The sequence below is a fragment of the Hyaena hyaena genome, unplaced genomic scaffold (assembly GCF_003009895.1).
Source record: "Hyaena hyaena isolate Hyena2069 unplaced genomic scaffold, ASM300989v1 scaffold_56, whole genome shotgun sequence".
Taxonomy (NCBI): domain Eukaryota; kingdom Metazoa; phylum Chordata; class Mammalia; order Carnivora; family Hyaenidae; genus Hyaena; species Hyaena hyaena.
Genome location: NW_024080688.1, coordinates 979,356 through 1,112,823, shown reverse-complemented (window position 1 = coordinate 1,112,823; position 133,468 = coordinate 979,356). Strand labels below are relative to the sequence as shown.

Sequence of the window (133,468 nt, the reverse complement as noted above, 5' to 3'; positions counted from 1 at the left end):
ACTTCGGAAAAGCATTTCATAGCATACATTTAAGTAAATTACAGGATGCTGAAATGCAGAAAAATGCATAGTAAGTGTTAGTGATATGAAAATGATCGTCTGACTCACAGAACTATAAAAGACCTCAGAAATCATTTCAACCATCTTCTCTTACAGGGAAGGCAGACAGGCTATGACTACATGCTCAGCTCAGATGGGAGATTCTTCATTATTCATATAAACCACGCAGCTCTTGCTCGAGTGTTTGAGTGGCCCCAGTTACTGTCAACTGAGAATGTATTCATCTCCATGACAGCGATACCAAGAGGTATTTTTAACCTTATGAAAAGGAACTGATAAACATGTTTAATACACTAGCATTCTCTTTAAAAAAAAAAAAAAAAAAGAGGCATCTTAAATCCTTTTTTACCTTATTTTCTCCGTTTCTAAAGTATCTTCTTATGGTAAAATAAAACATAGATATAGATGATTACCCAAAGCAAATGTATGGTTTAATGGAGTACTTTACTGGGAACCCCTTTTAAGTATCACGCAAGTCAAGAACTAGAACTTTTCTAGCCATCTCAGAAGCCCCTCCCATGTCCATCCCCCTCTCTTCCTCCAAAAGCGATCCCTACCCTCACTTTTATACTCATCACTCCTTGTGTTTCATTTTGGTTTCCTCACCCAGGTGTCATCCATAGATATTGTGGCTTAGTTGTATCCATTTAAACATTCTTGGTGTGTGTTTTAAGTTTTGGTTCCCTTTCCTTCCCTTGATTTTTCTCATCATATGTCTGTGAAATATCCAAATCATGGGGCCTGTAGCATCTCCTACAGTCTGCTGTTTCTGACTCCTTCCTCAGAGCTCAGATCAGCACACTGCTCTGCCCTCCATACAGCTGGCGGAGATCAGATCCACTTGACAAGACTGTGCGTAGTGCTGTGTTCTCTCACCAGAGGCACATCACATCTGGTCTTCACTCTTTTTTGCTCTTGGTTCCCATTAATCTCAGTGCCTAGAGATCCATTCATTCACTGGCAGTGGTACAGTGATGTTATTCTATCATGTTGTTTTCGTATATTAACTGGAATGAGTGTATGAGGAGATGCTTCCCCTCAGCTATTACTTATTTATGCAGTGGTACAGGTATACTGGAAAGATCGGATATGTGCCTGACTCCTTATTCACATTTCAAGATAATGACGACATCTCTGACATACTCAGAAAGTGCCCAGTTAGTTTCATATAGTTTTATTCTAGTGTCACTTAATGAACTCTTAGATATAAACATATTGGTTGGCCTTCAACTCAATGCAGTTTTTATTCTTACTGAAGCTCAGACTTCAGTCCCATATGGGCCTCTTTAATTGGCTCTTGAGTCCTTTTCACTTGAACTTGGTAGTCTCTGATGATTTCCTTGCTATCTAGTCCATCAAGATGTTCCAGGTTCATCTCAGACCTTCCCCTGAGCCCAGACCTGGAATCAGCCATTTCTCCAAGAAGCCCTGATTTCTTTCTTTCAGTGGGAAGTGGTATTTCAATCCCACTGAGGATGTATTGGTTATTTGTTTCTCCACCTTTTCAGCGAACAAAGTGGGATTAACAAAAAGTTCATCCTCACATGTACACACACACAGATAAAATACTTCATGAGTTCATACTGCTGTTTCTTTTTTTTAAGTTTGTTTATTTTGAGAGAGAATGCACAAGTGAGTGATGGGCAGAGAGAGAGAGAGAGAGAGAATCCCAAGCAGGCTCCACACTGTCAGTGCAGAACCTGATGTGGGACTTGAACCCACAAACTGTGAGATCATGACCTGAGCCAAAGTCAAGATTGGGATGCTTAACCTACTGAGCCACCCAGGCACCCCTATACTGCTATTTCTAATTTAAACTCAGGACTACAGGGTTTTTACTTACCCTCTTCTATATTACATTCTCATTTCTTTTCTTCCCCGCTGAAAATTTTGGTTCTTCAGGATACAGAGGATTACAAATTAGAATGTTCCATAATCACTCATTTGCTAATTCTCTTTTGCATATACAACAGTCACGGGATAAAAATAGTAATATACCACCTCTGATTATGATTACTAAATAGAGTTAAATGTTGTTTTTGCATATACTCTCCTCATCTTCATTGTTTAAATGGTGTTTCTAGAAGCACCTTGGTGGCTCGGTCAGTTAAGCATCTGACTCTTGATTTCTGCTCATGGTCATGAGATCAAGCCCCATGTTGGGCTCCATGCTGAGCATGGAGCCTGCCTAAGATTCTCCCTCTCCCTCTCCCTCCCCCACTCACACATATGCTCGCTCACTCTTTCTCTCAAAATATAACTAAAAAAACATATGTATGTATATATATATATACATATACACACATATATACATACATATATACACATATATACATACACACACACACACATATGGTGGTTCTATGTCTTCATGGTCAGAACATCTACCATTGTAAACAGTAATCCCCTTTAATCGCAACTAATGCTTAATTCTACACACAAACTCATATTTACTGGTCACTGTTTGTATTTTCATCACTCCTCAGTGGTTATGGTTGTCTGAAGTTCATTCTCTAAAAGATTCCTTAGGGCTTACAAGAAGAGTATTCCCTAAGTTTTTGCATGATAACAATTTATCTCTGTTCTTCATACTTGGAAGGTCAGTTTTGCTAGATATAGAATCCTTGGCTCACATTTTCTTTAATGTATCATTCCATTTTCTTCTGGCATAATGCACTGCCATCCAAAAGCCTGATGACAAACTAATCTTCTTTCTCTCATAAGTCATGTGTTCTTTTTTGCCAATATGGCCAGATGGTGTTTCTTTCTTTTTAAGATCAACACTTTCATTACAATATGTCTTTTTTTTAATGTTTATTCATTTTTGAGAGACAGAGAGAGACAGAGCGTGAGAAGGAGAGGGGAAGAGAGAGAGGGAGACACAGAATCTGAAGCAGGCTCCAGGCTCTGAGCTGTCAGCACAGAGCTCCGTGTGGGGCTCAAACCCATGAACTGTGAGATCATGACCTGAGCAGAAGCCAGATGCTTAACTAACTGAGCCACCCAGGTACCCCTACCTAACCTAAGCTTAGTACATTTGCATCACCCCAAAAAGAAAGCTCCTGCTTATTTGCACTCGCTCTCTACAGCTCCTGGCAGCCAGTAGTCAGCTTTCTGCCTATGGATTTGTCTAACTGGACGTTTCATATAAATGGAATCATACAATGTGATCTTTTGTAATTTGGCTTCTTTCACTTAGCCTCAAGTTTTCAAAGTTCACCAGTGTTGTAGCATGTATCTGTTTTTTATAATAGTACATTACCTCTTGTGTAACCATTCATCAGTTGATGGACATTTGGGTTGTTTCCACTTCTTGGCTGTTATGAGTAATGCTGCTACAAACAAATTTCATACTCATGTACAAGTGTTTGTATAAATGTATGTTTTCAATTACTTTGCTTATACACCTATGAGGGGATTTCTGGGTCACATAGTAATTCTATGTTTAACATTTCGAGGAACTACCAAGAGTTTTTTTTTCAAAATGGCTGCATCAGTTGGCATGCCCATCAGCAATGTATGATGGTTCCAATTTCTCCACATCCCCAGCTCTTGCTATTGTCTGTATTTCTTATTTTCACCATCCTAGGGGTTTTGAAGTGGTACCTCTTCAACTAATGACTAATGATGTTGAACATTATTTCATGTGCCTACGGGCCATTTGTATGTCTTCTTTGGAGTAATGTTTATACAAATCCTGTAATTAAAAATTAATAGTGGATTATCTTTTTATTTTTGACTCACAAGAGCTCTTTATATATTCTGGAGGTACATTCTATATATTTTAAATATTACCTTTTCATTTTCACGATGGTGTTATTTGAGACAAATTTTTAAATTATTTTTGTTGAGGGGCGCCTGGGTGGCTCAATCGGTTAAGCGTCCAACTTTGACTCAGGTCATTATCTCATGGTTCGTGGGCTCAAGCCCCATGTTGGGCCCTGTGCTGCCAGCTCAGAGCCTGAAGCCTGCTTCGGATTCTGTGTCTCCTTCTCTCTCTGACCGTCCCCTGTTCACACTGTCTCTCCCTCTCAGGGGGAAAAAAAAAAAAAAGTTTAAAAAAATTATTTTTGTTGAAGTAAAATTTTTCTCTTCTTTTATTTTTAAAGTTTATTTGTTTATTTTGAGAGAGAGACAGAGACAACACAAGTAGGGAAGGGGCAGAAGAAGAATCTCAAGCAGGCTCCATGCTACCAGCAAAGAGCCTGATGTGGGCTTGAACCCATGAAGCCGTGAGATCATGACCTAAGCCAAAACCAAGAGTCAGACACTCAACTGACTGAGCCACGCAGGCACCCCAACGTTTCTTCTTTTGTTGCTTACACTTTTGGTGTCCCATCTAAGATTTCACTCCTAATCCAAGGTCCTGAAGACTTATACCTTCATTTTCTTATGAGTTCTATAGTGTTAGATCTTACATGTAGATTCCTGATGATGCATTTTGAGTTAATTTTTGTACATGGTATGAGATAGGAGTCTGATTTAAGTCCTTTTGCATAGGGATATCCAGTTTTCTCCACACTGTTTAGTGAAAATACTGTTCTTTCTCTGTTGAATGTTCTTGGTACCCTTTCCGAGAATTCATTGAAAAACAACATATGAAATGGGGAAAGTATTTGCAAATCATGTATCTAAAAAAGGGTGTACAGAGTATAAAAAGAACTCATACAAGTCAGTAGCAAACAAAAACAAACAAAATCACCAAACAATCCAATTTAAAATGGACAGAAGAACTGAATAAACATTTTTCCAAAGAAGACATGTAAATGGCCAACAGGTACATGATAAGGTGCTTAACATCACTAATCATTAGAGAAATGCAAATCAAAACCACAATGAGGTATAGCTTCACACCTGGCTATCATCAAATGACTATCATCAAAAAGACAAGAAGAGATAAGTATTGGCAAAGATGTAGAGAAAAGCGAACACTTGTGCACTGTTGATGGGAATGTAAGTCAGTGTAGCCACTATGGAAAATAGTTTGAAGGTTCCTCCAGAAGTTAAAAATACAACTACCATATGATGCAGGAATCTCACTTCTGGGTATATAGCCAAAGGAAATGAAAACAAGATATCGAAGTGACATCTTCACTGCCATGTTCATTGTAACATTTTTTATAATAGCCAAGATATAGAAACATCTTAAGTGTCATTCAACAGATGAATGGATACAGAAGATGTGGCATATAGATACACAATGGAATATTATTCAGCCATTAAAAAGAAAGACATCTTGCCATTTGTAAAAACACAGATGGGCCTTGAAGGCATTGTTAAGTGAAACGAGCCAGACAGAAAAAGACAAATACTGCATGTTATCACCTGCATGTGGAATTTTTTAAAAAGTCAAACTCATAGAGACAGAGTAGAAAAAGTGGTTATGCTTGCAGGGAGGAGGGTGGCTGGGGGAAATAGGAAGAGGTTGGTAAATGGGTACAACCTTTTAGCTATAAGATGAACAAGGTCTGGGATGCCTAGGTGGCTTAGTGAAGTATCCTACTCTTGATTTTGGCTCATGTCATGCACTCACAGTTCATGAATTCGAGCCTCAGTTTGGGCCCCATGCTGACAGTGTGGAGCCTTCTCGGGATTCTGTCTCTCCCTCTATCTCTGCCCCTCACCCACTGACTCTCTCTCTGTCTATCTGTCTCTCTCTTTCTCAAAATAAATAAATTAAAAAAGATGAACAAGGTTTAGGAATGTAATGTAAAATATGGTGATTATAGTTAATAACAATGCATTATATAACTGACATTTCCTAACAGAATAAAGTTAAAATGTTCTCACACACAAAAGATAAACATGTGAGGTGACAGATGTTAATTAAACAGATGATGGCAATCCTTTCACAATCTATACATGTATCAAATCACCGGGATGTACACTTTGAATACTTCACAGTTTTGTCAATTATACATCAATAAGGCAGGAAAACACCCAAAAATTAATAGACCATAAATGTGAGGGTTTGTTTCTGGACTCTCAAATCTATTTCATTGATTTCTATGTCTGTCTGTATGCCAATACCATACTGTCTTGAATGATGTAGCTTTCTAGTAAGTTTTGAAATTGGGACATGTGAGTCCTCCAAATTTATTCTTCTTTTTCAAGAATATTTATAAAAGAGAGCTCTTTTCCAAGAGCTTGTTTGGGTCCCTTGCATTTCCATATAAATGTTATGATCAACTTCTCAGTCCATGCAAAAAAGCTAGTGGGGAATTTCGTGAGATTGCAACCATCAGTTGGGAAGTACCTCCATCTTAACAGTTGGAAATCTTCCAATTAGTTTATTTGTTCAGGTCTTCTTTAATCTGGAACTGTTTTCTTAATTTCTTCTTCAGATTATTCGTTATTTGTGGATAGAAATACAATTGATTTTTGTGTAGTGATCTTGTGTCCTGCAACCTGACTGAACTCTTTTATTTCTTTAATGGTTTATTGTGGATTCTTGAGAATTTCCTATATACAAGATCATATCAGCTCCAGATAAAGATACTTTGACTTCTTCCTTTCCAATCTCAAAAACTCTTATTTTTTTAATTTTTAAAAAAATATTTTTAATGTTTATTTACTTTTGAGAGAGAGGCATGAGTGTGAGCAGGGGAGGGTCAGTGAGAGAAGGAGACACAGAATCCGAAGCAGGCTCCAGGCTCTGAGCTAGCTGTTAACACAGAGCCTGCCGGGGCTCAAACCCACAGATCGAGAGATCATGACCTGAGCTAAAGTTGGCCGCTTAGCCGACTGAGCCACCCAGGCGCCCCAAAACTTTTATTTCTTTTTCTTGCTGACTTGCTGTGGTGAGAAACTCCAGTACAATATTGAGTAGAAGTGACAAGAGTGAACATCCTTATCTTTTCCTTCCAGATATTAGAAGGAAAACTGCCAGTCTTAAACCATTAAGTGCAATGTTAACTGTGAGTTTCTGGTAGATGATCTTATCACATTGAGGAAGGTCCCTTCTATTCCTATTTTTTGCGTATTTTTGTCATAAAAGTGTATTGGATTTTTTTCAAATGCTTTTCCCACATCTATTAAAATGACCATATGATTTTTTTCTTATTCTATTTATTTTGTATGTTGAACCAACTTTATTCCTGGAATAAGTCCCACGTGGTCGTCTTCGTGTATAATCCTTTTTATATGCTGCTTGATTTGGTTTGCTAGTATTTTGTTGAGGATTTTTGGCTTTTTATTATTAAAGCATATTGATCTATAGTTTTTTTTGTCTGTTTGGTACCAAGGTAGTACTGGCCTCAAAGAATGAGTTGGGCAGTATTTCTTCTTCTATTTTGTTTTGTTTGTTTGGTTTTGCAAGAGTTTGTAAAAAGTTTGTGTTAATTCTTTAAATGTTTAGTAAAATTCACCAGTGAAGCTATGGGTTCTGGGCTTTTCTTTGTGGGAAGTCTTTTGATTACTAATTCAATCTCTTTACTTGTTAGAGGTCTGTTCATATTTTCTATTACTTCTTAATTTAGTGTCACTAGTTTGTGTCTTTCTAGAACTTTATCCATTTCATCTAAGTTACCTAATTTGTTGGCATACAACTGCTTATAATATTACCTTATAACTTCTTTTATTTTTGTAAGTTTGGTAGTAATATCCCCCTTTTCATGCCTGATTTAATAATTTGAGTCTTTACTTTTTTGTCATTCTATCTAGTTTGTCAATTTTGTTGATTTTTTTTCGAAGAACCAACTTTTTGTTTATTGACTTTCTCTGTTATGTCTTTATACTCTATTTCATTTATTTATGCACAGATGTTTATTATTTTCTTACTTCTGCCTGTTTTATATTTAGTTTCCCCTTTTAGTGTCTTATTTTTAAGTTTTTATTTAGAGCTTCTTGGATGTGTAGATTATTTTTCATCAAATGGGGAAAGTTTTCTTGCCATTATTTCTTTAAATATTCTCCATGCCTTTTTCTCTGTCTCCTCTCTCTGGGAGTCCCATATGTTGGTATGCTTGAATGTCCTAAAGCTCTTTGAGGCTCTGTTCTTTTTTTTTTTTTTTTAACAGCTTTATTGAGGTATGGTTGAAATACAGAACACTGCACACATTTAATAATTCAATGACTTTGGACATATGTATACACCATCACCACATCACCACATGAAATCATCACCACAGTGAAGATAATAGATACAGCCATCGCTACCAAAAGTTTCCTTGGGCCTTTTTGGTTTTTTGGTTGTTGTGTTGTTTGTAGTAAGAATTCTTACCATGAGATCTACTATCTTAAAAAAAATTAAGTGCTCAATACATGTTTGTTAACTATCGGCACTCTGTTGTACACCAGATATCTAAAACATAATCATCTTGTGTAACTGAAACTTTATATCCATTGAATCTATTTATTTTTACTCTTTTTTCATGACGTTCCTCCCACTAGATCATCTCAATTGACTCATATTCCAGGTTCACTGGTTCCTTTTCTGTCTGCTCAAATTTACTACTAAGCTCCTCTAGTAAAATTTCCATTTCAGTTATTGTACTTATCAACTCCAGAATTTCTACCTGTTCTTTTTTTATACATTCTATCTTTTTATTGATATTTTCTATTTGACAAGAAATCTCATACATTCCTCTAGTTCTTTAGACATGGTTCCTTTTTATTTCCTTGAATACATTTAACATAGCTGACTTTGGGGCACCTGGGTGTTTCAGTCAGCTAAGCATCCAACTCTTGTTTTTGGTTCAGGTCATTATCTCACAGTTCGTGTTCATGTTCTGTGTTGGGCTCTACATTGATTATAGAGCCTGCTTGGAATCCTCTCTCTATGTGTCTCCCTTGCTTATGCGTGCTCTCTCTCGCTCTCTCTGAAAATAAATACACTTAAAAAAATAAATAAAATAAAATAGCTGACTTTTAGGGGTGTCTGGGTGGCGCAGTCAGTTAGTTAAGTGTCCAACTCTTGACTTCAGATCAGGTTGTGATCTCACAGTTTGTGAGACTGAGCCCTGTGTCAGGCTCCATGTTAACAGCGCAGGGCCTGCTTGGGATTCCATCTCTCTCCCTCTTTCTCTGCCCCGGCCACACTCGTGTTCTCTCTCTCTTTCTAAATAAATAAATAAACTTAAAAAAAAAACCCACTATAAAACGCTGACTTTTAAGTCTTTGTCAAGTAAATTCAAGATCTGGGCTTCTTCAGGGATAGTTTCTGTTGATTGCCATATTTTCTTGTTTCTTTTAAAGTTTTATAAATTTTGTTGACAACTGGACATCTTAAATAATGTGACAACTCTGAAAGTCAAATTCTCTCCATTCCCTGTTTGTTGCTATTTAGTGTTCTAGAACTTCTTAAAATTTCTGAAAAGCTTCCAGAGAAAAGAAATACCTTATCTTTAGGGATATAAAAATAATATTGATGAATGACTTATGACAGAAAAAAATTAAAGCCAGAAGACAAAGGGGGGGCACCTGGGTGGCTCAGTTGGTTAAGTGTCTGACTTTGTCTCAGATTGTGGTCTCACAGCTCGTGAGTTCCAGCCCTGCATTGGCCTCTGTTGACAGCTCAGAGCCTGAAGCATCCTTCGGATTCTGAGTGTCCCTCTCTCTGGTCCTTCTCTTCCCTCTCTCTCTCTCTCTCTCTCTCCCCCTCTCCCTCCCTCCCTCCCTCAAAAATAAACACTTTTTTTTTTTTTAAATCCAGAAGACAAGAAAGTGACATTTTAAAGTGTTTAGGGGGAAAGTATCATCCTAGAGCTATATACCCAAGAAAAATATCCTTCAAAAATGAAAGGGATACTTGAATTCATACACACACATATATATTTGTTTGCTTTGTCAGCTGAGATGTTTGAGAGGCAATGACACCTTGGTAGCCATGAATATACCTAGCACCCAGATCTTGGTTTCTAATAACATTCTCCAGAAGTAACTTGGCCTCCTTGAAAAAATGGCTGATTCTAGGATTGAAGCAGGTAATATACAAGATGACCCTGGAGCATCTTGAAGTCCCAGATAGTGATGAAGTCCTCAAAAAAGAAGAAAACACACAGTTATGGGAGTATCTTCAGGAGCCAACTGAAAAATCTCTCAGTAGCCAGAGACAGAACAGAACAGTCTGCATAACTTGAGCCACAAGAACTCAGCAGGCACGTGGTATGGAAAGGTGAATTGGGACAGAGAAAAGCTGCAGAAGGTAGGGAGCTATATTTATGGAGAGAGCACAGAGAAAGGGGGGAGAGTACAGGAAAAGCACTCCCTTCAGAAGGGAGCTGGAGAGAAAGAGAAAGAGTGAAACACCCACAAATGACTGAACAAGAAAGGGAGAAAAGATAAAGGAGAGAGTTTCAATGCCATTAGGACTGTAAACAGGGGAAAGCAGCATCAGAAATTCAACAGCTCGATAGCTGGTGGTACTCTGGTGGGAAGTACAAATCCCCAGGAGCAGGCAGTGAGGTCTGAGGGTCCAGGGGCCACACAGGGAGAAGCCATTCCCCTGCTAGGAGGGAATTTGGTAGAGGCCCTACAGCCTCCCCACAGGCAGAGGTCCCCAGAGAATACCATTGCTGGTACTGGAACAAAGATGCTAGGGTGTGGTGAAACCTGGCACCAGTTGTGTGTTGTGATTCACCATAATCCCTGGACCACTTCTGCTACACAATCACACAAACTTATTTTGGGGCACGTTGGCACCTAGCCCCAATCTCTGAGCCTCTGCATCAGTGCAATCACAGGAACATTTCCAGGGGCAAGCCAGCACCCACCATTGCCCAACAAAACCCTCCCCAGAGGGCCTGAGTAGGTCAAAGGCACAGGGCCCTCAGAAGTGAGGAGTTTGGAAACACAGCCCCATATGAGATAAAATTCAGGAGGGAGGTGCTGCTTGGCAGGGTGGCGGCTTGAACACAGACAGTGTAGCAGCAGGGAGTGGATGGAAACCGGAGACAGAGGAGGGGTGGTTGATTGCTGGTCGGTGAGAGCACAGAGTACTGGAGCTAGAGATTGGGAAGCTAGGTGACACCATTTTCACCTCTCCCATGCATGCATATACACACATGCACAAGCACCACACTGATCCACCCCGGCAAGCTAAGTGACGCCACCTAGTGGAGAACAGAGCCATTACACCAAGCCCTGGAGGAACACCACAAGTCTCTCCACCTGCTTAGTGCTTCATTTTTTGACTTCTAGGGGAAATTGGATGTAACTCCATTCAGATTTTATTCTGTTCTCTGGTCCATCTATTCAATTCTTTTTTTTCCCTTTTTTTTTCTTTTCTCATTCTTGGATACAGAAAGAGAAAAAATTATTTTTATTTCCATTTTTATTTAAAAACTTTTAAGTTTTTTACTATATTTTTGTGTTTTTTACTATATTTTTTGTAAATTTATTTTTATTCTATTGTACCTTATTCATTTCATTTTATTCTGCTTTATTGTATATATTTAAAAATTTTTAAACATTTTGTTACTTTTCTTTCTCTTTTTCCTCTATTCTATCAAGCTTCTTTCAACAACAGACCAAAACACACCTAGGATCTAGCTTCCTTTATTTGATTTTTTTGTGGGTTGTCTTTAATTTTTTAATTTTTATTTTATTAATTCTTTTTCTTCCTCCAAATGACAAAACAAAAGAATGCACCTCGTAAGAAAGAACAGGAAGAAATGACAGCCAGGGACTTAATCAACACAGATATAAGCAAGATGTCTGAACTAGAATTTAGAATCACGATAATAAGAATTCTAGCTGGGGTTGAAAAACATGGAATCCCTTTCTGCAGAGACAAAAGAAGTAAAATCTACTCAGGACGATATTAAAAATGCTATTAACTGGGGTGCCTGGGTGGCTAGTCGGTTAAGCGTCTGCCTTCGGCTCAGGTCATGATCTCACAGTCGTGGGTTTAAGCCCCGCATCAGGCTCTGTGCTGACTGCTAGCTAGCTCAGAGCCTGGAGCCTGTTTCAGATTCTGTGTCTCCCTCTCTCTCTAGCCCTCCTCTATTCACGCTGTCTCTCTCTGTCTCTCTCTCAGAAATAAATAAAACATTTTTTAAAAAGTCCTTCAAAAAAATGCTATTAACTAAGATGCAATCTTGAGTGGATGCCACAGCGGTAAGGATGGATGAAGCAAAGCAGTGAATCTGCAATATAGAAGATAAAATTATGGAAAATAATGAAGCAGAACAAAAAGAGGGAAACTAAGGCAAAAGAACACAGTATAAGAATTAGAGAATTCAAAGGGAAGGGAAGCAGAAATAATATAAAAACAGGGAGGTGGACAAAAACATAAAAGACTCTTAAATATGGAGAACAAATAGACGGTTACTGCAGGGGTTATGGGAGGGGGGATAGGTTAAATGGGTAAGGGGTAGTAAAGAATCTTACTCCTGAAATAATTGTTGTACTATATGCTAACTAACTTGGATGTAAATTTAAAAAAAAAAAAAAAGAGAGAATTCAGTGACTCATTAAAAGAAATAACATCCAAATCACAGGAGTCCCAGTAGATGGAGAAAGAGAAAAACGAGTAGAAGGTTTATGTGAACAAATCATAGTGGAACACTTTCCTAACCTGGGAAAAGACACAGACATCAAACTCCAAGAAGCACAGAGAACTTCCATTAGATTCAATAAAACAAACAACAACAAGGCATATAACAGTCAAATTCACAAAATGCACAGACAAGGAAAGAATTATAAAAGCCGCAGGGGGAAAAAAACCTTAACCTTATAAGGGAAGACATATCAGGTTCACAGCAGATCTGTCCACTTGGCAGGCCAGAAAGGAGTGGCAGGATGCATTCAATGTGTCAGAAAAATATACAGGCAAGAATTCTTCATCCAGCAAAGCTGTAATTCAAAATATAAGGATAGATAAAAAAGATTCCCAGAAAAACAAAACTAAAAGGAGTTTGTGACCACTAAATCAGCCCTGCAAGAAATTTTAAGGGAGAAAGACTCTCTGGAGGGAGAAAAGATGAAGCAAAACAAAAAGACCAAAAACAACAAAGACTAGAAAGGACCAGAGAAGACCATCAGAAACTCTACAGATGACACAATGGAAATAAATTCATATCATTCGGTTCTCACTCTAAATGTCAATGGACTAAACACTCCAATAAAAAGACATAGGGTAATAGGAACTATATGCTATTTACAAGAGACACATTTTGGACCTAAGGACACCTGCAGATTGAAAGTGAGGGGATGGAGAACCATCTATTATGCTAATGGTTACCAAAAGAAAGCTGGAGTGGCCATACTTAAACAATCTAGATTTTAAAATAAAGACTGTAACAAGAGATGAAGAAGGGCATTATATCATAATTAAGGGGTCTATCCACCAAGATCTATCAATTATAAACATTTATGCCCCCAATGTGGAAAACCCAAGTATACAAATCAATCACAAACATAAAAAAACTCATTGATAATAATACCATAATAGTAGGGGACTTCAACACCCCACTTACAGCAATAGACAGATCATCTAGACAGAAAATCAACAAGGAAACAATGGATGTGAATGACACACTGGACTGGATGGACTTAATAAATTCAGAATATTTCATCCTAAAACAACAGAATACACATTCTTCTCCAGTGCACATGGAACATTTTTCAGAATAGACCACATACTGGGACACGAATCAGCTCTCAACAAGTATACAAAACTCAAGATCACACCATGCATATTTTCAGGCTGCAACACTATGAAACTTGAAATCAATCAGAAGAATAATTTGGAAAGACAAAAAATACTTGGAGATTAAAGACCATCCTACTAAATAATGAATGGGTTATCCAAGAAAATAAAAAATTAAAAAGTACATGGAAGCCAATGAAAATGATAACATGACAGCCCAAAACCTCTGGGATGCAGCAAAGACAGTCATCAGAGGGAAGTATATAACGATCCAGGCCTTCCTAAAGAAGAAAGTTCTCAGATACACAACCTAACCTTACACCTTAAAGAGCTGGCAAAATAACAGCAAAGAAAACCTGAAACCAGCAGAAGACAGGAAGCAATAAAGATTAGAGCAGAAATCAATGCTATTGAAATTAAAAAACAAACAAACAGTAGAACAGATCAATGAAACAAGGAGCTGGTTTGACAAAGCAGGAAAGAATATCCAGTGTATTAAAGACAGTCTCTTCAGCAAATGGTGTTGGAGAAACTGGACAGAGAAATACAGAAGAATGAACCGGGACCACTTTCTTACATCATACACACAAAAAAATTCAAAATGGATGAAAGACCTAAACATAAGACAGGAAGCCATCAAAATCCTAGAGAAAGAGCAGGCAAAAACCTCTTTGACTTCAGTCACGGCAACTTCTTAGTCAACATGTCTCTGGAGGCAAGGGAAACGAGCAAAAATGAACCATGTGGACCTCATCAAGATAAAAAGCTTCTGCATGGTGAGGAAACAATCAGCAAAATTAAAAGGCAACTGATGGAATGGGAGAAAATAGTTGCAAATGACATATCAGATAAAGGGTTAGTATCCAAAATCTGTAAGGAACTTCTCAAACTCACCCAAAAAACAAATGATCCAGTGAAGAAATGGGCATAAGACATGAACAGATGCTTTTCCAAAGAAGACATCCAGATGGCTAACAGACCCATGAAAAGATGCTCAACATCACTCATCATCAGGGAAATACAAATCAAAACCACAATGAGATACCACCTCAATCATACCTGTCAGAATGGCTACAATTAACAATTCAGGCAACGACAGACGTTGGCAAGGATGTGGAGAAAGAGGAACTCTATCGCACTGCTGGTGGGAATGGAAACTGGTGCAGCCACTCCGGAAAACAGTATGGAGATTCCTCAAAAAATTAAAAATAGAAGTACTCTATGACCCAGCAATTGCACTACTAGGCAATTTTTCCAAAGGATACAGATGTGCTATTCCAAAGGAACACATGCACCCCAATGTTTATAGCAGCACTATCAACAACAGCCAAAGTATGGAAAGAGCCCAAATGTCCACTGACAGATGAATGCATAAAGAAGATGTGATATATATATATACATAAACATACACAATGGGTATTCCTTGGCAATTAAAAAGAATGAAGTCTTGCCATTTGCAACAACATGGATGGAACTAGAGGGTATTATGCTAAGTGAAATTAGTCAGAGAAAAACATCACATGACTTCATTCATATGTGGAATTTAAGATACAAAACAGATGAATATAAGGGAAGGGAAGCAAAAATAATATAAAAACATGGAGGGAGACAAACCATAAGAGACTCTTAAATATAGAGAACAAACTGAGGATAGCTAGAGGGGTTGTGGGAGGGGGGACTGGGTTAAATGGGTGAGGGGTCATTAAAGAAGATACTTGTTGAGATGAGCACTGAGTGTTCTCTGTAGAAGATGAATGACTGGGCTCTACTCCTGAAATCATTATTGCACTGTATGCTAACTAACTTGGATGTAAATTTTAAAAATAAATTAAAAATAAACCGTCATGATCATCGAACTGTAGGAGAACTTCAGAAACTGCCACAGCCAAGAGGAACCTAAGGAGACATTATTAGTAGGAGCAATGTAGTCTCCTGGATGGATCCTGGAATAGAAAAAGGTATAAACTCAGGAAATTTGAATAAACCATGGACTTCAGTTAGTAATAATGTATTAATATGGTTTCATTAATGTTGATATATACAATGAGATGCTAATAATAGGAGAAACTGGTTGTGAAGTATATGGAAAGTCTATGTACAATTTTTTGTAAATCTAAAACTATTTTAAAATTAAAAGTGTATTTTAAAGGGGGGAATATTTTCTCAATAAAAGCTAAGAAAATTAATTCTTGGGTGATCTTCAGTATAAAAATACTAAAAGAGTTCGTCTGGCTGAAAAAAAACCAATCCTAAATAGAAACATGAAATAGTTGAAATGAATGAAGAATACCAAAGTTTAAGACATTTTACAGTATGTTGTTGGATTCAAACATATGCAGAAGAAATATATGACAACAGTAGCATAAAAGTGGAGAGGAAAGTAAATGCAGTTAAGCTGTTGTAGGGTTTTTGCATGGTTTAGGAACTGGTAACTGTACTAATTTAAGGTAGACTCTAAAACGTCAGAGATGCATAGTGTAATCTCCAGGGTAATCACTATAAGAATTGTTTGTTTGTTTATTAATGTTTATTTATTCTTGAGAGAGAGAAATAGAGGGAGAGAGTGTGAGTGGGTGAGGGACAGAGAGAGAGGGAGACATAGAATCCCAAGGAGGCTCCAGGCTCTGAGCTGTCAGCACAGAGCCCGATGTGCAGCTTGAATCCATGAACCATGAGATCATGACCTGAGCTGAAGTCAAACACTTAATTGACTGAGCCACCCAGGTGCCCCACGAATAATTTTTTTAAGTTCATTTATTTAAGTAATCTCTACACTTGGGGCACCTGGGTGGCTCAGTCGGTTAAGCAACTGACTCTTGATCTCTGCTCAGGTCTTGCTTTCAAGGTCATGAGAGCCTACTTTAAAAAAGTAATCTCTATTCCCAATGTGGGGCTGAAACTCGCTACCCTAAGATCAAGAGTTGGATGTTCCGGGTGCCCCTAAAAGAATAATTTTTAAAATGTGTAATTAAAAATGTCTAACTGTGGGGGGGGTTGGCATTTGGATGGCTCAGTCGGCTAAGCATCTGACTTTGGCTTATGTCATGATCTCCCGGTTCATGGGCTTGAGCCTTGTGTCGGGCTCTGTGCTGACAGCTCAGAGCCTGGAGCCTGCTTCAGATTCTGTGTCTCCCTCTCTCTCTGCCCCACCCCTGCTTGCACTCTGTCTTTCTCTGTCTCTCAAAAATGAATAAACGTTAAAAAAAATATTTTTTCAAGTATGTAACTGGGGTGAGTATGTAGAAAATCCAAAATAATGATCAAACAACCCAGTAAAATTAATACATGAATTTAGCATGAAGAGCAACAAATGATTAGGACATTGTTTTAAATATCATTTACAATAGTATTAAAAAAAATCCCATCTAGATACCTATAAGTAAATCTAATAAAAATTGTTGAATACTTATATACTGAAAACTATAAATTTTCCAATATACTCCCTAAATTTCTGAGAGAATTTCAAAAGTTCTGAATAATTGAAAGCATATACCATGTTATTCATTGGAAGATTTAATATTTTTACAGCAAAGTAAAAGCATAACATATGGCTATATATAACAGTAAGGATAGATCACAGACATAATATTGGTCAAAAGAAGACAAAAGAGTACATATTAAATTATATCATTTATATCAAGGTCAAGAACAATCTTGACAACAAACAAACAAACAAAACTAATTTGTGGGGACAGGAGAGAACAGTTACCTTTTGGAGGTATTGACTGGGAAGGGGCGTAAGTGAGCCCTCTAGGGTATAGGTAATGTTCTTCATCTTGATCTGGTGATGAATTCATGAATGTGTACACATGTAAAAAATTCATAGAGGCATAGATGTGTTTTGTGAACTTTAGTCTGTTATTTCTCAATGTTTAAAAATTTTTAAAAGAAAAAAATTAAAAGCAATGGGAAACCATTGAAAGGGTTAAAGGTGAGCGACATAATCCTATTTATGCTTTAAAAATGTTTTGGGTGATCACCTACTGGAAGAGGGAGAGAGCGTAAGGGGGAAACCAGACAAGAGGCACGGATCTAGTCAAGAAATAATGGTTGCTTGGAATGGAGCCCTGAAGAGGGAAATGGAGAGAGCGATGTGTAGAACACAGGCAAAAGAAGAAAATTAAATTTCCTTACAACTTATAGCCCATTTACAAGTCCTTGAGATAGGTAGAGAGACCTTTCTCTAGGAACTCAACCAACTCGATGTCAATACCTTTCTCAGGGCAAAAGGCCATCTTAGCCTAACATTATCCTGCCCCTCCAGGGTCCTAAGGTTTTACTAGACAGTAGTAAATGACCTTTTCCTCATGGCTTGCCCCTCAAGGTTCTGGAAACCTTGCTTCCAAATTCCTTAGAGACTTACACTATCCCTAACCCCCTCCCATCTTGGAGGGACATAGTCACTCCTCACGATCCTCAAGTAGCTCTTCCTGCCCATGGGTCCTATCCCCAAGCTTTAATGAAACCTTCCTTTTTGCACCAAAGATGTCTCAAGAATTCATTCTTGACCATTCTCTCCTGAACCCCCAACGTGTCCACATCAAGAGGATGCACTGGAGCGAGGTGTGGGAGCAGGATCTGCAGATATAGAGAAGCAGAGGGAGGTGTCATGAATATCTTTTTGGGTTTCCACCCTAGGAAATGGAAGACAAAAAGCCGGGGTGGGTCGTGGGAAATGGAAAACTTGGGCTGGAGGTAGATATCTTGGAAAAGAGCAACTGGGAGGGAGGTAAGGAATTCATTAAGTGGGAGTCGAGGTCTGGCGGGAACAGTCGAGGCGGGCCCTGGGATGGGGGCCTAGGGAGTGCAAGTCTGGGTTCAAAGGGGCATTTGGAATTTAGGCGCGCACTGGAGGGGTGGGAGCTTGGCCTCGTGAGGAGTAAGGCGATTCGAAGGATTCGACGCGGGGCAGACCCGTAGCAACCGACAGCAGGGATAAGACTGGGAAGAGCAGGATTGCCAGCCAAGCCCCGCCTAGGGCCAGGGAGGCTCGCAAATGCCTCACCCGGAGCGCTTGGATGAGAGGTCGCAGCCTCAGCCCTCGGGCGGAACCAATTATGACGGCGGTGAGGTTTCCGCCCGGCGCTACAGGGATGCCACACGGGAGGGGCGGTGTGCGCCGGCGTGACGCGGCCGCGAGGGTTGGGCAGTGCCGAGGCGGCGACGGCGGCGGCGGCTGAGGCGCGAGAGAGAGGCGGCGGCGCGACTAAGGCCGTCAAGCCGGACCACCATGAGCACCAAGCAGGTCACTTGCAGGTCAGTGCGCAGGGTCTGGGAGTGACCGGCCCCTTCGCTTTCCCGTCGGCCCTCCAGCCCCCCGCGCCGACCCCTGGGCTGCTGATGCATCGCAGCCCCGCTACCAGGGAAACTGAGGCTCAGCGGATTCCTGAAAAGTTGCTCAGCTGTTCGCGGTGCGGTTTTTCTGGGCGGAGCTCCGGCTGCGGCGGGAGCCCGGCACCCGGCGCGTGTGTGTGGCTGTGTGTCGGGGCCGAGACCCCAGGCCAGGCTAGCCCGGGCCGTGCGGCGCGCTGAGGCCCGAGGGTGGGGGTGGGGCTCTTGGAACTTAAGAGTTTAGCTGGAAAAGGAGATTTGGAGTTGGGTGAAGGGGCGCTAAGTGGTCGTTTGCAAACGGGGCTACGACGCAGGAATAGGTTGTTGATAGATGATCAGGGCGTAGGAGGAGCTGGGGTCCCGAAAGTGATCTTCGTTTCCCAGGAGTTTGGAGATCTGTGCAGCCTAATCTTGCAGAGAGTCAGCAAGTAAGAATTGTGCGGAAAATAATAACGTCGGGTAGCATTTACTGCAGGTTGGTGAAGTGCTTCGCAAATATCCAAGCGCTCTGTATTCATTGTCCCTTAGACTTCACAGTAACACTACCGGGAAGATATGATTCTCATTTTACAATACAGGAAATTCAGACTGAGAGAGATGAAGGGATACTCTTACTGAGACACCCATTTACGTAGAGAAATACAACGGTAATGGATGGATAGGAGAAAATTCAACGCCGGATGCTACACTGCGGCTGCTCCTGTGAAGCGGAAACAGCTTGGTTGTGTAACGCCCTCTTTCCCTGGTGAACTTGTGGCCTGCCGGTCCTGGGTTCCTAGGTTATTTGTGTTAGAAACATCTTTTGTGAAGACCTGTTTGTGTTCACTTTTATTTGTACCAAGTGTTCTGCGTAATTGGACAGCAGATTCTGGCGAAATTTAAGATGTGTCCACAAAAGAGTACAACATTCATGTTATGCTTTATAATTGGATCTTAACTCTGTATAGCATCTGGTTTTACAGATAAGGATTTGGAACTCCTAACTTTACATCTAAATGCAGGAGCAAAAACTTAACTCAGCATAGGCTCGGGTTTTTTCCCTCTGCACTGAGGTCTCCCCTAACCTGAAAGCTTTAATTTAACGGGCATCCTGAGAATGCTGTTGCATTAAACTCAAGAGTGGGTTGGAATGTTGGAAAGGGATCCCTTCTGTTTAAGTATTGATGTTTGGTGGGGCCCTTACCATAAGCTGGGTGCGCGACCAGCCGTGTGGGGTGTAACCCAGCAACTCGGTGTTCCACAGATTGTGAAATCGAGCCTCAGCACTGAAGTGCTTGCCCAGGTCATTCAGCTTCTAAGTGGCCGAGGTGTGGCACCCATTGACCGGATGGCCTCCAGATAAATTTGGGAAATGATCGTTTCTTCACCGCAGGAATTTTTAAAGCTTTTCATATGCACCTGTGTAAGGAAAATGCATGCAAAAGTACAGAGAAGGTAAAAAAAGTTTACTTGCAAAAGGGTGTGAGGGAGTCAGGTCACAAGGACTGCCTCACCAAACGAAAAACCAGAACACGTTCAAATGAGAAGAGACGGCAGTGTTACCTAGAGTTCCAAGTTCACATTAGTGTTTTGCGGTTGAGAAGCTTCTCTCACTTTATTATCTTATTCACTAAGGTCTTATTTCCAGTCATGGGTAACTCACAGGAAAGGTTCAAGAGAGCATTTATTTGGAGGCCAGGCCTTATCAGGGTGCTCAGCTGTTTTTGATTTATCTGAGGGTGCAAAGTGGTTTTTTGCTTCATTTTCCTGGCTGTGGCATGTGATGTACATGCCTATTCTGAAGAGCGGCAGGACAGAGTTTAAGTTTTGCCTCCATTCTGATCCGCGCATGTCTCTAAGAGATGGATGTTGAAATGCTAGCATTCCCAAATTTAACGACAAAGACACTCCATTTGTATATTCCTTGGCTACTCACAGTTGTGCTGCCGGTCAGGTCTCCTGATTTCTCCCCAGGCCACTCTATCCACAATCTCAAGCTGGGAATTATTTTTGCTGATTTCTTCTTGCTAACCATTTCCCCATGTCTTCCAGTCTTTTTTAAAGTCCTGGTGCAGGCCTTTATGATAGCTTGGTAACCACTTGCTTCTCTTCTCTTATGATAGAGGTCCCTTTGTCTTATCCTCACTAGGCAAAGACCTAGAATTTGTTTCCTTAGAACATCAAGCTTGGAGTCACAAAACACGAGGGGCCTTGTCAGCCAGTAAGCGGTAGAAGAGCTGGAGTTCTGGAGTTGGGCCGTTCTGGGTTCTGATCCTGGTACCACCTGTGCCACAACTTACTCATCTGTAAAATGGAGATGGTCGTGCATAACCGGCAGAGTTGATTGAGGGATTAGACAGTAACAACAAAGCATCATAGAGGGTGCCTGGTGTGGTAGGCTGAGCACCTACATGCATTGCCTCAGCCAAACCTCAGACTAGTCTGTCACCGCAGTCTGTGGAGAACAATTGTCCTCTTATGGTTGGAGAAATTGAGGCTTGGAAATCTCAGTGACTTGTTCACGGCCGTATAGCAAGCTCTCTGCTTTCACAGTGTTGACCAGTGTTCACTATACTTGGTCTCAGCCTCTCGTACATTTATTTCAGGCCTCCCACCAGGCCCGGTCTTAACCCCTTTCCCCCTCAGTGGGTCTGTTATCACACGCAGTACAGCCATAAAATTTAAGTCTGAAAATATGTAAGGAAATGGAGAAAAGTGATGCTGAGAATGCAGATTACCCATGTACTCGGATGTGATGTGCAGAAGCATTTTGTTAGAGATTTGCATCATTGTAAGGCATGTAAGAAACTGGACTGATTTTGTTTGGCTCAGTCAGTCCTCAGCTGCGGCTACAGCTGCTAGTGGTTCTGCGGCTAGAAGTGAACCTGGTGTCCTTTGTAACGTATTTTTTTTGTTTTGTTTTAACGTTTTATTTATTTTTGAGAGACAGAGCCTGAGTGGGAGAGGGGCAGAGAGAGGGAAAGCATAGAATCCAAAGCAGGCTCCAGGTTCTGAGCTGTCAGCACAGAGCCCGATGTAGGACTCAAACCCACGAACCACAAGATGATGACCTGAACGGAAGTCAGACGCTTAACCAACTGAGCCACCCAGACGCCCCTGTCCTTTGCAACATACAGTAGTTACAGTCCTTTGGGGTCACCCAGGATAACAGACCCTTTTGGAGTCCTCCCTCCCCAGAAATCTCCCTACTCAGGGTCTCCAGCTATGCACTATTCACCCCTGCCCACCTCCACGCCGTTCTCCCCAACCTAGTTCATGTCTCAGTCTTCTCTCTAGGAAGATAGAAGAGATGGTTTGACCCATCCCTTAAAATTGAACAGTTGGAAATACATTACAGGGTGCAGTATGAAAGAGGCCTGGCCGAAGCCTAGTATAATATAACATAGACGGGGAGGGATAGCTCTAAGCAGTTGATAAGATGCCTCAAAGGACAGGCAGGATATGTTCAAAGTAGTTTTCTGTTTGTCACTGGGGAGTGGAAATGATGAGATAGGCTACAAAACTAGACTGGGCTGGCTTCGCTTCTTACATAACCCTTATTTTATGCTCCCCTTGAAGGCACATGCCCTGATGGTTGTCTAGAAGTTATTTTTGAAGCTGTTTAAATCTCAGCTTAGTCACTTACAGCAGTGAAATGCCTTGCATGAAGTCACCAGCTTGTAAGTGGCAAAACAAACTAGAAGCGAACTAGAAGCTCTCATTGATGGTTAAGTGTTTGTTTTCTTAACGGGAAAGATAGTGAGCAGTTTGGAGGGCAGGTTGCCTGAAGAGGACTTCCGGGGGAAGGTGGTAGAATTATCAAAGGCATCCTGTAGGGTCACCAAGAATCTGTCCTCTCGTAAGCCTGGTGAGCAAGTATTTGGTAGAGAGCCTCTGGTAGTCTCCTACTCACCTCTTTTGCTTTTTCTTTCTTTCATAATCTTCTTTAGTCTCTCCAAAGGAAACTATTAAAGAAATATTTATTAGGTCTTATTTTTTGGACCTGTTTATATATTCACTTTGAGCCTGTGTTCGTCCCAGTATTTATGAGTTTATTACCCATGATACCTCCTTGTCATTCAGAGTTGGCTCTTGGTGCTGAATTTTTTTTTTTTTTTATACCTCCAAAGATCTAAGATTGCTCTATTTAAGGTCCACTGAAATAAGGCAGTCTTGGAGCATTTCTCAAAAGAAGTTTGAAACTCTTTAGAAGTGTAATATACTTTTCTTTCCAGGATCTGTACATCCAGAGATTGGCTGGAAAGATTCACAGGACTCTGTGCACAGGCTCAGAAATTTGATTCTGTTGGTGAACTTAGAGATGGCTCGTGCTAGCCAAACTCAGAGGAGACCTAAAAACTACATACCCTCTTCTCATTTTCCTCGGAGAAAAGTGACTGTCAGGTGGGCTTAGTCAATATTTCCTATGCTTCGGGGGAGATGAACAGGTGAGGAAAGTCAGAAGTGTGCTTACTGAGCAAGGAGGGGCTGAAGAGCTTCGGATCGTGTGGCCTCCAGCTGAGCAGCCTCCCAGGCCTGGCAGTTCCTGTGCAGCATGAACTATCACTAGTGTTCTCTGGCACCCCTTCTCTGGAAAAGGCAGTCTCACCCTCTCGGGCCTTCCTGACCTACCTCACACACTATTGCCTTCTGTTGCCAAGCCTCTCTCTCCACGTCCAGGCAGAGCCATGTGACTTTAGGTTTAGGGGTTTCTGTGTTCAGTCGCATTTCGTGACGTTCCAGCTGCGCCTTCCTGATGTTGTCCCCAGGCTTTCCTCATTAGAGACCACCTGTTCCCGACGGTGTGTTTAAGGGCACTCGCTCTCTTGGGTCCGAGCCCCCAGGCCGGGAAGCCACATATGTGGCTGCCACTAGTGAGTCTTCAGGTTGGAGGAGGGAAAGTGCACAGTAGGCTGGAGGGGTGAGAAGTCTTCTTGGGCTGGTCCACAAAGGAAGGCGGCTTGTAACAATTCAGTGCAGTGAAAGATAGGCTACAATGTTTTTGACAAGGGCCACAGCACCGGTGAAGGCAGAGTGACAGGGAAGTCAGTTTGGGTGGGGAAAGGTCAGGGCTGTCTGGGAAGACCGGAGCTGGGGACCCCTTCCTAGCAATCTTAGCTTCTGTAAGTCTTCGCTGGTCTCTGAGCCTCAGCTTGCCTGCTCGCATCATGGATGTAGCGGTAATACTCCTAGTGTTGCTGGCATTAACTGAGTTATTGAAGTGAACGGGCTAGTATTGATAGTACTGGTCAGTAGATCTTTGGTATTTTTTCACATTTCCTGTATTTCTCATAATATACTTGTTCACAGGGAGGGAGAGCCCTCCGTGCCTGAAAGTCTTTATTCAAGAGGCATCTGAGTTATTAATGCTCTCTAAAAAAGGTACATTGTGAAAATCATACACAAGAGGGAGGAAATGTGTAAAATTGGTTATGAGTTGATCATGTGGAAGCTGCTGGGATGTCTTAAGAGTTATTCAGGGGCACCTGGGGGGCTCAGTCGGTTGGGCGTCTGACTTCAGCTCAGGTCGTGATCTCACGGTTCATGGGTTTGAGCCCCGCGTCGGGCTCTGTGCTGACAGCCAGCTCAGAGCCTGGAGCTGCTTCAGATTCTGTGTCTCCCTCTCTCTCTGACCCTCCCCTGCTCACACTGTCTCTCTCTCTCAGAAATAAATAAAACATTAAAAAAAAAAAGAGTTCATTTGGTTTACTTTTGTATATGTTTGAAATTCTCCATAACATTTTTTTTTAATAAGTTAAGCGTGGATTCAAAGAGAAAGCTCCTTGAAAGAGGCCTGGAAAGGGTGTGTGCAATGACTGTACAAGCCCCCAGAAATTGTGCACACTTGCTTTAGGCCACTGCAGTAAAGCAAATTTTGGAATCAAGTAAATCAGATGAACTTTTTGGGTTTCCCAGTGCCTGTAAAGTTATGTTTATCCTGTAGTCTTTAAAATGTGCCATAGTGTTATGTCTAAAACACAACGCACGTATCTTAATTTAAAAATACTTTCAGCAGGAGTCCTGGGTGGCTCAGTCGGTTAAGCGTCCAACTTTGACTCAGGCCATGATCTCCCTGCTCATGGGTTCGAGCCCCGCGTCGGGCTCTGTGCTGACAGCTCAGAGCCTGGATCCTGCTTCAGATTCTGTGTCTCCTCTCTCTCTGCCCCTCCCCTACTCACAGTCCCTCACCCCCCTCTCAAAAATGAATAAATGTTAAAAAAAATTAAAAAAAAAAAAACTTTTAGGAGTGCCTGAGTGGCTCACCTGGTTAAGTATCTTGATCTCAGCTCAAGTGTTATCTCACCCAAGCCATGAGTTCAAGCCCCACTTGGGCTCCATGCAGGGCGTGAAGCCTAGTTAAAAAAGAAAAAATTAGATAGGTAAGTAAAAATACTTTCTTGCTAAAAAATTCTGACCATCATCTGAGCTTTCAGCAAGTTGTAATCTTTTTGCAGACGGAAGATATTACCTCAGTGTTGATGGCTGCTGACTGAGCAGGGTGATGGTCGCTGAAGCCTGGGCTGGCTGTGTCAATTTCTTAAAAGTAGACAGCAATGTTCTCTATCTGCCCCTTCCTCACTTGCTGTCTCTCACTCTTTCAAAATAAGTAAATAACTTTAAAAAGGCACTGGGGGCAGCGCCTGGGTGGCTCAGTCGGTTAAGCATTTGACTTTGGCTCAGGTCATGAGTTCAAGCCCCACACCAGGCTCCGCACTGATAGTGTGAAGCCTTGTTGGGATTCTTTCTCCCTCTCTCTTTGCCCTTCCCTCATTTGCTCTCTTTCTCTCTCTCTCTCTCTCTCTCTCTCTCTCTCTCTCTCTCCCCCCCCCTTGAAAATAAATAAACTTAAGAAAAAAAAATGAAATTTGCCCCATTGACTCTCTTTTTCATAAGCCAATTCTCTGTAGCGTGTGATTTTACCCACAGCAGCACTTCTTTAAAAATTGGGAACCCATTCTTTCCACCTATGCCACTGCTTTATGAACTAGGTTTATGTAACATTCTAGATCCTTCTTCACCAGGAGCAGATCTTATAAAATCACTTTCTTTGGTCATCCATAAGAAGCAACTCGTCATTCATTTTAAGTTTTATCACAAGATTGCAGCAAATCAGTCCCATCTTCGGGCTCTACTTTTTTTTCTTTTTTGATGTTTATTTATTTTTGAGAGACAGAGTGCAAGCAGGGGAGGGGCAGAGAGAGAGGGAGACACAGAATCTGAAACAGGCTCCAGGCTCTGAGCTTTCAGCACAGAGCCCGACATGGGGCTCGAACTCAAGAACTGTGAGATCATGACCTGAGCCGAAGTCAGACGCTTAACCGACTGAGTCACCCAGGTGACCCTCTTTTTTTTTTTTTTTTAATTTAAAAAATGTTTGCTTATTTTTGAGAGCGAGAGAGTGAGCAGTGTAGGGGCAGAGAGAGGGAGACAGGATCTGAAGCAGGCTCTGTGCTGAGAGTGGAGAACTGACGCAGGGCTCAAACTCATGGACCATGAGACCGTGGCCTGAACAGAAGTCAGATGCTTCACTGAGCCACTGTGGCACCCCTTCAGGCTCCACTTCTACTTCTAGTTCTCTTGCTATTTCTGCCACATCTGCAGTTACTTCCTCCCCTGAGGTCTTGAACCCTTAAAGTCATCCATGAGGATTGGAATCAGGTTCTTCCAGACTTCTATTAATGGTAATATTTTGACTTCTTCCCGTGAATCACAAATGTTCTTAATGGAATCCAGAATGGGGAATCATTTTTGGAACCAGGTTTTTAATTTACTTTGCCCAGACCATCAGAGGAATCACTTTCTGTGGCAACTATAGCCTTGCACAATGTATTTCGTAAATAATAAGACTTAAAGTTAAAATCACCCCCTGATCCTTGGGCTGCAGAATGGAGGTTGTGGTAGCAGACATGAAAGTAATAGGAATCTCGTACATCTCCAGCAGAGCTCTTGGGTGACCAAGTACGTTGTCAATGAGCAGTAATATTTGGAAAAGAACTTTTGTTCTGAGCAGTAGGTCTCAATAGTAGACTTAAAATATTCTGTAAACCACATTGTTACAGATGTGCTGTCATTCAGTCTTTGTTGTTCATTCATAGATCATAGTCAGAATAGATGTAGAGTAATTCTTTTGTTTTTATTTATTTCTGAGAGAGACACTGTGATCAGGGGAGGGTCAGAGAGGGAGACACAGAACCTGAAGCAGTCTCCAGGCTCTGAGCTGGCTGTCAGCACAGAGCCCGACGTGGGGCTTCAACCCACAACATGAGATCATGACCTGAGCCGAAGTTGGATGCTCAACTGACTGAGCCACCCAGGCGCCCCGATGTAGCGTAATTCTTAAGGGCCCTGGGATTTTCATAATGGTAAGTGAGCACTGGCTTCAACATCAAGTCACCAGCTGCATTAGCTCCTAACAAGAGAGGCAGCCTGTCCTTTGAAGCTTTGAAGCCAGGCACTGACTTCTCTTTAGCTAAGAAGGTCCTAGCTGGCATCTTCTTCCAGTAGAAGGCTATTTTGTTTTTATTGAAAATCTGTTGTTTAGTGAATCCACCGTCATTAATGAGCTCGGCTAGACCTTCTGGAGAACTTGCTGCAGCTTCTCCACCAGCACTTGTGGCTTCACCTCGCTCTTCTATGTAATGGAGACAGCTTCTTTCCTTTAGCCTCATGAACCAGCCTCTGCTTGCTTCTTTCTTTCCTTCTTTCCTTCTTTCTTTCTTTCTTTCTTTCTTTCTTTCTTTCTTTCTTTCTTTCTTTCTTTCTTTCTTTCTTTCTTTCTTTCTCTTTCTTTCTTTCTTTCTCTCTTTCTCTCTTTCTCTCTTTCTTTCTGTGAGAGAGACTGTGCACACAAGCTGGGGAGGGGCAGAGAGAGAGAGAATTCCAAGCAGGCTCCACACTCAGCACAGAGCCCCATGTGGGGCTCAGTCTCATGGCCGTAGGATCACAACCTGAGCCAGTTCCAAGAGTCAGGTACTTCACCTGAGCCACCCAGGTGCCCCGCTCCAGACTTTTCTTCTGCAGCTTCCGCACCTCCCTCAGCCTTCACAGAATTGAAGACAGTTAGGGCCCAGCTCTCAGTTAGGGTTTGGCTGGTGTCACCTTCTCTCCAGGTCCCTAAAACCTTCACCATATCAGTACTCAGGCTGTTTGGCTTTCTTATCATTTGTGTGTTCAGTGGAGTAGCACTTTTAATTTTCTTCAAGAACTTTTCCTTTGCATTCACAGCTTGGCTAACTGTTTGGTGCAAGTGGCCCAGATTTTGGTCTCTCTCAGTTTTCAACGTGCCTTCCTCAGTGAGCTGAATCATTACTAGCTTTAATGTAAAGTGAGACATGTGACTCTTCATTTCACTTGAACACTTAGAGGCCACTGGAGGGTTATTAATTGACCTGATTTCAGTACTGTGTGTCAGGACATGGGGAGCCACCCAAGGAAAGGGAGAGAGATGGGGAACCGCCTGCTGGTGGCACAGTCAGAACACACCCATTAGTTGATTAATTTCCCCATCTTACATGGACATGGTGCGCGGCACCTCAAAACAGTTACAGTAGCAGCATCAAAGGTCGCTGATCACAGATCACCATAACTAATACAATAATAATGAAAAGGTTTAAGGTATTACAAGAATTACCAAAATGTGACACAGACAGATGTGAGTAGATGCTGTTGGAGAATGGCGCCAGTACACTTGCTCGAAGCAGGGTAGCCCCAGACCTTCAGTGTGTAAAATGCAGTATCTGCAAAGCACTGTGAAGCAGAGCGTGCCTGTAAACAGTTTTCTTTATGACAGAACTCTCAGAAGCTTCCCTCTGCCACTCTCTGTTGTAAATCTCTGAGAACGACTAGACCATTTCCTAAGTTGACTTGACTACGGGCCATTTGTTATCTCTTGTTGCGATGCGCCCGTCGGTGTCTCAGCTGATGTGTGGCAACTTGCAGCACAGTTAAGTGATGCTCCAGAGCCCGCTCTAGCCTGTTTGGACCCCCCACAGGCCTCCCTTTTGTGCATTTTTCTTGCTGTTCTTTCCTCTCCCCAACTGGCGTCCCTGACGCTTTGCGGACTCAGCTTGGGCCTGACCTCCTCTGGGATGCTGCCCTCTCTCAGCACGTGCCCTGCAGCACTCTGCATGCTTTGTGGGAAGGCACAGGTCACTTTTATAACTGTCAGCTTAAATGTCATTGTTCTTTACTGGACTTTAATAAGAGCTGAACTTTGGGGAGTACCTACTGTGGGATAGGTTCTATACTGAGCATTTTATTTTTTTTAAACATACCCTCGGCAATAATGTATAAGTTTTTAAAACTAAAATAACCATTTATTTTAGCATATGTTCATGGTAGAAATGTTAGAATGTACAGATCAAGAAAAATAAGGAAATAAATATACTTTACCCGCAAAGATTGCCTCTCAATATTCTATTCCATATTGGGGCGCCTGGGTGGCTCAGCGGGTTGAGCTTCTGACTTTGGCTCAGGTCATGATCTCACAGTTTATGACTTTGAGCTCCGCATCAGCCTCTTTGCTGACAGCTTTGAGCCTGGAGCCTGCTTTGGATTCTGTGTCTTTGTGGATTCTCTCTTTCTGCCCCTCTCCTGCTCATGCTCTGTCTCTCTCTCAAAAATAAACATTTAAAAAAATATATCTTTCTAGATTGTTATTTAAAGTCTTTGTGTTTATTTTGAGGGAGGAGGGAGGAACAGAGAGGGAGGGAGGGAAATAGAATCCCAAACAGACTCCACACCCAGCTCAGAGCCTGGTATAGGGCTCAATCTCATAAACTGCAAAATCACAACCTGAGCTGAAGTCAGATGCTTAACCGACTGAGCCACTCAGTTTTATATCTGCTTTTTTGTTAACAGTCTTCAGCTTTCCATGTCAATAAGTTTTCATTTTATCTTATACCTAGTTCGTACTGAGATTTCCCCATTTGTTCTAAACATGTCTTTTACATGTGATTTGTTTGAACCAGAGTATAATCCTGGACTAAACCGTGCATCTGGTTCTTATGTACCTTATGTAATATCTGCTAACCTAGCACAGCTCCCTCCTTTTTAAATTTTTCTTAACAGCTTTATGGAAGTATCATTTACATACCATAAAATCCACCCATTTTAAGTGTACAAGTCAACACTTGTTGACTCGATTTTTAGTAAATTTCAAGTTTTACAACACCACAATTAAATTTTAGAGCATTTTAACCACCCCAGAGTTACTCCTTATGCCCATTTGCAGTCAGTCCCCAGCCTTCTCCTAGCCTAGGGAACCACTTACCTACTTATTGTCCCTATGGATTTGCACCCCCCACCTTTTTTAAAAATTAAGCTCTGTACCCAAGATGAGGCTTGAACTCATGACCCCAGGATCAAGAGTCACATGCTCTGTTGGGGTGCCTGGGTGGCTCAGTTGGTTAAGCATCCAACTTCAGCTCAGGTCATGATCTCAAGGTTCATGGGTTTGAGCCCCGCGTCGGGCGCTGTGCTGACACACAGCCTAGAGCCTGTCTTGCTCTCTCTCTGCCCCTCCTCCACTTGTGTGTGCATGCTCTCTCTCAAAAATAAATGTTAAAAAAATTTTTTTTTAATTAAAGAGGTCATATGCTCTATCAGACTGAGCCAGCAGGCACCTCTGCCCCTTTTCTTGACATTTTGCATAAGTAGAATCATATAACATGTGGTCTTTTGTGTTCGGGTTATTTAACTTACCCTAATGTGTTTGAGGGTCACCCATGTTGTAGCATGCATCAGTACTTCATTCCTTTTTATTGCCAAATAATTCCCATTGTGTGGATGTATAACATTTTGCTTATCCATTTACCAGTTGATGGAACTGTAAAAGTGTACACTTTTGGTCATTATGAATGATGCTTATATGAACATTCATGTACAAGTATTTGTGTGAACATATATTTTTATTTTTCTTGTGTAAACAGCCAAGAGTGGAATTATTGAGTCACATGGTAAATTTAAGTTTTACAAAACCCATCAAACTGTTTTTCCAGACTCAGGTTCTCCCTACTCCTTCCATGACACTCACTTGTTAAAGAACCCTGGCCCACATACCGCCTCTTCTTTTGTATTTATCTGATGGCTTTCTTGTGATGGCTTTTAGCTTGTTCTCAGTTCCCTGCATTTCCTACACACTGGAAGTTAGATCTGGAGTTGTATTGGATTCAAGTTAAATTTTTTTTGGCTAGAATGTATCACAGGCTGTGTTTTCTACTCAATTCATACTGGGTCACATGGGCAGACACCTAATATTTCAGTTTCATTTTGCTCCGTGTAGATACTGGGTCCAGCATTATTTGTTGAAAAGACCATTCTTCCCCCGCTGAATTATCCAGACACATTAATCAGAAGCCAATTGATCATGTGTGTGTGACTCTGTACAGGCTCTTTAAAGAGCTCCCCTCAGCCTCCTTGAACCTCCAATCTGTTCAGCTCAGCAAGACTGCTGTGCTCTACTTGGGGCTCACCTCCTTGCACCAAGGCCCAGGGGTGCCTCTCAGCAGGAAGCCAGGCCGAACATGGGCTTACGTCCCTTGTTTCCTTGATCTCAGGGACCAGTCTTGTGTTCACTTTTGTCCCTGTCTCAGAGCAGTTGTTGCCTATATTTTGATCTGCTTTCTAGTGTTTTTTATTTATTTATTATTTATTTTATATATATATATATTTATTTATTTCTAGGAGAGAGAGAGACAGCATGAGCAGGGGAGGGTGAGAGAGAGAGGGAGACACAGACTCTGAAATAGGCTCCAGGCTCTGAGCTGGCAGTCAGCACAGCCCGACGCGGGGCTTGAACCCACAAACCGGGAGATCATGACCTAAGCGAAAGTCGGACGCTTAACCGACTGAGCCACCCAGGCGCCCCTCTGGTGTTTTTTAAATTGGAGGGCAAGTCCCTTACTCCTTCATAGCTAGAGGCAAAAATCTGTTTTCTTTCTTTCTTCCGCTCTCTGCTTCAATTTGAATAGTTGCTATTGCTCTGTCTTCGGGTCTTATGAAATGTTCCTTTGTACTCTCTAATTTCCAGTAAGTTCATGCAGTGTAATTTGCATTTCAGATATTGTAGTTTTCACTTCCAGAAGTTCCATTTAGTTCTTTTTTATGTCTTCCATTTCTCTTCATACTCGGCATAATTGAACATATTTATGATCGTTGTTTATAAAGTCCCTGTCTACTGATTCCATCATTTGTCATTCCTGTTATTGACTTATTTTTCTCCTTGGTTATGGATCACGTTTGTCTGCTTTTTGGCATATCTAGTAATTTTTTATTGGATGCCATTTTGAGTGTTTTTGAGCATTTGGATTTTATAGTCTTCCTTCAAAGACTGTTAAAGTAGGTTTTGTCTGATAATTATTTGCTGTCAGCTTGATCCTTTTGAAGCTTGTTTTTAAGCTTTTAATAGAGTGGGTCTGCAATACTTGTGGCCACCTGGGTGGCTCCAGTTATGATCTCATGGTCCTGCATCAGGCTCTGTGCTGACAGCTCAGAGTCTGGAGCCTGCTTCGGATTCTATGTCTCCCTCTCTCTCTGGCCCTCCCTCACTCACACTCTGCCTCTCTCCCTCAAAAATAAATAATAAACATTAAATTTTTAAAAAATATTTTTTACTTTACGACTCTTTTATTACCAAGGCCTGATCCCTTTCGGGCCTCTCTGCTGTTTGCTGAGTATTCAGCCAGGTCTCTCTACTCTGGCCGGATGCAATTAGAATGCTTCCCAGTTATTTCTTCAGGACCAGAATTAGACATCTCAGTGGAACACCTATGTGTGTTGTGGTGCTACACGCTCTTACTTGACCCTTGCCACAACCCAGTAACATAAGAAGTGTAATTTTCATTTTATAGATGGAAGTAGTGAGGCATAGGGGACTTGGTTTTGCGGCTTGCTCCTAGGTGGCAGGGCTGGATCCAGGCCCAGGTCTTCCAATTCCGTTACAACCATACCCTTTAAGTCCCATGAGAACAGAGAGAACAGTTTTTCAGAGTATTTTCTCAGTTCTGAGGCTCACATTTACATATGCAACACCTCAAATCGAGAGGGTTATCTGAAAACAAATTTATGGGATCATTTTCCTTCCAGAAATCTTGTTGAATTAGTTGTGCGTCCGAAATCACCATTCTAGAATCCAGGAAATATGGACATCTCTGGTGCTAATAGAGCCTTGGTACATAATACATGCATAATCAGCATTTGGATGCTGGGCTAAAGAATTGGGGATCTTAGAGTTGTAGAAAGCTGCTAAAAGTTGCTCGCCTCTGCTTTTGTCTCCGCAGGTACTTTATGCATGGCGTGTGTCGGGAAGGAAGTCAGTGCCTGTTCTCACATGACCTGGCGAACAGCAAGCCGTCCACCATCTGCAAGTACTACCAGAAGGGCTACTGCGCCTACGGGACTCGTTGCAGGCAAGGGCCCCATACTTACTCCTTGCTCTTCTCCCAGGTTAAATACTGTCAGGGCCTCAGATCCTCCATCTGGAGCATGGGTATTGATGACGGGAAACATTTAATTTGAAAGTAATATGACAACAAAAAGTATGGCAGATCGTTTTGAAATCCCAACTTTATTACCATAAAAACAATTGTAATTTTTCAAAATCACTTTTCAGGCCTTATTCTTATGGGGCTCTGGTTATAAAACTGCACCCACAGTATGTATCTCTTGCTTTTTCCCCCCACTTAACACGTGTCAAGTTTTCCCCTAAGCTGCTCCTTTATTTCCTAAATGTAACTAACTCTATGTTTCATAATGTTAACATACCATCATGTTATTCACGATTCCTCTCTTAGATATTTAAGGGGTTGACTGTTTTGGGGTTTTTTCTTTTTGTCCTTTTGCTGTGAGTGCCCCTGCGGTGAACACGTGTGTGCATAGAGTCTGCCTTTTCTCCACAACATCTGTAGGCAAGTTTTGTGAATTCTGAACAGAAAAACATTCCAGAAACCAGTTCAGGTGCTCGGTGAAGAGCTGATCTGTTGTTTCCTGTGCTGCCCGGTAGGTGGTGGAGGTTGTCCCTCCCCCACCAGCGGGCGCCCCAGAGAGACAGCCCGGGAACGTCCCGTCCGGCTGTTGCGTTGGCCGTCATTATCACTTTGGGGACACCTGCTGAAAGAACGCGGCTTGGGTCTCAGAAGATTTCAGTTCAACAACTGGCTGGACTTTTTGGGATTTCTGGTGTGGCGTGGGTTATTTCGTTTGTCCGACTCCCATCCCCTAAGGCCGCGTTAAGTGTAGGTGATAGACGGCGATGTACCGCTCAGTCTGAATTGTCAGGCATTTATTAATTGATAAGCTTTTTATCACTTTTTAAAGTTTTTTTTAGGTTTATTTTTTTATTTTTGAGAGAGAGAGAGAGCACGAACAGGTGGGGGAGAGGGAGGCAGAGAGAGATGGGGAAGGAGAATCCCAAGGAGGCTCCGTGCTGTGAGCACAGAGCCCGATGCAAGGCTCGATCTCACAAGCCGTGAGATCATGACCTGAGCCAAAATCCTGAGTCGGATGCTTAACTGACTGAGCCCCCCAGGCACCCCAAGCCTTTTATCATTTAAAATACGGGAAATGATTGTCCCATTCTCCACCTCCACAAATGGAGAAGAAAGTGTGTTCCGTGTGCAGGTAGTTGTGTCCCTAACGTGTTTGCTGTGTGTTTTGTTTAGATACGATCACACGAGGCCTTCTGCTGCAGCTGGTGGTGCTGTGGGCACCATGCCGCATGGCGTGCCCTCCCCGGCTTTCCACAGTCCTCACCCTGCTTCCGACCTCACTGCATCTATTGTGAAAACTAACTTACACGAGCCTGGGAAACGCGAAAAGAGAACACTGGTACTTCGAGACCGAAGTGAGTGAGCGAGTGAAAAGCGGTCTTGCTCGTTCGTGACTTTCCGGCCCTCTCTTGTCAGAGGGCTCCTAGCCTGGTACCTTCCAAGCTGTTCGAGGGCGGATCCCAGCACCGTCCTGAGATCAGATTCATTTGGCTGCTGATCACTCAGGCGATGCACTGGGCCTCGGCTTGGGCTGATTGCCAAGTTCAGCCTGACAGGACATCAGAGTGACCTTCTGTCAGGTTTTCACTGCTGTCTCCATGGGGTGGTCCCCAGTTCTGAGAAGCACCAGGCTTTCAGAGCTACATATTTTGATAAAGAGCATGTTTCACTGTTTTACTTCCAGGTCAGTTCATAGTCTTAGTTCTTATGCTCAGCCAGTGTTTGGTATTTTAGGTTACGGCGTTGGTAATAGGATCGCATATTGGGGTTTGTGGAGGAAGTAGGCTGCAAACCATAAAAGTTATTTTTATTGGCTGGTCCTCAGCAGGTGAAGGGATTTCTAGTTCTTGGAACTGTGTGGCACTGATAGGTGGACTCCATCCCAAGCCAACAAGCAATCCGGCTAATCAAACATGTCCTCTCTGAAAAGGCTGGAGGCGTGTGCGGCCAGAAGGTCCAGCTCCTGGTGTGAGAAGGGTCTTAGGGGAGTTGGGACCCAGAGGCTCACTCTGGGTTTTCATTGTAACTCACTTGAAAATGATAGGTAACTTTACTAATATAAAGGAAAGCACTGTGTTCTACTGACTTCATTCTAAATTCCTTGTGACTTCTATTTTAGTGTTTAAAAATAAATTTCTCATTAATATTTTTTAGTGTTAACTGGTCCATGGTTGACATTTCCAGATTTACCATTTTTGAACTGCAACTTTTAGTATTCCTTTGTATACATATATCATGGTCTGTTTTGCTATTTTCCTGTGTCGCCAATTCATGTTTTTTCCTTTTTTTAAAAAATCATGATTGTAGGAATGTCACCAAGAACATTTTATACTATTCCTTCTATTGTATGATCCAAAGAGTGGACTTCCCAAGGTCAGGGTTACTTCGTTTGTTAGGTTTTGACTAACTGCTTACCAGGAAGTGTGGGCCAGTTTTCATTTCTTGTGTGTGCTGTGTGTTCTGTGTTAAGATCTGTCTGGCATGGCCGAGAAGACTTGCCCGAGTGTGGCGACGAATCCCGGAGGCTGCAACGATCCCCAGAGCAGCCCAGAGATGAAGCCACATTCCTACCTCGATGCCATCAGGAGTGGCCTTGATGACTTAGAAGCCAGCAGCTCTTGCAGCAGCAGTGAGCAGCAGTTGTGCCCCTACGCGGCTGCGGGCGAGTGCCGCCTTGGGGACGCTTGTGTCTACCTGCATGGGGACATGTGTGACATCTGCAGGTTACGAGTGCTGCACCCCTTCGACCCGGAGCAAAGGAAAGCTCACGAGAAGGTAAAAATGCAGGCCTTTGTGTGAGCTCATTCGAAGAAATTTGAGATGTGCTAAGCGACAAAGTTGTTGGTATTCCTGTAAGCGTCTTTCTGACAATAATCATCTGCAGTGTGTACCTAGCATATTTATACCCTGTTTTCAAGTCCTTTTTCCTGTTGTCATTTTGACAGCCAGGCCGAGTTTTAGAGAATTTGAGGAGCCAAGTATTAGAGGGGACTCTCAGGTCTTTAGGTTCCCGGTGTTCATGGAGGCGCTGCCTCGTGCTCGGCTCTGTGCTCAGTGTAAAGATGGGTAAGAGACAGAGACGAGCCTGCAGCTCCAGCATTAGAGCTTGTGAGGACGAGCAGGCCATGGTGTGCAAAGTGTGGGTGTGGGGGGGGGGTGCGGTCTGCCACTCTCCCTGGTCTTCCCGGGCATGTTCAGGGGAGCACAGGATTAGAGCTTTCCTTTCCACCCAGGTTAGGTGAGGTCTCTGTCCTGTACATGTCGGTTTGGTTCCCATCTGTGTCCACCGTGAGCTCCCAAGGGCAGAGCCTCAGTCTTCATACTCCGCGTTGGCTCTCCTGCTTGATTCACACGCTTCACACGGGAGGTATTCAGCATCCACTTACTGAATGAATAAATCCATTAAATAACTTGTTCTCTTGAGAAGTGGTGCTGCTTACCTCTGACCCCGGACTACCAGCCTGGTATTTCAAGTTAAGTATTCAGTATTTCTGATCTTGGTGTGGTTCAGAGTGGGGAAAGGCAGCGCCCAGAAGAGCCAGGAGATCAGGGTCCCTGTGATCCCACACTGGTCCTCTAATCGTTTGGGACCTCTGGGGTCTCAACTCTAAACTGGGGGTGACCATAACATGCTAGGAAAGCAAGGGGCTGGGCCAGTGATGGTTGGAAGTCTTGTTGTCTGGGAGAGCTTTGTGTCCTGAACGTGGGGGCCGCTGGGCTCTGCCTGTAGCAGTCAGAGCGTGTGTCCTCCCTGATCTTGCCTGTGGCAGTGTGGCCGCGGCTGCCCCCCTGCAGCCCAGACCCTGATAAGTTTCCCTCCCCTCTCTCCATACTTCAGATCTGCATGTCGACATTCGAACACGAGATGGAAAAGGCCTTTGCCTTCCAAGCAAGTCAGGACAAAGTGTGCAGTATCTGCATGGAAGTGGTCCTCGAGAAGGCGTCCGCTTCTGAGAGGCGATTCGGGATTCTCTCCAACTGCAGCCACACGTACTGCCTGTCCTGCATCCGGCAGTGGAGGTGTGCCAAGCAGTTTGAGAACCCAATCATTAAGTAAGTGCAGCTGGGGTCTTCGCTGTGGACGCCACAAAGGAAGTTAGATTTGGGGCCTTCTATCCACGCTTCATCCCTCCCTTTTCCTCCAGGGCAAAGATAGTGTGAATCCTGGCCCCTGACTGCAGGGACCTGGGCGCATCAGGTGGCCTTCTTTAGCTCAAGTGCCTTTTCCTGTAAAATATGGGTAACCAATCCTGTGTGGCTTCCTTAGGGGTGTCTGGGGACACTCAGCAGGGACTGGCTGTGAGAGAGGGTGTTCATGGCACTGGCCTGACTCCTGTCTGCCTTAGGCTGATTACCTCTTGACCTTTTCAGACTCTTTTTCGTATGTAAAATTGGGTTGTTTTTTTTCAGTCAGTTGACTGGCGTTTGGATGGTTTCCTTCCCTGGGTTATAATGAATAATGCTGCGATGATTATGCACGTGCAGGTTGTTATGTGGATGTACATTTTGATTTCTTTTGGGTAGATAGGCAGCAGTGGGATTGCTGGGTCCCAGGGTAACTGTCGAGCATGTTGAGGAACTCCCGGACTGCTCTCCACGGCGGCTGCGCCGGCAACAGATGAGGGCTCCGCTTGCTCCCCTCCCCCTCACTTGTTACTGTCTGTAGTTCTGATTTTATTTTTTTCAGTTTATTTTTGAGAGAAGGAGCACGAGGAGGTAAGGAGCAGAGAGAGAGGAGACCTAGAATCCCAAGCAGTGGGATGTGGGGCTGGAACTCAGGAACCATGAGATCATGACCTGAGCCAAAATCAAGAGTCATATGCTTAACCAACAGAGCTCCCCAGGTGCCCCTGTATTTCTGATTTTAGCCATCCTGGTGGGTATGAAGTGTGATACCTTATGGTTCTGATTTGCATTCCCCTGATAACTAGTGATACTGAGCATCTTTTTCTGTGCTTTTTGGCCATTTTGGACAAATGCCTACTCTCAAATCTTTTGCCCATTTTAAAATTGGGCTTGGGGTTTTGTTTGTTTTGTCAAGATTTTATTTTTAAGTAATCTCTACCCCAAGGTGGGGCTTGAACTCACAGCTGCAAAATCAAGAGTCACTTGCTCTACTGACTGAGCCAGCCAGGCATCCCAAATCTGGTTGTCTTTTTATTGTTGAGAAGGGTATGTTTTTAACAGTAAATAAGGTTCTACACCTGAAGCTAATATTACACTATAGGTTAGTTAACTGTAATTTAAATAAAAACTTGAAAAAAATAGTTCTTTGACGATTGTCATTGCCCTCTTTGGAATTTTGGGGTAGGAAAACATCTGGAGTGGTCATGCACTTGAGCAAGGGGGCCGGCGGTGCAGTGCACACAGGGTTTGTAACTTCATCTCTCCCTAGTAACCTGGTTCTAATTTCAGGTCTTGTCCAGAATGCCGTGTGATATCAGAGTTTGTAATTCCAAGTGTGTACTGGGTAGAAGATCAGAATAAAAAGAACGAGTTGATTGAAGCTTTCAAACAGGGAATGGGGTAAGTACTTTGAGTTCAGCCATGATCCCCGTGCCCGCCTGGCAGATGCACTATTTTTACATACCTTGAACCCCACAGGTAATAATGTAATTTTTTAAAAATTTCAGCTTTGAGGTATAATTAACAAATTTTTAAGATACTTAAAGTGCCATCATGCTGAGTTCATACATACTATGAAAGGACACTTCCATCCAGTTAATTATAACACATTTGTCACCCTTTTTTTGTTTTCATTTTTGAGTGAAAACATCCATGTTCTACTCTTAGCAAATTTCAGTTTTAGAGCATTATGAACTATACTCACCATGTTTTACATGAGATACTTACTCATCATATAGCTGAAGGTTTGTAGTGTTTTACCAACTTTTCCTTATTTACCCTACCCTGGGAACCACTTTTTTACTCTGAGTTTGACTATTTTCATTTGTTTGGGATTTAGATTTCACATATAAGTGATAGAGTATTTGTTTTTCTTTGGTTTATTTCACTTAGCATAATGCCCTCCAGGTCCTGTGTTATCACAAATGGCAAGATACCCTTCATTGTCATGGCTGAATAATACTCTATGTATATTCCACATCTTTTTTATCCATTTGTTGACAGACGATTTGTTGACAGACGCGTTGTTTCTGACTCTTGGCTGTTGTGAATAATGTCACAGCAAACGTAGAAGGGTAGATAGGTATCTCTTCTAACAGCCATGAGGTGATAGCTTACTGTGGTTGTGATTTGCATTTCCCTGATGATTAATAACGTCGGGCACCTTTCCATGTGCCTGTTGAACACTGGTTTGTCTTCTTTGGGGAAAATGTTTATTCCGTTCCTTTGCCCATTTTTATGTGGAATGTGGTTGTTTTTGCTCTTATGTATGAGTTCTTTATAATATTTTCTCCCATTCGGTAGGTTGCCTTTGCATTTTGTTTGGTTTCCTTTGCTGTGCAGAAGCTTTTTAGTTTCATGTAGTCCCACGTGTTTTTGTTTTCATTGCCTTTTTTTTGATGGCAGATCCACAAAGAGTATGGCTAAATACGGTGAACTCCCTATGTTTTCTTCTAGGAGTTTTTATGGCTTCAGGGCTTACATTCAAGTCTTCAGTTTTGAGCTGATTTTTGTGTATGCTGTAAGATAGTGGTCCGGTTTCTGTAACACCTTTTATTGAAGAGCTTGTCCTTTCCCCATTGAATAGCCCTGGTTCCTTTGTCATAACTTAATTGGCCATATGTGTGTGGGCTTATTTCTGGGCCCTCTATTCTGTTTCACTAAACTATGTATGTTTTTATGCTAGTACCAAACTGCTGGGATTACTATAGCTTTGTAGTACAGCTTGAAATCGGGAAATGGGATGCCTTCAGCTAGGTGGTTCTTATGATTGCTTTGGCTATTTGGGGTCTTTCATGCTTCCATACAGATTTTCGGGTGGTTTGTCCTATTTCCGTGAAAAGTAATTTTGCCACTGTAATTTTGATAGGGGTTGCTTTCAATCTACAGATTGCTTTGGGAGTGTAGACATTTTAATGACATTCTTCAATTCATGGGCATGGGATACTTCCTATTTATTTGTGCCTTTGATTTCTTTCATTTTGTCTTAATAGTTTTTTCAGTGTGCAAGTCTATTTCACCTCTGCTAAATTTAGTCCTAGGTATTGTTAATGAGGTTGTTTTCTTAATTTCACTTTCTGGTAGTTCATTTAGTGTATACAAAGCAGATGGATTTTTTTTTTTAAATAGGTTTTGCATATTTTGTATGCTGCAACTTTATAAAACATTTATACTATGTAATATTTACATATGTTAGAAGCCAGCAAGGTAATATGATTTTTGCCTTTTAAAACTTACATTATTTTTTTTAAGAGGAAAAACATTTATATTTACTCAGATATTATTTCAAGTGCTCTTTGATTCGGTTTATAATTCTTTCCAGTTGGTATAATTTCCCTTCAGCCTCAAGAACTGCTTTTAACGTTTGTTGACCTGCTGGTGATGAATTTTTAGTGTTCTTTTTAGCAGAAGTAGCTTTTCTTTTCATTCTTAAAGGGTATTTTCATTGAATGTATTGTTCTGATCGGTCCTATCTCTGTCTTTGTCTTCTCCTGGCAGTTAATACAATTCTGGGTTAATAGTTTCTTTATTTTCTTTTAGTACTTTGCAAATGCTGTTCCACTATATTCTGGCCTCTAGTTTCGGAGAAGTCTGGTCATTCACACTGTAATGTGTCATTTCTCTAGGGCTGCTTTCAAGATTGTCTCACTTCTTTGGTTTTCAACAGTTTGCTCTTTTGTTGGGAGTGATTTTCTTCATATTGTACTATGTATTTGCCTCTGAGTCTGTAAGGTTTTGTCATCCACCAAATTTAGGGACATTTTGGCCATCATATTTTTTCCCTGCCCTGTTTCGTCTTCTCCTGAAACTCTTAATTACATGTGATAGACTTTTTGATATTACCCCAGTGAGTGTTGCGGTCTGTTCATTTCTTTCCAATTTTTTTTTTTAATGTTTATTTGTGAGAGAGTGAGTGTGAGCAGGGGAAGGGCAGAGGTGGGGAGACACAGAATCCAAGCAGGCTCCAAGCTGCCCGCACAGAGCCTGACATAGAGCTCGAACTCGTAAACTGTGAGATCATGACCTGAGCCGCGGTCGGATGCTTAGCTGACTGAGCCACCGAGGTGCCTCTCTTTCTGTTTTTTTTCCTCACTGTTCATCTTCTCCAGTAGTAGCTGCTTTGAACTCCTTGTCATCTTGAAGTTGGTTTCTGGGCCGCATTTTCCTTATTCTTCATATGTTGACTCATTCCGGATCACAGCCTGGACACTGCCGGCATTACCTTGTAGACACTCTGGGTTGGCTGAGGTCAGACAATAAAATGTTGTTTTTCTGTTGCAAGTAAAGTGTTTAAACTCCAGGTCTTGGGCAACAGTTTTTTAAGTTTATGTATTTATTTTGAGAGAGAGAGAGAGAGAGAATGCCAGTGTGGGAGGGGCAGAGAGCGAGGAGAGAGTAAGAATCCCAAGCAGCCTCTACACTGACTGCACGGAGCCCAGCACAGACCGTGAGATCATGACCTGAGCCAAAGTCAGACACTTAACTGACTGAGCCACCCAGGCGCCCCTTGGGCAACATTTCTAAGCTCAGCTAAGAGCTATTTTTTCTTCAAAAGAAGAAAAAAAATGCCTTTTGCCATTTTGTTCTTCCTGGTGCCTAATTTCTTGGGGATCCTCGTGCTGCCTTCAGGTTTTTAAAAAAAAATTTATTGCTAGTTACCTGGAGAAGGGTCAGTCTGGTAGAAGTGTGCTTGGCCGTACTAAACTGCAGGGCACCATGTCACCTTTCTTCATGGTTCCTTCAGATTGCCTGTCAGTCACTAACAGCTTGTCATTTTCCTCCTTACTGGTCCCCACGCATGTGGTGTTGTGTGTCCACCAGAGGGCGGGAGTGGCACAGCCAGAGGGGCTGGACCTTAGGAAGCAGCAGGGCCTGAGTTTGTAAATTCTTTTTGCTCTTTGGGTCTTTCTTAGCCTTAGTTTCTGTTGATGGTGGGGTTTTTGTGTGTCCCCCACACACGTAGTGTTCATCTGCTACGGGCCAGGCCCCTTCAAGCTAAGCACCAGTGCAGGACATCAAGTAGAGATTCGTAAGGTAATTTCAATGAAAACTCCAAAAGGGCAATATTGGTGCATGTTTTTTCTGGTGACAGATTCTTAATGAGAGGCCCAGACCATGTGTCACAACAGAGAAAGCATTGGATGCTCCTGGGGGCCTCAGGGAAAGCAGCATGGGGACCCTGCGCCACGACACGTGAATGGCTGTGTGTGTAGGGAGGTGAGGCCGGAGTGGGGTGACAGAATGGTGCACGTGTTGTGACCAGGGAGCAGCGGCCCTGGGGTTGAAAGGTGTGTAGACGACATGGTAGCACCTGCAGGGACAGAGACTGGAGTGGAATCTCGGGGGCAGAACAAGTGACACGCTGTGTGGCATGCTCCGCGGTCACAGTGTGAAGAGGCTGGCACCTGGTGGGATGGCGGCCAATTAGGAAACGACTGTGGCAGGTGGGTAGCAGAGGACCGCACCCCCGGTGGCTCCAGCGGTGTGGGGGCGGAAGGAGGAGTAACAGCTGGGAGAGCTGAGGACAGAGACAGAGTACACGGTCCTTGGTGACCAGGTAAGGAAAAAGCAGCTATACAGGGGGCACGACTAGAGAATCCGCTTTTGAACCTGTTGAGTTTATGAAAGCCGGCGTCCAGCAGGCCGTTGCGAACTCAGCCCCCGAGCGGTCATTTGAAGATCTGCTCAGAGCCTCGGGCGTGGAGGCCGCGGCAGGACTGTGCCCGCACCGGGGTCACACCTGCTGGGAGCAGGCGCCCAGGGGAGCGCGGTGCTCCTTCCTTCAGTGGACAGTCATGAGGGAGCTTTCTCTGTGCCGCTCTGAGGTCTCAGAGACCCTCACCACCGGTCTCTGCCGGCCCCTTGTCTGAGGAGACAGACCCTGGTGTCAAGGAGTCTCCCTTCTTTGTCATCAGCCACGGTCACGTACGCCAAGCGCCCCTGGTAGCAGCCTGCCCTTTCTGCGGGGATTTGGCATTCTCCACGCAACTTCCCTTCCTCACACTTCCAGATGCCCTCTTCCCTTTTGGGGGCGTCTCCACCTCTTCTGCACTGTGGGACCATTTCATTATATACGCCAGATTTCATGTAAGCAAGAAGAAATGCGAACTCTCTTTGTTGTGTTTTTCCTGAGGAGCAGGTGTTCTTAAATGTAAGGGTCTATAGGTAGGAGGATTTGAAGATGGGGGGAAAATGAACTTTTTGCTTTGTTTTTTTAGACCTGTGCATTTTATTTTATCCATTTACAAAACATTATCCTGGGAAGGGCTCCACAGAGTTAACATAACACAGAGTTAAGCCCTGCTCTAGATGCAGAGGGCGGGGACCAGGGGAACTTGTAATGAGACCCGTAACTTTGGGCAGCTGCTGAAATTCCCTGCTTTTCCTGAGCCTCCTCAGTCCAGGCTCCCAGGGTCACTTGACATCACTGCTGGCTCAGAAGAAGGGAAGTTTCCCTGGGGTGCTCCTGCTGGGACTTTGAGGGGAGCAGAGTAGCCCAGACAGCCGGCTCCGAGGAGCCCTCGGGCCTGTCCTCCCCCCAAAGGCCTTTCTGGAGCATTGCAAGCTCCGAACAGTGGGGTCCCCCATGCAGGTTCAGTTCTGTGCGAGGCCACATGTTGCAAGTGGCAGCAGTCAGCATCCTGAGCCTCAGTTTCCCCACCTATGGGTAAGGCTCACCTAGCTCTGGCATCGTGGGCAGGAATGGAAGAAGACCTTGGTTCACGTGGGGCCCGGGCGTTCCCACCATCCTCTTGACTTTTTCTTTCTGCTTTTCAGGAAAAAAGCTTGTAAATACTTTGAGCAAGGCAAAGGCACCTGCCCATTTGGAAGCAAATGCCTTTACCGTCATGCTTACCCTGACGGGCGGCTGGCAGAGCCCGAGAAGCCTCGGAAGCAGCTCAGTTCTGAGGGCACTGTGAGGGTAAGGACTTTGCCGTCTCTGGCAAGGACGCTTACGTGGTGGCATTTCTGGGTACTCCTCCTGGGCCCTTCTCCGATAGCTTTGGCAGCAGGGAACGGGGTAAGGAAAAGGAAAACAGAGCATCTGGCCCTCACGTTACCATTAGTAACAACCGGGCATGTTCGCTGGCTCTTTTCGCAGTTCTTCAATTCAGTGCGACTCTGGGATTTCATCGAGAACCGGGAAAGCCGGCACGTCCCCAGTACTGAAGATGTCGACATGACAGAGCTTGGGGACCTCTTCATGCACCTGTCTGGAGTGGAGTCGTCAGAACCCTAAGGAGTAGACGGTTACCCCTGCAACTTGGGCTCTGCCGGCCGAGCCTTCCTCAAGCTAGGGTGTGCGGAGTGGCCTTCGCTGCGACCTGAGGTGGTGTGTTGCTTGAATTTGAGTGGGGATGTAGCTGACCTCGGTCTCATCCACTCCATTATTACAGCCGTGGGAGGAGTGAAGGATATAAAATAACCCAACGAGTATATGGAATCGCTACTTCTATAGTTGATCTCTTTAGCTGCACCTCAAGCTCCTCAGGGGGACCGGCTGACCAGCCAGATGGCGTTTTGATTGATTGCTTTTAAAAGCAACCTGGCTCCCGTCCTCCTTGAGCTTTAGCTCCCTAGAAACAGTCCCCGTGCAGATTCCTTTTTCTTAACAAAGGACCTTCCCCCCTATAAAACGATCCTCTCCAGTGGATTTCCCTAGTGTACTTACTGTGTAGTCAAAAACCGTTTCTTGGAAAGCTCTGTATAAATCAACAAGAGGGCACCACACAGCTTAGCATAAACTTGTGCCCTTCAGTGTCCCAGATCAGAGCAGGAGTCCTGTTGCCGTGTGTTCTGTAAACTCCCTGGAAGGAGGGGGCTCTTGAAGTAGCAGGCACCCATTGCTGGTTGGTGTTGGGGCCACGTGCTCCAGGGAAACTCGTCCCCGCCTGTCACCTGTGGGCCTTCCTGGGGCTGTCTTTGGGCTCCCGCCCCAAGGGTAATTTAGCAGAGTTCAGCATGCACACATGCTCTTCTGTGTGGCCCCTGCTCGAAGCCACATGTTCTGTCTGGAAGCCTGGCTTTGATTTGAAATTTTATAAAAAGTTAAATGGCACCTGGCAGTTTCTAGTTCTGACCCGGCAGTCGTCCTGAACAGAACAAGTCATCTGTCGTCAGTGGTGACTTTAATTGAAAGAACATAATTTTGTGAATCAGAACAAATTTGCCCCAACCCTTAATCTATTTTTATAAATAGCTATAGACACCAAATATTTTATAAAATGCATTAAAGTATAGGTAGAAAAAGGTCTGCTCTTACCTGAGTTTAGAGTGCTTGCTTTTTGCATTTTTTATAGTTAACTCTAGTGAAGGGTGCCAGCACAAAGACTGAATTAGGTTCCTTCCCAGTGGAGGCTCTGGGCCTGTTTCCTGCTGCTTGAGTTCTTGTTCCAGGAGGATGAACAAATGGGAGAGTTCAAGCTGTGAGCTCAGTATTACTTTACTTTAAAAGGGAAGAAACAGCCATTAAACCTACATTTAATTTATTTTATTAAAATAACATAATTGAGGAACCATCAGATAACTGTATTTTGTCAGGCGCAATAAAAACAAAATTAAAACCCAAATCATCAAGAAAACCTGTATTCCTGGCTTCCTTGCATACACGTGCTGTGACCGCTGTGACCAAAGAGCAGGGCTGGCCCGGCGGCCCCGCCCCATGGGGGCAGCTCCTGGAAGACGGATTCAGCATGATGGCAGGCTGCTCCCTGAGAGGGCGGAGACTGGGAGGGGCAGGCCAAGTGCCTCTTCCGGAAAACCGTCCCAATGCACTGGGGGCCTCCAAGGAAAGGAAGTGCCCCCGAAGTCAAGGTCCATAGTACCAACGCAGGCTCCTTCAGGCGGCCGTGGTCTCGACAGTCCTGGGGTGTTTGGTGCATTATGTGCAAAACTACCTGTTTGGCGCCACACCGCTAGCTCTGAAGAACAGTCCTTCCCGTGCTAAGCATTCCACATAGGTGCTGATACCCCAAATCCATGTGTCCACATCAGGGCTGGTTTGTCTGCTACCTTCATTTCCCCTCTGAGTGCTTTTTCTTGCCCTAAAAATACTCATTTAGCCAGTAGCTGGAGCCCCAGATCATGTATTGCCAACTGCAGCCACTGTGCATCTGGAGAAGGCTTGGCTCATGAGCATTGGGGGGGAGGGGGAGGGGGGGGCGCTGCAGGGAGGAAGCAGGACAAACCAGCATTGCAAATGGCTTCCTTCTCCCAGGGCCAGAAAGGGTAGAAAAGAAGGCAACATGAAGTTAAGGCCCTGTGAGTAGTCTAGAAGGTCCTTAGCAGCAGCTTCTTCTCTGAAAAGGAGCTCTCTGCCTCCATCAAGAGGGTGCAGAAAGGTGGTGCCTGCTGACTTCCCTTCTCCCCTGGTGGCCTGAGTGCAGGTGCAAAGTCAGCTAGAAGGCTGGCAGTCTAGGGGACGTGGTCAACGTGCAGGCGTTGATGTCCTCAGTGTGGGCCGCCCGGTGCAGGGAGGGCTCCGAAGCACTCCGGTTGATTTTCGGCAGAGAGTGTTGGAGAAGCTCGATGGAAGACAGGATCTAAAGCGAATCAGTGTCATTAGGTGGGCTTGGTGTCGGAGCAGAAGCGGCAGCTTTCAAAGAGGAGTCCAAACACAGGCCCCCACCCCACCTGCAGCATCGGGTGCTGAGCAGGAGCCCTGTCCTAGAGGAAGCCCACACGGCCCACCCTCAGGTCTAACATCAGGAAGTGCGGCTAGAATCCGTTCCGGTGCCCTTGAGCCGAGTCTTACCTGGGGAAAAAGAGGCCTCTCTTCCTTAACCTTCTTCACACAGTCGGCTACAAGCCTCTTCATTGCTTTGGGGCAGTTCTTATATAGCTTACTGAGGTCAGGGGAGGCATAGCCTCGGCCCACCATGAAGATGATCTAAGAGGAAGGAAACGGTTGAGGGACTGCGCAGGGGAACAACAGGGACAGCAGCAGCTTCTAACCCTCCTACTCAGACTGGCTGGAGGCCCAGGGGCCTCCACGGCCGAACCCCGGCCTTCGGCACCAGCACACCTACCTGATCGCGGTTATTGATGTGGGAGTAAGGAAGCTCCCCCGTCATGAGCTCATAGAGCACAATGCCGTAGGAGTAGACATCGGACTGGAAGCTGAACGGGTTGTTATCCTGCATTCGGATCACCTCGGGGGCCTGCAGGGACAAAATGCACGCATTTGTCACCATGCGGGCCCCACACACGTCAGGCGCCAGGCTGCCCCTTCCCCTGGGGGGAGACGGTCCTTTTCCTCCAGTTCTGCACCTCTTCCCACCCCGGTTCACACCAGATCGGGCAGCCCAGTCTCGGGCCCGGCGCCGATGCCTCGGCCGGGTTCTGACCACTAGCCTCCAGGAAACCCCAACTGACGTCACTGAAGGCCTCCCTGAGGTATCTGGACTTTGGGGAAATGTCGAGAAATGCTGTAAGTTTACACGCAGACCTCCGGGGCACCCCCTCCACCCTGCCCTCTGCTAGTGGGAGCCTCGCCTCCTCACCATCCACAGGACGGAGCCAGTGGGTTGTTCGACCTGCTGAGAACCGCTCCAGCGCGACTTTACTGTTGCCAAACCAAAATCTCCGATTTTCACCGTCAGGCCTTCATGGAGAAATATATCTCAATGCTTGTTAAGGACTCTGGTTTCAAAACAACGGTCAATTCTGAACTACTTCCCAAAGGTCTTAAGAGCATTTCTCTGCCCCGCGAACCCGGCCCCAGCCCCCGCCTGCCCCAGGCTGCTTGGCCTGATTTGCTTGGATTTCTGCAGTTTTAAAATGTGCTTCCGAAAGGCTTTTCTTCCAGGAGGCAGGCGGCAGTTGTTCAGGGTGCAAGATGGTCTGGCTGCAGCCAAAAATAAGGCCATTTCCCTGTGCCGCTTCTCCCCATCTCCACATCCACGTGCCAGGTCTCTGGCCTTCTGACCCTCCCGTGTGACACAGGTGCCTTAAGCCCAAAGATTTCCCAGAGAATGGGCTGCCATCTGCGGCTTCTTAGCAGAAGCCAAATGTGATGCCTCACATTTGTGTCTACCTGCTCTGTGCCCTCAAATGACTGAAACGTGAACAGCAATTCAGCATTCACTAAGCACTAAATGTTGTCCAGAGATTTCTCACTAGAACAGATGCCCCTGAGGACTTCAAAACAGAACCATACTCACACCACTTCTGGGTAAAGAGGTCAGGCAGTTTAAGGCTGACCTGTGATCTGCCAATGCCCAGTAATGCACACCACCACCAAATATGTGCTGTCTACTCACTTCCAAAAACCCGTCATTAAAAGGTATCTCATAGGGGCATCTGGGTGGCTCGGTTAAGCATCCGACTTCAGCTCAGGTCATGACCTCACGGTTCCTGAGTTGGAGCCCCGCGTCAGGCTCTGTGCTGACAGCTGGGAGCCTGGAGCCTGCTTCGGATTCTGTGTCTCCTCTCTCTCTGCCCCCTCCCCTGCTTGTGCTCTCTGTCTCTCAAAAATGAATAAATGTTTAAAAAAAAAAAAAAAAGGTATCTCATGCCTCAGACATGTGGCCCTAAGAGGCATGTCCCATAATCCGACTCGATGACTGTTGTGCCTCTCACTGGCCAAGCAGCAGAGTGGGCTGTAGCGCCACACACTCCCTTCCAAGACGCAGGCTGCAGGCCGGAGGCAGATGTGTAAATGTTACGTGTCCTGCCCTGTGGCATGAAAACTCTCCAGTCTTCATTCTCCTTCTACAAAATCTTATTAAGTCTCAGGAAGGGGAAGGGCTGGTTCCACCAGTGAGTGTGACACACTGGTCGCTTTGACAATCCTGCAGCATCTGGCCTGCACCCTTCTGACCAGATACACACAGTCCACACCCTAGAGATGAACATGACAGACAAAAACCCCATTCCTCCAGGTTAAATTTAGTAGCGAGCAGCATAATAAAACTTTTCAAGCATAACCCAAACACGGCTCTCTTGTGGAAAACTTTCCAAAGTCACTTTTACTGAGATAAGCTTTAAAAGTCTCCCTTCTATTTTCCTAAGTCTAGAAATGGAATAACCATCAAAGGATACTGTTGGATTTCATGTCTCTGTGGATGATGTTCTTTGCATGCAAATAGCTGTGAAGGGAAAATAAGTCTATTAAAACCAGTTATCTAAGGGACATGGGTAGAAAGCAGCTTCACATTACGGCTAGGAAGGAAGCCACCTGGCTGCCTGACGCCCAGCGAGGGCCACGTGCAGGGACCGGCCACGTGGGGATGCAGACAGAGCCATGTCACACATTGCCTGGAGGTGAGGTCACAGCACGAACGGGGAGACTCTTCTTTAAGCATCCGTTCTACTCACAAAAGTAATTCTGACGACCCGCAGGCCCATCCCATAATGAATGCCTGAACGAAACGGCCCACCCACCCCACAGTATATTCGGCCACAGAAAAGAATAGAGTGATATGTGCAACAATGTGGATGAACCTCCAAACTGTTATGCTAAGTCGAGTGAGACACAAAGATGAGAGCTCATCTTCTATCTTGACGGCTGTTCTAAGATTACACAGTGGTCAGGCTGCACAACTCCGCATTGTACACATTTAAGGGGTGAATTCTGTTATCTGTGGATTATATCTATAATTTTTTTCTAAAAAGTAATTATTTCTTAAAATGTACAAAATGCAAATTCCATTTGAGGTGTAAAAGCAGGACATGAGGTTTTACATGGCAGCTGCAAGCGTGGCTTTAGCTTAAGCCCCCAGACTTCCAGGGCTGTGAACTCTCCCCCTCTCACGTCAGGAATACCGTGGAGGAAAAGCGTGACACACACCCACCACAGCCCCCTTTCAGAGAGAAATGTGTTCAAGCAGAGACTCAAACAGGTAGTGTTTCATGGAGGTGCGAGGGATGACTTTTAAGCCTCCTCTAAAAGGAAAATAAATTACCCAAAAACCTCTGCTCAGACCCTGGTGTGGAACAGGCCCGCCGCCGAGGGCCACGCCTGAGACCGCGCGCCCACAGAGGGCGGTGCATGGCTGTCCGAGCAGAAGGTGCTGGCTGAGCCCACACTGCCGAGCTTTTGGGAACCTAGGTGAACTCTCCGGGCAGTGGCTCAAACCTGAATCTGAGCCCCAAGGGGAGCAGCCTCAGCTCACGTGACCCGGAGCACACCTGCCTTCGGCCCACTCCAGAGGCTGACTCTCAGCTGTGCAACATCACGGAAATCACTTAAGAGACTTGGCTTTCTCCTAACCCAGGCTCCGATGTAGGGCAAGTTGATGCCTGGACCCCAGACTTCGGAGTCGACAAGCCTTCTACTCACTCCATTCCCTGAGCGGTCTGGCGGGCGATGTCAATCAACTGGAACATCTGGAACTTGGTCTCCTGGACATGCAGGTGTTTGTAGAGGCTGCTGCCCTCGCACCACTGGGTCACAATCGCCAGGTTGTCCTTTGTCATGTACCCCATGAAGAGCAGGATGTTCACATGCCGTGTTTTGCTGGAGGAGGGAGGAGAAAAAAGGGCTCTGAATCTTCCACTGCTGCAAAGAGCTCTACTCTTGCTTTCCCACCGACACTGGATCCCGAGTGTCCTCGACGCCACCATGCTTACCATCTGGGTGGCCGGCAAAGCAAACACACAACCCTGCTGATAACAGAGTTGGGGTTGTGACAAAGGACCCCTCAGTGCTAGCCTTCAGAGAAGACGTTCTCAACAAACACGATTCCTCCCACATGGGGTCACGAGGAACCCTCGCGTCTGGGGAATCCGTCATCATTCACCTTATTCCTACAGGTCGAAATAAGGACTCAAAGGTTTTGAAGCCCAGAATAAAGCAAACTGGCTACAGAGTCCTTGGAAATAAATGTGAAAACAGAACCTATTTCTCACTATCTCAAGCCAAAACCCAAAGAACCTGGGCTACTGTGTGTTCTGTGCCCAGAGGCCCGAAGCACTGGAGGGGGGATACAGTCTTCAAAGGCGGCTCTCCCAAAGGTCTGACAACCCCGTGAGCTGGAAGGCAGCCCCCCATTCCCTGTCACTCGTGAGGAAGGAGTTCCAACCGCAGGGCTCCGCAGCGAGCTCTCACTGACCACCGGTCCCAGCCATCGGCCCTCAGGGACAGGTCTGTGCCATGTGGCCCGCTTTCTCTGCAGCTGACATACCACCACCACCCACGCCCATCCCCTGCCGTCCACAGAGGCTGCAAAGGCCAGCTCTCTACTCACCGCAGGACAGCAACCTCATTCCTGAAGGCCTGGAACTGCTCTGGGGTGGGGTCGACAACCTTTAGAATTTTTACTGCAACATCTCCTGCAAATTATATCAGTACAATCAGCTGAGTGACCTTACTTTGTTATTTTTCTGAGAGAGAGAGTGAATCACTAATTCAGACATCGTGTACCTACACAAATGGAACAAAGAGGCAAACTTCCAATACATTATACTACTATCTTTTAATACCACCACACAGGCCTTGCATGGGTTTGGCTTAAACTCTTCCTAGCAAGCCCGGCATCCCCTGTGCCTGGAGAATAGGGGGAAACCTGGGCCTGGGAGGGCGGCACCAGCCGGTGAACTGGGCAGGCCCGGCAGACCCGGGAGTTTTGGGGCCAGAAGGCTGGTGCCAGCAAACAGTCCATTTAGCAAGCAGCTGATGCCAAACTCAGCAGCCACATTCTAATGAGACCCGAGATGGTCCCTTGTACACAAAGATATGTATCGAAATTAAGCTCCTTTGCCTTTAATACCATTAAGAAGCAATCCTAATGATTAATGTTGATTGCTTACTCTGCCCAGGCACCTCGTGTGCCTGTCTTCACGGGCACTCACCTTTAATCCTCATAGTTGCCCTGTGATGTAAATATGGTTATCCTCATTTTACAGGCAACAGAGAAGCTTCGTCACCTGCCCAAGGTCATTTAACCATAACACAAAAGTGCTGGAGCCAGGATTAGAACCCCCCATCTGACTCCAATGGCTGTCTTCCTACCTTCCATACGGACAACAGACGGTCAGTCACTATGAGCCTCTAAATAACCTGAGAAACATCCAGAGATTAACTCTACTTTATATGTGCTACTGATTTAGAAGGCACTTTCAGAAATGTTTCTACACTATAATGGTAATTTTTAATAAATTACATGAAGCCTATTAGGACCTCAGATTTTTTTGGTAAATGAATTTATCAAAACATAGCCTTCTGGTTATCAAATAAAGGAGGAACTGGCTGAGGGCACCCCCCACTTACCAAGTGTGCCCCCTTGGCAGCACCCTGCGCAGCCACTGTTGGAGCGTTCCTCACTTCACCTTTGTACCAACTGGTAAGGAGATGGGTGGTTTTTTTTAATTTTTACTATTATTTTTAGTCTGAGAAAGCACACATCCACACAAGTGGGGCGGGGGGGAAGGGGGAGGCGGGCAGATCCCACGACCCTAGGATCATGCATGACCTGAGCCAAAATCAAGAATCAGATGCTCAACAGACGGAGCCCACCCAGGTGCCCCAAAGAGATGGTTCTTAAGGCAGGTCCCGAACTGTTGCCTGTGGTCATCTCTGGTTTTATCATCTAAAGCTAAAGTCCCCACTTCACAGTAGGGGCTCGTCCGATCCACTGGCACATGTATTTACCAAGGGCCCAGGGCTGCCTCCAAAGGTGCTGCTGACTTTGGATGGGAGACGCATTCTACAGTCAGAGCTGCCTTCTATCCAGCAAGATGAGCTCGTAAACCACGCAGCCCCACCTAACGTTCCTTCTGACTAAGCAGGGTAAGAGTCTCCTGCAGAGCTGCTCATTCTGGAGCTGTCTGAGCCAAGATAAGAATGCTGGGGGCAGGGACAAAGGAGACTAAATCTGTTTGCAGAGAAGATGTAGAAAGGTTTTCTGAAACAAACAGGATATAAGCCAAGAGAAGGAATTTACTAAATGGGGCAGGCTGTTCCAAACTACATACATGAGGAACAAAGGGAAGGGAAGGGGGAAATGGGGGCTGAGTGGGGAGCTCCAGGGTTTGATCTGGGCCCCCTGCAGGCGAGGACGGAGGCCAGGGAGGAAGGAGTCCTGCCCCAAGAGCCCTACTTCTGCAGACCAGACACAGGGACAGTGGCGACAGTGGGGAAAGAAAGGAGGGGATGGAGACAATAAACCCCAGCCAAGTGGGCTGATCTGACATGGCGGTCACCTGAGTGGTGGGCGGGGCCAGGGGACAATGCTGGCGGCCCAGGCACTGGACAAGGCTGGAAAGGGAGGGACAGGTCGGTGTGTGTGGAGGAAGGCTTGGGGAGATGTTGGATGGGCCCTTAGGATGGTTTGCTCCTTGGGACCTTATTCCATGAGCCCAGTTTTACAAGACCTTCCCTTTTGTACAGCTCTCCAAGGGGCGTGTTCACGTTGTCACTGAACTCACCTTCTGTGTCACCCATTTTGGACCAGATCATAATGTAATCTCAGAGCCTGGAAGAGTCACCAGCAACCAAAGCCCACTTACAGTGACTCATTCTGACCTTGCAGTCAGCTGAATGTCCTCCACCTCCAGCCTCTACTCTCTGGCCCAGTGAGCAGGGCTTATTATCCCTGTTCAGAGTTCACAGTCTCTCCGTTCCATCACCAGTGCCAGTTCAAATCCTACTACCCAGATCTGCACCACAACTCCACGTGAGGCATACGCCATACCCGCACCTTCCTGCAGGCCACAGGTGGGAAGATTGAACAGGGATGAACCACAGTCAGAGCCCCTACGACACCTGCAAGGACGCATCTGCCTTCCTGCTCACTGTCAGCAGTTAAGATAACCGAGTATACGTGCAATTTCTCACTGAAACCCAGAGACTGTACACCACAGCATTCCCTCGCTTTCATGCTAATACACCAAGCACTGCCATGACAGGAATTCACTCTGCTAGGAGCAATGGCCAAACGTTATAGGGAAGTGGATTTCAACTGCTATAAAAAACGGTTTTCTACTAGTCGGACTGCCCTGAACTGGAACCATTTCTCCAGTAACCAGCTCCCTGGCATTCCGAATTTCAGACTAAGTCTGGCCATGTCTCCGGAAGGTCCTGCACAATCTGAGACCCTATTTTGCCCAAAAATGATATCCAAAGTCTTTACAGGGCCCTGCCACTCTCCAGCCCTGGACTTCACTCCTATGAACCTCCCTGAGTTCCTCAAACAGGTCAGGTGCACGGCCCCGTTCACAGCCCCCACTGCTGCTTTCCCCAGGCATCCCCACTCTCAAGCATCACGCAAATGCTGCTTCCTCAGCAGAATCCCTCCCTACCAGGGACTGCCACTCCATACCTGCTTTCTCCTTTTTCCTCTTAGCAACTCTAACACACTAGACACTTTACTTGATTACTGTCCCCACCAGAAAAGGAACTCTGTAAGAGAAAGAATTTTCATCTGTTTTGTTCACTGCTTCACTTGTAGCAGCTAGAAGAATGCTTGGTATTAGAAGAATGTTCAGGAAACACCAATAAAGAAATGAATGAATTCTAAGGTGTAACCATCAGCGAGGCATGTTATGAATTAACAAGCTGTCTCAGGCTCTGGAGTGGAGTGGGGACAGCCTCTGGCACGGAATATTAGGGACCCAGCTGCTCCCAGCACAGGTCAAGGAAGCTGAGACTCAGTACCCAGCCTGCAGCCTCCAGGTGTGCACAATTAGGTCTGGACCCAAAACAAAGGCTGCTCTCCACCTTGGCCTGGCAGTCCTCAGGACCAAGTACACCATTCAAGTCCACCACTCTAGCACTCCACGCAACAGACATTTAGTGATACTGCTTAGTACTAATCTCTTCTTTTGAACATGTTTCTTAGAGGAGGATAAAAAACTGTATAGTATTGAGGCGCTGGGTGTCTCAGTGGGTTAAGCCTCTGACTCTTGATTTCAGCTCAGGTCATGATCTCGCAGTTTGTGGGATTGAGCCCTGCACTGAGCCAGCACAGAGCCTGCTTGGGATTCTCTCTCTCCCTCTCTCTCTAACCCTTCCCTGCTTGAGCTGTTTTTCTATCTCTCAAACTAAATAAATAAATATTTTAAAAACTTTTTTTAAATAGTATTAACCTTTCTTTTCCTTCTGGAATTACCTGGCGATCTTACCACATATAGAAAGTGGTATCTATTTCCTTTAGCAAGTAATATAAATGACAAAGGTAAATGGCCAGGGAATATTTTATGGATGGTAGTCCAAAACAATTACACAATGCAGTTTTGTTTTGTTTTGTTTAAGTTAGTTAGTTTATTTTGAGAGAGAGTACGAACTTGAGCCAAGGAGGAGTAGAGAGAGGTGGAGAGAAAAGAATCCCAAGCAAGTCCCATGTCGTCAACACAAAGCTGGATGTGGGGCTCGAACCCACAGTGAGATCATGACCCGAGCCAAAATCCAGAGTCAGATGCTTATTTTTCATTACACCAGAACTTCTTACTTTTCCTTCATAGTAAAGTCAGAGGTAAATGCAGAAATAAGTTAAGACATATTCCTGTTGGTGATGTTTTTAATAAGATAATAAGTTGCTGTCTCAGCTACCACTGAAGAAGAAAACTATTATCAGTTGGTAAATCTAGAATGTTTTTACCTTTTAAACACCTGTTTCTTATTTTAACCATTTAGGGTTGTCTAAAACCTATTATATACACCCCTGCTTTCTAGAACAGAATAGAATGAACACCACTTCTGTTCTTCTGATGACCCCAAGTAACCCGCAGCATTAGGATGGGATGGGGAACCACACGTGGGTCCCACCAGGTTGGTAGCCTCATACTAAGCAGCCCAAGCCCGAGAGGCTTGGTGCCTTCTCTGCTTGCCGTCAGGGACTGTTCCGGCTGCCATCACCACTACTGTCTGTGTCCCTTTCAATGTGTTGTTTATAATGTGCAGAGGCTGGCAAATCAGAGCCCAAGTTCATGCTGTGTGTGCGTGCCCCAGGGCGGCCTCCTCACCTACTTAACACGAAGTAAGTGAGCTTTAGTTCATGGACGTGAGGTCTCCAACTTGGCTGCTCTCAGATTCTTTGTCTACTTTCACAGCTGCTAGGCAGAAGCAAAACTTTTTAAATTACCACAATCGTAATTTTTAAGAAACTGATTAAACATTATACATAACGTACACAGGAAGCAGGAAAGCAGCAACAACACACAAACGCAAAGTACAGCATGAGCAATCCAGAAATTATGGTTCCCCTGACCCTATCGTTTTATTTCTTCATTCACAGACCATGGCTTGCTTTCTGACACAAAAGTCCACTGCTCCTCACTCCTATGACCTATGACTTTATCTTAGTAAAAACTTGAGTCTTTAAAATATTAGACATGTTATCTACATTCTAATGGAAGTAACACTATCAAATAACATCTCCTTACCATAGTCCAAAAGCTCGGAGAATCTAGAGAAAACAGAAGCTCACAGGCAGTACTGTGCCGAATGTAACAAATGCTTTGAAAAATTATGAATCACCCCCCCTAAAGTGCTTAAGTGCTTTTTAGGAAGAAACTTAAATTTGAGCACACCTTATCTACATTTATTGGCTTTCAGCTTATGGTTTAAAATGTGGTATAAAAATGATTAAGTGCTCCTAATGGAAGCATTAAAAGCAATATTCACTCCTCCATCTCCTAGAATTACTAGCAGCTATGTCTCAGATACAAGCACTCTGTCCCACAAAACTGTCTTCTCCTTTCATAGGTCTACACCACCAAAATCAAAGCTTTCGCACAGCAAAGAAACTATCAATAAAAAGAAAACCTACCGAATGGGAGAAGGTATTCACAAATGTGATAAGGGGTTAATATTCAAAATATACGAAGAACTCACACAACTCAAAACACCAAAAGGACAATCTGATTTAAAAATGGACAGAGCATCAGGGGCACCTGGGGGGCTCAGTCAGTTAATCATCAGACCCCGGCTCAGGACATGATCTCACGGTTCAAGGCTTTGAGCCCCACATCGGGCTCTGTGCTGACAGTGAAGAGCCTAAAGCCTGCTTCAGATTCTGTTTCTCCCTCTCTCTCTCTGCCCCTCCCCCACTCACACTCTGTCTCTCATTCTCTCTCTCAGAAATAAACATATATTAAAAAATTTTTGTAAAATGGACAGAGGATCCGAACAGACTTTTCTCCAAAGAAGATACACAATAGGCTAACAGGTACATGAAAAGGTGCCCAATATCACTAGGTATCAGGAAAATGCAGATCAAAACCACAAATGGGGTATTACCTCACACCTGTCAGAACGGCTGGTATCAAAAAGATAAGTGTTGGTGAGGATGTGGGATAAAAGGAGCCCCCGTACACAGTTTATAGGCATGAAAATTGTGCAGCCACTATGGAAAACAGTACAGAGGTTCCTCAAAAGTTTAAGATGAAGGGGCACCTGCCTGGGTGGCTCAGTCGGTTAAGCGTCCAACTCTTCATTTTGGTTCAGGTCATGATCTCACTGTTCATGCGTTTAACTTGCACACTGGGTGCTGCAGTGAGTGCAGAGCCTACTTGGGATTCTCTCTCCCCCTCAATCTGCCCCTCCCCTACTTGCATGCACATCTTCTCTTTCTCTCTCTCAAAATAAATAAATAAACTGAAAAAATTAAAAGTAGAACCATAAGATCCAGTAATTACACAGTAGGTATTTACACAAAGAAGATGAAAACACTAACTCGAAAAGATACCTGCACTCCCATGTTTACAGCAGCATTATTTACAACAGCCAAGGGACGAAAGCCACTTAAGTGTCTATTAATAGATAAATAAAGAAGATGTGGTATTTTACACAGTGGTACATTATGCATCCATTTAAAAAACCCCTGAGATCTGGCCATTTACAACAACATGGATGTAGGGCCTAGAGGGCATGATGCTAAGTGAAATGTCAGAGAAAGACAAATTCCATATGATATCTCTTAAGTGTGGAATCTAAAAACAGTGTACAAACAACAACAAAAAAAGCAGAAGCTGACTCATAAATACAGAGAACTGGTGGTTGCCCGGGGTGGGGTGGCAGAGGGGACGGCATGGGCCAAAGCGGCAAAGAGGTGAAGGGGATTAAGAAGTACAAACTTCCAGTTATAAAGTCAGTCTTGGGGGTTAAAAACACAGCATTGGGAATATAGTCAATAATGTCCTAATAATACTGTATGGTGACAGACGGTAACTGTGCTTAGTGTTGTGAGCATCACGTACAGATGTTTCAAATCACTAAGTTGTACACTTGAAATTAATATAACAATGTATGTCAACTACATGTCAATAATAAAAGACTTTAAACTGTTTTCTTTTCTAAGGGAATTGCCAAGATATTTATGACACCTATTTGGGAAATATTTTGCAATAACATAAGGTCTCTGTGGCCCAGGAGGCATGCCGGTAGCACATTAGATACAATTTTCAAAGGAAAAGGAATCCGATATTCACTACTGCACCAGTCTCCTTGGAGAAGGAGCAAGCTGCCAGATGATCAGTTACAGGGGGCAAACCCATGTATTAATTAACATAAGGGACTCAAAAGGTGGGGGATTTCTCAATTTTCAACACCTTGAATTTTAATGCTCCATTCATGTGACGCTCTTAATTTCTCTCAATCTCTGCCCCTTTATATATAAAGATAAATATGATACCATCCAAACCAGAAATAGAGCTACCTGGTCATTTTAGGGGTTTGTTTTGTTGTTATTCTTGTTGTGCCTGCTTCATTAAAATCTGAATTTAGAAGGAAGCCTCTTTGGGAACATGTAGCATTTTCAAGAAAGTATCCCCTATACTTGCTAACATCCCAAAGCCAGAGGCATTAAAAATCTGAGGGAGAAATGTTAAGTATGTTGCTAAAATACACAAGCTGTGGCTATAGATATTACAACAGTGCATTTCTTCCAAGTGACAAAGTGTTTCTATTACAATAAGAACACTCTACATAGACTTAAGAATTAAGTCTGTGCATTCTCTCTTTGATAGGGATTCCCACAAACCAACCCAGGACAGAGTACAAAGAACCTGTTTCGGGAGGCTCCTCGCTTGCCTGTGCTCAACTGTTGACCATGGGCATGTTATTTGCCCTCTTGGGACCTCAGTTTTCTGCAGGCAAATCTCTAAGGTTCTTTCCAACTTTACATCTCTAGAATCCACGCTCCCCTCAGAGCAGCAGACTCTTAACCCACTTAAGAACTTCAAAGCACACCCCCTGTGTAGTCTGTAATCAGCTCCTGACATCTGACTCTCGTGCTCAACCTCTTATTCACCAATTTCTAATTATCCTAGAAACCATTTCATACCAATTATAGCATCACCGAATAGGAAAAGAATGCTCTGAGATGTCACTGAGATATTAAGTTCAATCTTCAGATGTAATCAAGTATTCCTGGAGTACACTGTAGCCACACAGCACAGTGAACTTTATCTCCTTGGCCATCTCTTGACCAAAACCTGCCTTCAGCCTAGGCCTTGCAATAACAGGAGGGCCCCATACTTACCATGCCACTTGCCCTTGTACACCGTTCCAAAGGAGCCTGATCCAATCCGAGTGGAGAGCATCACTTCGCTGGCTTCTATTTCCCAGTAATAGCTTGAATCTCTCTGTCCCCGAGGCCTCTGAAACCAGCAGAGATCATTAACACACTCCATGGAATGGTAAAGCTCTGTTAACAATGGTGTCAAAGAAAAGTCAACCCAACTTCACCCACTCCCCTATCTTTTAAAGACAGACATTAACTGTAATTCCAATTTCAATATTTTGAGAAAAACACTGTTTTAGTTGTGCCCCGCCTTACAGCAAGTCAACAAATTTTCCAACACAAGCATCCCCAAAATGGCACTGGCATTTTTAATATCCTTCATTCAATGTTTTACTACAGCTCCCCCAACCACACCAAATTAAAAGTACTCTCATTTCTGACTAGGTTCTTCTCAGTGAACCCTAACATGCAGGAGGTACTAGAAGCCAAACTCACAATTTTGTTTTTCTCCTGGGTCCCGGATCCTGGTGCGCGCTCTCTCTGTGCTGGCACAGGGGTTTTGGGCTGTGACCAGCCCGTCGGGCTCAGATTGTTAGGGCTGCTGGACAAGGCTGAAGGCGAGGCTTAATAGACAAGACAAACAGAATCCACACATGGATAAGCCAACAGAAGATACACAGCGTAAAGAGAAAGAGCCCATTACTATTTGCTACATAACTTTGGACAAGTACCTGATTCACTGTGGCTTCGAATTGCATCCTGAAAAAGAAAAGGAAAGCTGGTCAATTTCTGCACCAGAAAAGATGTTCTCTGGGGGAAGGAAAGGGGATGAGAATTGCAGAAACAAAGTAGATTATAAAACCTCTAAACTACAAAAGGTCTAATTACATACTCTAACTTGCTTTGATTAAATTTACCTAATTTCAATGGTCAATTAATTCTAAGATTATCGTCAATTATTATGACTGATACTAGCTTTTCATATACCACATTCTTTTGGAATGGGAATCACTTTTTCTCAGAAAAAAAGCAACACATACATAGCAAAGTGATACTCATTAAGGAATGCTAGCAAAGTTACTATCAACTGATAGCTTTCCAATAATTGAGGCTCTTGTCCACTAAGGCTCAAAACAACAAAAAACCCAAAAACAAAAAACAAAACTTGGGGATTAGGTAGCAAGCCCACTCTCACTCCTCTAAGAATTTGGGGCACAGTGATCAGAGCTGGATTTGTTAAGGGTAAGCACCACAACTACAAAACTTAATCGAAGCCTAAAATCATGAAATGCTGAAAGGACCATAAATCCCCTAGTCCAAAATCTACATTTTACATATAAGAAAACACATATATATTATATTAAAAAAAAAAAAAAAAAAAAAAAGACTTGGCCAAGATTACACCAGTAGGTGGCAGAAATAGAACCAGAAACCATCACCCATGAATCTTACCGCTGAGCTCACTCATCACAAAATGCTCCTGAAACCTGACAGGGTAAGTCAGGTTTCTGAAATTAGTTACATTCTGCTCAGGTCTTGAAAAGTCAAAAACTACCTTTAGAACTTACTAGAAACTGTTTGGGTAGAACAGTTTAAATCACAAGGCCTTCCATAAGACCTAAATACTAATTTTATAAACCCTCACTTGGAATATACAAGTCATTATTATACAAAACCACTGGGCCTCCATATCCTCAAAAAGGATATTTTTCTAGGAAACCTACTCTCTATTTTACGTAACCACAATAAAGTAAAGATACTTTTTTTCACAGAACTATTAACAGAATGTTTCTACTCCATAACATTTTTAAGAGATAAAAAGTGCCCTAGGGGCACCAGGGTGGCTCAGTTGGTGGCCGCGGTCATAATCTCGCGGTTTGTGGGTTCGAGCCTGGTGTTGCGCTCTGTGCTGACAGCCGGGAGCCTGAAGCCTGCTTCGGATCCTGTGTCTGTCTGTCTCTCTCTCTGTCCTCCCCCCTCTCAAAATAAATAAACATTAAAAAAAAAAAAAAAGATAAAAAGTATCCTAAACCAAGCTGCCCCTCCCCCTACCTCTGGCCACCCCACCCAAGCAATAAAGCCTGGTTCTGGGGTCCCCAAACCTGGCCAATCTTCAGAATCCCCTGGAGAGGTGTTTAAGAATACAGATTCCTCCTCCTCCCAACTAGGACGGAAGAAGCATTTCTGGGAGGGAAGGTCGGAAGCCCAGGAATCTCTGTCTTTAAGTAGACAGGATGACTGCCAGTTGGCAAAACAATGGCCAAAAATAACGAGAATTTCAGTAGAATATTCAGCAGCTATCGCTTTTTTATCCAAATAATCTATTCTTTGTTTTTAGGCAAACCACAGCACAACGTATTTTTACTAAGCAAAATCACATTCCCGTGCACTATGATTTCTTTCTTAATGTCAGCAATTTTCTTCCCTGTATCCATTATATACCTCATATTATACTGTGTGCTAATTTCTATAGCTGGATTTATCCTAGAAAGAGCTTTTAAATAGTTTAAACAAAGAATATGTACTTTTAAAAAGCGTGATAAAAAAGGAACCAAAACTTGCTCGGCCTCTAAAGTATGAAGAGAATTAACATAGTGCCAGTTATTTTATAATAAAAATTCATGAATTTTCACTTTCAGTGTCCCAAGTATTAGGGTGTTTACACAGAAACAAATCCTATAACAGAAGTCACTAGGACATTACTGTATTGTCAGGGCTAACCGTGATCAAAGAGAAATAACGAAATTCACAGCTACATGCACATGACCTCCTCCCAATAATCAATCCTATGATATTCAAAATGCCCCCCAAATGGCCAGTTCAGACTCCACATTCAGAAGCCAACATTTTTGTTGAGCCCCTGCTACCTCTGATGGGAGGACAAGTGATGGAAAGTGATTCAAGTTCTGAGTGAGGTAAAGCTGTACCTCAGGTGGAAGGTGTCCCTGAGGTTTTCCAAGGAACAATTCATAATCAGAAAGAGAACACAGTGGTCTCTGATGAGCTTTTAACAAAAGATCCTTGGGGCATCGCAAGTAAACTGACATACCTGGTTCTAAACGAGGTATAAATACAACAGTGATGCTCTAAGCACCAACTAAGTAAATCTAGCATTAGTTTTGGTTGAAATTCATTTTTTGAAAAAACGTTCATACTCTTAGCCTCAAAATCTCACTTGAGAAACGTCTTTCACCAGTCAGCAATCCCACATACAGTATGTTTTTTCTTAACTCCTCTATACTCTAGAGTCAAAAAAGAAAGCAGGAAAACAAGTCTGGCAAGAAATATATTAACTTAGTGATTGTTTCATTTCTGATAGGCTACTGTCTGACAGTCTTAGCAATCCTGTTAATTTACAAGAAAGCAAAGGCATGAAGAAGAATACCTACTCTTCCCCTCAAACAAAATCGTCTGGACCACGCCCTGGGAGAAGCATTCAGGCTGTTATTCTAGTCCAAAGCAATGAGAAATAAAGAAGAATAAAGAACAAAGGAAGTATTTTAAGTGTATTCAGTTGTTATTAAAGACGAATTAGAAAGCAAAGCAAATAAATAGAACATACCAAAAAGCCAAGAAAAGTAAAAGCAGTTTGAAAACACTATGCTTTGGGTACTTTTACACCTCCCTAAATAACCTGCTTGGTAAATCCAATGACTTCACCCTTTTATTTCTAAATAAAATCACTTAAAGTCTCTAAGAGAGTTTGCAGTTCTCCATCACTATTATTTTCTTTTCCACACCAAAATGAAACTACTCTTTATATTAGCTCATTCACTAGTTCACTGACATCCTATTCAAATCTCAAATGGAAAGGAGTTCAAATGTTACTATTTCTTTAGGGGATTTTAGGTCTCCACTTGAATGGTATGCCAGTTGGATTATTCAGCCAGTCTAAAGATACAGTGCTTAAAAAATAAATTCAAAAATTCCAAGGTCCTGAGAAAGTGCAGTAACATTCTTTATCATGTCTGACATCCCAAACTCTCTAACACAACAGTCAACCCCACCCCAGTAACAGACTGATATACCTCACCACCCACAAAGGGGCCCTATTACCTCAATCATCCTGCTGTCCACAGGCAGGGTGGTGCTGACCATGTGGACATTAGGTGTGGATGTTGACCTCTGCCTCTGGGAGAGAGAACCTTCAGAGGAAGGGCTGGAGGAGTTGAACGTGAAGGCGTGGGGTGTGGAGTATCTGTGCTGGGAACTTGGCGAGGAAGAAAAAGAAAACTCCATGAATGACATGCAGGCCTCCTCACTGTAAAATCTTTCAACTACTTACTTCATTAAGATGCTCAGGGGAAAATCCTACTTGTACTAAAACCCTGGACAAAATGTTCCTTTCTTTCAAGAGGCACTACTCAAAATTTTTCTTCTGTCTACGTGCTTCTGCATGCAAAGTTTTAAAAAGGGAATAATACACATGCTTGGAATTCATATGAAAATAATACATTTTAAGTTGTCTTCTTTTCAATAGATCACCTCTACAGAATACTTCAAATTTTTAGACCATCTCTAGGAAAGAACAGACTAACATTTGCCAACTATGCCATCAACTACCAACCGAGATGGAACTTGCCCAGTGCAGAGACTGATGTAGAGAGCTTGAAGGAAGCATCTTAAGACAGTTACACTACTGAGCATGTCTGCAAAAAGGCCAACATTTTAGCTACTATGCTCCCTCTCCCCACTTAACCAGCTCTAAAAGTCAGCTAATGTGAATTCAGTTTTCAGGATGCCAACACACAACTGTGAAATGAATCACTGGCCTCTTCCAGTCAAGCCCACTCCCCTGTCAACCACACTGGGAACACGCAGCAAGTCTAACATTTTCATTATTTGCTCTACAAATTATTTTGAGTTTTGTCCAGATTCAAGTAACACCACGCATGAATTTAAGGCATAAAAGGCTAGTTTTTGTATGAGAAATTGTTCTATGGCCTTGAAAAATGGCCTTCCCAGGAATTCAATACTTATGCCTTCAGAAGCTTGTCTTCTAATAATAAAATCTTCAGAAGCAAGTACACTTTCTGATCAGACTTGCTTTTGAAGAGAAAAACAGGAAATTTCAAGAAAAATAAGTCATATGCAAATGTATATCCAGATATTTTAATACAAATTCCTTGTTCTGATATGCTGCCTTTAACAATTTCCATGGTAGTTTTTAAAAGATCATTAAATGTTATTCAACTATATGTACATTAAAATCAGATATTTTGACGAAGATGTAGATTTTATTTTAGGTTCCAAATTCATGTGTAATATTGAACAAGACATGTGAACTCAACAAAGCTCTAACTTAAAAGCAGGAGAGCAGAATAAAGACAAGTTATATGCAAACTCACAGGCATATTACAAAGGATATTTATATTAAAAATCTAATTAGACTATTTTTAAAGATTTCAGTCTATAAAATACCACAGTTTTAGCAATGCAAGACCATAATTAGCATTTCAAAGTTAGGAGTTTTATTTTTCATGGATCACCGTATATAGTTTTGGGACCTTTCCTTTAAAGCACAACTTACTACATGCTGGGGAAGTTTTAGGAAATTTTAGACTAAAATCTGAAGGTCTTTACAATGTGATGAGATATTAAGGGATATGCTATAATAACAGAAGAATACTGCAGTCAGAGCCACTTTTCAGAATATAAAAGCTATAGGACTACATTTTGCTCTAACACCAGTATTAAGTTCCACAGAAATAGTAAAGTGTTTACACAGGGAGAGAAGGGAATGCAAAGGAACACTTTTGTATTCAGGCTCTCAATCCCACGTGCCCCAATGTAATTTTCCAAAGAAAAGCTGTAAGTAAAAAAAATTACCTAACAGGCATCCGGGAAACAGACTCTCGCATCCGACGCATTGTCAAAGAAGGCAGTGCTGGGACCCCGCTATCACCAATAGGAGAATTTGGGAACAATCTACGTGAAATCAGATGAAGACTGGTTTATTAGAATTGCAGTAATTTTACAGAGTCAAATTGCCTTGCCTTGCAATCCTTGCAAACAGCGACTCAAATTAAACATTTTCTAGTCACATTTTCCTATACCATTTTAGGCTATACAGAGTAAAGGGACTACCAACCCAAATAACTGGGTTTGAATGAGTAAAGAATGTGAACAATATTGACCTGCCAATGAACATATAGGCTCTCGTGTGCATTTCTGAACTTTTTTTTTTTAAGGAGGGGAGAGAGAGAGAAAGAGCAAGCACAAGTAGTAGAGGAGCAGAGGGAGAAGGAGAGAGAGAGAATCCCAAGCAGGCTCCACGTTGTCAGCATAGAGTCTGACATGGGGCTTGATCTTACGACTGGGAGATCATGACCTGAACGGAATCAGACATCAGATGCTTAACCACAGAGCCACCCAGGTGCCCCTGTGCATTTCTAAAAAGCACTGGTCCAATATCCCACTATTATCAAAATAATGTTTTTTTAAAATTCTATAGTAGGGTGCATTATAACCTAAATCACACAGAAGCTTTTCTGGAAATGTTCTATCTTGAAAACACATAGGTGAAAAGACTGACTATGAAAAATAAATGTCACTCAGCACCAAATATCATAAATAAGAGGAAAAGAGATGACAGCATTAACTGGGCATCTTCTTTCCACCGCATGAGCACTTGAGCTCAGCACCTTCACATGTCAACTCACCCTTACGAGAGCCTTGCAAGAAAGGTAATACCCTTTCCTCATGTGAGTGAACCAAGGCTCTGCGGTGGTTACGGTTAGTTATGGGAACACCGAGACTCTCACCTGCATCTGCTAAGCTCCAAGCTTGTGCCAGTTAGGCTACACAAGCAAAAGGAACGTGACTACTACGAAAGCTTTCAAAAAAGGTGTTCCCATCATGGATCAATGATTATATTCCCTTTTTCTAGTACTCTCAAAAAGGGATACAACTTTAGGACTTTTCATGTACTTTCAATTTAAATCTTACTAAAATATACTTTGTTTATATGAAATTTATTTTGGTAACTGGTTTGTTACCAAATCCTGAGGGATAGAAGTACCTTTTGAGGTTTTATACTTATATCATTTTTTTTAGGTTTATTTATTTATTTTGAGAGAGAGGGAGAGCACAAGCAGAGGAGAGGCGGGGGGGGTGGGGAGAGAGAGAGNAGGGAGAGGGAGAGGGGGAGAGAGAGAGAGAGAGAGAGAGAGAGAGAGAGAGAGAGAGAGAGAGAGAGCATCCCAAGCAGGCATAGTCCACACTGTCAGCGCAGAGCCCAATGTGGGATTTGAACTCACAAAAAGTGAGATCATGACATGAGCTGAAATCAAGAGTCAGATGCTCAACCAACGGATCCACCTACACGCCCCTACATTTATATCATTTTAAGACTAAAGTCTCCAGTTTGAGGTGAAGACAACAGCACCAACTATGCTTTCTGCTCCTTCTCAACAAAGGTTTAACATCATTTAACAAAATAAAGAGTTGTGCCTGCCAATAACCTAACAGATGATACTATTAAGAGAGAAAAGCAAAGTCTTTTGGTTTTCTCATCCTCTTGCGCTTTGCCTCACTAAGTCATAGTACGCCAATCTTTATTTGACAGACAGCACTCTCGTCTGCTCGCTTCAGAGCTGTGCCACACTAAACTCCCTGCTTTCACAACTGTCACGCTGCCAGAGTAGATGGTTTCCAGATCATGACAATTCACTGAATAAGTCCAAACCCCAGACTTGTTGGTCAAATATACAATAATACCTTCAAAAGAGTTTACACCTCCCCACTTGCTTAGATTCTTTGAGAAAAGAATGATGCCTTACAAGAGTTGTCTGATATTACTCCAGTCCACACACATAGTAGGTACTTTGGTGCTACAGTGTTCATGAAATTTGTAGCCACAAGTCTGACATCGAAATCCATTGAGCAGGAACTTCTGACAGATGTCACAGAAGGCAAGCTTCAGGAAGGTCTTCCGAGCCTGGAAGAGGTGTAAATAAATGAAAGATGACAAAAGACAAAACAATTTCCCTGTGGGTCCCCAACAGACCTCATAGAATGAAGAATCACACTTCCAACAGGGACTTTTATAAAAAAGAATCATACTTCCAAAATTTGTAAAATTCATGCCTAGAAACTAAAGTATATTTGTGACTAATTAAACCTAAATTTCCTTACTGTAAATAACGGCAAAACAACAGGTTTAGATAATCCAACAATACATATGCTTTTGCTTATTACCTCTGAGGAGGTCCAATTATGACAGCTAGAGCACCCAACACACCACAAAAAGAAAAGAGCTCCGCAACTTACAAAGTTGTGTGTTGTGAGGGGAACGTGATCCAGGAAATCTACTTGAAGTTCTTCTCCAATCAATGAGGTGGCATCGGTATTCCAATCTAAACGTGCTTTTTTACTAAAGAGGATTTTTAAAAAACATATATAAAAGGGATATATTTAAATAAGACTTCAATGCCAATAATAACAGCTACCATTTATCTCATACTACATAAACATAAAACTTAATCCCAGACAATACTAACTCATTTAACTCATACAACAAGCTATGAAGTGTGCATTTTATCCTCATCTTAAAAATGAGAGAATTGGGGCCTTAAGAAAGTAAGTTGCTCAAGGCTACACACCGAGTATAAGGGCCTATGCTGGAGTCCAGCTGAGCTTGTACTCTTAGAATAAAGTTTTGGGTTTTCTTGTTGTTGTTTATCTATTTTGAGAGCGAGAGAGAGCGCACGCTGGGGAGGGGCAGAGAGAGAGAATCCCAAGCAGGCTCCATGCTGTCAGCACAGAGCCTGACATAGGACTCAGTGGGGCTCAATCCCACGAACTGTGAGATCATGACCTGAGCCAAAATCAAGAATCAGACGCTTAATCAACTGAGCCCCCCAGGTGCCCCAGAATATTTTAAAATAATGAACAATCTCATGATAAAGTAAATATACAATAAATTGGACTTGGTGACCTTAAAATTCTATAAGAGTCCAAAAATACTAAAGTGGGGTATAAACATTGCTGTAATAGTAAAATTTAACCTTCAGTAGCCTACTTCAGTCTAGCAGATACAATTACAAAGGAATCACAAATGAAATGCACTTTTCTATTAATAATAGGCTCACACCTGTAGAGTTGTTTGCAAGGTCTATAAATGTAAGGTGACGGGGGACTTAACTGCCTTAACATTTACTCTGATACCATTCTTTCTGTCTGTGCCTAGAGCAAATAACACAGAAAAATGTATACACTGAAGTAAAAAGTTTCAAAAAGAAAAAAAAGCAGCAGCTCCTTTCTCATGTCTTGTGTAGTCCATCAAGCCCACTTTCTAGAAAAGAATATTCTCATGTAGAGAGAGAACAGCACATAAATAGCACAATTCAAACTTTTCCCTTTGCCTACCAGAAGCTGATTCCAGCCATTTTCCTGGTTACCCAATAGTAAATCATCTTTTCCTTAATATAATTCCCTATACAGGGACTCCAAAGTCCTACTTCACCCTAATGAACAGAGACAGGGGCAGCCTTGTGTCCTCATTAGTCTTCAGGTGCTCATCTGTCCAAGACGGAAGCTAAGGTAGCTCCAAACCAATGTAGCCTTGGACAAGACTGGACAAACCACTCAATGTCTCAGAATCCCTCTAGTCCGTAAGGAGCACTATAGATTGGCTTGGGTCAAACCTGGGACTTTACCCAGATAACGCTGACATCTGCTTCAAAGATCTGCACTTCAACAAACTGCCTCCTAAGCTGAGGGGAACAGCATAGGGGAATTGATGCTCGCCCTTTTCAGCTGACTCACTTCCTAGGCTACTCTCTCAAACCGGGAACTCCTTGAGACAGAAAGATGTTAAGCTGAAGATCAATAACAGAACCTGCATTTTTCAAGAAGAAAGTCAAGATTATTTCCCCCAATTTGAGGGGGAAATAATGGATAATTATTGAAGCTATGGAGTATTACTCCCACCCTTTGATGGGATGCCTCTATCAAGCTACCAGCATTAGAAATAGGATGAAATATGGATCTTCCTTGAAGCAGAAATTCTCCCGCATCTTTTAGTCCTAGGTCTGCCAGATCACACGGATAGAAGAGCATGTGACTCTCAATCTTGGGGTAGTGAGTTCAAGCCTCATGCTGGGTGTAGAGCTTACTTAAATAAAAACTTAAGAAAAAGAATGAATGAGTGAATTACAAGAGAGTTAATCTCTTGAAGATAGGATTATTTAACTATACATAATAATGCAAACACTTCCTGAGTATCCACTCTGTCCACTGCATTCCAGGAAACAAAATTTTTTGCTCTCAAGAAACATATTACCTTATGCTACTACTTCCATCTATGGAATACTATCAACACCTAATATATTTTTCAATGCAATGTTTAAGCAATGATTTCAAGTTCTTAGTATTCTATTTTTATCAGTTGTCTATAAACAAGGGTATATAAATACATAATATTTAATAGGAAACTAGCATACTTTTTTTAAAAAATGCAAATTGTTATTTGAAGACACCAGCTCCTTACTAGTATGAAAGAGGCACTGATTGACTTTTGAGATCTTACCCTTTATGTTCGTGAAGAAGTCTGAACACTGCACAGCACTCCGGCTGCAGGCCCCTCACCTTCAGTGCTTTCATAAGGCAATCGTGCAAGCTCATTCCATTTCTCACATTGACCTACAAACAAAAACCCATCTTTAGAACCAACAAAGGCTCCACATCCCTTGATGAGCATAGTAATAAATGCACAAGTCTTATAAGGGTATATGAAGAAGATTTAAGACAGCACTGTTTGTAATGGTAAATACATATGCACACAGGAAATAGCTGGAATGTCCAGCAATAGGAGAGTGCTTAAATAAAGCCTTGAATATCTGTATGTCACATTAAGCCACTACTATATTATTTATAATGACCTAGAGGGAAGGTTGTCCATGATTGGTTAACTGTGGGATAATATTTTTCAGAATAATACAAAGAGTAAGATTATTTAAAGGGCAGGGGAACCCAAATATGTTTATATATATTGTATATGAGTATGAAAAGATATACCTCTACCTATTATCAGGAGAGAGTGGTTGAGAAAGATAAAATTATCACATTTCCCTTTACACTGGCCTCATTTGTTTGACTCACTGAAATGTACATGCAAGCATGAATATCCACCAGAAAGGAAAATAAATCAATCTGATCTATAGACAAATGAGTGAGTTTTTCGGATTAAAAACTGTATTTCAACCTGTTTTCAACAAAATGGTGTATCTTCCCAACAAAAATTCCATCTCATTTACATTTCACACCAGTAAAGGCAAGCAGACCACTGCTAACTTAAATAAACATGCACACCATTTCAGGCAGCCTTAGTGTATGTCCCTCCACATTGTCCTGTACCCAATCCTCAAAAGCTAGGCAGGCACTCAGAGGTCTAGCAGGAAGTATGAGTACCTGGGGTGCTAATAATGGCAGCTATATAAAAATTTCAACTAATGGGGCACCTGGGTGGCTCAGTCCATTAAGAGTCCAAGTCTTGATTTTGGCTCAGGTCATGATTTCATGGGTCCTGAGGTCGAACCCTACTCAGGCTCCGTGGTGACAACTCGTGGCAACTGCTTGGGATTCTCCTTCTCTCCCCCTATGTCTGCCTCCTCCCTGCTTGTGCTTTCTCAAAATAAACATTTAAAAAAATTTTTTTCAAGTAAGACTTCAAGAGTTTTGATAAAAGCCCCACATATTTTGTTTTTAAAGCCAATAAAATTAATTAAGAGTGAGGCAACTAGAGTCAGTATGGCCAGTAAGGAGAACAAAATGTAGATTTGTGGTGCTTGTAAATTTCCCACAGTGGAGTTCCGGTACTCAGTTGAAGTGTGACAGCTGACAGTGGCCAAACCTGCTCCTTCCCAAAGACAGGTCAGAGTATATGTTTGGATCTATCTGAAAAGTCTAAAATATTTATTTTAAATGTTCCATAGCAAGTTTTTTTTAGATTTCTTGAAGCAGTTATACCATTAGAAAGATCCACTAACTTAAGAGTTTTTAGGGAAAAAAAACTAAGTAAAAGTGAGATATACTGATCTGAACTATGAAGATAAGACACCAGGAATGAAGACAAAAAACACACACTAAAAGAATCATTACTTGCATCAAATACTATGCAGTAGGGCTTTAAAAAATGTAAGGTGCTGTCTGTGCTGTATCCTTAATCTTCACTAAAAGTCCCAGACTCTAGAGGCAACTGGGTGGCTCAACTGGTTAAGCATCTAACTTCGGCCCAGGTCATAATCTCACAATTCGTGAGTTCGAGCCCCACGTTGGGCTTTGTGCTGAGAGCTCAGAGCCTGGAGCCTGTTTCAGATTCTGTGTCTCCCTCTCTCTCTGCTCCTCCCCTATTCACACTCTCTCTCTTTCTCAAAAAATAAACTTTTTTTTTTTCTAAAAGTCACACACAAAAACAGTCACAGACTCTAAAAGCTAGATAGTTCTTTAAATATTCCCTAAGTGGGGCTCCCAAATGTGGTTGGCATTAGAATCCTCCAAAGAGCTTATGAAAATATAGATTCCCAGCTTCTCCCCTCCAATACATCCAGGGATTCTGATTAAGTTGATCTTGAATGAAGTCCAGGAATCTGTATTTAGCCTGTGTCAGGTGATTCTATTGGTAATTAATGGTCCTCAGCTATGGTCCAAGCACCCACCCAATAACAAGCTGTGGCAAAGAGACATGTATTTACAAAATAAATGACAAGAAAAAGGTTTATTTATTTATTTATTTTTTTTAATATTTTTATTTATTTCTAGGAGAGAGAGAGAGAGAGACAGCGTGAGCAGGGGAGGGTCAGAGAGAGAAGGAGATACAGACTCTGAAATAGGCCCCAGGCTCTGAGCTTGCAGTCAGCACAGAGCCCGACATGGGGCCCGAACCCACGAACCGCGAGATCATGGCCTAAGCGAAAGTCGGACGCTTAACCGACTAAACCACCCAGGCGCCCCAGAAAAAGGTTTTTTTAAAAGCAACTCCCAAATGCTGTGCCTGGGTGGCTCAGTTGGAAAGTGTCTGACTCGGTTTTCAGCTCAGTTCATGAGTTCGAGCCTCCTCACTGGGCTCTGTGCTGATGGCATGGAGCCTGCTTGAGACTGAGATTCTGTCTTTCCTCTCTGCTCCTCACCTGCTTGTGCTCCTTCTCTCTCAAAATAAATAAACAAAAAAACAACTACCAATTATACTTCTACAATTATTTATAGCATATATATGATATATATATATATCCGCTATATATATAAATATATCCTTTATATATATCATATCTATATCTCCTTTCTATCATTTTTCTCTCTACACCTCCCCATGGATATATGTTGAAATTAGTTAAATTTAATTTCTGGAGCCTACTAAGTGATTATGAAAGTCATTCTGGGCTCCAAGGAGTTAAGTAACCTGGGAACGATTAGAAACAGCTGACCCATACACTGGGTGTTATATGGAAACCAACTTGACAATAAACTATTTGTTAAAAAAAAAAAGAAAAGAAAAGAAACAGCTGACTCATGGTACTGGCCAGTAAGTGACTCCTTCCACCAATGTTCCCCTAAAGATGGGTGCCTGCTGAAAGAAGATGGCTCTTCCAGAAACTGATGGTCTATCTCTGGTCACAGAAATGGGAGAAACTAGCTTTATCTGCTAGAGCCTTAGGAGAAGTCAAGTTTCCAAATCACTTGTTCCCAACTACCGGTTGTGCTCAACTGAAAGCTGTCAAGGGCTCAAAGATGTAGAAAAAATTCAAATAATCATAGCTACCATTTTACTTATGAATTAGCTACTATATATTCAGCAGGAGTCTCATTTCATTAAGGTGAAGAAACAAAGGCTCAAAATATTATGTAACTTATCTAGATGATAATAAAAGCCAATACAGGGATTTATATTTGGGCCTGCTTGTCTTAAAGGTCCATATACTTAATCATTATGCCAAACTAAGTTTCCTAGTCTTCCAGGCAATCTGGCAGTAGATGGGAATGGGGAAGACGGACACAGTAACAGGCTGAAGCAGTACCACATGGTCTTCAGCTTCCCATCACATTCACACTTCCCACCTGGGCTCTCCATTTAAGGTTAGAAAAAAGATGAATGAACAACAGTACATAAATATTCCCCTTGCAAATGAAAGGCCACTTTTGAAATATAAGGAGGCTATTACTATTTATTTTGCCTGCCATTCATCTTTTATTTTTAGGAAGGGTAACAAAAATAATACTCAAATTTTAAATACCTTTTGAGTTTTTCTTTTTTTTTTTTTTAAATGTTTTTTTTTTATTTATTTCTAGGAGAGAGAGAGAGAGACAGCGTGAGCAGGGGAGGGTCAGAGAGAGAGGGAGTCACAGACTGAAACAGGCTCCAGGCTCTGAGCTGGCAGTCAGCACAGAGCCCGACGCGGGGCTCGAACCCACGAACCGCGAGATCATGACCCGAGCGAAAGTCGGACGCTCAACCAACTACGCCACCCGGGCGCCCCCCTTTTGAGTTTTTCAAAATGCATGTAAACGTGCAACACTATACTGGGAGTCTCCTTAAGTTCACAAAAGAAGTATAAAGGAATTTATTAGTAAACTGGGAGAGGAGAGTGGAACTGTCAAAAACAGAATTCTGCACTGGATTTTCCAACCTCAGAACTTTGTCTCACCTAGATACAAAGTAAAGCACAATGCTCTGATTTTACTCAAAGAATGGGGGGTGGGAAAGGAGGAGGCGTTGAAGTTCTTGAACTAAGGTTTTCTCAAATGTCCCACCACACAAAATTAGCAGAACTTCACTTTCTTGTTTTAGACAGGTGGGTTTTTTTCCACCAAGATAGTAAGGAACTATTTTGAACAGGAATTTCTTGGAAAAGTTGGAATTCTGTGCCATAAAACCAAGTGGAGTGTCCTACCATGATGCTAGTATGAATCTGTTGCTGGCACTACAAAAATGAACTATGCAGACATAACTGGCTAGTATCAGTGTTCTAGGAAAGAAGGAGATGCTCTGCTTTCTGAAATACCTCCAGCTTTGCCCAGAGGTACTCACCAAAATGATTTTTTCTAGGTAATTTTATTTTCTTCTATATACTCTAATGTCCAAAAAATTTAAGTGTACATTTGCTTTAATATCCATAATACATACATACATAAAATTAGCCGGAAATGTAAGGAAGCTTTTCAAAAGAAGACATTCCAGGCAAGAGTAATAACATACAGAAGGCCAAGGGGTGGGGAAAAGCGGGAGGAAGGAATACGGCAATATAAAGCAATAAAATTTGCAACTGGAAAGCCAATTAATAAAGACACTAAGTGAGTGTCTATAAGTAAAATTACCCAAAATGCTTTTTATAGGCAGATGGCCAGCTAAACTTACTGAAAGGAATGTTTACATACCACTGTTCTTTGCTTGTTTGGCAAGAACACACGGATAGTGTTGCTTGTCTTCGAAGAGTCCGTAAGTTTGCCATCATCTGATGCACGACGCTGAAAGCCAAATGGCTGAACTATTGTAGGGGAGATGCAGCTGGGGCCGTCAAACACTGCATCTTTGAATCCAAAACCATTGCTGATCGTCTTCCATGCCCCCTGTATGTGCTCCATTGATGCAGCTTACACAATACTTAACCCTAGTTAAAAAAAAAAAAAAAAAAATTTAATTCTAGAACAAAAAAGCAACTAACAACATAGAGTAATTGTAAAAATAGTATTATGTGGACTTTCTCCTAAGTGACAGCCTCAGCTTAAAACTTCTATATTAGTATATTTCCATAAAATATTTCACAGAAAACTCAAAACCAAGCATAGCAGGGACTAGAGGTCAAAAGATGCATCAAGGGTTATACCACCAGTTATACCAACCTGGAACATGGGCCCTGTCAGGTTTCCTGACTTCTAGTCTAATACTTTTTAAATTACATTTCTCTTCTTCTTTAGTTACTGTATACTAAGTGTGAGTTACTACCCTCGGGTAGCAGTAACATGTAAGTACTAGGAAAAGTGAAATTTTTTAAAAAAATGTAAGCCATAATCTTCTGCCTTAAAGGAAGAAAAAGAAATCAGTATGTCTAGGATGTGTATTAGACCTTGATATATAATGATTTCATTTAATATTTTTTTTACAAGGATCCCAAATATTTTAAATCCTTTCCTCTATCCGTCCTTTAAGCAAATAAGGCACAGAAAAATCACACTATTTGGTGAAGAGTACCCAGGTGATAGGTAAAATATGTTTAAAGTCCATAAACTTTCCACCATAACATTCACAGTTCAGTTTCAGTACAAAAATGAAGCTTACAAACAGGAGCAAGTAGAGATAAGCCACCTAACCAAAAATAACCAAATGTCTTAACGGGGCAACAAGAAAACTGCAACAGTAGTCCACAGCCACACAGTGGTGATAAGACGGAAAGCGTGACAGGGAGTCAGTGATCACACAGAAGTGAGGTTTATCTCCGTCTTTAGAAAAGGGTGAGATTGACAAGGAATCCCATTCTTCTCACACCTTCCTCCCTTAGAAACTTATTTTGTCTTATTATTAATAATACTTACCATTTATTAGGCACCTACTATATGAGGAAAGATATACTGCATACATCCCACTCATATTATCCAACCTAACTCTTAGACAAATACTCTAGGTAGGACTTACATCCCCATTTTACATCTGAAAAAATTTAAAGACTGACTGTGTCTGTGCTGACAGCTCAGAACCTGGAGCCTGCTTCAGAGTCTATGTCTCTTTCTCTCTGCCCCTCCCCAACTCACACTCTGTCTCTGTCTCTCAAAAATAAATAAAACATAAAAAAAAAAAGTAAACTCAACAATCTAACAATCTAATAGTTTCTATTAGACATTTAAATATTTGAATTCAGGGGCGCCTGGGTGGCTCAGTCGGTTAAGCACCTGACTTTGGCTCAGGTCATGATCTCACGGTTTGTGGGTTCGAGCCCCGCATCAGGCTCTGTGCTGACAGCTAGCTCAGAGCCTGGAGCCTGCTTCAGATTCTCTGTCTCCCTCTGTCTCTGACCCTCCCCTGCTCACAATGCCTCTCTCAGAAATAAATAAAACATTTTTTAAAAGTTAAAAAAAAAATAAATATTTGAATTCATATATCATTTGATAATCTATCTTATAGGGGGAAAAATCCAGCCAGCACTACAGAAATAGCCACCACTACTAAAGTACACTGGAATATTTACTGCAGCATTATTTGTAATGTCAATAAACTGTCAACAAACTCCCATCAGAGCCAAAGCCATAAACCTAAACAAGAAACAATTTGAAAACTAATTTACAAAAACAAGACCTCCCAGGAAAGGATGCCACTGCAACATACTGGCTAAAGGTCTAATTCAAAGAGTATTTATCCAGAGAAGCTTGCAAAGATTGTGGAGTAGGAGGATCTAAGCTCACATCCTCCTACAGCAACATCAAGGCTGCAACAACATCAAGTGCAGCTCACTCTGAAAATGACCAAAAGACTAGCAGAATAGTACTGTCACAATTAAAGATATTTTTTAAGGGCCATAATGAAAAGGTTAAGAGGGGCAGAGACAGCTGGGAACAAAACCCCCAGGGTGGTGACTCAGAAGCAGAAGGGATATCACAGGTACACAGGTCTTGCCTGAGGAGCAAGAGAATCTAGCCCTACATAAGGCAATCCCTGCCCTAATCCTTACCAGGAAGACAAAACCCCACAACATCTGGCTTTAAAAATCAGCAGGGGTGGGGGCACCTGGGTGGTTCATGTGGCTTAGCATCCAACTCCAGCTCAGGTCATGATCTCACGGTTCCTGAGTTCAAGCCCCGTGTAGGGCTCTGTCCTGACAGCTCAGAGCCTGGAGCCTTCTTCAGATTCTGTGTCTCCCTCTGTCTCTGCCCTTCCCCTGCTTGCACTCTGTATTTCTCTCAAATATAAATGAACATTAAAAAAAAAAAAAATTAGCAGGGCTTAACTCTAGGAGAGCCAGAGGGCTATGGAAAACTGAGACTGTGCTTTTAAATGGCCAGCACAGAGCAGGCACTCCAAGACCCAGCACAAGGGCAGCAATTTGAAAAGAACCTGGATTATTTGTGAAGGAGATTTAATGACTGATTTTAAGGGGTGTGCTGAAGGGGCAGGGATCTGTAGGATCTTTCTCCAGGAAGGGAAAGCCTACTCGGTGTCTCCCCCCCACCCCCACTCTTCCTTCTGCCTAGCTGGTGGCAGCCAGTTCTGACACTCTCCTTCCACCTGGCTACCACCACTCCCCTGCGCCAGTGTTCCTCAGTGGACCTGCCCCACTGCTACAGCAGGTACCCCTCCAAAGCTGCTCCCGTCCCACCACAACCAGTGGACACCCTCAGTGGGGACTAGCGACCCCCTAAAACACCCAGTGGGCAGCCTCAGACGTGCTGGTGCCCTTCTCACTGGCACACCCACCACAGCCAGCTGTGCCAGGGGCCAATCCTGCCAACCAGTGTGTCCACCGTAGTCACACCCAGTCGCTGTAGACAGGTTGGGTACTAGCAGCAATAACAAACCTGAAGCAGTCACAGCCCAGTCATAACAGGAGGGCCACAGAGGAGACACCTCTGGGACACCTGGTTCTGGTGACCGGGGGGGACTGAGGTACTAGGCCCCACAAGTCACCTTCTACTTAAACCCACTACTTTCAAGACCAGAATACAGAACTCCCCTATCTAATACACAGAAACAGAAAGTCAGACAAAATGAGATGGAAGAATATGTGCCAAGTAAAAGAATAAAACAAAACCACAGAAAAAAGAACTAAATGAAACAGAGATAAGTAATCCAAGTAATGGTTATGAAAGATACTCATGGGACTTAAGAGAAGAGTAAATAAACTTAGTGAGAACTTCAACAAAAAAAATATAAAAAGAACCAATCAGAGCTGAAAAATACAATAACTGAAATGAAAAATACAACAGAGAAAATCAACAGCAGATAAGAGAATGCAGAAGTACAGATCATTAATCTGGAAGGCAGCATAGTGGAAATCACCAAGCTGAGCAGCAAAAAGGAAAAAAAAAATTTTTTTTTTTGAGGGACAAAAACAGAGGGAGAGAATCTTTTCTTCTTTTTTCTTTTTTTAAATGTTTATTTACTTGAGAGAGTGCAAGCAGGAGGGGCAGAGAGAGAGCAAGCTCCAGGCTCCGAGCTGTCAGCACAGAGCTCAACACAGGACTTGAACCCATGAACTGCACGATCATGACCTGAGATGAAGTCAGACGCTTAGCTGACTAAGTCACCCAGGCAACCCAAGAGACTCTTAAGCAGGCTCCAGGCCCAGTGCAGAGCCAAACACACGGCTCAATCTCTCGACCCTGAAATCATGACCTGAGCTGAAATCAAGAGTCATATGCTTGGGGCGCCTGGGTGGCTTAGTCGGTTAAGCGTCCGACTTTCGCTTAGGTCATGATCTCACGGTTCGTGGGTTCGAGCCCCGCGTCGGGCTCTGTGCTGACTGCCAGCTCAGAGCCTGGGGCCTGTTTCAGTCTGTGACTCCCTCTCTCTCTGACCCTCCCCTGTTCACGCTGTCTCTCTCTCTCTCTCCTAGAAATAAATAAATTAAAAAAAAAAAAAAAAGTCATATGCTTAACTGACAGAGCCACCCAGGCGCCCCGAAAAAGAAAAAAATTTTAATGAGAATAGGTTAAGAACTCTGAGACAGTATCAACTGTAATAACATTAGCATTATAGGGTTCCCAGAGAAGAAAGGGGCAGAACTTATTTGAAGAAATAACAGCTAAAAACATCCGTAACCTGGGAAAGGAAATGAACATCCAGAGACAGGAAGCAAAAAAGCACCAAACAAGATAAATCCAAAGAAGCCAAACAAAGATACATCATATTTAAAATGTCAAAAAATTAATGATAAACAGACAACCTCAAAAGCAGCAAGAGAGAGGGCACCTGGGTGGCTTAGTCGGTTGAGCGTCCGACTTTCGCTTAGGTCATAATCTAGCGGTTCGTGGGTTCGAGCCCCGCATCGGGCTCTGTGGTAACTGCCAGCTCAGAGCCTGGAGCCTATTTCGGAGTCTGTGTCTCCCTCTATCTCTGACCTTCCCCTGCTCGCACTGTCTCTCTCTCTCCTAGAAATAAATAAAAATATTTTTTAAAAAAAGCAAGACAAAAACAACTAGTTACAAACAAGAGAAAGCTCGTAAGGTTATGAGCTGGTTGTTTGGCAGAAATTTTTGCAGTTCAGAGGGAGTGTTCGAAGTATTAAAAGGAAAAAAAACCTATAAACAAGAATATTCATTCCAGCAAGGTTATCATCCAAAATTGAAGGAGAGTTTCCTAGACAAACAAATGGTATTCGTAACCACTAAAACTGGCCTTGCAAGAAATGTTAAAGGAACTTCTTTAAGTGGAAAAAAAAAGGCTGTAAGAAAATTATGAAAGAAAAAAAAAATTTCATTGCTAAAAGCAAATGTAAAGGTAGAAGACTGATCACTTATAAAGTATGAAGGTTAAAAGGCAAAAATATAAAACCAATTATGTCTACAATAATTGGTTAAGGGATACACAAAATAAAAGATGTAAAATGTGAATTCATATACATAAAATGTGGAGGAAGTAAAAATGTAGTGTTTTTACAATATATGAACTTAAGTGACCATCAATTTAAAACAGACTGATATATATATATATAGGACATTATATATGAACCTTATGGTAACAAACCAAAAACCTATAACAGATATGCAAAAAATAAAAAGAAAGGAATCCAAACATAACATTTACAAAGTCATCAAATCACAAAGGAAGAGAGTAAGAGAAGGAGAAAAGGAACAGAGAATTACAAAACAGGAAAACAATTGACAAAATGACAATAAATATAATACCTATCAATCATTAAATGTAAATGATCTGAACACTCGAATCAAAAGACATAAGGTGAATGAATGGATAAAAAGACAAAACCCATCTATGTGATACCTACAAGAGACTCACTTCAGACCTAAAGACACATACAGATTGAAAGTGAATGAATAAAGATATTTCATGCAAATGAAGTGAAAAAAATGGGGTAGCAACAATTCTATCAGACAAGAGAGACTTTAAAACAAAAGACTAGAACAAGACAAAAAAGGGCATTACATAATGACAAAGGGGTCACTCCCAACAACAGGATGTAACAATTGTAGATATCTACAGTTACAAAGAAAGAAATTGACAGGGGTGCCTTGCTGGCTCAGTCAACAGAACTTGTGACTCCTGATCATGGGGTCCTGAGTTCAAGCCCCCCACTGGACAAAGAGTTCACAGAAAGTATTGACAGTAATATAATAATAGTTGAGGGCTTTAACACTCCACTAATATCAATGATAGATCACACAGACCACAAATCAGTAAGGAAACAGTGGCTTTAAATGCCACATTATACCACATTATTATTATATACATACACACACAGACACACACACACAATTATATATAAAATTCCATCCAAATACAGCAGACTTTTCAAGTACACATGGAACATTCTCCAGGACAGATCATATGTCAGGTCACAAAACAAGTATCAATAAATTTAAGAAGACTGAAATCACATCAAGCATCTTTTCTGACCACAAAGGTATGAAATTAGAAATCAATTACAGGAAAAAACCCAAACATGTGGAGGCTAACCAATGTGCTACTAAACAACCAACGAGTCAACAAAGAAATGAAAGAGGAACTAAAAAACAAAAAAACAAAAACGAAAACCTTAAGACAAAGGAAAATGGAAACCCAATGTTTCAAAATCTTTAGGACACAGCAAAAGCAGTTCTAAGAAGTTTATAGCAATACAGGCTTACCTCAAGAAAAAAGAAAAGCCTCAAATGATCCAACCTTATACCTAAAGAAACTAGAAAAAGCAGAAGAAAAAAGAACAACGTCCAAAGTTAGGAGGAAGGAAAAACTAAAAAGCAGAAATAAATTGAGGACAAAAAATAGAAAGATGAATAACTTAAGAGCTGGTTCTTTGAAAAGATAAAACTGATAAACTAAGAAGTTGCAGTCAACACACAGAAATACAAAGAATTATAAGAGATGAAGAAAAACTATACACTGACAAATCTGACAACCTACAAGAAATGGATAAACTCCTAGATATATATAATCTTTGAAAACTGAATTAGGAAGAAACAGAAAATCTGGACAGATTTCTAATACTGAAATCAGTAATAATAAAAAAAAAAAACAACACCTAACAAACAAAAGTTCAGAACCCAATGCCTTCACAGGTGAATTGTAACAAACATTTAAAGAAGAGTTAATATCTAGCCTTCTCAAGCTTTTCCAAAAAACTGAAGACAGAAAACAGATCAATGGAACAGAACAGAAAGACCAGAAATTAAGCCTACACTTATGTGGTCCATTAATCTAAAGCAAAGGAAGCAAGAACATACAATAGTGAAAAGAGAGTCTCTTCAATAAATAGTGCTGAGAAAACTGGACAGCTATATGAAGAGTGAAATCACTTTCTTATACCCCCCCCCCACACACATATACACAAATTCAAAATTGGATTAAAGACCTAAAGATAAGTCCTGAAACTATAAAACTAACAGAAAACATAAGCAGCAAATTCTTGGACATTGGTTTTTAGCAATGTTTTTTGGATAAAGCATGGGCAAAAAAAGCAAAAATAAACAATTGGGATCACATCAAACTAAAAGGTTTTTGCACAGCAAAGAAAACTATCAACAAAATGAAAGGCATCCCACTAAATGGGACAAGTATTTGCAAATAATATATCCAATAAGGAGTCGATATCCAAAATATATAAAGAACTCTACTAGGCACCGAGGTGGCTCAGTCAGTTAAGTGATCCATTCTCAATTTTGGCTCAGGTCATGACATCCAGCGCCACATGGGGCTCCAAAGCTGGGCATGTAGCCTGCTCAGGATTCTCTCTCTCCCTCTCCCTCTGCTCCTCCTCCACTCATGTGCTCACTCTCTGAAAAAATAAATAAATAAATAAAATATAAATATAAATAAGCAAAAAAAAATTCAAACAGGAATGCCTGGGTGGCTCAGTGGGTTAACATCCTACTCTTGATTTCAGCTCAGGTCATTCTTGATTTTGGCTCAGGCCATGATCTCACAGGTCAAAAGATCAAGCCCCACCTGGAACCCTGTGTTGGGCTCCATGCTGACAGCACAGAGACTGCTTGGGTTTCTCTCTCTCCCCCTCTCACTTCGCTCCTTCCCTGCTTGCGTGCACACACATGCTCTTGATCTCTCTCAAAATAAACATTTTTAAAAATCTGATTAAAAAATGGGCAGAGGACCTGAATAGCCATTTTCAAAAGAACAAAACAAAAACCATACAGCTCCCCAAGAGCCACATGAAGATGCTCAACATCACTAATCATAAGGGAAATGCAAATCAAAACCACAATGAAATTATCACCTCAAACCTATCAAAATGGCTAATGCATATGTAAGAAATCATATATATGATTTCATATACATTATATATATAAGTGTTGGTGAGACTGTGAAGAAAAGAGAACCCTTGTGCACTGTTGGTAGAAATGTAAACTGGTGCAGTGCAGCCACTATGGAAAACAGTATGGAAGTTCCTCAAGTTAAAAATCGATGATGATCCAGCCACATGATCCAGTAATTCCACTTCTGGATATTTATCCAAAGAAAACAAAAATGCTAATTTGAAAAGATATATGCACCCCTATGTTCACTGCAGCATTATTTGCAACAGCCAAGATATGGAAGTAGCCCAAGTGTCCATCGACAGATGAACTGATAAACAAGATGTGGTGTGTACACAAGTACGTACATACACACACACACACACACACACACACACACACCCATGCTAATCCTACTCAACCATAAAAGAGATAGATATCTTGCCATTTGTGACAACATGGATGGACCTAGAGGGCAGTACACTAAGTGAAGTCAGAGAAAAGACAAATACTATATGATTTCAATTATATGTGGGATCTTAAAACAAAACAAAACAAAACAATAGAAACAGACTCAAATATACAGAAAACTGGTGGTTTCTAGAGGAGACGGGAGTGGGGGGCTGGGCCAAATAGATGAAGGGGATTAAGAGGTACAAACTTGCAGTTACAAAATCAGTAAGAGGAATGAAAAGTACAGCATAGGGAATATAATCAATAGTACTGTAATAATTTTGTATAGTGACAGATGGTAACTACACATATGGTAAACATGTTGTAAAATATGTCAATTCATATGCTTTACACCTGAAACTAATATATACTATGTCAATTACACTTCAAATAAAATTCAAAAAATTTTAAAATAGACAATATTTAACCAGACTTTTTTGTCTAGGAAAAACACTCTTTAAAGTTATGAAAAATCCTTCTTTGTTTTGCCTGAGAAAGCTTTTTAAAAAGAAAACTTTAAAGTTTTAAATAGGGAGTGTTTTATGTACTTTTACATTTAAGGAAAAAAATTTTGGATTTCACTGATAAAATGATAATTTTCCATAACAGAAGAATGGGGCCAATGTCATGTATCAGTCAGCAAAAAATTTTTTAAATACTTTAAAGGACTATACATGCTATATAGTGTCAAAAGTAAACAAACATCAGGGGCACCTGGGTAGCTCAGTCGGTTAAGTGTCTGGTTTCAGCTCAGGTCATGATCTTGCGGTTTGTGGGTTCAAGACCCACGTCGGGCTCTGTGCTGACCGCTGGCTCAGAGCCTGGAGCCTGCTTCAGAATCTGTATCTCCCTCTCTCTCTGACCCTCCTCCCCTGCTCACGCTGTCTTCTCTCTCTCTCAGAAATAAATTTTTTAAAAAAAGTAAACATCAAAAATAGACAAATTAATAATGTTCATAATGTATTTTTTGATATTTATACAACCTTTTCAACTCTTAAATAAAAGTATATTGTTTAAAAGGGGGATGTCAGGGGCACCTGGGTGGCTCAGTCAGTTAAGCATCGAACTTTGGCTCAGGTCATGATCTTGCAGTTCATGGGTTCGAGCCCCGCGTTGGGCTCTGTGCTGACTGCCAGCTCAGAGCCTGGAGCCTGTTTCAGATTCTGTGTCTCCCTCTCTCTCTGACCCTCCCCTGCTCATGCAGTCTCTCTCTCTCTCTCTCAGAAATAAATAAAACACTAAAAAAATTTTTAAAGGGGAATGTTAAACACATCATTTGATGATAACTTTGGTAACAAAGAGTGTATATGGAATCTAATTTTAAAAGCTCATTTTTGGGACGCCTGGGTGGCTCAGTCAGTTAAGCATCCGACTTCGGCTCAGGTCATCATCTCACGGTTCATGGGTTCAAGCCCCACGTTGGGCTCTGTGCTGATGGCTAGCTCAGAGCCTGGAGTCTGCTTCAGATTCTGTATCTCCCTCTCTCTGACACTCCCCTGCTCACCCTGTCTTGTCTGTCTGTCTGTCTCTCTCTCTCTCTCTCTCTCAGAAATAAATGAAACATTAAAAATAAATAAATAAAAGCTCATTTTTGTCTAATGATATAAAATAAACTTTTAGATAACTCTCTTCACTCATACAAAATAGTAGCTTTATTATCACAAAAGTTCCCTGACCTTAAAAACTGGTTTAGTGAAACAGCCTATGCCCTTTTCAAGGTATAACTAAAATAGCACCAATATGGTTTCAAACAAGGGCAGAATCAGTACCTTCTTTTTTTTAAGATTTTTTTTTAAATTTTTAAGTAATCTCTACACCCAATGTGAACTCACAACCTGGAGATTGAGAGTCGTGTGCTCTACTGATTGAGCCAGACACATGCCCCATGAGTCACCACCAGATTTCTTCAAAGAGACTTCAAAAACTCAAGTCTCTTTCTTTCTTACAGTGTTAACTCAGTACTTTTTCAAACTATGAGGTATGTTCCAGTAGCTGTCAGGAAATCATTTTGACCAGCTTTCTTCAAAAAAAAGATAGACTACAATGTATCACACATAGTACAGGTAAGTACTATTTTGAGAAATCTTTGATTCAGCACAGTATACATTGCTATAAAAATGTACTGTTTAGGGACACGTGGCTGGTTCAGTCAGAGGCGCATGCACCTCCTGATACCAATGTTGTGTGTTCAAGCCCCATGTTGGGTGTAGAGATTACTTAAGTAAATAAAACTTTTTAATAAATGTACTCTTTAATGTGGATCAGTACTGTCTGAAAACTACCAGTGTAGTTCCCAGGCCCAGAATCTCTAGACCTTACATCGATTTCTCCAAATGCATTAACCCATACAAAGTACACCTATGCCTGAATGATCACTTTTAAGGATCCATCTAGTCCTAAAGTGTCTTTCTCAGCCCTACCAATGAACTAACTCCATGTGTGCTAATTCTACCTTACGTTATATTTAGGAAGTCATTTCCCCTACTTCATGTAATTCTTCCAGTTTTCATGTATTTCATTGCTATGTGGATTCAAAAAAACTCAGTATATTAGTTTTCATTCTTTTCTCAGGTACAGTTATTTTGTGACCTTATTTATCATTCAAATTTACTGTTAAGTAATGGATACACCGACAGTAATCTGAGACCATTCTCCAGTGCTGATTGGGTTACACAGTTCACTAACTTTTACATAACATGCCATTTTTAAGGCATTCAATGTATACTCTATATAGTCCATTTACTAAATTTTCTTGTCCTATATTGAATTTCTAATATTCATCTCTCTCTAAAAATAGCCTTTTCTCTTTCTCATTTATCATTTCTTATAATGGTCTTTATTGCCATAAGGCCTGTTTCCTGTCTGCTGAGATGATATTTTTTTCTGCTTTCAAAGAAACTACTAAATGAAGAGTGTGGTGGTAACTATTTCACTGAACTTAATGTAGATTCCTTCCCCAATTTAAATGTATCTCCAAAGCATACACAATGAAGATTATAATGATTTACAGTCTTGCAAATTTAAAAAAATCTTCTGGATGGTTTCAGAGATCCCAGTCTTTGTACAGTAGGTAAACCTTAGCATGTACAAAGTTTGTTTCTTGAAATCTTTGAGGGCAGCCCCTCAGCAGAATTTTGCACACCTCTACTAAAGCTTTGGGTCCTCTGTAATGTTCTTTAGATAAAGCACCTAATATTCTCCTTCATAAAGCTTCCCTTCTTTGCTACCTATTTATTCATAAAGAATTTACTACTCCCAACTCTTTTTCATGGTCACTTTATTTACATATATATTAACAGCACTTCCCACCTTGTAATTATTTACAAGTTTGCCTCCCTGCCTATCTGTAAGCTCCTTAAGAATAGAATGCATGCCTTCTTTGTTCTCCTTAGTTCTCTCAGAACTTAGTGTGACACCTGACCTACAGGAGGTACTCAACCAACACTTCAAAGACAATGGGATGGTAGTGACAGAATCTAAAATTTATATAAATTATTAAGGAAACAATGGCTATTTGTAAGATATAACATAAGATTTGAACCACAAACAAGCATCTAGGAAAAACACATATATTCAACAAAGCCTGTATGGCTATCTGAACAATAACAGTATTAGTTTGCTTTCTACTTTGACACGTGCCAAAATTCACCAGGCAGTAAGATACATGCATAAAAAACAAATTTCGGGAGTGCCTGGTGGCACTCAGTTAAGTGTCCGACTCTTGGTTTCACTCACATCATGATCTCATGGTTCATGAGTTTAAGCCCTATGTCGGGTTCTACAACTGACAGCGTAAAGCCTACTTGGGATTTTCTCTCTTCCCCCCACCTCTCTCTCTGCCTCTCCTTGCTCACACTTTCTCTCTCTCAAAATAAATAAATTAATTAAAAGATCTTTAAATTCTTTTTCTAAAAATTCTGTACCAAACAAGCAGCAGCAATAAAGATAATAATGACATTAGCTAATAGCTACTGAGTCTTTACATTTCAGTATGTACACTATTGAGAACATGTATTATGCATAATAACATTGAGCTCTTTACATTTCAATATATACATAATAAGTTTTAGTTCTTCACAAACCATATCACATCTAATCCTCAACAACTCTGAGAGACTATTATCCTGATTTTGAAGGACCAAAAAGGTTAAATAAAATTGTCCAGGGTTACAGAGAGAACCAAGATTACTCACAAAATATCTAAGGTCAAAAGCACTCACAACTTTTACCAGAGCTTTATCACACCATCATTCTTTATTTTTAAAGTAGATAAGATCAGTGCATTTGTGGGACAAGCTCTAGCTCAGATGAGGTGCCAGATTTCAACCCTGTGGCTGCCTGCTCTAGTTTCCGGATAGCTGGCTTTTTTCTTCCACTCTGGTAACTTGTTTTTTAATTATTCTTTTATTTAAAATATAATTAAATGTGGGGAGGGAACATAAAGGAAAAAAGTTATCCATAATCTCAATATTTATCCTAACACATTTTTTGGGGTATTATTAATAGTAAAAATATAAGACAAAAATATCAGTTCAAAATCTACCTCCATCTTTTTTTTTTACCAAAATGCTTAACTTCCTGCACACTATTTTCTCATTCATGCAATAAATATTAATAAATGCCTAGTATGTACCACGTACTATTCTAGATGCTTAGGTCACATCAGTGAATAAAGAGACAAAAGATTCTAGATACCAGAAGCACAGCTTCCAGTGAAGAGACACAAAGTAAATTATACAATATGATAGTGGGTTATAATCAATCAATGTTGGAGGAATAGAGGCAAGTTGCAATTTATATTGGTCAGAGCCTTAGTGAGGAGGTAACAGCTGAGTCAAGACTTGAAAGTCAGGGAGGAGAGTTTGACTTGCAGATAAATGGGAGAATATTCAAGGGACAAGGAACAGCCAGAAACCCCCCTAAAGCAGGAGTGTCTTGTGTACAAAGAACAGCAAAGGGATCATAAAACTCAGTGAAGTCAGAGTGCCGTGGGGGGGTGCGGGGGGTAGGGGGAGGTCAATGCAGGTAACATACTGCCTTGTAGGTCACTGTAAGGATTTTACCTTTTACTGAGTGAAAATGGGAAGCCACTGAAAGGTTGTGAACAGAGAAGACACACAATCTGCCTTAGGTGTTAATAAAAGGACTACTCCAGTTGCTATATTGCAAATTAAATACACAGGCAGTAGATACACAATTAGGGAGTTCAGAAGGTGCTTGAGCTGAAGAATTAACTGTAAAGGAAGATGATAATACTTCACTGAGTTGTTATGAAAAGTGTCCAATGTTTGTAAAGCACTGTGCCTTAACCTTGGTAAATGATACTGTTAATAGTTTCTGCCTTACACAAGGACACCAAGCACAGGAAATGAGAGGGTAGAAAGTCAGCCCATGCTTCATTTGCTAAGCAACGTGCCCGGTACTCCTAGAACAGCGGCCTAGAGAAAGAGGATTCTCCAAATTCACGTGCTATCTGAGCTATGGACCTTTTGCATTTAGCAATGGTGCCTCGGAGCTAATTGTGGCCTTAACCCTTTTTCATACAAATGCACAATTGCATTCTCAATCCAAATCCTGTGCTACATTACTCTCCTTCCAATTTCATTTTGATAATTATTTCTCTAATGATACTCCATTGTACTGGATGTAATTCTTAATATTTTTAAGTCATATTTTTTCAAATTCTAAAGTCTCTGAAATCAGAACCCATCTTACAAACAATGGTGTGCCTTATTTGTCCTAACAGAGAACCTAAAATAAACATCTTCAGGTATATAGGTATTTTGCCTAACACCATAAGTATGGAATTACTAAGTAAAAAAGAATTATGTGTGGGTGTTGCTACTGTCATATTTTTAATATTTTAAAACTGGACCTGAATGACCTGTTGTTTACTTTTTTATTTTAAAATAGTTTATTATCAAGTTGGTTTCCATATAACACCCAGTGCTCATCCCCACAAGTGCCCTCCTCCACGACCTATTGTTTTTAAGATAAGTTTATTTTCTGAAGTAATCAGCCACTCTATTTTTTCTGATTTTTTTTTTTTTTTTTTTGGTGAAGGGGGGGTGGTTTAACCCGGAAAAGGAGGGTTGTGATGCTACTTCAATTTCTTAGAAGTGACAAAAGCTTCTAAAAGTTTAGAAAGGGTAATGATACATACTGATAAAGGCAACACCAGCAGTTGTAAGAATTTCATACTAGGCCAGCTTTCCATCAGCAGATTAAGAGTTGAGTGAGATTATTTTGTGTTTTTTATACTCCTTCAAAGAAAAGTAGAACTCAACAACCTAGTTCCCAAAGAGCTCTCTGAAACCCTTCTAAAAAGAAGGCCCAGGTCTTTATTCCTAGAAAAGGTAAAATGGAAGGTCTCTAGAGTGGGAGATTCCAAGTACAGGTGAAAGCATAGACGCCATTCTGAAAACGAAGCTAACTAAATATAGAGACCAACAGCTTCTTCCATAGCTGGGCAACTCGGCTCAATGAAACGGACATGAGTTTCCCTATCTTACAATGAAGCTCAAAGTCAACAAGCCTAACCCACTGCACTCAAAGATTCCTATCAGCTGTTTAATCCTATGCTTTTAAAAATAAAAACACAGACTACCAAGGATTACCAGACATTTCAAGAAAGCCTCTAACATGGATGATAAAGACCAAAACACAGAGAGGAAAAAAAATCACAACAGAAAGACTTGAGCTTTCTGATTAGGTGGAGTTATTGGAAGAGAGCCCATCATATGCCTAGCCTATTAAATTTTACGATGGGAGACCATAAGATTCTATAAACTTCTAGAGAAAAAAAAACACACACACACACAAAAGAAAACCACAAAGGATGAGGAGGAGTAAGAATGGCTTCAAATTTCCCAATACTGGAAGGAATAATGAAGCAAAGCCTTCTAAATTCTTAAGAAAAATTATCTCTACCATAGAATAATTAGCAAAACTATCAACAAAGGTAGAAGAGAGTTATTTTCTGGTATTCATAATTACAAAAGATTGACTCTTCATGATCCTCTTCTCAAGGAAGTTGTTAGATGAATAAAAGTAGACCAACAAAAAGAAAGAGTTGGGATCTAGGAAACGGCATCCACACAGGAAAGCAGCAAAAAGAATCCCCAGGAGGCCAGTGGAGGGAAATCCCTAGGTAACAACTGTGCATCAGGAATAAGAATCCATAATTATGTGACCGTGTCTATAAACCTCAAACTACCACCACCACCCCGCATCCATAACGATGGCATTTTCTTTTCTTCAGAGAAATGAGAGAAAGTAGGGAAACATCTCACATTTTTAAAGTTTTACATGATCCTATCCTATACCCTTTTAAGTACACTCCTCCTGGCAGAGGAAGTGAGACCTGTGCTGGGTCTTCAGATACTCTAGGTAGTTGAACAACATGAATAAAATAGTCTTAACAGAACAGGACTTCCCAAGGCATGGCCTACAGATTCATGATTTAGGAAAATGAATTTAGGAAATCTGTGGATATGACATAAAATAACACAGATAAAAATCATGATAAGGAAAAAGTCTGTTTGGTATCTTTAATACTTCTTTAGTACCTCCTAATCCCCCTTTAAATAAAAAAATAAAAAGATTTCCAAGTCAAAGCCCCTGACAGACTATAATATCTATCTAAAAATTAATTTTTTTTTTTCATTGAAACAGCAGCAAAGGAAACCAGTACTAAAAGGGACTCCTATTCTCCTGGTAGCTTCCTCTGGGTTCATTTTGGCTGTGTTTTGGAAGTGCTTTTAACACAGCTCTCTCCATTACTGGAAAAAAAAAAAATCAACACCAGATACTGAGTCACATCAATCTACCCTCAATACGTTACTACGTTTTCAGCAAAGAAGCCGGCACCTGCTTTGCCTCTGCATTTTAGGATGATGTTATCATTAAGCCCTCAGCTCTGTAACTCAACAGCCTCAAACTACTTTCACCTTTTTTTAAAGGTAAAATTTTAGGGGCGACTGGGTGCCTCAGTCAGTTAAGCATCCAACTTCGTCTCAGGTCATGATCTCACGGCTGGTAGGCTGGAGCCCCGTGTCGGGCTCTGTGCTGACAGCGAGCTCAGAGCCTGGAGCCAGTTTCAGATTCTGTGTCTCCCTCTCTCTCTGACCCTCCCCTGCTCATGCGGTCTCTCTCTCTCTCTCAAAAATAAATAAAACATTAAAAAAAGGTAAAATTTTATATTTACTGTGGTATATTTTTATTAAGAATTTAAGCTGGGACGCCTGGGTAGCTCGGTTGAGCATCGGGTCTTGATTTTGGCTCAGGTCATGGTCTCACATGAGATCGAGCCCTGTGTCACCATGAACTGTGTGCTGACAACATGGGTCTACTTGGGATTCTCTCTCCCTGCCCCTCCCCCATTCTCTCTCTCTCTCTCTCTCTCTCTCTCAAAATAAGTAAATAAACGTTTTAAAAGACAATTTAAGCCGTATTTTGAACTATGCTAATATTTATATTAGAATTTGTATACACTTATATTAGGAGTCTTAAATTGAATATATGTTAGGTGGTCTGTCCTCATTTTGCCCACAAGCCCTGTTATTTTTGGTGTATGATTTGACAAAATGTGTGAATTTTCAGGAACATTTACCACATTGTGGCAGAAATGCCTATATTGGTTTTCTATATAGAGTAGTGTTTTAGAGTTCCCTTTAAAAATAAATGTGGGGAGCCTGGATGTCTCAGCTGGTTGTGTCTGACTCTTGATTTTGGCTCAGGTCATAATCTCACAGTTTGTGGGATCAAGGCCTGCTTCAGGCTCTGTTCTGACAATGCAGAACCTGCTTGGGGATTCTCTGTCTTTTTTTCTCCACCCCTAACCTGCATGCATGTGCTCTCTCAAAAATAAACTTTTTTTTTTTTTTTTTTTTTTTTTTAAAGAAGAGGAAAGGGGCACCTATAGGGAGCAGTGGGTTAAGCATCCAACTTCAGCTCAGGTCATGTTCTTGCTGCTTGTGGATTCGAGCCCCATATCAGGCTCTGTGCTGATAGCTCAGAGCCTGGAGCCTGCTTTGGATTCTGTGTCTCCCTCTCTCTCTGCCCTTCCCCAGCACATGCTCGCTCGCTCTCGCTCTCAAAAATAAATAAGCGTTTAAAAAAATTTTTTAGGGGCACCTGGGTGGCTCAGTCAGTTAAGCATCCAACTTTTGATTTCATCTCAGGTCAGGATCCCAAGGTCATGGGATCAAGCCCCCTGCCAGGCTCCACGCTCAGCTTTCTCTCTCTGTCCTTTTACCCGGCTCACATGCTCTTAAAATATTGTAAAAAAATAAATGTACTTAATTTTTAAAGAACTATTTAAAATAAAATACTAAATAAGCAAGAGCAGTAATATTCTCTAAAAAATACTGTAAAAGATAAATGTACTTAATTTTTAAAGAACTATTTAAGATAAAATATTAAATAAGCCAATAGCAGTAAGGTAGTACTTGAATGACTAAAGATGGTGAAACGCTAGTCTAGCAAAAGCAATATATTTTTTGTTTACTGAAGTATACCTGACATACAATGCATTAGTTTCAAGTATACAACATAGTAATTCATTATTTATATACATTACATAATGATCACCATGTTAATCTACTTACAGTCTATCACCATCCATGGTTTTTACAATATTACTATATTCTCTATGCTATACATTACATCCCCATATCTTATTTATTTTATAACTGGAAGTTTGTACCTCTTTATCTCCCTTCACCTATTTGGTCCATTCCCCCACTCCCCTCCCCTTGGGAAACCATCAGTTCATTCTCTGTATCTATAAACCTATTTCTGTTTTATTTTGTTTTTAAGTTCCACATGTAAGTGAAATCATATAGTATTTGTCTTTCTCTGTCTGACCTATTTTACTTAGCATAACACCCTCTAGGTCCATCCACATCATCACAAATGGCAAGATTTCATTCCTTTTTATGGCTAAATAACTTAATATTCCTGTGTTTGTGTGTGTATGCACACACCCATGCCACATCTTCTTTATCTATTCATCTATTGATGAACACTTAAGTTGCTTCCATGCCCTGGCTACTGTGTAAAGAATGCTTCAGTGAACATACGGGTACTTAGGTCTTTTCAAGTAAGTGTTTTCATTTTCTTTGGGTAAATACCCAGTAGTAGTATTGTGGGATCACTTGGTAGTTCTATCTCTAATTTTTTCTTAAGTATTTCCTTCAAGTTAATTTATTCATTTTGAGAGAGAGAGTGAGCATGCACAAGTGAGGAAGAAGCAGAGAGAGGGAGTTTCCAGCAGCCTCCTCCCTGTCAGTTCAAAGCCCAATGCGAGGCTTGATCCCATGAACCATGCAATTATGACCTGAGCCAAAATCAAAAGTCAGATGCTTAACCCACTGAGCTACCTAGACACCCTATCTCTAAGAACCTCTATTCTATTTTCCATAGTGGCTGCATCAATTTACAGTCCCACCAACAATATAGGACTCCCTTTTGTCCACATCTTGACCTACATTTGTTAATTCATGTCTTTTTCATAACAGCCATTCTGATGGCTGTGAGGTGATAATCTCACTGTGGTTTTGATTTGTGTTTCTCTGATGATTAGTTATGTTGAGCATCTTGTCTAGAAAAGGCAGTATGTCCTCCCATCCTTCCTTTTAAAGATTTTATTTTTAAGTAATCTCTACACCCAACGCCGGGCTCTAATTCAAGAGATCAAGAGTTGAATTGTCTACCAACTGAGCCAGCAGGCACCCTGGCAGTATGTTCTTTAAATAAAAGACCTTGTACTTTGCCATTACTAATCTATCAGGCTTTTAAGCAAGTCTGATCATTTATAAAATTCCAGCAATCAAATCTAGAGTTTTTCTCAGCCTAATGCTCCTCTGTCTTTCTCTTAAAGAGACTTTCACTCTAGTTATGGAATAAATAAGTCACGAGGATAAAAGCTATAGCATAGGGAATATAGTCAATGGTATTATAATAGCACCATATGGTGACAGATGGTAGCTACAATTGTGGTAAGCATAGCATAACATGTAATCATTATATTGTACACCCAAAACTAAAGTCTCACAGCCTTTCTACTCTGAATTACTGCCTCCATTACTGAAAAGTATGCTAGACAATTCTGTTGTCTCTCAAACCCACAGTCTTCTTTTGAGAACTTCCCTCCTTCCCCAAAAGAATAAGTCCAGAGCAGCAATGTTAAATGTTCATATTCATGATCCTGCCCCTCTAGGCGCCAATGCCACTGAATGCAGCAAGGATCCAAGTTGGGGACCTAATATGCAATTGAGAAACTAGACAGAATGGTCCTTTGAACTGAGAACTTGTAAACTCAGGAGCTAAAAGATGAGAATGTTGCTCCATGTAGGTCCAAAACAGTAAAAGCAAGTTTGCTGTTAAGATGGCAATATTCTCCAAACTTATCTATATATTCAACACACTTCCTACTAGAATAGGCTTCTTTATAAAATTGACAAGCTGACCTTAAAATTCATATGGAAACTCAAGGGATCCAAAATAGACAAAACAATCTTGAAAAAGAACAAAGTTGAAGGACTCATACCTCAATTTCAAAACTTACTACAAAGCCACTCTAAATCACAACAGTGTGGTATTGGCATAGGATAGACATATAGATAAGTGGACCAGAACTGAGAAGGGTGCCAAATGATTCAATGGTCACAGCAACTGGATATCCACCTGCAGAAAAATAAAAGTGGATCCCTACTTCACTGCATATACAAAATTCAGCCCAATGGCTCAAGACCTAAATGTGAGAGCTAAAGCTATAAAATACTTAAGAGAAAACACGAGAGGAAACACTAAACAAAACTAAAAGGCAACTGATGAAATGGGAAAAGATACTTGAAAATGACATATCGGGGACCCTAGATGGCTCAGTCAGTTAAGTGTCGGACTTCAGCTCAGGCCATGATCTCACAATTCATGAGTTCAAGCCCCGCGCCAGGCTCTGTGCTGACAGTTCAGAGCCTGGAGCCTGCTTCTGTTTCGTGCTCTCCCTCTCTCTCTCCCCCCCGTTTGTTCTCTCTCTCTCTCTCTCTCTCTCTCTCTCAAAATTAATAAAACTTAAAAAAAAATTTAAGAAAATGACACTATCAGATGAAGGGTTAGTATTCAAAATCTATAAAAAAAAATTTTAACCTCAATACCCAAAAAATAAATAATCCAGTGGAGAAATGGGCAAAAGACTTGAACAGACATTTTCCAAAAGAAGACATCCAGATGGCTGAAACATGAAAAGATGCTCAGCATCATTCATCATCAGGGAAATACAAATCAAAACCACAATGAGATACCACCTCACACTTGTCAGAATGGCTAAAATGAACATCTCAGGAAACAACAGATGTTGGTCAGGATTCAGAGAAAGGGGGACCCTCTTACACTGCTGGGAATGCAATCTGGGGCAGTCACTCTAAAAAACAGTATAGAGGGTCCTCACAGAATTAAAAATAGACCTACCCTACAACCCAGCAATTGTACTGCTAGGTATTTATTCAAAGGGTACAAAAAAGCTGATTTGAGGGGAACATGCACCCCAATATGCATAGCAGCACTATAATCGATAGCCAAATTATAGAAAGAGCCCAAATGTCCTTCAACTGATGAATGGATAAAGATGGAGTGTTCACACATAACAGAATATCACTCGGCAATCAAAAAGAATGAAATCTTGCCATATGCAACAACATGGAACTAGAATGTATTATGCTACATGAAGTTAGATAAGTATCATACGATTTCACTCACCTATGGAATTTAAGAAAACAAGACAGAGGAACACAGGGGAGGGGAAGGAAAAAGAAGATAAAAACAGAGGGAGACAAACCCTAAGAGACTCTTAAATACAGAGAACTGAGGGTTGTTGGAGGTGTGCTGGGTGGGGAGGATGGGCTAAACAAGTAATAGGCATTAAGGAGTGCCCTTGTTGGGATGTGCACTGTTATACGTAAGTGATAAATCACTAAATTCTACTCCTGAAACCATTATTACAAAATATGTTACTAACTTGGATTTAAATAAAAATTTTAAAAAAAGGAGAAAACCCAGGAGTGAATGTTCTCATGATCTTAGATTTGGCAGTGGCTTAAGATCAACACCAAAAGCACAAGCAACAAAAGCAAAAACATAAACTGGACTTCATCAAAATCAGAAACTTTCAGGGGCGCGTGAGTGGCTCAGTCGGTTAAGCATCTAACTTCAGCTCAGGTCATGACTTCACAGTTTGTAAGTTTGAGCCTCCTGCATGGGGCTCTGTGCTGACAGCTCAGAGCCTGGAGCCTGCTTCAGATTCTGTCTCCCTCTCTTTCTGCCCCTCCCCTGCTCACACTCTGTTTCTCTCTCTCAAAAATGAACATTAAAAAAAATTTTTTTAACTTTTATGCTTCAGAAGACATCATATCATAAAAAAAGTGAAAGACAACCCAAAGAATCGGAGAAAATATTTGTAAACGATATATATGACAAGAGACTTGCATATACAACACAAATATTCTAGAGAATACAGAAGAATTCCTACAATTAATTTAAAAGACAATACAATTTTAAAAAATAGGCAAAGGACCTGAAGACATTTTTTCAAAGAAGATATAGAAATAGCCAGAAAAAACACAAAAAGATGCTCAATATCACTAATCATTATGGAAATGCAAATCAAAACCACAAAATACCACTTCACACCTATTTGAATGGCTACGACCCAGACAGACAGACAAAAGAAGTGTAGGCAAGGATGTGGAGAAACTGGAGCCCTTGTGCACTGCCGGTAGGAATGTAAAATGGTGCAGCCATTATGGGGACAATATAATAGTTCATCAAAAAAAAATTAAAAAATAGATTTCCTCTATGATTCAGCAAGTCCACTTCTGGACAGAACTGTAAGAATTAAAAACAGGGGCTCAAAATACATGCACACCCATGTTCACAGCAGTATTATTCTTTTTTTTTTTTTTTAAATATTTATTTTTGAGAGAGAAAGACAGAACATGAGCCGGGAATGGGCAGAGAGATGGAGACACAGAAAACAGTAGGAGGCTTCAGGCTCTGAGCTGTCAGAACAGAGCCTGACATGGGGCTCAAACTCAGGAGCCGTGAGAACATGACATGAGCCGAAGTTGGATGCTTAACCGACTGAGCCACCCAGGAACCTCAGCAACAGTATTCTTAACAGCCAAAAGGTGGAAACAATTCAAGTGTTCACAGACCTATAAATGGATAAATAAAATGTAGTACATCCAAACAATGGAATATTACTTACTGATAAAAAATTAATTAAGTAGAGGTGCTTGGGTGGCTTAGTTAAGAGTCCAGCTTTTGGTCACGGCTCAGGTCGTGATCTCACAGTTCGTGGAATCCAGCCCCACATCTGGCTCTGATGCACAATGCAGACCTGCTTAGAATTCTCCCTCTCCCTCTCTCTCTGCCCCTTTCCTACTATCTCTCAAAATAAATTAAAAACATAGCTTAAAATAAAAAGGAATGAAGTACTGATACATGCTACAACATGGATGAGCCTTGAGGACATTACGCTAAGTGAAATAAGTCACTCATTAAAAAACAAATGCTGGAGGGGCACCTGGGTGGCTCAGGTCATGATCTCACAGTTCGTGGGTTCTATGCTGACAGCTCAGAGAGCCTGGAGCCTGTCTGCTTCGGATTCTGTGTCTCCCTCTCTCTCTGACCCTCCCCTTCTCGCTCTCTCCCTCTCTCTCTTTCTCTCTCTCTCTCAGAAATAAATAAAACATTAAAAAAAAAAAAATACTGGAGCACCTGGCTGGCTCAGTCAGTAGAACATGTGACTCTTGATCTCAGGGTCATGAGTTTAAGTTCCACATTGGGTGTAGAGCTTACTTGCTTACTTACTTACATAAATAGACAAACAAATGCTGTGTATTCCATTTATGTTACTATCTAGAATGGTCAAATTCAGAGACAGAAGGTAGAATTATAGTTGCCAAGGGCAGCAGGGGGAGGTAGTACTGGGGAGTTCCATGACTGCAGAGTTTCAGTGCGATGATGAAAAAGTTCTGGAGATGGACGGTGATGGGTGGTTGCAACAGTGTGTATGTACTTAATGCCACTAAGCTGTACACTTACAAATGGTTAAGACAGTAAATTTATGTATATTTTACCACAATAAAGTTTTTTTAAAAAGATTTTTACAGTTGTCTAAACCTACTATCATTTAAAAACAAATAAAAGCATGTTGATCATTAAAGGTCAGAAAACTATTAGCCATCAATACTACATCAGGAGGCACTGCGGAAGCCCATGCACCTCCCTGGACTTTGTGGCTTCACCTTATAATTGAGGTGGGTGGGACTAGGCAAGTCCCACTCCTAGTTTAGAGTCTTGGGGCCCCTGCTGACGCCAAACATTAAATAAAAAGAAGTAACCTCCCATTACTTTCAATGTTTCCAAATAAAACTTAATAAAATTATTCTTTTCCCTTCCAAAAGCCTGCCCAGAGCAATAAAAAACAGTAGGCTCCTCTCCTTCCTGCAGGCTGGAATTATAGGCCTTCAGGTTGCAGCTGCAGGTTATTAGAACCTTAGAACTCTATAATGTTCATAGCAATATTATTACTAATAGCCAAAATGCCCAATCAACTAATGAATGGACATCCAAACAATGGAATATTACTTAAAAAAGAAAGTACTGATGCATGCCTCAACATGGTGAAATAAACCAGTCACAAAAATCCATATTACAGGATTCTATTCATATAAAAGTAAGTAAGCCCATAGAGAGAAGTAGATTAGTACTGTCTAGGGCTAGGGAGATGGAGAGGTTTGGAGGGTTATAGTTAAGGGGTTTCTCTATGAGGGTGATGAAAATGTTCTAAATTTGACAGTGGTGATAGTTGCAAGCTCTGTTAATATACCCCCCAAAACACTGAATTATATAACTTTAAGTGGGTGAGTTGTATGGTATGTGAATTATATCTCAATAAAACTTTTATTTAACAAACAAAAAGGCAGGTCTGCAATAATTCAGTAGGGGCCATATGGGTTCTGAACTTTCTATTTCCTAACTCCACTCTCATACATCCTGTCAATTTTTCTTGCCCCGTATCTCAGTATCTACCCACAAGATTCATTACATATGATCTAGTTTGAAAAGGATTTTAAGTTCCTTGAATCTAAGGGTCTCTAAGAAGTAAAGGTACAAAGAATATTTTTAGTCAAAAAATATTTGCTAAATAGATGAACAACAAAGGCAGCAATAATTTGATTGCTTACTATACATCCTGTGGACCAAACTAAGCATTTTCTATCAATCACTTAAGAAGGAGAAGAGTTAGTGGAAAGAGGAAAGGCACTGGGCTTGAAATCCAAGTTCACTTATAGGCTTGTCCAAGCCTAGGGAACTTAAGTTTAAACTATCTGGGTCTCAGGTTCCTCAGCTATGAAATTAAAATAATAATAGTACAAACACTACTGAACTGCAGTGAAGAATGAGTAAAAATATTTATATAAAGTACGTAACTTAATGTCTAATACATAAAAAGCATTCTGAAAGCGAGCAAAAATTGTACACCACTCCTATTACAAATTCTTCAGGTGGGAAGCTGAACTTACCCAGTTTTGGGGGTGTGGGATAGTAGATTCTGTTCACTAACAAGCTTAAAAACAAGAGCATCACAGAGACACCTGAGTGAGTTTCAAGCTAGCACTGGCTGAGTGCCCAACTCTTGGTTTCAGCTCAGGTCATGATCTTACAGTTTTGAGTTCAAGCCCCATGTCAAGCTCTGCACTGCTAGCACAGGGGGCTTGGGATTCTCCATCTCCAACTCTCTCTGCCCCTCCCCCACTCACTCTCTCTCTTTCTCAAAAATAAACAAACTAAAAACAAAAAAAAAGTAGGGGTGCCTGGGTGACTCAGTTGGTTAAACATTAGACTTTGTCTCAGGTTATGACCTCATGGTTCACAAATCCAAGCCCCACATTGGGCTCTGTGCTAACAGAGTCTGAAGCCTGTTTTGGAGAGAGCGCGCGCGCCCCCCTCCCTCATGCTCTGACCCTCTCTCTCTCAAAAATAAAATTAAAACATTAAAAAAAAAAAAAACTATAGATCATTTAGTGGCAGGTATGGAGGTTAACTTGAGACCTTCAACTTCTGAGAGCTTTAGTGAACTCAAGAACTACCAGACACTCAATACAGATTCTTGTGCATGTGCACATTTACATCTTTCTGGGAAGCATATTCAGCTTCTATCAACATTTGAAAGCAGTGCATGATCGATAAGGTTTCAAGTATCACCAAGATAAGGGTCAGCAATTAAAAACCCTCTGACCAACTCTCTTCCTTTGCTCATTTCTGACTTGCTGTTTTATATGCCAGTAACATATTTTAACAGTTCAAGTTTATTTACCCATTATATCTCTATGGAGGCTAACAAAAGAGGTGGGGGATACATACCTACATATTATTTAACGGCAGTAAGACTATACACTGTACTATAAGGTAGGAATATTACAATAAAGAGATACAAATGAGATGCAGCAGCACATTCTAAAACAAAGAAAATGGAAACAATGGTGGGGGGAAGCTTATTTCAAGAAAAAAGACATTTAACTATAGGACTTGCCTCCTCTAAACTATAAGTTCCCTGAGGGCAGGAACCAACCTTCAGCACCTTCACCTTGCATGGGGTCCGCGGGGAGCCTGGCACAGAGTAGATGCTAAAACATAAACTGGATAAATGAAGGGATGAACAGCTCGAAGAGTACTTGCTGACATATTTAATTCACCTGGTACCATGTTCTTTGAACTGATTTTCCTAAGTATAGACTCCTAGGCTCCTAGAACAGATTTGAAGTGAAGTACATAGGCGGTTAATGGTAAGCTGAAAGCTGTTATTTAAACGTTCTGAGAGGTGACTGGGTGGTTCAGTCAATTAAGCATCAGACTCAGGTCATGATCTCACAGTTGGTGGGTTCCAGCCCTGTGCTGGGCTCTGTGCTGACAGCCCGGCCCCCGCTCACACTCTCTTGCTCTCTCAAACGTAAATAAACATTTAAAAACGTTTTTAAAACAAACACACAAATAAAACGAATAAACAAATAAATAAGTAAATAAATAAATGGAAGTTTTGAGGTTGTGGGGCACCTGGGTGGCTCAGTCAGTTAAGCACCTGACACTTGATTTCGGCTCAGGTCATGATCTTCTGGTTGGTGAGATCAAGCCTGCACTGGGCTCTGCACTGATAGCATGGAGCCCGCTTAGGACTTGTCTCTCTCTTTTCTCTCTTCCCCTCCCCCCATGCACATGCTCTCACTAGAAACAGATAATAAACAAACATATAAAAATAAATAAAAATTTGAGGTTGCAAGGAACAGAAAACCCAACTCAAACTGCATAAATAAAAATAATTTATTAGGTCACTTGACTAACAAGACCAGAGACAGAAAGGTTTCAGGAAAGCTCAGTCCAGTGATTCAATGGTATCACTAAAGATCTGGTTTCTTCTGTTTTCTCCTCTGCCTTCCTTGGTGTTTGTTTTGTTCTAAGGCTGCCAATCCCCCACCCCTGGTTATAAATATCAGTGACTACAAGCTGACTCTGAGGAAGATGTTCTTTGTTTCAATTAAGGATAAAATCTAAAAAAAGTTACATAATTTGTCTTGCCTGAGTTAGATCTGCAACATAGACCATAAATAAGTCACTACCTTTTCGGACCTCAAGTTACCTCCTCTGCAGAATATGGAGTTGGATGAGATAACTTATACTGAACTTTCTAGAAGGTAAACAGCATTTCTCAAGGAAGTTCTTTGGAATAAGGAACCCCCAAACATGACTTCACATCTCACTGACGTTCAGTGAGTCACTGTGAACAAATCATTATGTCTAAATGGCTGATGGTTTTAAGCTAATCAAACTCTCTCTGAAGGCTAAGGATGATGTCAACGTCATTAAAACTGAAAGGCTAGGGGCGCCTGGCTCAGTTGGTTAAGCGTCAGACTTCGGCTCAGGTCATGATCTCACAGTTCCTGAGTTCGAGCCCGGCACTGGGCTCTGTGCTGACAGCTCAGAGCCTGGAGCCTGCTTCAAGTTGTTTCTCTCTCTCACTGTGCTCCTCCCTCACTCACACTCTGTCTCTGTCTCTCTCTCTCTCAAAAAAAAAAAAAAAAAGTTAAAAAAATTAAAACAAAAACTGGCTAATATAGGGAATAAGGATTGACAGTTCTCAGAGAAAAATATAAGATACAGTTACCATGAGGGTGGGGGGTACAAACAGGTGTCGCCTTCTGTAGTTTACAGGTGACAATTATCAAAATCAAGGGATTAAAGGAGAAAACTTAGAAAAATATCCTTAAATTGGCCTACTGGGCCTACTTTTACATGATACAACAAAAATTCAGATAATACATTTAACTTCAAGCTTCTCAAACACTGCCATTGTTTATACAACACACCCCCATGACAAATCAAGCAAGCAACATGGTCTTCTTAAGGCCTTGTGGCTCTGTTCTGTAGCAAATCTCAGGGGACAAGCCCCAGAAGACTACAGTCCCATGAGCAAGCAGGAGACAGGATATCAAAAGCTTGCTTATTCATTTAAAAAAATTTTTTTAATGTTTTATTTATTTCTGAGAGAGAGACAGCATGAAGAGGGGAGGGTTAGAGAGAGAGGGAGATACAGAATCTGAAACAGGCTCCAGGCTCTGAGCTAGCTGTCAGCACAAAGCCTGATGTGGGGCTCGAACCCATGAACCATGAGATCACGACCTGAGCCAAAGTTGGACGCTTAACCGACTGAGCCACCCAGGCGCTGCTAAAAGCTTGCTTATTCGGTTGCTTCTCTGGAACACATCTGTCACTAGGACCAGGGAAATAAAAATTTCCAAAAAGTGAAACATGAGACCCAATAGAAAAGAGACTTGACAGATAAAGAAAAACAAAACCCAGCATCTTTTAGGTAACTATCATGAATTAGGCCGTGAGCATATATACAGGTGTTTGTCCACTATTTCATTTAATCCACATAACTCTGAGGAAGATGTTCTTTGCTTCAATTAAGGGGAAAAAAAAGTCCTTAAAAAGGTTACATAATTTGCCTTGCCGGAGATTAAATCTAAATTCTGCAACCTAGACCATAGATAAGTTACTACCTGTTTGGACCTCAAGTTACCTCCTCTGCAGAATATGGAGTTGGATGAGATGACCTATAGTGAACTTTCTAGCTTTAACATCTTATGATGATTCTAGTCATGATAACCTAATACATATTAAATTTTCTAACAGGGAACGTGCTTCCCTAGTTTTCCAAATAAATCTTCCTTGCCCATCCTTTTCAAGTGTATTCTGCCCCTCCCTATCATTCTTCTCTTTGCTCAGCTTTACAGTTTCCATTATGTTTTCTACTAACAGAATATTTTGAAATTGTATTAGTTATCTGTCTACCCAGTGATTACCGCCTGCCCCTGTACTGGGCAGTAGGCTCCCTTATGACCCCATCACCTTTAAAAGTATTTGGCATGCAGTAGGGCCTTAAGACATTTCCTGAATATCAAATGCTGGCAACTGGGTCCAACGAGTGCTGAGTTCTAACAGTAATCATCACTGCAGTCATTTACGAACCATAGCACGCTGAGGGGCTACAGCACTGACAACTGTGGAATTCTCCAGCTGCAGAGTATGCAGAGTACAACTGTTGACTGGCAGTCAGCTCAAGTCATGTAACAGCTCATCATAAGATTCCAAACAGACAAAATCCTGCTGTTAATACCAACTGAAGCCATTATGGAATTCTACTATGCTGGAGTTATTTCCAAAGTTTGATTTACTAGTGTTGTGTGGCATTTCCCTTCAGTTGTCTTGTTTTAAGAATAAAACCAAGCACCATTCTTGTTCACCTGCTGTCACACTGAACTGTAAACATTTGCCACCTACACACATCCAATTTGTCCTAAATATACACCGCTGAAAATAAAAAGTGGTTTTAAACCACAATGCCCCTACTAAAGAAATGTAGAAATGTGTTTTTAAACATGCATAAGATCACGTAGAATGCAACAGAACGGCTAGAAAGAGAAGGATTTCAGATGTGGGAGTGGGAAGAGGTCAGCTTAAAGAAAATATAATAATCCCCAAATATACTGTGTACAGGTCCCAAAACAAGAATACTTTTTTAAAATCTTTTTTTAAGATGTTTATTTTGAAAAAGAAAGGGAGTCCGAGTGGGGGGGGGGGGGTGCAGAGAGTAGAGGGAGGGAGGGGGAGAGAGAAAGAGAGAGAATCACAAGCAGGCCCCATGCTGTCAGTACAGAGCCCACAGGGCTTGAACCCACAAACCCTGAGATCATGACCTGACCCGATATCAAGAGTTGGATGCTTAACTGACTCAGCCCACCTAGGTGCCCGCCCCAAGAATGCTTTCTTCAGCATAACCACACAATGCCAGTTATGGTTTAGAGTCTTGATGTTAATTTAAAATGCTCTTCATACACATAAGTTGTCAACCACAAAACCAACCAGACATTCAGTCAAATTAAGGAAAAAAAACAAACAACATTTGTTACTGTTTCCAGCAATTTCCAAAATGTCCAAAAACTAAAATTTGGGGAAGCTGCTACATTTTCACATCATGCTTGCAAATGATTCTATAATTGGATAATAGTCACTACTTTCTTTGTATTTGCTATGGTTCAAATACCACAGGCTATAATGAAGCCCCATGAATAATTCTCCATTTTAGTAAAAGGATAAAACCAATTTCTCAGAGAATAAAACAAGAGACTGTTGATGTTAACAGTTTTATAAGACAGAGCTTATTAGCTGATTTCTATGGGTCAACATAAACTTCTCAAACTCCTTCATGAATATTTAAAAAATACAGAAATGTTAAGAAAAACTCAACTTAAATAACAAACTCATATTTTTTAAAATCAGGAATATAATCCAAAGGGTTTCCATGCAACATACACCAGTACAGCCAATAAGTTTTCTACTCTATGCCAAGCAGAAATCTTGGGTCGCCTGGGTGGCTCAATCAGCTAACCATTCGACTTTGGATCAGGTCATGATCTCATAGTTCATGTTGGAGCCACACATCACGCTCTCAACAAAGCAGCAGCTTCCGATCTTCTGTCTCCCTCTCTATCTGCCCCTCCCCTGCATGCTCGCTGGCTCTCGCTCTCTCAAAAAAAAAAAAAAAAAAAAGTAACAGAAGTGAGAGGCCACTGATTATCATCTGCTTACACTTTCAAGAAGTAACTTTTTAACATCTAATCATTGGTAAGGCAAGGTATAAATTCTCCCCGTAACACTGCATTTCTGTCCTCAGGCAACAAATCAAATGGCTATTAAGAGCATCATACCTACCACTCAACACCTGCCCTTCTTCAGCAGAGAATTCACATCATGTTGGCAAATGCAAAAAGCTGCACAATATTTCCAGAGACTGCAGAGGTCTGAGAACTGTTTCCACAATCCTCATGCCCCAATGGATACAAAGCACTTGTAGCTGAGAAACCAGTTACACTATGTAAACATATTAAGGACCAAACAAAGTCAGGGTAGGAAATATAGGGGTCATACTATGTGAAAAATTTTAAAGAAATCAAGTTGTTTCCTAGTACAATCCCTAATAACCTGTCAAGATGTGATCTTAGGGAAAAAAAACACTTGTTGGGGCGCCTGGGTGGCTCAGTTGGTTAAGCGTCCGACTTCAGCTCAGGTCATGATCTCATGGTTCGTGGCTTCGAGCCCCACATTGGGCTCTGTGCTGACAGCTGAGAGCCTAGAGCCTGCTTCAGATTCTGTGTCTCCCTCTCTCTCTGACCCTCCCCTGCTCATGCTCTGTCTCTCAGAAATAAATAAAACGTTAAAAAAATGTTAAAAAACACCTGCATAAATTTATTCCGATATTCATAATCCAGAAGAACAGCTGGTTGTGATAAAGGCATTTTAAACTATACACATTCATTTTAGCATTCTCACTCTGTGTCCTAGCTCCAGAAATAACTTCAGTGAACTGCTGCATTCAGAGGCTTTTCTAAAAATGAAAAAATCATGCCAGATAAACAAAACATAAGTTTGTCTCAGAGAGAGCAGGCACATGTAGGAGAGGGGCTGAAAAAAATGGGAGAGAGATTCTCAAGCAGGCTCCATGCCCAGCACAGAGCTCCACAGGGCTCGACTTCAGTGGGGACTGGATCTCACAACCATGAGATCATGACCTGAGCCGAAATCAAGAGTCAGATGCTTAACCAACTGAGCCACCCAGGCGCCCCAATAAAATGTAAGTTAGAAAACAAAATAAACTTTTTAAAAGCCCTAGGAGGATTTTTGTTGTTTTTGGCTTTTGAGTTTAGCAGATGATTTCAAAGTAAGGCTATGTTGAAAGCACAAGATTATTAGGGAGCAGCACGCTTCAAGTAGCCTGAGGACAAGTCAAATCTGAAAAGGCTACAATTATTAAAATGTAACTACCAGTACTTAGGGTATAATTTTAAGGGATCTAAGTCCTCCACTTCAAGGTCCATCTCCCACCTTAAAGCCTAATCTGAAGCATAAATGTTTGTCTGGAAATGCTACTCAACCAAATTCTGGAAACAGACTAGAACACTCACTGAAGAACACTTCTCACTATATCACAGTTCATTTCCTGAAAGATAGGGTTTGATTCCTTTGAACCCTGGTAAGAAAAACCATTTAGGGGTGTTTCAGTTGGATAAGAGTACAACTTCAACTCAAGTCATGATCTCGCAGTTCGCATGTTTGAGCCCCATAGTATCAGGCTCTATGCTGACAGCTCAGATGCTGTGTCCCTCTCTCTCTGCTACTCCCAAGCTCATGCTCGCGTGCTCTGTTTCTCAAAAATGAATAAACATAAAAAAAAATTTTTAAAGAAAGAAAAACCAATTATAACAATCCTGATTAAACTAGGAAACTTTTCATGAGTTTGGCATACAAGAATCAAAAAGTCCTAATAACTTAAGCCTAAAAGAGTCAAGAAGCAGTTGGGCAAACTTGGACTTAAGACTGACTTTGTTTCAGTCTCCCTACATCTGCCAAGCCAATGTGCCAAATAAATCTTACTAATGCCTCTCTGAGGAGGAAAACACACACACACCCCAAACAATGTAAATACTTCAACCACGTTTTAAATGTTAAATGTTCTTCAAAAATGTCTCAACAAAATCAGAATTTATAATTAGACACTCTGAAAAACCCCATTTTTGAGTTTTTCTTCAAACACTATCTTATATTTCACTTAAAAATATTTTAAAGTGGTGGGGCAAAAATACCTAAGATAGCCAGCACGTTGGTGTTAAATGTGACTTTAAGAACGTCTTAACAATTCATCTAAAACATAGTTTTCTTTTTTTTTCTTTTTTTTTAAGTAGGCCTCACATGGTGCAGAGCCCAACACAGTGCTTGAACTCATGACCCTGAGATCATGACCAGAGCTGAGATCAAAAGTTGGACGCTTAACAGACTGACCCACCCAGGCACCCCTAAAACTTAAGTTTCTGAGAATGTAGCAATGTATTCTGTACAGTTGAGACTGATTTCAGAAAGTATATTTCAATCAACAGAACCTATAATTTTACAAGCTTCACAGTTTATTCAGCTTTCCTCTCCATTACCTCACAGGATTGTTAGGCTAAAGCAGGTAATACTCCTATCTCTTTCCTGGATGAAGGAAGAAAATGTGAAATTCAAAAGACCTGGTCACAATTTAAAATAAGCAAAACAGGGGCGCCTGGGTGGCTTAGTCCGTTAAGGGTCCGACTTTCGCTTAGGTCATGATCTCGCGGTTCGTGGGTTCGGGCCCCGCGTCGGGCTCTGTGCTGACTGCCAGCTCAGAGCCTGGAGTCTGTTTCAGAGTCTGTCATTCCCTCTCTCTCTGACCCTCCCCTGCTCACGCTGTCTCTCTCTCTCTCTCTCTCTCCTAGAAATAAATAAAACATTAAAAAATTTTTTTAAAAAAATCAGCAAAACAAAAAAATTCAAATCCTCAAACTGTAAATTACAGTTCTATTACAACAAACTGATTTAAAAATAAAAAATATTTAATATTGTTACTATTATACTACTTTGAAGTAAATATTGTTTATAAGTAATGCATTATACCTGTATGAGGAAGGCAGGAAAATACATACCATGTCCTACATGTGGAAAACAGGGAAACACATACCATGTCTTACATATTGCAAGCAATTTAAATTATTCTTCATATTTAAAAGATTTTTACTTCACTTTTAAATAATAAACAATTTCATTTAAATTCATTACCTTAGAGCAGTTGTGTTTCTACTGCTTTTTCTAACTTGGCCTTTCTTTTTACCCTTTAAACATTATACACTATAAAGTGTATCAAAAAATATAATCTTTTATTCAGAAAGCTAACTCTTATAATCTGCAACAAATGGATAGGGATTTAAGACAAATACAGTGAAGATTCGATAAATTTCTTTTAAATCATTCTTTTTTACCTTCATTCCAAAAATGTTCTCTCCAGAGTTGGTAATAAATGCAGGTTAAATAAAAATCTCCAGGTGGGGAGCCTGGGTGGCTCAGTTAGCTTCCTACCTTCCTACTTCAGCTCATAATCATGATCTCACAGTTCGTGAGTTCAGGCCCTCCCCTGGGCTCTGTACTGACAGCTTGGAGCTTAGAGCCTGCTTCCAATTCAGTGTCTCCCTTGCTCTCTGCCTTTCCCCACTTGCATTCTGTCTGTCTCTCTCTCAAAAATAAACAAACATTTAAACATTTTTAATCTCCACATAAACAGACGACTGAACTATAAACCATGACTAATTCTGAATATTAGTCAATATGAAATAATTCCTACACGTCAAAATAATCTGGATACAACTCTAGAGTTAAAATTCTGTTTTAATTTTATCTAAGTGCCCAGAGTTTCTCCATTTTGAAAAGAGAAAAGAAGAGGAACTGGTGCAAGAGCTTTAAAAGTCTGCATCTGGGGGTGCCTGGTGGCTCAGTCGGTTAAGCTTCCGACTTTAGCTCAGGTCATGATCTCCGCAGTTCATGAGTTCGAGTCCCACGTCGGGCTCTGTGCTGACAGCTCAAAACCTGGAGTCTGCTTCAGATTCTGTTTCCCTCTCTCTCTGCCCCTCCCCCACTTGTGTTCTGTCTCTCTCTTTCTCTCTCTCTCTCTCTCTCAAAAATAAACACTTAAAAAAATAAAAATAAAAAAATAAAAGTGTGCATCTGGCATAAGTGACCTGATTACACTAATGTGCCTGTATTTTTTTAAGGTGCCTGTATTTTTATTTATTTTTTTTTTAATTTTTCAAAGCCTATTAATTTTTAAGAGAGAAAGAGTCAGAGTGTGAGCAGGGCAGGGGCAGAGAGAGAGAGAGAGGGAGATACAGATCTGAAGCAGGATCCAGGCTCTGAGCTGTCAGCACAGAGCCCAACGCGGAACTTGAACTCATGAGCCAAGAGATCATGACCTGGGTGGAAGCTGGACACTTAACCGACTGAGCCAACCAGGCGCCCCTAAGGTGCCTGTATTTTTAAATAGCCTTTTACTTACTAACATCTAAAGTTAAGATGTCCTTATATTTCTTTCTCCTCTACTTGGCACATTTTATAACATGTAAAGGTTAAATAATATATGGGAAGGACAGTGTTAGCATGAGACAGAAAATGTTACCTACTACCATTTGTTATACAAGCAATGGTGGTTCTACTGATTACAATAATCAGGAACTTTTGTAAATAGTCCCTAAACCTCCAGCCTGGGTTTTTCCAAGTTCAAAGCCTAAAGCTCTTAACCACTAAGAAACTGTGTTCAAAAATTAAGCCTCAGGTTCCAAAGTACAGATCAACTGTGAAAGACTTTGTTTAGCTATCACATTACATAAAGTAACATTGGCTACATGATCTCACTCATTTGCTCTTCGCGAAGTGTCTCCATATTCCCAGAGTTTCTCTGCAGAACCTGCATGGGCAATTCTGAATGCTTTACCCATTAGTCTGTAACTTGGACTTATGCATGACATCAATACACTGCTAAATTACCTACAATGAATAGGAAAATACCTCTCTGTTTAGGTTTATCATTTCCTCAAAAGGTTTATTTTTATTTTGCCAAGATTGGAGAAATAAGATTTAATATCAAAAATAAGAGGAGCACCTAGGTGGCTCAGTCGGTTAAGCATCCAACTCTTGATTTTGGCTGAGGTCATTTCACAGTTCGTGGGACTGAGCCCCACATGACAGAGCTGTAAGCGCAGAGCCTGCTTGGGATTCTCTCTCCCTCTCGTCCTGCCCCTCCCATGCTCACATGCATGCTCACACTCTCTCAAAATTAAACTTAAAAAATTTAATATCAAAGATAAGAGAAAATAAGCCAAATACCATGTACAAGTTATAGTGACTTGATGCTTAAGGAAAATATGTAATATCCTAACTCATTGCTCTTTAAATAAAATACAGATAAAAGCCTTAGTAACATTATAAGGTACACAGTTGTTGGGTTTTTTTTGTGTTTTTTTTTTAACGTTTATTCATTTTTGAGAGACAGAGTTTGTGGGGGGAACAGAGAGAGAGGGCAACACAGAATCTGAAGCAGGCTCCAGGCTCTGGGATGTCATCACAGAGCCCAGCATGGGGCTGGAACTCAAGGACCACAGATTATGACCTGAGCTGAAGTCAGATGTTTAAGCAACTGAGCCACCCAGGTGCCCCTGTACACAATTTTAAGTGTATGTCAGTTTGTATGTTAACCAACCAGTAAAATAATTTAAGTATTCTAATACTTAAGTATCTTTCTGATAAAACAGAAAACAGACTATGAATATAAAGTAGGACAAATGGTAACAATGAAATAAACCAAGTAGTTTATAATTATTAATGACTAACAGCCATTCTAATCATAATACAATTCCAAAGATGCTTCTCTACTGAATTTTAATTACTTAATTGTATAATGAAGCTTTAAAGTAACAAAAGCCAACACAATCATTTTAGTTATCTTTCTACTATGCTCATTTTTCAATATTATCTATCATAAAAGTCCAAGCACAAGAACTGGCAAAAGTAGGGGAGCCTGGGTGGCTCAGTTGGTTAAGTATCCAATTCCTAGTTTTGGCTCAGATCATGATCTCAGTATTTCATGAGTTCAAGTTCCACATCATGCTCTGTGCTGGCAGTACGGAGCCTGCTTGGGATTCTCTCTCTCCCTCTCTCCCTCTCCCTCTGTCCCTTCTTCGCTCACACTGTCTCTGTCTCTCTCAAAATAAATAAGCTTAAGAAAAAAAAAAGAATTGGCAAAATTACCACAGAAAACTTTCCAAAGACTTTCCATTAAATGATAAATGTTTAAAATAAAACATTAGGTGAGCACCCCTAATCACCCCCAAGCTTTAGATTAATGGCTTCAGTGTAGGCTCACAATCCTCACTCAAAGCGCTTGCATAAACTAGGTATACTTTATACCTATGTAAGTGATACAATATTTCTTGCAAGTTTATGAAACATTGATTAGTGGTGGAAAGAAAACATATTTTAGAAAGGAGAATCTTCCTAAAAATGTTATTTTAAACTAAATCCCTAAATCAAATATTGAAGAAAAGATTACACATATTAAGTAATAGCGAAATGATTCATTAACACCTTAAAGAAAAAAGAATGGCAATAAGTATTTCTACTTACGTCAACAAAAATTAGGAAACTCTCCAAAGAGGATATACCTGAGGGTTCTATGAAAAATGAGTAAGTACATGGACAGGCAAATTAGTTTAAGACTTGAATCCCTGCCCTCAATAGTGTAAAAAATAATATGGGGGGGGGGGGGGGGGGGAGGCGCACCTGGGTGGTTCAGCCGGTTAAGCATCCAACTCTTTCTCGATCTTGGCTCATGTCATGATCTCACAGTTTGAGTTCAAGCCCCATACAGGGCTCTGTGCTGACAGTGCAGAGCCTGCATGGGACTCTCCCTCTCTCTCTCCTGCCCCTCCCCTACTCTTTCTCTCTCTTTCAAAATAAATAAATAAACTTTAAAAAAAAAAGTAATACAGGGATGAGGAGGGGTTAATAATAGAAGGAAATAAAACTACTATGGGTCATAAAGAAAAATAGGAAGTGGATGGCATTCCCAGAATTCTAACAAAAACACTAAGTTTGCAGCATACCTAGAGGTTAAATTCTAGGGTGAAACAGGATGTAGGATGGAGTCTAAATCACCCTAGAAAATCCCTTTAATCTCTCTGTAAGTAGATGGCTTGTATTTAGGTTATTTACTCCATCTCTATGCATCTTCCTCTTTAAAATAAAGATCATTATTTACTACATCATCAGGTTGTTAGGACGAGTAATGAATTAAGGCCAACTTTTAAAAGAACAGGGCAGGTAGTATTCAGTCATCAAAGGTAAGCTATTATCTATAGGGACCATTTAAAAAAAATAGATCTTTAGACAGAAGAATCATACTTACCTGTGCCATAGTCAAACTATAAGACTGGTAAGAATTGAGAATGACAAAAGAATGGATTCACTTTTTTCAAATACAATCAATATCTCACAAGAACATATATACTTACTATGAGTAATGGTGGCTGAAACTGCACTATTAAAAAACTTTTTTGGGGTCAGAGCGAAAACACAATTGAATACTCATATTTTAATGTGCGTATAATGCACCTTCACTATTCTCTTCTCCTTTAAGCTCATTCCTTTCTTCAGACCAGCTTTGGCCCACCTGAGACATTTGGTGAGCAATTTTTCAAGATTTCCCCAAACTTTCTTTAGGAAGTGTTTTGTTCTCTCTCTTTCTCTTTCTCTCTCTCTTTCTCTTTCTTTCTCTTTTTCTTTCTTTCTTTTAAATTCAATTGGTCACACCATACTGGAAAAAATCTTTCTCACACACTAAATGTTTCTGCTGACACACATGCTCAAATACTTAAAAAATCAAATGTCATCTCATCCAAGCTAGGAAATAATAATACGTCTACTTTGGAAAGGCTTAGGTTATAGTTTTCCAACCAGTCCAAAAGGGCACTCCAATGTACTGCAAGGAGGTGTGTGTGTCAATATTGTGAGTTTCCTCACTCTTCTTTCTCAATTTCTGACCACAAACTGGCAACTTCATCAGATGACTAGGCAGCATAAAGGCACATGAGGAAATGTGACACTCTACCCTTCTAAAAGTCAGCAAGCCGGGGCTGCCCAAGTTTAGAAGAGATTGTAACTTTTTAAAAGGTAATCGGTTTAAAAATAGAAGTTAAAAATCAGCTAATTCAAAACAGTATGTTAAAGCAATCAGCTCCCACAGTAAAGGACCTCTTGAGAACAACTTCATTTTTAACTCTTGCCACAAATTAGTTTTTCATTTTAAGTCACTTTGAACTCTTTTTTAGCCAAAATTTTACTTTTCATCTTCAAACCCGTCAGTTTCTTTACTGAGGCAGCAACCGCTAATTTTAAAATGAACTGACCCTTGAGGCTCCTGGGTGGCTCAATCAGTTAAGCATCCGACTTCTGCTCAGGTCATAATCTCGTGATTTTTGAGTCTTAGCCCTGCATCGGGCTCTGTGCTGACAGCTCAGAGCCTGGAGTCTACTTCAGATTCTTGTGTCTCCCACTCTCTCTGTCCTCCCCTGCTCATGCTCTGTCTCTCTCCCCTAAAATTAAACATTTAAAAAAAATTTTTTTAATTTAAAATGAACAGACCCATTTACAAAGTATGCCATTAACACAAGTACCAAAATATACCACACACAAATAAAATATGGCTTATGATCATTGGGATGGCCAAGTAATAATGAGGTAATAAAGATGGCCACATAGTCAAAGAGGAAGGAAGGGAAACAAAAACCACCCAGATACCTAACTCTGCTGAGTTAATACCTGGAAACACTGACTTTACCTTGTACCACCAAACTTCTTTTTTACTTTGTTTTCTGTTTTTTGTTTTTTTTTTTTTTACTGTAAACTCTGCGCTCAATGTGGGGCTTGAACTTTCCACCCCAAGAGTAAGAGTCACATTCTCTACCAACTAAGCCAGCTAGGCATCCCTGTACCCACCAATTTCTATTCCACATAAAAGGCATGAATTTTAGTGGCAAATCTTGCATAATCAACAATTAAATTTTTTTTTAAGTGTTTATTTCTGAGAGAGAGAGACAGCGTGAGCAGGGGAGGGTCGGAGAGAGAGGGAGACACAGAATCTGAAGCAGGCTCTAGGCTCTGAGCTGGTTGTCAGCACAGAGCCCGATGCAGGGCTTGAACCCACGAACCGTGAGATCATGACCTGAGCCGAAGTAGGATGCTTAACCAACTGAGCCACCCAGACGCCCCCCATAATCAACCATTAAAAAATTGCATCTGCCTTCCTCAAGAATAAAGACATGAGATACAAAATAAGTAAATAAATCCACTATTCTGCACTCTAGCACAGGAAGACCCTGGAATTTACCCTTGACAAAGGAGGTATTCCTTCATGTTTACAACTTGCCAGAACAATTTCAAGAAGTAACCATCTGATTCTCCTATAATTCCTATAATCTCCTATAATTCCTTCCAGAGTCAATGGCTCTTATATAGAAAAGATCTCCTTAGTCTTTAGTTCTACCCTCAAAGGTACACACCTTGCTTGCTTTAAGAACTTGTAAGAAAAAAAAAAAAGAACTTGTAAGAATTATAGCTAAGGCACCTGTAAAATCGATAGTAACTTTTTTCTTCAGGAAATATTTTTTTAGTTTATTCCTTTATTCGGGGAGGGAGGAGGGCAGAGATGGAGAGAAAGAGGGAGAATCCCAAGCAAGTTCCACACCGTCAGCACAAGCCTGATGCAGGACTCAATTTCACAAACTGTGAGATCATGACCTGAGCCCAAGTCGAACACTGAGCCACCCAGGCACCCCTTTCTAAGGAAATATATTTTTTTAATGTTTTTAATGTCTCTTTATTTTTGAGAGAGAGAGAGAGTCAGGGAGTGAGCAAGGGAGGGTCAGAGAGACAGAAACAGAATCCAAAGCAGGCTCCAGGCTCTGAGCTGCCCACACAGAGCCAGACATGGGGCTCAAACTCACGGAACAGTGAGATCATGACCTGAGCCAAAGTCAGACGCCCTGAGCCACTCAGGCGCCCTCTGAAAATATTTTAAATCAACTTTTCAAAAATAATTTTCTTAAAGCAAGGATATGTGTACAAGTCTTCCCTGTAACTGGACCATTAACTCATGAAAGCTTAAAATTATACCCAGCTAATCTACTAGAGGATTATAAAAAACAAAACATGAAAATGTAACCTATATAATTATATATCAAAACATGAATGCCTTAAGGAGAAGAACTATAGGCATTTTCTACATCTTGTTATACTCCATCATTCAGTATGGCACACCCTGCATAAAATTAGGTGCCCAAGTATCTGAATAAAATATTAACGCAGAAAAGATATAATTACAACATTTATCTTAATCTTTTTTCGTATTAAATCACTACCTACCACATAAAAATAATATATAATCTAAGGATCCAGATGCTTCCGTATGTACTGCACCCAGGCACAGAACTGAGAGGAAAAGAATAAGGAGCACTATTCTAGTTCAACAATTTCTAAGAATCTACTTGCAACTGCTAGCTGCGCTGAAGAATATGAAGTTCAGAAAGACATTGCCCCTTGCCTTCCAGAAGCTTTTAAAGTAAAGAAAAGAACTAATTTACCCAAGACTGACTATGTGCTCAGCATTGTGCTAAGAGGTTTCAGGATTACAAGCAGTCCTACTACAAAATATGGCAGCCTTCTTTGGCGGGGAGGGAGGTGGTGACTTAATAAAACTATGAATCTGGAGTGTGGAAAGATCACTTCTAGCTTTAGTGGAGGAAGAGGCAGACAGTTAAGGATGACTTCACCGTAGTATTGAACTAGAAGAGGTAGCATTTCAACAGATAAATAAATGCAGTAGTAAAGCAAAAGCCAAACTGTATCAAGGAAATGACATTAGAGGAAAATCTGGAAATGAGCCTGTAGTACAGTCTTTTTAACTTTTTACACAACTTTTCCTTTTATTTTAAATCAACTTACTTAATGACTTTACAAACACACCCATTATAAAAGCAACCCCTCCCCATCCTGAGTACCCTCTAAAACTTTTACCCTGCTTTATTTTTTCTTTAATATCTAAACGATGTATTTTAAATCCCTTCTTTGCTTTACCTTTCCCTTCTTCCCTGATCTAACCCCACTAAGTAACCTATGTTAACAACCCAATAATATTCTTTGGTACTTTCCGCATGCTTATTTTCCCATACAGATGTCATATGCACATAAATACACAAGCTTTTTGTAATAATTTATAGTTTCCAACCTATCAGTTTTTTTAAAAAACAGATACACTGACTAATTACAGAATATATGTTCATAGGGAGCGGGCTCAAAAATATGGAAAAACACAAAAATAACCTATAGATGGCTCTTGCCAACATTTATGGACATATGCATCATCTTTTCTATGCATATTTTTCTTTATAAAAATGAGATCCTTTTGTACTAATCTTAGTACCTTTTTTTCACTTTATAGACCTTATCACTCAGGATTAACTGAAATCATCTTTCACTTGTTAACTGAATACACTTTAGATTAAAAGGATGAAAAAAGTTTATTCTTTTCAAAAAAGATGAATCATTAATTGCGTGATATCTCTAAAGAGCATTATATACAAATACATTTGTAAGGGTGAAAAAAGTCCAACAGATGCAAATATAGCCAACTTCTAAGCTTCCTGTTTGCTCATCAGATTTAATTAGCAGTAAGAAAAAGCTTAGTATCACTTCACATCCATTAGGATAGTTATTGTCAAAAAAACAGAAAATAAGTGTTGACAGGGATGTGACCAAACTGGAGCCCTCGTGTACTACTGGTAGAAATGTAAAATGGGACCGTTGCTATGGAAAACAGTCTGGCAGTTCCTCAAAAAGTTACAACCAAATCATCATATGATCTAGCAATTCCACAACTAGGCATATAGTCAAAAGAATTGAGAGCAAAGACTCAAACAGATACCTGGAAATGAATATTCATAACAGCATTATTCACAACAGCCAAAAGGTGGAAACAAGAATCCATCAACAGATGACTAGATAAACAAAATATTTAACACACAACCACACCCACAGGAATATTATTCAGCCACAAAAAGGAATGAACTTTTGATACACGGTACAAAATGGATAGACTTTAGAAACACATTAAGTAAAATAAACCAGATGCTAAGTCACAAACACTGTATGATTTTCCCTTATATGAGGTACTTGAAATGAACAGATTCATACAGAGAAAGCAGAGTTTATCAGAGGTTGGAGGTAGGGAGGAATGGGGAGTTATTGTTTAATGGGTACAGGGTTCTCTTTGGGATGACGAAAACGTTCCAGAAATAAATACTGGTGATGGTTGCACAATGCTGTGAATGTATCATAATGCCACTGATAGTACACTCAAATACTGTTAAAATGGTTAAATTTAGGTTATGTATAGTTTACCTGTCCTCGGCCCCCCCCTCCCCAAAAAGCCTAAGGGGCCCATTTCACACTCAGCTAAATACTAATCATAAAGGTCATGATTTCTACTCTCAAAATTCACAACTGCACTCTAATTCCAGTCTAGACTACCATGAAGGAAGGCAGAATGTCACAAAACCCTTCAGTCTCTGTTTATACCTGCTGTTCCAGGTATAAAGCCTATGAATGCAGAAGGAAACAGCCAGCATGACAAGAGCACTTGAGACAACGAATCAGGAGGTGCTAAAGTAGAAACGTCCTCCAGGAGCTGGCAGTGAGAACCCAGAGCAATATACAAACAATGCCTCATAGAGCAGAAGCTAAGCAAGGTAACTCCTTCAACATATATCCTAAGTTACAAAGTTCTGAGTGCAAGTTTAGTAAGTATATCCTCTTAAGAATAAGCACTTGTGTGCTTGTGATGGACAGTAGGAAGTCCACAGGTGATTAACCTCTGAATCTCCATTCAGTTAATGTTATGTAATCAAGAAAAAGTTTTTAAGACCTGGGAATTCATAAACAAGAGTAAGGCATAGCCCACCTTTAACGAACTTAAGTCTAGCCCGAGTTGGAAGACATCCATACAAAAATTTAATAAACACTATTTGGCACCTTACATTCAACGAATTGGCTGCAGTCAGGTGTCAGCCATTATGCCAACTCTGGGTAGTCAAAAGTAAGATTAAGATACAATCTTCTAGGGGCACCTGAGTGGCTCAGTTGGTTGAGCATCCAACTTCAGCTCAGGTCATGCTCTAGCACTTTATGGGGGTTGTGGCCCCACATCGGGCTCTATGCTGACAGCTCACAGCCTGGAGCCTGTGTCTCCCTGTCTCTCTCTCTCTCTCTGCCCTTCCCCGATCATGCTCCATCTCGGTTTCAAAAATTTAAAAAACACTAAAAAAAAATTTTTTTTAAGACACAATCTTCTAGAGAGCTGGCTGCCTGGGTGGCTCAGCCCGTTGAGCACCAGACCTTGGTTAAGGACACAGTCTCACAGTTCGTGGGTTCAAGCCCCGCATCGGGCTCTGAGCAGTCAGTTCAGAGCCTGGAGCCTGCTTTGGATTCTATGTCTCCCTCCCTCTCTCTCTGTTCCTCCCCAGCTCATACTCACACTCTCTCGCTCGCTCTCAAAAATAAATAAACATTTTTTTTAAAATACAGTCTTCTAGAAAAAGGTGTAAATAATAAAATGTGTTGTAATAAATATGTGTAAGTCTACAGTGCACAGTACAAAAAAGTACTTAAAAATAATTTAAGTTTAAATAGAAAGTCTTATTAAATCTAATATGGGGCACCTGGATAGTTCAGTCGGTGAAGATCAGCTCAGGTCACGATCTCATGATCGGGAGCTTAGAGCCCTACATGGGGCTCTGCACTAGGTGGAAAGCCTGCTTAAGATTCTCTCTCCCCTGCTCATGCACAGGCCCTCACTCATTTTTACTCTCTCTCTCAAAAACCCTAGGTAGTATTAAGTGTTGAAATTTAGACTCAACACTCACTGAAGCACATGGGCCTGGTCCCTCAGCCTCTCAAGAGAAAATTTTTTCACAAATATTAATAAAAAAGAAATTGCACGTTGAATAGGAAGCATTAATTTCAGTTCATAATCTAATGGGATGATGAGCTCACAAATGGTTATATGATAAAGACCATAAGAAAAATAAAGGTGGGGCACCTGGGTGACTCAGTCGGCTAAGCATCTGACTTCGGCTCAGGTCATGATTTCACAGTTCATGAGTTCAAGCCCCCCATCGGGCTCTGTGCTGACAGCTCAGAGCCTGGAGCCTGCTTTAGATTCTGTGTCTCCCTCTCTCTGTGCCCCTGCCCCACTCAAGGGGTCTTTCTCTCTCCTTCAAAAATAAACATTAAAAATTTTTCTAAAAAAAGAAAAAGAAATACAAAGGGTTTTAAGGTGGGGCTCAAGGAAGGAAGCATAATGAGTGAGAAGAAGAAAAAAGATCAGGAAATATTTATAAGATGGGTATTCAAAACGGCTCTTAAAAGAGGAACAGATAACAGTGAGGAAATTGTGTCAATCTCTCATTAGGATAAGGTCGTTGAAGGCAAGAATTTGCCTTACTCATCCTGCACTAAGCATAATGGTCTGCACCTACATAAGTGCTAAAAAAATTTAAAAAATAAAAAAAGTATGAGGAATCTGTATTAGTAAGACATGAAAGCAAGAACTGCTTAGTCTAACAGGCAATGGAAGTAAGGCCAGCACATCTTCACTATATTCTTGTTAGGATTACCAAATTTATTTCCCTCCATGAAAGAAAGCCGGGTAGCTGGGGAACCAAGAGGGAGGGGGAATTACCCTGCACAACTTTATTTACTTAGCATAATTTTCTGTATCCTTTGACTTGTGTGGCATGAGACAGTATTATCTATACAAGAAAATTAATAAAATTTAGTTTTGAAGAAGGTCACCAGAGTGGCTCAGTCAATTGAGCATCTGACACTGGACTTTGGCTCAGGTCATGATCTCATGGTTCACGAGTTCTAGCCCTACTTCAGGCTATGTGCTGACAGTGCCTGTGGAGCCTGCTTAGGATTCTCTTTCCCTCTCTCTCTGCTATTCTCCCACTTGCGCGCTCTCTCCCCCCTCCCTCTCTCTCAAAATAAATAAACTTAAAAAATATTAATTTTTAAGAATCTGCAAAGTAAGAGAGTGAATCTAGTAGTCATTTGGAGAAAGCACTGGTGTAGGAATAAGTAAGAAAAAGGTGTTCACTTTAGAGGCTCTAACAACAGAACAGGTAAGGCAAATAGTGATAAAAGTACTCTGGAGAAAGCAGAAAATGGCTGAAAGAAGCTCAAAAATAGAGTTGTCAATGGAATCTGACAGTGACTAAATGTCTGGAGTAACATAAAGTCCCACACTATGAGTACAGTTAGCTTTATTAAATGTATTTTTCTATTATAAAAGCAACATATTCAGAGAATATACAAAGTATAGAGCACTATCCTTATTTCTACTCTTCAACAACCGTTGTTAGCACCTACATGTATTTTCTTCCTATATGTAGGTTTTGAGTTTTTTTTTTAACAGCTTGAGATAGAACTCACATACCATACAAATCAAGTACTTGAAATGTGCAATTCAATGGCTGTTATTATATTCAGAGTTGTGCATCCATCTCCACAATCAATTTTAGAACATTTCATCACTCCCACAAAAAAATCCCCTATCACTGACCCTGCCCACTCCCCACTCCTTCCAGCCCCTGGCAACCACTAATCTACATTCTGTCTCTGGACTGGCCTATTCTGGACATTTCATATAAATGGAATCATACAAAATGTGGTCTTTTATGACTGGCTTCTTTCATTTAACATGTCTGCAAGGTTTATACACGTTGGAGAATCTATCAGTACACCATTTCTTTTTATTACTGAATAATATTCCATTGTTTTTTTTATACAACTGTAATCATTCCAGATACATAATTCTGAGTTCAGCATTTTCCATGCCATCAATGCTTCACATAATCCATACTTAATGACAAGTATAGTGTCCATCAAATGGCTGTACCACAGAGTTTACTTAATCATTTTTTAAAGTTTATTTCTTTTGAGGGAGGAAAGGGGGAGGGAAGAGGAGGGAGAATTCCAAGCGGACTCAGCACTATCAGTGCAGAGCTCAATGCAGGACTTAGAACTCACAAACCTGGAGATCAAGACCTGATCCAAAGTCAGCCACTTAACCAACTAAGCCATCCTGGTGCCCCTACTTAATCATTATTGTTGGACATCTGAAGTCTTTCCAGTCTTTTCTATTGTAAACAAATTCTCTTAAGTGCAAATGATAGCTCCTTTCTGAATGATCGTCCAGATCCAGAGAAATGCCTCTTAGATACTGAGCTTCTTAATGCTACAGAGAACCAAAGTCACATTCTTCCAGGGAAAATTCAGGATTTCATCCATCCCAAATCCAGGTAAAGGGCAGATGCTAAAAGTTACCCATGGCTCAAAAGGATGCCTCAAAAATACCTAGACTAAGACCTGGCTGGCTGTCAGTAAAGCATGCATGACTCTTGATCTTGGGGTTGTAAATTCAAGCTCCACATTAGGTATAGAGATGACTTAAAAAACCACCAAAAAAAAAAAAAAAAGAATGAAAACTCATCATTTTAAAGACACTGACATAGTTGAAACATTAACTAGGCTGACTCTTCCATAAGAAATGTACGTGGATGGAGGCACCTGGGTGGCATCCGCCTTTGGCTCAGATCATAATATCACGGTTCATGAGTTCGAGCCCCACATCAAGCTCACTGCTCTCAGCCTGAGTGGCGCCCACTTCAGATCTTGTCCTCTTCTCTCTGCCCTTCCCCCATCTGCACTCTCCCAGAATATAAATATTTTAAAGAAAAAAGAAAGTACATGGATGAAAAAAGGTAAACACTTTGTCCAAATGTGATGCCTACTACTGGGCAGCTTCAAATAATCAGACAACTTTTTGCTTTCCATAGCAGGATGAAAGAAAATAAATAGGAAAGAACACCTTGATTACAACAGTAAAAATGTTGTTATGCTTGCTATTATATGACAATAAATAAAATCCAACTGGTAGAAAGAGGAGGAAGAGGATACCTGTGTATATAGGCCACAAGGTCCTCCCAGCAGTTAACATACTGGGTTCCCCTAAAACATTGATTGTCATTGCCTGATGCTTCCCATTCGTTAACCAATGCAAACAACTAAAAATCACAACGATTTTCAAATTTGAAACTAGTTTTAGTATTGCTAATCCCCACCAAAAAAGATCCCTTAGAATCTCGTCTAAAAATAAAACTATGTGTCAACTGTTCCTCAAGAAAAACTATGTACACTGATTGGAATGTGAAGCAATTAACACACTTTGTGAGTGATTTGCCAAAGAGACTTCAGATAGCCTGGGCCAAAACCAATAACAAAGAAACAACACCCACTTGACATTTTCCTTGGTTAAACTGAGATTCTAGGAGCAATTTTAGAAGAAAGGCTAACAGATCTGAAGTTAAACACTAAAATCATCGAGAGCAACTCAAGTATCCTAGGAGAAATGGAGGAACAAAATGATTCAACCACTATAAAATAAAAGATGAAAACTTTAATGTGTAATTAAGGAACTTTTACTCAACTTTTAAGGCAAGAATACCTAGTCATTACAATTGTGAAGGTGATAACCAAGGTGGTTTAGCCTTATACTAAAAACACAAAATTGTAACACAAACATCTAGTGTTACATTTAGCACCTAGTCAGTCTAGCAAATAGGAATTTTTAACCATCCATAAACACTCATATACACACAAAATAAGGTCACCTAAAATTCTACACCATCTCATCCTAAATAAGCTGACTATTCCTTGGTTTCCCAATTAATTTAGTCAAGGTGAGCAATTTTCCAGCTACAGTTTTAAAGAAATGACCTCCCCCATCTGAACAATTTGAAGAAAAAAAAAAAAAAAAAACCTTGCAAGCTCGATTTTGTGGTTTCACAACCCCCTACTGTCACACAGTCCACTGACTTTCAAAAGCAATATTTAAAATTCTCTTCTGCAAGTCAACATTAAGGCATGCTGTTTGGTTAACAAGCTCCTCCCAAGACCAGGATTATTATGTATGGCCTATTATGTTCCTAACATGCAAACAAAAGCACTCCCTCATGTAACATTTTTCTATTTCTAGGCAGTAGGTTACTAACAAAATTTTATCTGAAATTAAGACGTAGTAGAATCATATGTTTACTACTAACAAACTACCTAAAATAGAAATTTAAAGTTATTAATTGTATTTGCCATTTAATAAGTAACTAGTGCTTATGGAAAAGCCAATTTTAACTTCTAAGAAGTTGTTTAATCTTCAGAGCAAACCACCTACGTTGGATTTCACAAATGGCATGTTTTAAACTAACTACAGCTAGTTTCAGAGCAGATGTAGAAGCATACTAGATGTTTAATTACCCACTCTCCATTCCATCGTTTAGATACTTTTCATTGCAAATGACCAGCTTAATGTTTCTCTGTTTTCTTCGGCTAAACCAAATCCCACAAAATATGTTCTTGTATTTCACTCAAGCCTTCCACTTTTCAACTGACAAGAGTTTTAACAAGGCTAAGTAACAGCACTACAATTTTTAATCACAAACACCATACCTAAAAGATAAGCTTTCCCAGCAGAAACAGCAACAGGTTTATTTTCCCAAGTATCCAGTGTTCAACTGGGTCAAATGTTTCTGTTGCATTTTAAACAGCTTAGCCCTTGAAGTGATAAGGGTGAAAACAAAGCCAAAAGTATCTTAATGTTCTTCAGTGGCATATAATCATCACAACCCTACAAAGACTTAGGAACTACAAGCTGAAGTCTGTTAAGACCATAATAATCACTTTAGCATAAGCATTAATCACAACAATACAGAGATGTGGGGCAAATTATGTTTACAGAGGTAAAGACTTTATAACAAAATTGGAAATCAATGCAAATAAAGTTTACTATATACAGCATACTTCATTTAAAATACTTGCACTCTACACTTTTCAGCTGTTTTATATCATCTTCCGATTTCTACATGACTGGGGAGCGTGGTTTTTATTGCCAACAGCTATTTAAAATGCAGTATTAGCAGCATGCACTACATGTATAGAGTCAACATTCTGGTCAACAAGTAAAACCTCAAAAGAATCTTTTGCAGGAACACCTAGGAATAGGGGGTTCCGTTCATTCACCATTGTGTAAGTGCAAAACACCTGCCATAAAGCACTTACCAAAAATGTGCTTAAATGGGCTTAACAAAGTCAGTCTTTTCAATTACTATCAGCTTCAAGGGGGGAAACTACTTATAAGGAAAAAATAGCAATATTCCTTTAAAATAATCTGAATTACATCAACTCGTTCACTCTGGAACAAAGACCCTTCACAATCTGGCCAAATATTAAGACGACCATCTCTCACTCTTCCTTCCTGCACCCTAGATTATCTGCTGCGCCCCAAACTCATCCCAACGCCTGCCTGTCTCTACGCCTTTGTACCGGCGGTTGCCTCTCTCCCCTCCTCCTCACCTGGTGAGCCCTTGACTCATCAGTCCAAAACTGGCCGCCAAAGTTCCCTCCAGTGTTCAAGCCACCTCAACTCCTCCAGGCAAAACTAGCCGTTCCAAATTCCCACAACACTCGCTAAGTCCACCCTTATCACAGCGCATTGTTTTCACACCTTGGGAGCGAAGGAAGGGCAGGCTCCCTCCACTCAGCCCAGAGGACGAGGCAGGTACAAACACTCCACGAACGTGAGCTGAATTCATCCCCGCTTGGGTTAACCGACCCTCCGGAACCCCGTCTCAAGGAGACATGAGGGATACGGACATTCTTCCCACCAGAGAAACGAAGAGCAGAGGGCCCACCCAGAGCCCTGGAAAGAGAACAATGAATGAACACAGCCGCCTCTCCTGTCGTGATGTCCAAACTCCTCTAGCTGGGCACCGACTAGCTCTGCAGAAGCTCTGCAGCTGCACAGCTGAAGCGTCCCGGCGGCTCTCTCTCCACACAAAAGACGGCCCTGGAGCTTCACCGCAGAGCATCCCAGGGCCAGACCTCAGCACACGCATCCCAAACCTTTCATTAGTAGCCCACGGAGTCCCGAACCCCCAGGCGAGGCCCCTGCGCCTTTGTGGTGGGGCACTGACCCGCTTCCGCCTCTCGTCCCCCATTCTTCTCGTCCTCCCGGTGAGGGTGTCACTCGAGCGCCGGCCTCCGAGTGCAGATGCAAGCCCGGGACCCCTCCGCGCCCGGCAAGAAAAGGAATTCGTCCATCTGAATGACAACACGGACAGGAGGCAACTCCGGGCCGATTCTCCCACCGCCAAAATACAAGGAATGTGCACCGAGCACAGGGGTGGCGCTAGCACGTTTCCCCGAAACACAAGGAAATCTGAGTGGGGATGTGGAGACTCGGCTCGCCGGCCATGACACCGGGCCCCAGGGCTCCCGCCCGCCCAGAGCCACCCGGGGTGACAGCGGCCCGGCCCAGGCCCTCGACCTGCCAGCCGCGGGCGCGCTCCATCAACGCTGCCCAGGCCGGGCCGCCGAGGAGCTCGGCCCCTTCAGCCGCCGCCCAGCTCCCCGGCGTCCAAGGCCTGGCCCTGCCGCCTACCTGGAGGAGCCGAGCCGCCTCCGCGTCCCGTCGTCCGGCGGCGGCGTCTGCTCCGCTCCTCCTCCCCGCGGCGGGTGAGGGAGCGGGAGGCGGTCACATTCGGCGCGTCCCCAGCCCAGGGGACGGGGCCCCGGGCAGGCCCCGCATCGTCGCACTCGCGCTCCGCGCCTCGGGGCACACGCCCCAAAGCCCGGCCAGCTGGCCCTCTTCCGGGCCCAAGGAGAGCGGCAGGAAAAGCCTTCCTGTCTCACGCTCGTCCTCGTCTTACTCCCGCCATCTAAGATGGCGGCCCCAACGCCCGCGACGAAGAGACTCTCGGGCGGCCCCGGCAAACGAGCCCTCCACTCGGTGCTCCTCCTCCCGACCTGCGGCGCCACCGGCTCTCGGCTTCTGCGTGAGCCCGCCTGGCCGCGGACTTCAAACTTGGCTCGGGCATCTATCACTCTAGCCTGAACTCGGGCCCCGCCTCCCAGGGAAGGGGCGTGGCCTCCCGGGCTCGTCGGTCGCCATTTCGGAGTAGCGGAGGGAGAAGGACCGTTCCCGGTCGGCGCCCGGGGGAGGGGGTTGGCAGTCGAGAAGTGGCGGGTTGGGCTCGGTGTCTCCGGAGGGGTCTGCGGGCTAGCGGGAGCGGAGGGCGATCCTGCCGGCGTCACGAGGGCCCGGAGATAACCCGACGTACGGGAAGACCCAGCGTACTGTGGGGCAGCTCTGCCGCGTCCTCTCGGTGTCCGGCACGTCGCCTCGCGACTCGGCCACTGACCAGTTGTGTGGGAAAGTCCCTCAGGTTTTCTGAGCCTCAGTTTCCTCATCTGTAGATTGGGGTCCTTTTTCCCCAAAAAGTTAAGAAGACTGGCAATAGCTAGTTTAGTCCAAACTATAGGAAAACCTGTTGTGTACCGTAAATCATCGCTGGCAGGAATCATTACGGGGAGGACAATTTTGAGTTGCCCCACTGGCTTTTTATACATATATATAATATATATATATATTTACTTATATTTATATATATATATTATATATATTTAGTATATATATAGCATATATATATATATATATCTCTCTCCTGCCAGCAGTTCCACCGTTAGGCACTTAATTTTAGAGAAATGTGTTCAATTAGGCACAAAGAGGCATGTACTAAGATGTTTACCGTCATGTTGTTTGCATTAGACATACTCTGGGAAAGATGTGGGTTCATTAAGTAGAAAACTTTAAACAGCGCTATGTCCACAGTATGGGATATTATCCATCTTAAAAAGAAATGAGCAAGATCTGTGTGGTGACTTTTTTTTTTTTTAATCCCCAAGACATCACATTTTAAATGGAACATCATGGTAGGATCTTTACTCAAACACAGGCATACAAAATAACCCAATATCATGTGCAGCATTCATCTATTTAGATCTTTACGAGAGACTGTTGCGTACCACACATTGTTCTGGGTATTGGGAAATCAACCATCAAAAGCCCTGCCTTCCAGTGATGAGAGACCAGAAGAAAGTAGAAATAATAAATTCATGTAGGAATATGTGCAGTCTATAGAAAAATGAAGATGAAGCAAGATGAGATATGGCAACTATATGAAGACCAACATGAAAGTGAATGCAGAGGAAAGAGTGGAAAGCATTGGATGTAAAAGGTCCATGAGAGGTGTGTGTGTGTGTGTGTATGTTTAATAGGAGTAATAATGTATACCTCACACGATTAAATGAGAAAAAAACATGGAAAGCCCTTAGCACAGAGCCTGGGCATTGAGACTTCAGAATCTGGAGTCCGATTGCCTCGTTTTAAATTTGGACTCTGCCACTTCCTCATCTGTGACTGGGACTAGTCATTTAAACCTCAGCTCCTCAGTTTCCTCATCTGTAACGAAAACATGATAGTATCCGCCCTAGAGTTGTAAGGATTTCATGAGTTTAAGACACGAAGCACTTGGAACAGTGCCTGGCTCATGGTAAACATTATAGAAATGTTAGCTGTAATTATTATAGCTATCTCTCATCATAATATTACTATTCGGGGTAGAGCCGCATACCACACTTGCAGACCCCCAGGCTATTTCTTCCTTCAGTGGGCCCCCCCCACCCAAGCAGGTATTTGCCCAGCACTTCACAGCTCGCCTGTGCTTCATTCACACGTCGTAGGTGACGAGTAAGAGTGGCTATTTCAGGGGTGCCTGGGTGGCTTAGTCGGTTAAGCGTCCGACTTTCGCTTAGGTCATGATCTCACAGTTCGTGGGTTCGAGCCCCGCGTCGGGCTCTGTGCTGACTGCCAGCTCGGAGCCTGGAGCCTGTTTCAGTCTGTGACTCCCTCTCTCTCTGACCCTCCCCTGCTCACGCTGTCTCTCTCTCTCTCTCCTAGAAAATAAAAAAAAAAATTAACCTTCAAGATATCCCATTTAGTGTATGTGGAATGTGACTGAATCTTCCAGGCCAATACTGTCAGTTTTAAGAAAAATAATGTATATGAATAATGTGAATAATTTCACTGAATAATAAAGCCTTTTAAAAGTAATTNATGATCTCACAGTTCGTGGGTTCGAGCCCCGCGTCGGGCTCTGTGCTGACTGCCAGCTCGGAGCCTGGAGCCTGTTTCAGTCTGTGACTCCCTCTCTCTCTGACCCTCCCCTGCTCGCGCTGTCTCTCTCTCTCCCAGAAATAAAATAAAACATTAAAAAAAAAAAGTGGCTATTTCATTATTTTCAAAAATATTGAGTTGAAATTGACATAAGATAAATTTAATCATTTCAAAGTGAACAATTCAATAGCATTTAGTATGTTCACAGGGTTGTGCAACCACCAAACTACTACAACTACTTCCAAAATATTTCTATCACTCCATAGTAAATCCCCTTCCCCATTAAGCAGTCTCTCCCTTCCCATTCCCACTTAGCCCTTGACACCCACCAATATGCATTCTATAACCAAGGATTTATCTTCTGGATATTTCATACAACATGTGACCATTTGCGTCTTGTTCTTTTTTTTTTTTTTTAAGAGAGCATGAGTGAAGGTGAGGGGTGGCAGAGAGAGGGATAAAGAGAGAATCTTAAGCAGGCCCCATGCCCAGCTCTGAGACTGACACCGGGCTCGATGTCACAACCATGAGATCATGACCCGAGCCAGTCAAGAGCCGGATGCTTAACTGACTGAGCCACCCAGGAGACCCTGCATCTGGTTCTTTTTACTTAGCATAATGTTTTCAAGGTTCATCCACATGGCATGTATCAGTACTTCATTTCTTTTTATGAATAATATTCCGTTATACATATATACCATAGTCAGTTGATGAACATTTGGGCTATTTCTAGCTTTAGGCCATTGTGAATAGTGCTGCTGTGAGTACGCATATATATGTACTGTTGTGTTGGAGCACCTATTTTCAGTTCTTTTCAGGCATATACCTAAGAGTAGAATTGCAGGCATCACCTTACACCCCACTAGGTTGCATGTCCTCTACTTTAGAAATCTCTGGCTTGGTGGTAGGAAAGGTCAAAAGAGCTAGAAAGAATGGACGTGCCATGATCTCAGATCAAACAGAGGAGAGAAAGAATAGGTATCATGAGTGGGGGAAGCTAACATGGAAACTTCCCTGGGTGTTGGAATGTTCTATTTAATTTGGGAGGTGGTTACATGGGTGTGTACGTGTGTGTGTGTTTGTGTGTGTGTAGAAATCAGTATGTGCTCTATACATTTGTTATACCTCAATAAAAAAAAATTATTTTTTGTAAAGATACACAATAAGGTCTTTAAGCCTGGCTGAAAGGATGCATTTTTTAGATGAAGGAAAGAAAAAAAATGATAGCTACCGTTTACAGAGCCTTTTCATGTAGGCATTTTGTACAATCACCAATACGCATCACTACCTGAAAGTCCTGATCTTCAAATGAGGAACACTTCTGAGAGGGCAATTAACCCAAGGACAAAGCTGGGAAGTGGCGGAGCAGAGATTTGGACCCATTCATTTGTTCATTCATCATTCTGCCCTTGATAAATCATCTTCATAAAGATTTCTGTTGTGCCTAACACGTGCCAGTTCCTGTGTTAGCCCTGGACCCATGGCAGTGAATAAGCCAAAGGTCCTTGCTCTCAAGGACTTGAAGGTCCGGTGGAGGAGGACAAACAGCAAACTGGTAAACAAATCAACATAAAAACTAGGATCATGGTCAATCAAGGAAGAGAATGACTAGAGAATTATGAAATGGGAAAAAGGTGTATCTTTTTTTTTAAATATTTTTATTTATTTCTAGGAGAGAGAGAGAGAGAGACAGCGTGAGTAGGGGAGGGTCAGAGAGAGAGGGAGATACAGACTCTGAAACAGGCTCCAGGCTCTGAGCTGGCAGTCAGCACAGAGCCCGACGCGGGGCTCGAACCCACGAACCGCGAGATCATGACCTAAGCGAAAGTCGTACGCTTAATCGACTAAGCTACCCAGGCGCCCTGAAAAAGGTGTATCTTTAGGCTCGGCAGCCATGGAAGTCCTCTCTTAGGGAGGAAGACGTTTGCTGGGCCCTGAAGGATGAGAAAGAACCCGGGAAAGAGCAGCTGCAACAGCACATGAAGGGCTATGAAGTGGGAAAGGAGCATGGGCCAGTGTGGTTAGAGCACAGAGAACGAGGGAGGGCGAGGTGCGAAGAGGACAAAGGATGGAGTCATACCCAGTCTGACTCCCACAACTTCCATGCCTTTCCATGCCACCCTGCCTCTCCACTGAGTCTAATTTTAGTTACAGAGGAGTTTGAAGGGTGGGCCTGACCTGGGCCGGGTGCTGGGAGAGACAGAGCCTTGTAAACAGTTACCCCACCAGGTGAGCCAAGTGTGCTCTCAGGGCGAGCCGACGGGGGTTCTGTGGTACCCCACCAGGGGAGGGAGGGAGTAACCGGTTCTGTCAGAGAGGCCTCCACAGAGGCAACACTTAAGCTGGGCCTTTGAGGAGGAGTCAGAATTTTCCAGACTGAGAAGGGTGGGAGGGCAGGGCAGGAGGTGGGAACCATGCAGGCAAAGGCTAGAGATGTGACTTGGGTTTGGGAAACAGGCAAGTAGTTCTCAGTTGGAGATTGCCTCCCTGAGGCAGAGAACAGGAGAGAATGGTGAAAGGGGGGTCTGGGGGGCAAAAGACATTTGGCCAAGGGTCAATCTCCCTCAAGCCATAATGAGGCAGTCCATATTGGGGGGTGGGGGTGGTTAAGGGGGTAGTTACTGGGTGTCAACCACAAAAGTTGCTGTGGTGTCCTATGCAGGAAAGCCTAGTGCAGGCCTCTTGGAAGAGTTAAAGTTAAGGCCTGGGCTCTCTCAGAAATTACTTGGGACATATAAACTGGAACAATCTCTATGGAAGTCAGTTTGGCAATATCAAAATTATAAACGTGCATACCTTTTGTCAAAGAAAGCGTCCTGGGAATTTAAAGTGTGTGAAATGATGTATGTACAACGCTATTCCTTGCTGCATCGCTTATAATCGAAGAAATGTTATGTATGCTGTTAAGTGAAAGATGAACTCTTTTTTTTTTTTAATTTTTAATGTTTATTATTTTTGAGAGACAGAGCACGAGTGGGGGAAGAGCAGAGAGAGAAGAGACACAGAATCTGAACTAGGCGCCCGACCCCGAGCCATCAGCACAGACCCGGATGTGGGGCTCAAACTCATGGACCAGGAGATCGTGACCTGAGCCAAAGTTGGACGCTTAACCAACTGAGCCACCCAAGATGAACTCTCTTATATACTGATATGGAAAGATAGCTAAGAAGTAGTGTTGAAGGGGGGGAAAAAGCCAAGGGATGGCCTTGTGTGGCCCAGTGTGACCAGTATGCTACTTTTTGGGAAAAGGAAGAAAAACATTTAAGTCTGAGGGACACACAAAATGCTACTAACGGTGATCACAGGCTAGCGGGAGGGTGGGAACTGGGAATAAGGAATATAGGAGGGGAAAAAATAGTTTGTAGTGCCTTACTTCTTATAATTTTTATTTTTTTTGTTTCTTTTTTTTTCTTTCTTTTTTTAAATCTATTTTTTAAATATTTATTTTTAGAGAGAGCACAAGCAGGGGAGGGGCAGAGAGAGAGAGAGGGAGAGAAAGAAACCCAAGCAGGCTTCGCACCATCAGCGCAGAGCCCAATATGGGGCCTGAGCTCATGAACCATGGGATCGTGACCTGAGCCACCCAGGCACCCCTCCCTTTTAATTTAATTTAAAAACTTTTATATTTTATTTGTATTCTTTTAGTTTTTAATTTTTTTCTTAAACTTTACATAATTTCTCATCGTTGAACCATTTGAATATGTTACCCACTCAAAAATTTAATTAAAAACAAACACCCCCCCCAAAAAAAAACTGGCCTGGAGAACAAATGAAATGGTCCACACTGGAAACAGGGGTTGACAATGGGCGAATAGGAGCTAGCGGGGAGGGGGACCCCACAGTCTGTCCCGTAGCCCTCTCACCTTCACCATTGCTCACCCTCCACACACACTAGCCACTGCGGCCTTCAACTCAATTTTGCCTTCACCATGACATTAACCACCCAGGACTCCAAGGGCGAGGCCTCAGGCGATGCCCTCCGGTGCCTGACCCACCTCTCCATGCTTCCCAGGACCATTCCCCTTTCCACAGAGCCCCCAGATAAAAGTCACCCTGACTACGGCAACAGATGGCGTCCCCCTGCCTCTTGGGTGTGGCCAGCGCAGAGCCTTTTCCCACCGCCTCCTTGGCTAACCTCCACCGGCCTCCTCCCTTGGAGCACACCTCAGGGCTGAGGACTCACTCCCAACAGGGGCCCACGCCCCTTTTCACTGCCCCCTTCCCATCAAATTCCTACTGCAGCGGGCGCTGAGGAGAACACACAGACACACACGTTTTCCCTGAACAAACCCACTTCGACCTCTCCTCCACGCAGAGGGGCAGGCCTGGGCGCTGGAGTCAGACAAATAAGAGACCAAGTGCCAGCCCTGCCCTCACTGCTGCCCTCAGGTAGTGTGGGAGCAGGAAGACTTGGTTACCGGGAGGAAATGAAACG

At 41.7% G+C, this 133,468-nt stretch overlaps 2 protein-coding genes across 4 annotated transcripts; one reads left to right on the top strand and one right to left on the bottom strand.

Annotated features, from left to right (window-relative positions):
- The first annotated feature begins 18,794 nt into the window (after positions 1 to 18,794).
- Positions 18,795 to 46,154, top strand: MKRN2 (makorin ring finger protein 2). Its single transcript, XM_039231407.1, has 8 exons — positions 18,795 to 18,907; positions 33,241 to 33,369; positions 34,621 to 34,802; positions 35,918 to 36,222; positions 37,286 to 37,500; positions 38,863 to 38,973; positions 44,350 to 44,494; positions 44,675 to 46,154. Exons 1-8 carry the CDS (start codon positions 18,882 to 18,884, stop codon positions 44,810 to 44,812), a joined length of 1,251 nt encoding a protein of 416 aa, XP_039087338.1. The 5' UTR covers positions 18,795 to 18,881; the 3' UTR covers positions 44,813 to 46,154.
- On the bottom strand, positions 46,049 to 126,830 carry RAF1 (Raf-1 proto-oncogene, serine/threonine kinase). 3 transcript variants are annotated; one of them, XM_039231404.1, is made up of 17 exons: positions 126,460 to 126,830; positions 75,348 to 75,580; positions 70,507 to 70,619; positions 68,247 to 68,349; positions 67,757 to 67,914; positions 65,805 to 65,903; positions 64,032 to 64,185; positions 60,707 to 60,734; positions 60,471 to 60,598; positions 59,994 to 60,111; positions 51,762 to 51,846; positions 50,855 to 51,031; positions 49,615 to 49,661; positions 48,075 to 48,193; positions 47,601 to 47,732; positions 47,327 to 47,461; positions 46,049 to 47,114 (listed from the first exon to the last, which is right to left on the bottom strand). In XM_039231404.1, exons 2-17 carry the CDS (start codon positions 75,552 to 75,554, stop codon positions 46,971 to 46,973), a joined length of 1,947 nt encoding a protein of 648 aa, XP_039087335.1. In that variant the 5' UTR covers positions 75,555 to 75,580; positions 126,460 to 126,830; the 3' UTR covers positions 46,049 to 46,970. The 3 variants fall into 3 exon arrangements, with proteins under 3 accessions (XP_039087335.1, XP_039087336.1, XP_039087337.1); XM_039231405.1 differs by lacking the exon at positions 126,460 to 126,830 and adding an exon at positions 125,524 to 125,594; XM_039231406.1 differs by lacking the exons at positions 70,507 to 70,619; positions 126,460 to 126,830 and having other exon boundaries at positions 75,348 to 75,424.
- Positions 126,831 to 133,468: the final 6,638 nt, after the last annotated feature.

Bases quoted from the DNA above. Each gene is read 5' to 3' on its own strand.
- MKRN2 (XM_039231407.1), top strand. From the start codon at position 18,882: ATGAGCACCAAGCAGGTCACTTGCAG. The intron at 37,501-38,862 runs GTAAGTGCAGCT...TTCTAATTTCAG, and splicing joins TTTGAGAACCCAATCATTAA to GTCTTGTCCAGAATGCCGTG. The intron at 38,974-44,349 runs GTAAGTACTTTG...TCTGCTTTTCAG, and splicing joins GCTTTCAAACAGGGAATGGG to GAAAAAAGCTTGTAAATACT.
- RAF1 (XM_039231404.1), bottom strand. From the start codon at position 75,554: ATGGAGCACATACAGGGGGCATGGAAGACGATCAGCAATGGTTTTGGA. The intron at 64,186-65,804 runs GTAATTTTTTTT...TTCCTCGCCAAG, and splicing joins GTTTCCCGGATGCCTGTTAG to TTCCCAGCACAGATACTCCA. The intron at 47,462-47,600 runs GTAGGTGTGCTG...CCTTCCTCTTAG, and splicing joins ACATCAATAACCGCGATCAG to ATCATCTTCATGGTGGGCCG.